At 36.5% G+C, this 144,179-nt stretch overlaps 1 pseudogene; it reads right to left on the bottom strand.

The window, feature by feature from the left end:
- Nucleotides 1-67,084: 67,084 nt before the first annotated feature.
- Nucleotides 67,085-125,095, bottom strand: LOC129892866 (uncharacterized; annotated as a pseudogene).
- Nucleotides 125,096-144,179: the final 19,084 nt, after the last annotated feature.

Raw genomic sequence — 144,179 nt, 5'->3', positions numbered from 1 at the left:
GGTTTGCAGCAGCCTATACTTCTCCCACATTCGTTTGGTTCTTTGGCTACTTGTTTGTGCAGGTACACAGAGATCCAAACAAAGGGAGACAAATGCTAGAGATGCAGGAGCATCACCAGCCTTTACCAACAATCCAACCATGCCAGATTCCATCCTTTATTACCTGCATCAACACCATTACATCCAAGCTACTTGGAACTCCTTGTTTGTTTATTTATTGGTGTGCAGACACATAATACAGCAGCAATGGAACCTTCCAAAATGCAAGGCTCCATCTATTAAACACTCAAGCCAAGGCTACTTCTCCTACAGGTTGCAACATACAACAGCAAAAGCATGGTGCAACAGGTACAACTGCTTCAACAACAATAACAACATGAGGAGCTACAGCCACAGCAATTGGTCCATCCACAACAATCCAGTTCTGTTTGTGGATCTTTGTTTTTGGTCTTGTTGGCTTGGTTTTATGCATTTGCAGGTAGCTGGAGATACACTAAATCAAGCAAGCCTCAATACACAACACCTCCAGCAACATGCAGTATCCAAAAAGCTTGTAGAACTGCAGTATGAATCAGCAGAATTGCACCTCTTAATGTGCATTTCTACTGCAGGATACTACAGCTTAGAAAGGCAACAGGAAGTTGAAGCCTCCTTTAAACCTCCTACAAGATTGCAGCTGGATCTTCAATCCACAATATCTCCAAACATGCTGACTAATACAGCTCTAAAGCGGCTGACTGATACACTTCTTTCCATCTTTCATCCTCCATAGCTGCTATAATCATGATATTGAAGTTGATGCATCTCTCCATTTGGACTTACTTGGTATGACAAGACTAAAAAGGGCAAGATGAATATAACTTTCTCATCCCATGCGAGATAGAAGTTTCATATACTTGTTCTGCTTCAATTTAGCTATGTGATTCATCGCGTAGTTGAATAGGACTAGTATAGGTTACTTTCTTGTTTTTCTCATGGAAGGGGAGAGTCTCCCTCATTTATGCTTACTTAGTCAACTTGTACCGGGAGGAGTCCTCCCATAGGTTTAATGCTTTCTAGTTTTAGTTAGCCTTTTTTGTAACGGGAATGAGTTAGCCGACCTTAGTAGGTTAGCCGACTTATGAACCAACATAGGATCGGAGGTAAGGTTTATGTCCCCCTCCGTGTATTTTTACTTTATTTTATTTATGTTAAGGCTTGGGGGTGGTGCTCAACCCCTGACTGTGCACGAGAGGTGGGAGCCTCGTGTAGGGTCTGTTCCCCCCCCCCCCCAAAAAAAAAACACTTAACAAGCTAAATTTGGTCATAAGATCAACTAAATAACCTTAGAATGGAATTCTTCCATCTCTATAAGTTTCAAAATAGCCAAATTAGGCTAATAACATGATCAACCCGAGTATTGAGGCATTTTTTTTTTTTTACAATGGGAACAGACCCTACACGAGGCTCCCACCTCTCGTGCACAGTCAGGGGTTGAGCATCACCCCCAAGCCTTAACATAAATAAATAAAGTAAAAATACAAGGAGGGGGACATAAACCTTACCTCCGATCCTATGGTGGTTCATAAGTCGGCTAACCTATTAAGGTCGGCTAACTCATCCCCGATACAAAAAGGAGACTAACTATAACTAGAAAGCAGTAAACCTATGAGAGGACTCCTCCCGGTACAAATCGACTAAGAAAGCATAAATGAGGGAGACTCTCCCCTTCCATGAGAAAACAAGAAAGTAACCTACACTAGTCCTATTCAACTATGCTACGTACCATACATAGCTAAATTGAAGAAGAACAAGTATATGAACCTTCTATCTCGCATGGAGTGGGAAAATTCTTTTCATCTTTGCCCTTTTTAGTCTTGTCATACCAAGTAAGTCCCAATGGAAGGTTGCATCCACTTCAGGATTGAGCATATATCAGCTAAGGAGGATAAAGGTAGAGGAAGTATATTGAGTTGTAGCAACCAGCATCCTTGGAGTTGTTGAGGAAGGCCTTGAAAAAGCTTGTTGCCTGCTGCAAATTGAAGATGCAGTAGCTTTGAGTGTGGCTATTGTTATGGAGTAGAACTATTGCTGCCTTGTACCTAGGCCACTGATGCTGTGGTTGTTCAGCCCAGCTAGTAGAGGATCTTCTTTTGTGCCTATATTCACAAATAAACCAACAAGGGGCTCCAAAGATTTTGTCTGAAGTATGGTTGCTCCAAGTATTGAGGCATTGGATTCAAATTTGGGGCCATTTGGTGTTTTAGCCTTTGAAATTTGGCCTAAGGTTGACTTTGTCAACATTCTTTAAAAACACACTCGGATGAATTTTTTTCCAGTATGGTTAGTTCCGAACTATCGAGTTTGGTCTAGAACGACCCTTCGTATGCTTTTTGAGCTTTCTAGTCTAGTTCTGAAACTCTTTTAAACCAGTTGTACCTGGTGCCATCGCTAAAGCATCCCCTTGTCGCTTAGCTACAATTCCTATTTGGATGGGTGACTCATCGCATAAGCGACCTGGGGTTGCTAAAGCGATGCCCGCCTCTTTAAGGTGGTCGCTTAAACAATTTACTTGGTTTCTTTTGCGACCCATGGGGACTTATATCTATCCCGAATTTGAAATTATTTCCCAAACTTCAAACTGTCACAACTCCCTTGTTTTAAGACATATTTGGCTGATTTAAAGGAAATTTTGTGGAGAATTGCTAGGATAAGGTGCTGGAGACTTCAGAAAGTAGTTTAAGACCTTCATTTAGGTAAATTTATGATATAACCTGATGCCCTTTTGTGTTTTTAAGCTTAAATTTAGAATATTTTTGCATGCCTTGATTCTTGTTATTTCAACCCTCGAATTATTTTTCATTTTGGAACACAAGGTTAGGGTGGTAAATGAAACATTTTTACGGAGTCAATTCTGGAATTACTGGAGTGGGTCCACATTCCCATCTTTATCTTCAAAATTGATTTGTCTTCAAATTTAGTAATTTTATGTTAAAATGATTTTTTAACATCGTTTACCTATATTTGATAGTGTGTTAGTGTTCTAAGGACATTAGGAATGGGAAAGCTCCGGTTTTGTGACTTGGTGCATGCTTGATCGCCCTACAAATAGGCTATGATTTCCCTTTCCCTAGATTGAGCTTCACTATGTGATTGTGATTGTCTGTGGAATTGCTAGAAATTAGGGCGGATAGCTATTGAACCATGCTTAGGTTTTTAGAAATCATGCCTTAGGTTTATTTTGGGGAATTTTGAGTTCTTGCGAGCATGTGTTTTAGGTGTGCATTGATCATCCATGCCTTGCGTCCTTGCTTATGACTGTTCTCTATTGATTTTGAGCATGTTGAACTTAGTCTAGGCTTCTACTAGTGTTGTTATAGACTTATGATAATTGGAGTCGCTAGCCTTGGTTTTACTCTAACGATGATTTGGACTGCTTACCTCCTTCTAGACTGGAATTGCAAACTTGTGTTTCGTAGTTTGGCCCTTAGATTAGGAACTGCCCTAGCTTGATGCCCTTCTACCCTCCCTTACACATTTTATTGTTCATTCATGGGTGATTTGAGCTTTGGGCATCATTTGGCAATTTAGAGTCGGGTATAGGTCAAGTTTAGAAGTACTAAATAGGTTATCTAAGAGTTAATGTAGAATCATGATGACTTTAGTATGATAAGATGACATGATATATTTCGGTAGCTGTTATCATCGCAGATTAAGGTCTGGTCATACTGTTGGCTTATCCTTTATAAAGATGACTTATCTGATCATGAACTTTTGCCCTTTTGAGACACATCCACGATTTGAGGTCCACGCGCTGGACTTCTTAGATGGGCTTTCCATATTGACTACTTGGAGATTTCTTTTGATTAACCCCTTTGAGACACATCTGCAGTTTGAGGTCTGGGTGATGGACTTCCTAGCTGGGCTGTTACTATTGGATACAATTGGTTACTTGGAAGTTAAGAGTGGTTTGAGGTTTGGGCTATGATTTTTCATCTCTGGACTCACTGTTTCTCTTTCTTAGTAATTTTAGCAATTCTTTGTACTCGTTGAGCTTATGGGGGTCCACTCACATTTTTTTTAAACATGCGCATGAGTGTACCTTATGGATTATGGGGATCTAGTTAGGTGTAGTTATCTTTACTTACTTACTTTAGTTCCTTACACTCGTTTGAATCTCCTTAGATTCTATCTCTTTCAGTTACTTATCTCAAATCCTATCTTTTCCTTTTCCTTTTACTTTTCAAGATCAGTAGACCTATGATCTCTACTAGGTGCCTGTTGTTTTGGTACTCATACTACACTCTGCATCTATTTTTATTATGCTGGTCTGAGCACTAGTTACTAGTACTAATTCGGGCTAGTTGAAGTCTACACTAGAGACGAGGATGAGCACTTGGCATTTTGGGATCTTCATGTCTCTATCTGTACACATTTGATTATGTTTTGCCTTTTGAGACAACCTTTGTTTCTGTGGTACACTTTTAGGACTTTTATCAGTATTTTGTAGTAGCTATGTATTTTGTGACTTCTATGTTTTGGGAGGGATCTTATATTTTGATGTGTATATTTAATTCCTTGTGCTTCAACTATTCCTGTTGTTTCTGTATTATATTGGTATTTTTTACTTTCTGCCCTTGATCCCATTACTTATCATTCTAGGATACAATTGGGTTACCTACTGGTGGGTTATAGTAGGTGCCATCATGAATTGAGAGGTCTGATCGTGACATGTGTAGCCTTCCAAAAACACCTTGAAACACAGACCAGACAAAACATTGACAAAGGAACCCTTAAAATGGTCGTCATCCATCTATCATAGGGAAACTTCATTTAACTAAGACATTTATAATGTAGAAGACTCGTCTTTATTTTGTACGGTTCAAGGGGCCTATCCTCGGCTAAAGAATAGAAAACAAATTCTGTGGAACCCAACATAAAATTACTAAAATAATCAAAAGAAAATATATTTACAAAAAAGAAGGATACCCCACCCCACACTTAACATTGTTCCTAATGTGATTCAAAACTTAATAGCTAAAATAAAAACAAGGTATGGTGAGGAATTTCCTTGATTAGTCCTCCATGGCGTAGTCAGCTCTGGGTTGTAAGTAATTAGAGGTTAGTCAGCCTCTTCTTATGAATAAGAATCTAGTCCGACCTAGTATACAATTTGTCCTTATTAGTAGAGAGATCATCATGAGTAGGCTCGAATAAGTTAGGGCCCAATCCCAATACTTCCATGGCATGTAATTTAGAGGATATTCCCTTTCAACTTTAGTTTGTTGATGCCTTGTAGACGCTAAGCACCTATTTCTATGGCTTATCATCACCAGGATATACATGCGGGCCATAATAAGATCATCCCTTCGATGGTGTTTTACTATAGTGAGGGTAGGCCCATGGATAGTGTATGGACCCTTACTCTTCGTCACATATACAACCACTATGCAAAGGGGATCCATATAGTCCAACCCTTCTTCAGGCACCCGTGTATTCCAGCACAAAAAGGTAATCAGTCCACTAAATGTATGCCTTCTTCCTCGATGTACTTTTGCTTTACACATGGTAGATTTCAACACAACTCCTACATTGATTTCAATGCCCTTCATAAGAGCATACTCCAAATAGGCAGGATCCCTCATGACAGTAGTGAAATGCATGCTCGGGATCAAATAGTTCATCATAATCTTGAGCCACATACGCACTTCCCTATTCGTGTGGGCATACTAGAAGGTTGGGTGGTAAACTCGGTGCCCATTATGTGCCCACTTAGCCATAGACCGGGTACCATACAGAGTAGGACAAATTTCATGATACGGTGGGCAAATGTTTAATCTATCCAACATAACAGGTGATGATTTAGTAGTCCCCAAAAGCTCGATTAGTGTAAATAGAGTGAGAGGAACATTAACCCATCACATATTCACAAAATTCAAACGTGCGTTAGGTTGCCAATTAGAATTAAACTCCTACACAACATGCAAATTGGACTCCATTGAGTCACTAAAGATAAAATCCATGTGGTGTTCCTGAATAAATCTCATTATTGAGGGAAATCTCTCTAATCACTTGTCATCAATACACACATCAGAGAAGTATTTTGCCTTTATGTGTTTCTTGTACTTATTCTTTCCCACTATGCTGACCGCCCATATGCTATGACAACAAAGACTCGAAACATTTGTCCATCTAGATGCCTCTACTCATGAACATTGGCAGGGGCTAAGACATGTCTCTAGCTTACCCTTAATATGAAATATAACAAAAGTCTTGGAAAACAATAACCAACTCAGTGACTAGTCCCCAATAAATAAGGACTCACCACAAACACTGCCTTATAAGAAAACATAACTAGCCACGTGGATGAATATGATCTTCAACCTCAACCCTTACATTATGAGACAATGTAGTGAAAAAAAGTATGCATTAGTACATTAGAATTTACTAAGTATGAGGGCATGATATACAACGTAAATCATGGGATGCAATGGTCAAGTAAAACACATGATAAGATGAGATAAGTAAAATTATGAGAAAATCATAATGACCAAAGCATTTGAAAAGCATAATTGAGATCATAAAAAGTACATATGAGGTCGTACATATGTGGGATAGGAACTATAACCGATAATAAGACCATGCGAGCTATAACATAGAATCACAATGTTACCCCTACATTTGAGGAAAGGGGAATCTACTTGCCAAGGTAGACTCTACCCCGCTAGGCGGGTTATACATATGCTATATGTGAATCCAATAGCTAGGGCATGAAGGCAACCTATAGTGGCACATAGTTATGCGACAAGAGATTTTATATAAGGACCCCATAGTTCGAGCCCCCAGTTAAAGTCCACATTCGGTGCTAAGTCAAATCCCATGGAATATATACTTAGCATAAAAATAGTAATGAACATATATCATAGTCATGATCATAGGTTTGAAATCATAGAGTATCTCATTTTCATAATATAAGTGAAATGCGGGTATTGTCCTTCCACATTACAAATCATAGATACATAGACATAATTCGTACTTGGAAATTCATGATCATAGCTTATACATGAAATTAGGGTAAGACATGAATGCATGATCAATTGATTTAAAAACCATGAATTTGAATTGAAAACATGCATGATCATATACTTTATATCAGCCTATACATAATTCATAAAGATAATATTATTTGACAGTATAATTGAAAATACCCATAATTTACATTATGAACTCTAGAGATCAATATAGGAGAATTCATGGAAAAACTCTTCAATTCAATGCAATAATCATCAATTTATATTAATATAAACTCAGAATTATAATTTGAATCATAATTCATACAATTGGAAAAGAGATTATAATACCCATAAAATACCATACTTTAATTTGATAGAAAATTTGAGAAATTGATTGAGCTTTATGGATGAAAGAATTCATGAATTGATACCCACATACATCAAGTGAGAAAATGAAATAATTTGGAAGAACTTGAGAGTTTTGCTGGAGATCTTGAGTAAATTTATTTGAAGTCTTTAATGGAGTCCTTGAGAGCCTTTTGTATAGAGAGAAATATTTGAGCAGGGGAATTATAGAAGAATGAATAGCATTAGAGGTTTAGGTTAACTTATAGAACTGAATTAGGTCCTAAAAATATCTAGATTCCTTACCTAACAATTAGGGAAAAGTCTAAAGTGCCCATACATAAAACTGAAGTTGGACAAAAACCAAGGTGTTCCTTGATAGGACAATTTTGAGCGAATTAAATTTTGGCCAGATTTTGACTCGGGGAAAAATTGCACTGAACGGGAGCAAGTACAGGATGTGGAGTTGCCACGCTCTCTCTTTAATGTTTTGTGTAGTTTCTTTGAAAAATCTAATTTTGATATATGGGTCCTAAAAATCCATCGAGATCATTTTCCCGCAGGTTTTGACCTCCTGATCGATATTCTGGAATTGGATTTGCCAAAAAGATTAAGAATAATGCATTACGTGAGCGGCGAGAATTCCCATGAATCACTAATTGTCTTTTGTTGTTAGCCTATCGATAAAGTATTCTTCAGGCACTTGTGAGCATTTTGAGAAATATTACAATATCTCCCCCATGGGAATATTCGTCTTCGAATGGGATTCAACTAATATATGAAGGACATAGAGAAAGGACTAGAAACCCAACATGAACACGAGGACAATTTGAAAAATGCATAGAACATATAAACTTCATACCTAATATAAGACATTGTCTTTGAGAAAAAATCATTTTCATGAATCATGCATGCATATGAATGACATATGGAACTAAATGTAGGAGTTTAATCGATTTGATCATGAACAACTTAGTACCTTTAGGCTTGAGTAGAAGGAAAGAGATATCGATAATGCTTCATCATGTCTGATTCCACTTCCCATGTAGCACTCTCTACTTGTTGATTCCTCCATAACACTTTGACGGACAAAACATCTTTATTTCTTAACCTCTTCACTTGTCGGTCTAGAATCTCTTCAATACTCACATTCTCCATTGACATAATAGAATTTGGATAACTCACAAACATCCTCAACATTGATACATGAAATACCGGATGAACCAAAACCAACTCAAGTGGCAAGTCTAACTCATATGCTACTTTTCCAATGCGCTCCAATAATCTATAGGATCCTATATATCTAGGACTCAACTTCCCTTTCTTACCAAACCACATTACCCATTTCATCGTGAAATCTTCAAATACACCATATCATCCACATCAAATTCAAGCTCTCTCCTCCTAGTTTCCAAATAGAACTTTTGATGACTTTGAGCCATTTTTATTATTTCTCTTGTAAGCCTTGCTTTCTCCATTTCATCAACTTTGATGACTTTGAGCTATTTTAAGGAATGTTAAACCTACAAATAGACAACCTTAAAGTAGTATTTATGAATTCAATCAACAAGAGACCACCCCACACTTATGCAATATCACACTCCGAATAAAATGAGAGGGTACTCAGACTTACCCTATTTGTTATATTTGTCACATTTTTGTTCCCACATCAAGTTTATAATAATTCCCCATTTTCTTATTGACTCTACACAAGAATTCGAGATAATAGCAATTTAGACCATTGAACTACCCATCCAAAATTTGTGTGTTACTCAAGACTTCACGCAACAATCAATTTATTCAGCCCTAGCAATGATTTCACAACTTACTCAAGTTCATGAATCAATTCAAGCAAGTCATCCATTCATGGATACTATACAATAGGTTCAAGAACTTAATTGTCACAACCCAAGCCTAGAAACTAGATAGACACAACTAATGAGAAACCCGGAGGTACCTCACCCAAGTCTTTTAGCATTCATTTAGCCTTTCATAGGTATGGACATTAAATAATAAGTGGAAAAAAGGGATAACAAGACTAAAGGAAAAAACATGGAATAAGAGTCCAAAGTCAAACCTTAACATCATACATTTATGTCCAATAATACCTCAACTACTTTAGACTTGGTGGGGGCTAAGACATGTCCCTAGCTCACCCTCATAATAAATGGAACAAGTACCAAAAAGGAATCCAAAAGTCTTTATATAACATGACCTAGAAAGAAAAGAGATATTCTTCCCAAAACATGGGAACTTACCAAAGTAGTAGCATTCAACGATCATACTAGCCACGAAGAGGTAAATGTGGAGCAATGCCGGTTCCTACATGGTGATATCATGTAGGCAAAGTGTATGTGTTAGTAATTTAAATATACTTAGTATGTAGACATGCATGGACATTTAACAAACGTTAGAGCATTAATGTAGTATGAAATATAGTGCAATAAATGCATAATATCTCATATAAATAACATTTGAAACATTCATTTGTGGGAAGATGACAATAAATGACATTTAAGACCATGAAAGCTATTACATGGAATCCAACATAATCCCCTATGTTGGCACGGGGAGTCTACTTGCCAGGTAGAGCTCCGTCAACTTTACTCATTTCTTTATCTTTAAATTTAAGGGCTTTTGTGGATCCACTAGACTAAGCCTACAAGGGCTCCTATGTTGGCACATATTTAATGAGACAAGGAATTACTACTAGAATTCCCTTACTGAATCCCACCTCAATGCCCCTTTTTGTGCTAAGTCAAATCCCATGGAATAATTCATATAATAAGAATATAGTCATTTACATAACTTTAAATCATCAAAACACCATTCAGTAGAATAGCTCATTAAAACCTTTATTGATTCAAATGTGAGAATTGTCCTTATCACATGGAATCCATTCTTTATTTAAGCAGTCCTTTCATCATCATTCAATCAATATTTCATTTCACAGACTTCTTTTGCTCAACATATTTATTTTCATAAACTTTCATTATGGAATCAAAGATTTCAATACAACTTCATTGTAACATAATGAAACTAGGTGGGTTCTATTCAACCGACATTAAATCAATTAAACCAATGATTGCATACAGGAGAATAACGGAAATACATCAATTAAAGCATCATAAAGCAACCCACCAATACACTTTAACACTCCTTTCATTCCTACATATAAGACCTTTAACAAATCATTAAACTTCATGCAATTTAGAGCCAATATAAGCTATAATAGGTAAATAAACTTCAAATACACAATAGCTTATACATTTGGAATCATAGTATGAAAACCCATAAAATTCATCACTAGAAATTTAGTTTCTAGGTTAAGAAAATACTTGATCTCCATGAGTTAAAGAACCCATGAATGAGATCCGCATACCTTAGTGAAAAAGGCCTTAATGCAACTTTGAGAGTGGAGACTTGAAGAACCTAGAAGATGAAACCCTAGCTTTCCTTGGGAGAACTTTGAGAGGATAGAATCTTGTTTTAGAGTCTAAGTGAGAGAATGAGGGATTGGAATAGTGATAGGGTCCTTAGATAGAGCTAATTTAGTCTCCAAAACGACCATACTTTGGTGTTAAAACACGGGAAAAGACTAAAAATGCCCTTTGAAAAATATGGGCCGAATTGACCATATGAGTCATCCTTACGAGTCGTAGAAAGGTCAATAACTCGTAAGAACGACTCGCCTTACGGTGTCTTGGGAATACCCTAAGGGCTGACCCTTAGCACTTTCTCTAGGACTCGTCTGTAGAAGTTGTAGACACTTCTACAATTCATAGAAGTGACTCATCCTATAGGATCTGAGAATCACTAAGGATTGAGTATCTGAACTTCCTCTACGACTCATTTCTACGAGTCACAGTCTTGACTATGAGTCATAGAATCAAGTCGTCTTGCAGGTTTGAGAAAACTGGCAAGTTCAAGCCTCTGAAGTTTCTTGACGAGTCATTTCTATGACTTTTCTCTATTTCTACGAGTCGTAACATGGAATCGTAGATTCCCTTTCTTAGTCAAATTTACAACCTTCTTAGCAAACCTACAAGCCAATCCTACGACTCATAAGAACTTCTACGAGTCTTACATAAAGTCATGGACCTTGATTTTTAGTCTATTTTTTCAATATTTCCTTCATTTTGACTTTTCAACTTATGGGGTGTTACTATATCTCCCCCTTGGAAACATTCATTCTCAAATGAGATTCAAATAGTGTAAAAAGGCACAGCATGAGTACTAGCAACCCAATATGAATACAATGACACATTGAGATGCATATACATGAGATCTTTAAACATCATAAAAACATGACTTTAAAACTGAACTTCATGAATATGCATGCATATGAAGACATTAGGAAATCTGAAACATAGGAGTCTTAAAAATTTGAGAACGAATCACTTAGTACCTTAGGCTTGAGTAGAGTATAAAAGATGAGGGTATCGCTTCATCATATTCACTTCCGCTTCCCATGTAGCGCTTTAAACTTATTTACTCGTCCAAATGACTTTAACGGATGACTTCTTTGTTCCTCAATATCTTAACTTGGTGATCCAAAATATAAGTAGGGACCTTTTCATAGGTAAAGTTTTATTCAACATTCACTACCTCCATTGGGAAAATGGAACTAGGATCACCCCCACATTTTATCCACATTGACACATGAAACACCGGATGAACCATAGTCATTTCCAAAGGCAACTCCAACACATAAGCAACCTTGCCAAGACGTTTCAAGATTTTATAAGGCCCTACATACCTAGGGCTCAATTTACCTTTCTTACTAAATGGAACTACACCTTTCATGAGCAAAACCTTCAAATATACCCAATCATCCATATTAAACTCAAGATCCTTTCTCCTTGAATCAGAATAGGACCTTTGATGACTTTGAGATGACTTCAAATGACTCTCACCTTCTCCAAAGAATCAAGAAACAAATGGGGACCCAACAAGGTCATCTAACTAACTTCAAACTAACCTACCGAAGATCTACATTGTCTCACATACAAGGCTTTAAATGGTGCCATCTTAATGATTGAGTGGTAGCTATAGTTGTAAGTGAACTCGATGAGCGGTAGATATGTAACATATGCTCTGGCATTTGAATTATCCATTCGGCTTGCCCATCGGTTTGAGGATGATATGCGGTGCTTAGCTTCACCTTGGTACCAAGAACCCTTAGAAAGGATCTCTAAAAGTGAGAAGTGAATTAGGTACCAAAATCTGAAATAATTGACAAGGTTACACCATGCAACCTCACCCACTCCCGAATATAGAACTCAGCATAGTCCTCGGCACTATAAGATGTCTTGACCCGAAGGAAGTGAGCTGACTTTGTCATTCTATTGATAATCACCCAAATTGAATCATTACATTTTTGAGTATGAGAAAAACCCACTACAAAGACCATATTCACATCTTCCCACTTCCAAGTGGGGATTTCAATGTCTTGTGCTAGGCCACCTGGCCTTAACTTGTTGGCAATTCAGACATTCAACCACGAACCTTGGTATATGCTTTTTCATTCCACCACACTAATAAAGCTCTTTTAAGTCTTGATACATATTAGTTGAACCAGGATGAATAGATTATGAAAAATTATAAGACTCTATCAAAATCAAACTCCTTAGATCTCCATATCTAGAACATATAATCGACTATAGTAGTGAAGTATTCTATCTCCCCCTTTAGAAAAGACCTCTACTTTTTTTTCTTTCACCAGCTTTTTTAACTCTACAAAAGTCGGGTCAAGGTATTATTTGACCTAACATCCACCATCAAAGATGATTCAGACCTATTATGAGAAAATGTACCACCATCGTCAGAAACACTCAACTTCACCCCTAATCTAGCCAACTGGTGAACATTCTTTACCAATTCCCTCTTTCCTTCATCAACATTGGCTACCCTCCTCATAGATACTCTACTAAGTCCATAGGCAACCATATTGTCTTTATTTGGATGATAATGCACACTCAGTCATATCCTTGACGAGTTCAAGCCATTTTTTTTGCCTTAGATTGAGGTGTTTTTGGGTAGGGTAGTTACATTCATACACCTTCAATTGCCTAAAAGCATAGGTTATAACCTTTCTATGTTTCATTAAGACACACCACAAACCAATATTTGAAGCATCACAATAAACCACAAACCCTTCGAACTCTTCTAGTAAAATCAAGATAGGAACGGAGGTAAGTCGATCTTTAAAAGTTTGAAAACTCATTTCACACTCATATGTCCATAGGAACTTTGCCTTCTTTTGAGTCAACTTTGTCTTAGGATATGAAATAGTAGAGAACCCTTCAACGAATCTTCTATAGTAATCGGCTAGACCCAAAAAGCTCCTAATGTCCGAAGGAGACAATGGTCTAGGCCAATTCTTGACCGCCTCCATTAACTTAGGGTCAACCTTGATCCCCTCATGGACACTATGTGACAAATTAATGCCACCTCTTTCAACCAAAATTCACACTCACTAAATTTTGCAAAGAATTACCTATCCCTTAAGGTTTGAAGCATAACCCTCAAATGATCTTTATGCTCTTCCTTACCCCGAGAGTAAATCAAGATATCATCAATGAAGACCACCACAAAATAATCAAGGTAGGGTTTGAACACTCTATTCATTAGATATATGAATACCTCTGGGCATTCGTCATTAAAAAATCATTCATAACTACTTTTCTTAAAACATATTCGAAAATCACTAATAAAGCTTTCATTGAAATGACTTAAAAATAATGATCATAACTCGTAAATCATGCCTGAAACTAGCATAAAGCATAGGTCTTTCAAATTCATCTTGAAATCATGCAATATAATGTGAATTATGCATAATTAGGCTAATGGTATTAAAATATATCATAATTAAGAAGACCCAATGCATATCATGAAATTAAGGCATTTCTAAGCAGAAATCATAAGAGATTTTGAGAAGAAATCTTTAGGATTCCATTGATGAAAGACCTCAAGGAAGAATTACCACGTACCTTCACCTTTAGAAGCCCTAAATTGCAGAGAATTGAAGCTTGACCTTGAAGAAACCCCTAGAATTAACTTAAGGAAGAAGGAGACTTGGAGAGCACATTTTTAGAGAGAAGATTTTGATTAGATAATTAGGGTGAGAATAAGAGGGTAAGGAGGGCTTAGGGTAGTTAATAGGTTAGGAAAAACACCAAAATTCCATCCATAATCACTAACGAAAGCATAGGGAATGACCAAAATACCCCAACTTAAAATAGATTCGGGCAGTTGGATAGGCCTCTACCATGACCCATGATTGGCAATATGGGTCATGGTCATGGTCGTGCTGATTTACTTGGTGTTTTGAAACAAAGGTTTTTCAAGGGTCCCACGAGACCCACCATGGTCAGTGAAGATCACCATGGCCTATGGCTGTTGGTGTGGTGAGTAGGCTGCCTAGGGGTATAAAGTGGGTCTCCACCATGGAAGCCACCAAAGCTTGGTGCCCACCACGACACATTATGCCTCTCGTGGTCAACATATATCATCTGCTGAGTTTTATCCTAGAATGATCACGTTTTTTGCATTCCTCGTTCTGTCCCTCTATTCCTTTCTCGGGTTCAAAAGTGAACAAGAAATATATTCTAATGGTAATCAGGCATTAAAATAGTAAAAGCAAGAATTCAAGAATAACTTAAAGTGAAAACCCATCTTCATTCAAATAAATTCATATTAAGCTATCACTCATACCTACAACCCTAAATTTAGAAAATTTAGCTACTCATGCTTTCATGACAATAGTTAGATTACAAAGCATTCAAGAATTCAAAAGATTGAAAGAGTAGAGATGAATCTTAGTGTTCTTGAGAATAGGTTGTTCAAAATGTTCTCCATGAAATTAGAATAAGAATAATCTGACAAATAATAAAACTTGGCTATTTATAGAGCTTGGAAAAAATATGGACAAATTTCACTTCTTCGTGGACCTGTTCCCTCACTTTAGGTTCAAATAAACTTTCTCTTCTCCATGATGTGGTTCCATTGAGCACTTCACTACCTCAATATTTCTTTTGAAGCTACATTTAAGTGCCTAGGTTCACAATGCGGAGATAAGGATTATTCTACTATCTCCTCAATTTTTTCTCCATCCCTAAACCTTAAGCTTTAGTTTTCAGCTCGACTTCCATTTTTGTATCTTTTTAGTTCTTTTTCCATGATTTCCACCCTAAAAACACCTAATCATACTAGTTAGTCAAAAATACAAGAAATTCGAACTAAACTAATATCACCTACATTATATATGTTCTCAATACTAACTAAAAGCTTGGGCTCATTTGGCTATTTGGTGTATAAATACTCCTAAGATCACTCAAAATATCCTCCAGAGTCTGAATCGTACGCTCTGCTTGACCATTTTTCTAAGGATAGAATGTGGTACAAAGATTTTCTTGTTAGCCTAAACCTTTCTGAAACAGCTTCCAAAATTGAGCAGTGAGTTGAGCACCTCTTTATGTGATGATAGACAAAAGAACTCCATGATATCGAATATCTTTCGAATATATATTACGGCATAACCCTCTGTCGAATCTCTAGTCTTAACCGATAAGAAGTTGGCTGATTTAGTTATGTGGTCTTCAATCACCCAAATTAAATCATGATGTCGGTGAGATTATGGTAAGCCTATAATACAGTCCATATTTATCATCTCCCACTTCCACTCTGGAAGTTCTATATTCTGAGCCACACCACAAGAGCTTTGATGTTTAACTTTGACTTGTTGATAATCTGGACACTTAGAAACAAACTCTGTAATATCTCTCTTCATACTATTCCACTAGTAGACTTCTCTTAAGTCATGATAAATCTTTGTATATCTATGATGAATCGAATATCTGGAGGTATGGACCTCTAACATGATTCTATCTCGAAGACTATCAACATTCGGAACATAATCTACTTTGATATCTAAACACACCATCTCCCCCTTCCGCCAAACCCATCACCTTCTGCTTGTGTACATCTTCCTTTAACTGTAGTAGAATAGGGTCTTGTTCTTTCTTTTCCTTCACTTCTAACACTAATGAAGACTCAACCCCATTGTAAACAATGACACTAACCTCATTTGACTCCATAAGACAAACTCCCAAATGCGTAAGTCTATGCACTTCCTTAGCTAATTCATTCCTTTCCTCCTCCACATGAGCAGTACTCCCCATAGATAACTTAGTAAAAGCATCAACAACAACATTAGCTTTACCTGGGTGGTAGAGAATGCTCATGTCATAATCCTTTAGCAACTCAAGCAATCTTCTTTGCCTCAGGTTCAACTCCTTAAGACTAAAAACATACTAAAGACTTTTTTGGGAAGTGAACACATCCACATGCATGTCATAAAGATAATGAAACCAAATTTTCAAAGAAAATACTACTGCAGCCAACACTTGATCACGAGTCAAATAATTCCTCTCATGGATATTTGTCTAGAAGCATAAGCTATTAATTTACCTCTTTGCCGTAATATAAAACCCATTCCAACTCTGAACACATCACAATAGGTAATAGAGTCATCCGTTCCCTAGGGTAGGGACAATACTAGAGCAATAGTCAATCTGGTTTCCCAACTCATTAAATTTTTTCTTACAAGCATTAGACCATTAGAAACTAGTCTTCTTCTAGGTATACTTAGTCAATGGAGATGATATGGATGAGAAAACCTCTAAAAACCTTCTGTAGTAACTAGAAAAACCTAAGAAACTCCTTATGTTGGTTTGGGACATAGGTCCGAGCCAATTCTTTAGTGCCTCAATTTTTTGTGAATTGACTCGGATATCTTCACCAGAAATAATATGGCCTAGAAACGCCACAAATGCAAGCTAAAACTTACACTTAGAAAATTTAGCATATAACTCCCTATACTTGAGAGCTTGGAGAGCAATTCTGAGATGGTTGGCATGCTCCTCTATATTTCTAGAATTGATCAGAATGTCAACAATAAACACAATAACAAATATATATTGATACTAATTGAACACTATATTCATAATATCCATGAATGTTGCAAGAGGATAACCAAACTAAAGGATATAATAAGAAACTCATAATGACCATAACGGGTTCTAAAAGAAGTCTTCGTAATGTCACATTCTTTCACTTTCAACTGATGATAGCCTTATTTAAGGTCTATCTTAGATATATAAGTAGCACCAAAAGTTGGTCGAACAAGTTATCAATTCTGGAAGAGGAAACTTATTATTTATGGTGACCTTGTTCACTTCAAGGTAGTCAATGCATATTCTAAAGGAACTATATTTATTTTGCATGAGTAGGAAAAGATCACCCTAAGGCAATATACTCGCCCTAATAAATCCCTAAATAAGAAGATCTTTTAGCAGCTCTTTTAACTTATATGGATCTATTTTTCATGCTAGAATAGGGATAGAGTGACTATCAGAAAGAACATATATTCCAAATTCTGTCTCTATGTCAGGAGGGACTCCAGCTAAATCACTTTAGGAAACTCGTTTACGACTGAATAGACTGAAGGGGTGGTTTCTCCACACTATCATCTCTAACTTAAATAATGTGGTTGACACACCTCGTAGAAACTAACTTTCTAGTCTCATGATATAAGATCAATCAACCCTTTGTCACTACAGAAATACTCTTCCACTCAATGATTAGCTCTTTTGGAAACTGAAATTTGACAACTCGAGTTCTATAATGGACTAAGGCATAACAAGCATAAAGCCAGTCCATACCTAGAATGACATCAAACTCCACTATATCCAACTCAACTAAGTCGGTTGAGGTGTCTTTATGATAGATGGAAACTATACAATCTCTATAGACTCTTTAGCAAAAATAGACTCACCAATAGTAGTAGAAATATTTAAGGTCTCTAAAAGACATGTGAGACAGATCCCAAACTTCATAGCTATATATAAGGTCGGTCATAAAGGACAAGGTTGCACCCAGATAAAGTAAGGCATAAACATAATAAGAAAGGACTTTAATCATTCCATTAATGACATCTAGAGAGTTCTCCTGATCTTGATGAGAGTTCGTGATTTGTAAGGATGAATCCTCTAAAGTTTTGGGTTCTAAAGATGATGACGGTCTACAAGAGTTTATTTATGACATCCATAACATTATTAAGATCATGGGGGCTAGACTAGTTGAGAGGGCGGAGTTGGCTAAGTACCAATTAAAGGGTGTTGCTCAAATTTGGTTTGATCAATGGAAAAGTGAAAGGCCTAGAGAGGCAAAGCTCGTAACTTGGGATGAGTTCAAGGAGGTGTTTCTTGATTGCTTTTTCCTATTAGAGTTGAGGGAGGACAAAGGGAAAGAGTTTATCATACTTAAGAAATGAGGTATGAGTGTGAGGGAGTATGCCCTCAAGTTTAATCAATTGTCAAAATATGCCCCATTCATGGTTGCTGACTTAAGAGCTCGTACGAGCAATTTCATATCAGGTGTGTTGGACATGATCATGATAAAGTGAAAAATAGATATGTTTATTTGAGATATGGACATATCTAGAGTCATGAACTATGTAGAGCGAGCAAAAAGTGAAAAACTAAAGGTAAAGAGTAGGGAGTCAAAAAGTCCAAGGATCGATGATAGTGAATACTCTCATGATAAGTCCAAAAGTGGTAGAAGACTTCATTTTCACCAAAGATACTCCATCTAAGGATCTTCTAATGCCACTAATCCAAGATTTGATAAGGATAGGGTGCCCAACCCTAAGCCTCATGGAGGTGATCCTATTGGCCAAGTTATTCCCGCATACAAGAAATATGATAGAAACCATAAGGGCGACTGTTTAGCCGGATTGAATATTTGCTACCACTGTGGTAAGCCTAGGCATCATGCTAAGGAATGCAAGGCCAAAGATACTCGTCCTCAAGGCCAAGTTGCTCAACCTAAAGGGGGGGTCAATACAACAATAGGTTTTGTAACCTTCATGGTAGGCAAGAAGTGGAAGAGATTCCTGATGTTGTTGCCGGTATGTAATGGTCTTTCACTATAATGTTTATGCTTTGCTTGATCTGGGTGCAAACTTATCTTTTCTTACCCCTTATGTGGTCATGAGATTTGATGTTAGTCCCGAGACATTGTTAGATCCTTTCTTCATTTATGCTCCTATGGGTGAGTCGGTTGTAGCTAAAAGAGTTTATAGAAGTTATCCAGTTACGGTCTTTCATAAAGATACTTTATATGATTTAGTTGATCTTGAGATGACTGATTTTGATGTTATCCTCGGTATGGATTGGTTATATGCATCGTATGCTTCTATTGATTGTAGAATTCAAGTGGTTAAGTTCCAATTCCCAAATGAGCCAGTCCTACAATGGAAGGGTAATAATTCTGCATTTAAAGTTCAATTCATTTTATGCCTTAAATCTTGGAAAATGATTTCCAAGGGTTGTATATTACATCCTGTAAATGTTATGGATGAGAATTCTGAAGCACCAATCATAGAGTCAGTTCCCATTAAATGAGTTTCCGGATGTGGTTTTCGATGATCTACCCCGGTGTTCCTCCCGAAAGGTAGATTGATTTTGGTATATATGTTCTTTTGTATACTCAACTTCTTTCTATTCCTCATCGGATGGCTCTGGTGGAGTTAAAGAAGTTGAAGAATCAATTGAAAGACTTGTTATACAAGGTTTTCATTAGACCAAGTATATCCCCATGGGGTGCTTCCATATTGTTTGTTAGAAAAAAGGATTACTTATTGTATATGTGGATTGACTACCAGCAATTGAATAAGGTAACCATCAAGAATAAGTATCCAATTATGAGGATAGATGGCTTATTTGATCAATTGCAATGGGCAAGTTACTTTTCTAAAATATATCTTCATTTCGGTTATTACCAATTGAACAAGTTATGGCCATAATGAGTTTTTAGTCATGTCATTTGGTTTGACCAATACTTCCATAGCTTTCATAGATTTGATGAATAGGGCATTCAAATATTATTTGGACATATTTGTAATTGTGTTTATTGATAATATATTAGTTTACTCCTAGAATGAGGAAGAGCATACTAATCACTTGAGGATTGTGTTACAAACTCTAAGGGATAAACAATTATTTGGCAAATTCAATAAATGTGATTATCGGTTAAGAATGGTGGCACATTTAGGTGTCCGCTGAAGGAATTATGGTCGGTCCTAAGAAATTGAGGCAGTGAAGAATTGTCCTAGACCATTATCTCCTTTGGATATCAAGAGTTTTTTGGGCCTCGTTGTATACTATAGGAGGTTTGGGGAAGGGTTTTCATCAATCTCATCACCTTTGACCAAGCTGACTCAAAATAAGGTAAAGTTTCAATGGTCGAAAGCTTGTGAAAAGAGGTTTCAAGAGTTGAAAGATCGCCTCATTACTACTCCTATCTTGAATCTACTTGAGGGTCTGATGGTTTCATGGTATATTGTGACGCTTCAGAGGTTGGTCTTGATTGTATTTTGATGCAACATGGTAAGGAATAGCATATGCTTCTAGGCAACTTAAAGTGAATAAATGAAGTTATCCAATCTATGATGTTGAACTAGCGGCGGTTGTGTTTGCATTAAAGATATGGAGACACTATCTTTATAGTGTCCACGTGGATATGTTCATCGACCATAAGAGTTTACAATACGTGATTAAGCAAAAAGACTTAACCCTTCGACAAAGAAGATGGCTTGAATTATTGAAGGACTATGATATGAGTGTATTGTATAATCCAGTCAAGGTTAATATGGTTGCCGATGCACTAAGTAGATTGTCCATGCATAGTGTTCCATATCCTGAAGAAGGTAAGAAAGAATTAATCAAAGATATTTATAGAGTGGCACATTTAGGTATGTGGTTGGTTGACTACAATGATGGAGGTGTTCTTATGCATAATGGTTCGAAATCATCTCTTGTAGAAAATATTAAGGCTAAATAGGACCATGATCCGGTGCTAGTCTAGTTAAAGAAGTCAGTGGCTGAAAAAGCTATTAAGGCAGTCTCCCAAGAGGGAGATGGTGTACTACGTTACCAAGTTCTGTTATGTGTACCCAATTTTGATGGGTTGAAAGAGTTGATATTGAATAAAGCCCATTGTTCCCAATATTTGATTCATTCGGGTTCCACCAAGATGTATCTTGATTTGAGAGAAGTATATTGGTAGAATGACATAAAAAAGGACATAGTAGAGTTTGTAGCTACGTGTCCAAACAACCAATAAGTGTCCAAACAACCAACAAGTCAAAGTCAAGCATCAAAGACCGAGAGGTCTAGCCCAAGATGTTGAAATTCCTACTTGAAAATGGGAAGATGTGAATATGTATTTTGTAATGGGGTTCACATCGTACTAAGAAGAAACATGATTCTATTTGGGTTTTTATAGATCGGATAACTATATCATCTTATTTTCTACTGGTTAAGAATTCTTAAGGTGCCAAAGATTATGCTAAGTTGTATGTTCGTGAATTGGTAAGACTTTATGGTGTGCCCTTATCCATCATATTAGATCGAGGTACACAATTCACTTCACACTTTTGAAAGCCATTTCAATAGTATCTCGGTACAAAAGTTAAGTTAAGACCACTTTTCATTCTTAAACTGATGATCAAGCTGAAAGAATGATCCAAACTTTAGAAGATATGTTGAGGCATGTGTTATTAATTTTAAAGAGAGTTAGGATGAACATTTTCCATTGATTGAGTTTGCCTATAATAATAGTTATCACTCTAGTATCCAAATAGCTCCTTTCAAAGCATTGTATAAGAGGATATGTAGAAACCTGGTGGGATGGTTTGAAGTAGGAGCGATGGCTTTGATTGGACCAGATTTAGTAATGGATGCTATGGAGAAGGTAAGACGCATAAGGGAGAGGTTGAAAACGACTCAAAGTCATCAAAAGTCCTATTCTATTGTTAGGAAAAGATAGCTTGAATTTGAGGTGGATGATTGAGTCTATTTGAAGGTTTCACCCATGAAGGGTGTAATGCATTTTGGCAAGAAAGAGAAATTGAGTCCTAGATATGTTGGACCTTACAAGATATTAAGACGTGTTGGCAAGGTGGATTATGAGTTAGATTTTCCACTTGAGTTAGCGATGGTTCACCTAAGATTTCATATGTTTTTTAGAAAGTTCATAGGTGATCCAAACTCCACTGTGCCATTGAAAGATGTAACTGTTGTGGAGGATTTTACTTATGAAGAGATTCTGATGGAAATATTAGACCGGTAAGTTAAGAAGTTAAGAACGAAGAAGTTGTCTGTCAAAGTATTATGGAGGAATTGAAAAGTAGAAAGTTCTACTTGGGAAGTGGAGTCAGATATGATGAAATGATAATTGTACCTCTTTTCCTCTAATCAAGCCTAAAATAGTAAGTTGTCCTTATTCAAGTTAACTTAACTTTTACGTATTTAGTTCCTCCTATGTCATTCATATGCAAGGATGTTTATGAAAGAATTGATTTTATGTTAAGTTGAAGTTTTCATGTTCGATGAATTTTAATGTCATCATCTTCATGTTGGGTTCCTAGTTCTCTTTCTATTTCCTTCCTATGAAAAGTTAATCTAATTCGAGGATGAATATTCCTAAGAGGGAGATATTGTAAGGCCCAATGAGTCAAAAAGTTGGAAACAAGGAGAAAATTCTTAAATCTTGAACTAGACCCAAGTTCGCAACCGTCTCTACAAGTTAGAAATTCCCACGACCCATAGATATGAGTTGTAGAGAAAGTTGTGGGGGTTAGTGATGACCAATATTAAAGGGAGGTCGTACACTCATGATTATGGTTCGTTCTTCAATAGATGACTCATAGAAAGCTCTGTAGGATGACTTCAGAATCAAAAGCTCCCCTAAGGCCAAATCTACGGTTTGTCTGGATGGGTCATAGAAGTTGTCATAGGTCATAACAATGACTGGTGACAAAACTTTAGAGACCCTAGAAGTTACAAGTTTTTGGGACCTGCAGGAACGACTTATTTCCAAGTTTACAGATCGTAAACTTGACCCATTCCAAAACTTCAGAGACTCAATTTTCAGACCTTTTCTTAGACATGGAGGATAAGTCGTTTAGGCAACTATTGATCCCTTCGATGATCTGTAGGAGTTGGTTCGTAGGTTTTAAATCCAAAGTTTAATGAAAAACAATTGTGTCTTTTCCAAAGTTCGGTTCAATGAACCTAGACACATATATGGCAAAGATCAAAGTCTATATATATTCAATTCTTCAAATTAGCCTCTTATTCAATTCATTCTCCCAAAATTTGTCTTAGGCAAAGAACAAAGGTCTCTCAAGGTTTTTCTCCAAATTCAACATAGGGTTTCAATATTTCTTCTAGGTTCTTCATCAATTCTTAGTGAGTTCAAGCAAGGTATGTTGACATTGCCAAAAGCTTCAAATGGGTTTGTTGTTTCTTGTGGTGCTTCACGTATGGATTTGGGTTGTGTATTGATGCAACATGTTAAGTTATAGTCTATTCTTCTAGGATACTTAAATTACATGAAAGAAATTATCCAACCCATGATCTTGAACTCACGGCGATTGTGTTTGCTTTGAAAATTTAGCGTCATTATCTTTATAATGTGCATGTTGATGTGTTTACCGACCACAGAATGTTGTAATATGTTTTTAGCTAAAAGAAATTGAACCTTAGGCAAAGTATATGGCTTGAACTCCTAAAGGACTATGACATGAGTGTATTGTATCACCCAGGTAAGGCAAATGTTGTAGCTGATGCTCTTATTCGGTTGTCTATGGATAGTGTTGCACATGTTGAGGATGGTAAGAGGGAGTTGGTTAAAGAGATTTGTAGATTAGAACGTTTAGGTGTGAGTTTGGTTGATTCATATGATAGAGACATTCTTATACATAATGGTTCAGAATTGTCTCTTGCCGAACACGTCGAGACCAAATAAGATAATGATCCAATTTTGCTTGAATTGAAGAAGCTGGTTGCCAAAAAATCCATTGAGGCTTTCTCCATGGGGAGATAGGTCATTAAGTTACCAAGGTCGTTTGTGTGTTCCAAATATTGATGAATTAAAAGAGTTGAAATTGAATGAGGTCTATAGTTCTCGGTATTCAATTCATCCGGGATCCACCAAGATGTATTGTGATTTGAGAGAAGTGTATTGGTGGAATGGTATGAAGAAGGACATAGCAGAGTTCGTGGATATGTGTCCTAATTGTCAATAAGTGAAAGTTTAACATCAAAGGCTTGGAGGTCTAGCTCAAGACATTGAAATACCTATCTGGAAGTGGAAAGATGTGAATATGGACTTTGTTGCGGGTTTGCTTCGTACTAGAAGATGACATAATTCTATTTGGGTTGTTATGGACCGAATGACTAAATTGGTATATTTTCTATAGGTCAACACTTCTTATGGTGCCAAAGACTATGCTAAGTTGTACATTCGTGAACTTGTGAAACTTTATGGTGTTCCTTTGTCGATTATATCGAATAGAGGTACGCAATTAAATTCATATTTTTGAAAGTCATTTTAGAAAGCTCTTGGTACTAGAGTCAAGCAAAGTACCGCTTTCCATGCTCAAACTGATTGACAAGCCGAAATAAGAAATCAAACTTTGAAGGATTTGTTAAGAGCATGTGTTATTGATCTTAAAGGAAGTTGGGATGAGCATTTGCCATTGATTGAGTTTACCTACAATAATAGTTACCACTCTTGCATCCAAATGGCACCTTTTGAAGCCTTGTATGGGAGAAGATGTAGTGTTTGGTGGGGTGATTTGAAGTTGGTGAGATGGCATTGATTGGTCCAGATTTTGTAGTTAATGCAATGGAGAAAGTAAGGCTCATAAGAGAAATATTGAAGACAGCTCAAAGTCGTCAAAAGTCCAATTCGGACACTAGGAGGAGAGAGCTTGAATTTGATGTGGATGATATGGTGTATTTGAAGATTTCACCTATGAAAGTGGTAATCGGTTTGGTAAGAAAGGAAAGTTGAGTGCTAGATATATAGGACCCAATAGAATATTAAAGCGTATTTCCAAAGTGGCATATGAGTTATACTTGCCAGTTGAGTTGGCTTTGGTTCATTTGGTATTTCATGTGCCAATATTGAGGAAGTTTGTGAGTGATCTAAATTCTATTATGCAAATGAAGAATGTGATTATTGAAGAAAATTTAACTTATGAGGGATCCCAATTGAGACTTTTGACCATCAAGTCAAAATATTAAGGAACAAAGAGGTTGCATCCATTAAAGTCTTATGGAGAAATCAAGATGTCGAAAGCACTACATGGGAAGCAGAAATGGACATGAGAAAATGATATCCTCACCTCTTCCCCTCTGATCCATCCTAAGGTACTTAGACATTTATACTAAAATCCTTTGAAAACTCCTATGTTTCGTATAATACCCCCTAAAAATGTTGTATATGATGTTCCAATTCTCTATGAAAATGATTTCGCTTCTGTATTTTAAGCATAACTTTTAATAGGTTGGTCCAAATTGGGTAATTCAAATGTTTGAATAACTCGAACATCATTACCTGCAATTTTTGTGTAGACCATATTTTATTTTTTGGAGGTTAAGTAGGTCAAATAAATTAATTATTGCAAGACATGGTGTTGTGATGAAATGGAGTATTTTGTATAAGAAAAGTCATATCTCACTGTAGGATGCTCCAAATAGATTGATTCTTGAATGAAATGAAAGTATACTTCTAGAGAAACAATTCATATGGAGACACTAAATCCTAATGAGGAAGTTATCATTTTTCCAACACAGCTCCGAAAAAGGATATTCCGTTAAAAGAAGGTTAATCTCACCAAACATAAAAAGATCTAGATCCATTTAATATCACACATAAAATGAATAGTCCTCAATTTGAAATCACCCATTACATCACAATATTCCATTAAATTTTTAGATGTTTCTTTATAATTATTTTAATTATTATTAGGTCCCTACTTCACACCTATAAATACCCACCTTATTTCATCATTTTGTTTATCAAGCTTTCTCAAGAAACTTTTTTCTCTATACACTCCTTTACTCAATCTCAAAATATAGTTTTAGTTCTTAGTAGTGTAGAAATAGTATTCCGGTGATTCATATACTTCGGGTAGTACACAAAATGCTCCAGCGAGGAGAGAATGCTAGGATTCAAGAGTGTTTATTAATTCCTTTGATTCTGAGTAATGTTTCGAATTCCAAGTATGTAAGGCTTCAATGAGAGTACTCCTTCTACTGTCATGCCTAAAGTATTTTGATTATATAATAAATTATGTTTATTTTCTTTTAGTTTTACTCTAAGTTATGTGGTGTTTATCCATGGGTTCTTCCACCCATGTAGTCCAAAAATCTTTCAATTAAATCTCTTGATTTTAAATAAAATTTCTTATGAATGATTCTTATTTCTACTTAATAGCATGAATCGTGGTTAAAATAATGATTATTGGTCTATTTTGATGCAAAATGATTTCATATGTATGAATTGATGGTTTTCAACTATTTTTCTCTATTTAGCTTTTTAAAGGTTCTTGAAATTCATGGTGGCTTGTTTAAAGCATGATTTTTAATTAATGAATTTTAAATTATTTATGCATAATTTCATTTACATACATGTTTGAAAGTTGAAGTGACTTAAACCCACCTAGTCTTCTTATATTTTTAATAAAGTTTGACTTGAAAGCTTTGACTCTAAATAAATATTTATGAAAGAAATGTCTATGATCAAAAGGGAGTTTTATTAAATAAAAGAATGATGAAATGCTATGAATGATGTATTCTTTATGCTATAAGGACAATTCTTGCATATTTAAATTACTAAATCTTTTAATGAGCTATTCCACCGAATATGATGTTTTGAATTCTCAATCTATATGCTATGAATATTTTGAAGTATTAAACTATTCCCTGAGATTGACTTAGCACCGAATGGAGAATTGAAGTGGGATTCGGTAAATGAATCCTAGTAGCAATCCCTTGCCTCATTAACTATATGCCAACATAGGAGCCCTTGTAAGCTTAGGCAAATGGATCCATGAAAGCCCTCAAAGTTAAAGTTAAAGAAATGAATAAAGTTGACAGAGTTCTACCCAGCAAGTAGTCTTCCCGACTAACATAGGGAGATATGCTAGATTCCATGTAATAACTCGCATGGTATTAAATATCGGTTATAGTCATTTTTCCACAAAATGAATGTTTTAAAGGATATTTATATGATTGATTCTGCATGCATTGCATTATGTTTCATATTAAATAAATGTTTTAACATTTCCTCAATGTTCATGCATGCTCACATACTTAGTACATTCAAAGTACTAACGCATACTCTTTTGCCTACATGATATCACCATGTAGGGACCAATACTCTTCCTCATTCTCCTCCATGTAGCTAGTTGAGATTTCGTTTGAAGACTACTTTTAGTGAGTTTCCATGTTCTGGGAACAATACTTGTTTATCTTTCTAGCTTATGATATGTTGAGATTTTTAAACACTTACTATGGCATTTCTTACTATTATGATTGAGGGTGAGCTAGGGACTTATCTTAGCCCGTTAAATCTAAAAGTTAGAGATATTGTTGGACATATGTAAGTTGAAGATTTACTATTATGATTTCTTCTTGTTTATTTATTGTCATTACCTATGAACGGCTAAAAGAATGCTAAGAGGCTTGTTTAAGGTGCTTTTGGGCTCCTTATTCACATCTAGACCCTAGTCCTAGTTCGTGATAAACATGGTATTAGAGTCTGAGGATTTGAATTCTCCTTGGAGTCCAATATACCACATCAAATAGGATATTTTTCATAGTTGTGAAGCACGCCATAACTATGATTAGGAGACTATGGGATTTTTAGGAAAGTTTTCACTTCTTTCAAATTCATGTTGTGCCTTAGAGTGTCCTAATTTTGATTTAACTAACGACCTATTTTATGTTCTCTAGATAATGACTCGTGGAAGAGCATCTCCAAGAGCAAGGGTTAACGAAGAAGACAAAACTCCTCCAGTTCCCAATGCCCCATATCATGAGGAAGGGGTAACCCATCCCGAGTTTCACAATATCATTACGTTATTAACTTAAGTCATAGCCAACCAAGGGCATCAAGGTGTTCCTCCTCCCCAAATGCAAAATCTGGCCTTTAGGATTCGGGATTTCCAAAGGATGAATCCATCTGGGTTTGATGGTTCTAAACTAGATGAGGAGCCTATGGATTTCATTGATGAGGTGTACCAGATTGTGGTTATCAAGGGTGTTCCACTGAATAAGAAGACCGACATAGTGGCCTATCAATTCAAAGTTGTGGCTCGAGTGTGGTCCAAATAATAGGTTGTTAAGAGGGATAAAACAAATGGGGCCAATAGGATGGGAAGAGTTCAAAGATGCCTTCCTAGACTGCTTCTTCCCATTAGAGCTAAGGGAGGCTAAAATCCAAGAGTTCATTAACCTCCATCAAGGGAGTATGAACATGAGGGACTATGCTCTCAAATTCACTAAGTTGCCAAAGTATGCTACCTTCACGGTCTCCGAATCAAGATCTAGGATACGCAAGTTTATTTCCAGTGTCTCAAGCTTGATGTACAAGGAGTGTAAAATGTCCATGTTAGTCAAGGAGATGGACATCTCTCTATTAATGACTTACGCAGAGAAAATTGAAGAAGAAAATCTGAGAGAGAGATCAAGGGGGTTCAAAAAGGCTAGAGTGATTGGTGGAGCGTTTAACCTTCAAAAGGTCTGGTTATGGTAATAATGGCAAAGGGCAAGGTGGGCAACGATTTATGTGACAAGGTTCGACAAATACTCCTTCTCCAAGGTTCAATAAGGACAAATATGTTATACCAATGGTTCTAAGAGAGAATGTTGCTGCTCAAACTTTCCCTACTTGCAAGAAGTGTGAAAAGACTCATAAAGGAGAATGCTTAGCCGACTCCAATGCATGATTTAAGTATGGCAAGATGGGCCACCATGCTAAGAATTGTAGAGATAGTGGTGGTAGGCCTCAAGGACAAATTATTCATGCTCAACAAGACCAAGGAGGTGTCCAATGCACCAACTACTTTTACGCCTTGCATGGAAGACAAGCAGTTGAGGATGCACCCAATGTCATTATCGATATGTTAAAGGTCTTTTCTTTTGATGTGTATGCACTATTAGATCTAGGTGCAAATTTATCATTTATTACTCCATTCCTTGCTAATAGGTTTGATGTGTCACCCGCAATGTTATTAGAACCCTAGTTGGTATCTACCCCCATTGGTGAGTCGGTTATTACTAGAAAGGTCTATAGGGGTTGTCTAGTGTCTATCTTGCATAAAGTTATTCCTAATGATCTCATTGATCTTGACATGTTAGATTTCGATGTCATTCCTGTGATGGATTGGTTACATCCATCTTATGCTTTCATAGACTCATTAAGTCAAGTTCTAACTTCCAAATGAGTCTGTTATTGAATGGGAGGGTCGTGATTCGGTGGTGAAAGGTAAGTTCATTTCTTATCATAAGGCCCGGAAAATAATTTCTAAGGGTTATATTTACCAAATTATGAGGGTTAGGGATGTCGACTCTGAAATTCCTCTTCTTGAGTCAGTTCTCATAGTCAATGAGTTCCCCGATGACCTTTCCGATATCCCTCCCAAAAAGGAAGTTGATTTTGGTATTGATCTCTTCTCTGATACCCAACCTATCTTTATTTCTCCTTATCGGATGGCCTCGACAGAATTGAAAGAGTTGAAGGAAAAATTAAAGGACTTGTTAAAAAAGGGGTTCATAATACCAAGTATTTCACCATAGGGTTCTCCCGTGTTATTTGTGAGAAAGAATGATGGGTCACTTTAAATGTGCATAGACTATCAGCAATTAAATAAGATGACCATTAAGAACAAATACCCACTCCCTAGAATAGATGATTTGCTTGATCAATTGCAAAGGGCAAGTCACTTCTCCAAGATCAACCTTCAGTCCGGTTATCACCAACTATGGGTGAGGGAGTGTGTCATTCCCAAATGGCTTTTCGGATAAGGTATGGTCACTTCGAGTTTATGCTGATGAGTTTTGGGTTGAAAAATGCGCCAGCGGCATTTATGGACTTTATGAATAGGGTGTTCAAACCTTACCTTGATACTTTTTTGGTTGTCTTTATTGATGATATTTTGTTTTACTCTTGGGGTGAGGAAGAACATAAAAATCACTTGAGAGTTGTTCTTCAAACATTGAGGGATAGGCAATTATTTGCAAAATTTCGTAAGTGTGAATTTTTGTTAAAGGAGGTGGGATTTCTTGGTCACATAGTGTCTGGTGATGGGATCAAGGTTGATCCTAAGAAAATGGAGGCATTCAAGAATTTTCTTAGACCGTTGTCTCCTTCAGACCTTAGGAGCTTTTTGGGTCTAGCCGGGTACTATAGAAGGTTCGTCGAAGGGTTTTCTTTCACCTCATCTTCTATGTTGAAATTAACCCAAAAGAAATCCAAATTCATATGGACGGATGAGTGTGAGAACAGTTTCCAGACCTTAAAAGATAGACTTATCTCCGCTCCTATTTTGACTCTACCAGATGAATTAGAAGTGTTTGTAGTTTATTGTGATACTTCAAAGATTGGTTTAGGTTGTGTCTTAATACAAAATAGCATGACCTTGAATTGGCGGTCGTTATTTTTGCTCTAAAGATTTGAAGGCATTACCTATATGGGGTACATGTGGATGTGACCCATGACCTTGAATTGGCGGCCGTTGTTTTTGGTCTAAAGATTTGGAGGCATTACCTCTATGAGGTGCATGTGGATATGTATATCGATCATAAAATTCTTCAATATATGTTCACCCAAAAGGACCTTAATCTAAGGCAAGGGAGGTGGCTAGAACTGCTCAAGGACATGAGTGTGCACTATCATCCGGGTAAAGCCAATGTGGTTGCCGATGCACTTAGTAGAGTGTCTATGGGGAGTGTGGCCTATGTTGAATGAAGGGAAGAGGGACTTAGTGAAATATGTTCACCGATTGGCTAGATTAGGGGTGAAGTTGTGTGGTACTGATGATGGTGGTATAGTTGTTCAAAATAGGTATGAATCCTCTATGGTGGTGGATGTTAAATTAAAGAAAGATCTTGACTAGACGTTTATCGAGTTAAAGAAGTTGGTGAAGGAAAAGAAGATAGAGGTCTTTTCCCAAGGGGGAGATAGGGTGCTATACTACCAAGGTCGCTATGTGTTCCAGATGTTTATGGCCTAAGGAGTTTGATCTTGATGGAGGCTCATAATTCTACATACCCCATTCATCCCGATTCAACTAAAATTTACCGAGACTTAAATGAGTTCTATTTGTGGGTTGGCATGAAGAAAGACATAGGAAGGTTTGTGTCCGAATATCCGAATTGCCAACAAGTTAAGGCTGAACATCAAAGGCCGGGTGGCCTAGCCTAAGATATTGAAATCCTTGCTTGGAAGTGGGAAGATGAGGATATAGATTTTGTAGTGGGTTTGCCTCATACCCGGAAGCGTCATGATTCGATTTGGGTAATTATTGATGGCTTACTTCTCACCGATTAAGACTTCTTATAGTGCCGAAGACTATGCCAAGTTGTATATTCGGCAGTTGGTGAGGTTTCATGGTGTGCCGTTATCCATTATTTCGGATCGTGGTACCTAATTCACTTTTTACTTTTGGAAATCATTTCAAAAGGCCTCGGTACTAACGTAAAATTGAGCACTACATTCCATCCTCAAATGGATGGGCAAGCCAAAAGGACGATTCAAACACTAGAGGATATTTTAAGGGCTTGTGTGTTGAATTTTAAAGGAAATTAGGATAATCATCTACTTCTCATCGAGTTTGCCTATAATAATAGTTACCGCTCAAGTATTGAGATGGTGTTATTTGAGGCTTTGTATGAGAGACGATGTAGATCACCGGTTGGTTGGTTCGAAGTAGGTGAGATGACCTTGTTGGGACCCAATTTGGCACTTGATACTTTAGAGAAGGTGAAGATCATTAGAGAAAGGTTGAAGACGGCTCAAAGTTATCAAAAGTCCTATTCCCACACTAGAACAAGGGATCTAGAGTTTAATGTGGATGATTGGGTGTATCTGAATGTTTCACCCATGAAGGGTGTGGTTCTGTTTGGTAAGAAAGGGAAATTGATCCCTAGGTATGTAGGGCATTATAGAATCGTGAGACGTGTTGGCAAGGTTGCATATGAGTTGGAGATGCCATTGGAAATTGCCACAGTTCATCCGGTGTTCCATGTGTCTATATTGAGAAAATGTGTGGGTGATCCTAGTTCCGTTGTTCCTTTAAGATTAGTGAATGTTGAATAAAAGTTGTCCTATGAATAAGTTCCGGTTGAATTTTAGACTAGCAAGTTAAGATATTGAGGAACAAAGAAGTTGCATCTATTAAAGTTCTTTTGAGGAATCAACAAATCAAAAGTTCTTCATGGGATGCAAAAGTGGATATGATTAAGCGATACCCTCATCTTTTTCCCTCTACCCAAAACTAAGGTATTAAGTTGTCCTTGCTCAATTACTTCAAATCCTTGCATTTCAACTTTTCTTGTCATATGCTTGCAAAATTATGAAATATATTTTGAATGATGTTTTAAATTGCACTATTTTATTAATGATGGGTTTTTAGTTTACTCTCTACTCTACTCAAGATAAGTCTATCCTCATTCGAGGACGAATGTTCCCAAGAGGGAAATAATGTAACACCCCCTAAAAACATTTTAGATAATGTTCTAATTCTCGATGAAAATAATATCGCTTCTGTATTTTGGGAATAACTTTTAAAAAGATGGTCCAAATTAGGTGAATCTAATTTCTAAATAACCCAAACATCATTATCTACAACTTTTGTAAAGACCATATTTTAAGTTTCGGAGGTAAGTAGGTCAAATAAATTAATTGTTGCAAGATATGATGTTGTGATAAAATGGAGTATTTGTAAAAGAAAAATTATATCTCAGTGTAGGTTGCTCAAAATAGGTTGATTCTTGAACTAAATGAAAGTATACTTCTAGAGAAACAATTCATATGAAGACACCAAATCCTAATGAGGAAGTTATCTTTTTTCAAACACAGCTCCAAAAAAGGGTATTCCATTAAAATAAGGTCCATCTCATCAACCATGGAAACTTCAATAATCCTCCATTTGACATCACCCATGACATCAAAATCTTCCAAAATTGCATATAAGTTATACTTTTAACTTGAGTTGGCTTTGGTTCATCCGATATTTCATGTGTCAATATTGAGGAAGTTTGTGAGGGATCCAAATTCTATTGTGCCAATGAAGAATATGAGTATTGAAGAAAATTTGACTTATGAGGAGATCTCGATTAATATTTTGGACCTTCAAGTGAAAATATTAAGGAACAAAGAGGTTGCATCAATTAAAGTCTTAGGGAGAAATCAAGAAGTCGAAAGCACTACATGGAAAGTAGAAGCGGACATAAGGAAACGATATCCTTACCTCTTCCCTTCCGATCCATCCTAAGGTAATTAGATATTTATACTAAAATCTTCTGAAAACTCCTATGTTTCGTATAAAACTCCCTAAAAATATTGTTTATGATGTCCAATTTTTGATGAAAATGATATCACTTCTGTATTTTGGGCATAACTTTTAATAGGTTGGTCAAAATTAGGTGTTTCAAATTTTTGAATAACTCGAACATCATTACCTGCAATTTTTGTGGCCATATTTTATGTTTTGGAGGTTAAGTAGGTCAAATAAATTAATTGATATAATACATGGTGCTGTGACGAAATGGAGTATTTTGTAGAAGAAAAGTCATATCTCACTGTAGGATGCTCCAAATGGGTTGATTTTTGAATGAAATTAAAGTATACTTCTAGAGAAACAATTCATATGAAGACACTAAATCGTAATGAGGAAGTTATCATTTTTCAAACACAGGTCCGGAAAAGGATATTCCGTTAAAAGAAGGTTCATCTTAACAACCATGAAAAAATCTAGATCCATTTAACATTACCCATGACATCAATAGTTCTCCATTTAACATCACCCATTACATCATAATATTCTATTAAATTTTTAGATGTTTCTTTATAATTATTTTAATTATTGTTAGGCCCTTACTTCATACCTATAAATACCCACCTTATTTCATCATTTTATTTATCAAGCTTTTTCAGTCAACTCTTTTCTCTATACACTTCTTTACTCAATCTCAAAATATAGTTTCAATTCTTAGTAGTGTATAAATACTATTTCGGTGATTCATCTACTCTGGGTAGTACACAAAATGCTCCGACGAGGAGAAAATGCTAGGATTCAAGAGTGTTTATTAAGTCTTTCGATTCTGAGTAATGATTCGAATTCCAGGTATGTAAGACTTCAATGAGAGTATTCCTTCCACTGTCATGCCTAAAGTATTTTGATTATATAATAAATTATGTTTATTTTCTTTTAGCTTTACTCTAAGTTATGTTGGTGTTTATCCATGGATTCTTCCACCCATTCAGTCCAAAAATCTTTCAACTAAATCTGTTGATTTCAAATAAGATTTCTTATGAGTGATTCTTATTTCTACTTAATAGCATGAATCATGGTTAAACTAATGATTATTGGTCTATTTTGATGCAAAATGATTTCATATGTATGAATTGATGGTTTTCAACTATTTTTTCCCTATTTAGCTTTTTAAAGGTTCTTGAAATTCATGGTGGCTTGTTTAAAGCATGATTTTTAATTAGTGAATTTTAAATTATTTATGCATAATTTTATTTACATACATGTTTGAAAGTTGAAGTGATTTAAAACCCGTCTAGTTTTATTATATTTTCAATGATATTTGACTTGAAAGTTTTGACTCTAAATAAATATTTATGAAAGCAATGTGTATGATCAAAAGGGAGTCTTATGAAATAAAAGAATGATGAAATGCTATGAGTGATGGATTCTTTATGCTATAAGGATAATTTTTGTATATTTGAGTCACTCAAACTTTTAATGAGCTATTACACCAAATATGATGTTTTGAATTCTCACTCTATATGCTATGAATATTTTGAAGTATTAAACAATTTTATGGGATTGACTTAGCACCAAATAGGGCATTGAGGTGGAATTCGGTAAGGGAATCCTAAAACCAACTCCATGTCTCATTAACTATCCCAACATAGGATCCCTTGTAGGCTTAGGCTAATGATTTAATGAAAGCCCTTAAAGTTAAAGTTAAAAAAATGAATGAAGTTGATGGATTTCTACCCAGCTAACGTAGGGGGATATGTTGGATTCCATGTAATAGCTCGCATTGTCTTAAATATTGGTTATGGTCATTTTCCCACAAAATGAATGTTTTAAAGGATATCTATATGAATGATTATGCATGGATTGCATTATGTTTCATATTACATAAATATTTTAATATTTCCTCAATGTTAATGCATGCTTACATACTTAGTACATTCAAAGTACTAACTAATACTCTTTTGCCTAAATGTTATCACCATGTAGGGACCGATGCTCCATCTTATTCTCCTCCACGTGGCTAGTTGAGATTTCGTTTGAAGACTACTTTTGGTGAGTTCCTATGTTCCGAGAACAATACTCATTTATCTTTCTAGCTTATGATATGTTGAGATCTTTAAATACTTACTATGGTATTTCTTTCTATTATGATTGAGGGTGACATAGGGACTTGTCTTAGCCCCGTGAAATCTAAAAGTTAGAGGTATTGTTGGACATATGTAAAGTAAAGATTTACTATTATGATTTCTGCTTGTTTATTTATTTTCAGTAACTATTAAAGGCTAAAAGAATGCTAAGTGGCCTGTTTCAAGTACTTTTGGGTTCTTTATTCGTTATTTTACGTCTAAGCCCTAGGCTAGGGTCATGACATTTCGACTCCTCCATGTCATGACATATGCATGCATACCATAGAAATGACTATTATTTTTTATGAATAGTTAGAAGTTGCATTGTTGTTGGGTTGCTACAAACTCACTCTATTTTACTAGAGATAGCTCCTATCTCATTCGAGGATGAATATTCCCAAAGAGGAGATATTATAATATCTCGAGTGTGAGAAATATAGAGTATGACATAATAATATGAATAACTAGCCTTGGTGAATCCGTTGGTGGGTTAAGGGAGATTTTCATTAAGGGAAAAGTAGTTTTTTTCCTATTTTTATAGGAAGAATGAATCTAGAGAGTTTTGGGCTAGGTTCCTAATCTATTTAATCCCCACAGATCTTAATTTTTCCTCATTCATTCACTAATCACCCATCCTAAAAATCTTCTCTATACAAAAGGCTCTCTAGACCTCCATTGAAAACCTAGCAAGAATCGTCTTAAATTCTCCATTGATTTTCAAGTTCTTTTTCGAGTTTTCTTTATAATATGTATTCAAGGTATGTGGATTCATCCATGGGTACCTTTCACCCTTGGAGCCCAAAGAATTTGTTAAATCTTCTATGAGTTTCAATTAAAACTTTGTATCTTTTTAATTCCAACTTCAATTGCATGAGCTATGATGTAACTTGTGAATTCAAATCTATTTTGGCATAAATTGATTGGTAATTTCTTGGGTTTGGTAGATTCTTCTTATATATTCAATATATTTTAAATTAGGGCTTAGGATCTCATTAAAGGGATGAAAACTCATGAAAAATAATAAACAATCTGGGAATTTGATGGGAAAATGCTGGGGCAGCACGCCACTATCGCGCCAGGAATGTGTCTGTGTAGTTTACCTCTTGGAACGACATGCCACTATAGCCCCTGCAGAGCGCCCTAGTGGTTTACACCTTCACGTGGCGCGCTACTATAGCGTCATCACCCAGTTTCCTATAAAACGCATTCCCCAAATGCAACATACGTGATAAAATTCTCTTGTTTTATTTTGATGATCCTTACTTCTCATCAACTACTCTTTCAAGTGCAGGAATTACATTTTATTTATGATTTAACCTCTCAACTAATCATGATTTACTCCTCCATTACATGAATTTACTTTCAAGAATGACTATTCAAGTATGTTCCAAATTATGCTTTCTTCATGCAAATTATGAAAAAGGTGACTTAGGGCCCTATGAGGTGACTTAAGGCCTAATGATATGAATTATTTATGCATGATTTGTAATGTGAAAGGAAAATATTCACATTGTACTTACGTTAGGAAATGAGTTGCTCTATGAATTTCAAACCTATGATCATGTCTATGATATGTTAACTATGATTACTTTGCTACATATGTATTCTATGGGATTTGACTTAGCACCGAGTGGACAAGAGGTGGGGGCCTATCAAAATCCTTAGTAGCATCCTCATGTCCCATAAACTACATTCCACCGTAGGTTATCTTATGGCTTAGCTAGTGGATCCACATATAGCATATGCATGACACGCCTAGCGGGGTAGAGTTGACCTTGACAAGTAGATTCCCCTTTTTTTGGTGTAGGGATAACATCGGGATTCTATACTATAGCTCGCATGGTCTTATTGTCAGTTATGGTTCTTATCCCACATATGTATGGTCTCTTATGTATGTCATGATCTAAATTATGCTTTTCCAATGCTGTGGTCATCATGATTTTCTCATGTTTTACTTATCTCATCTTATCATGTACTTTACTTGACCATTGCATCTATTATTTATGTTATATGTCATGCCCTCATACTTAGTACAATACAACGTAATAATTCATATACATTGTATCATAATGTATGGGTTGAGATTGAATATTATATTCATCCATGTAGCTAGTTAAGCTTTTCCCCATCCGGCGAAGTTGTGGTGAGTTCTCATTCATCGGGAACTATTTATCGAGTTGGTTGTCATTTCAAAATACTTTTGTTAAGTTTCATTTTGAGGTTGAGCTAAGGACATGTCTTAGCCGTCGCCTATGTTCATGAGTAGATACATCTAGTTGGACAAAGGTTTCAAGTCTATGTTGTCATGTGACATTCTTTATTTTTTATTCATGGTTTATACTCCCTTATGATGTTTCCTCTTTTACTTTACTTTATATATGCTTATGATATGAACAAAAGGCTTGGTTGGATCTATTTGGGGTTTTGATCACCGTGTTACGGCTAGGCCCTAGTTCGAGTCGTAACACCATGTAGGTTGCATGTAGCTAAATTACTCGCTTTTAGGCTATTGGACTGTTTGTTGTTGCCTAGGGACATTTGTTGTTAGCTACAAAAAATTGACCTTTGCCTACAGTATTATTTACGGCTTACCTAAGGAGTTATTGAGATCAGTGGAAGCCTACGAGTTATTCTGATTGCCTTTGCTATGTGATGCCTAAGGGTTATAGGATGCCTATGGGTCTATTAGAATGTACTTATTCGAGGCTATATGGATGGTGCCGAAGGGGCTATGGAGATATATTGACTGCCTGAGGCTAGGCGCCTACCGATAGGGGTAGGTGGTCGTGTGTACTGTTTGTATTTGTCGAGCTTATTGAGGCTTGGTTAGGTTGTTGTTTGGTTATATTTGGTAAGTGTAGATTTAGGGGCGCGTAAGCGCTCAATTATCTTTGACTCTCTAATTTAGTTACCTTTAATAATGTATAATTCGTGCATAGTTATTGTCTTACCTTACATGCTCGGTACATTATCTTATATTGATGCCCCATTGTTCAGAGGCGCTGCATTCAATCCTGCAAGGCCCGATAGATGAACCGATAGACCTCCTCTGTAGCACAATTGAGTTCCAACACGTTAGCTGACACCTTTCTTTCGGATCTTCCAAAATTCTAATGTTCGTTAGCTTTTTCTATAAATAGTTTTTGGGTAGGCTGAGGCCTTGTCACAGCTAATCTTTACTACTCTTAGAGGCTTGCAGACTTTGGATTATATAGATCTGCATTGTTGGCTGTACTGGCCTCGTTGTTTTAACTTTTTTAGTAATGGCTTGTTGGACTTTTTCAATTATATACACATGTGTTGAGTTTATATGTTTGTAAATACAATGATGGCCTCGATAGCCCACACAGAATTTAGTTTCTATGTTGTTTGAATTGCTGGATTAAGCACTTTTCAAGGTCCACAATTGTGGATCCCAGTCAAATCTTGTGAGTTATTGGGGTTGGGGGGGGGGGGAGGGGGTGTATTGTGTGGCAAACAGAGGTGATTAATTATTTTATCAAGCCTACAATACGAGAAAAGGTGTGAAACGTTATTTTAAAACAAGTAAGCAAAATAGGCTAGTCAATTATTAAAAAAATGCAATATAATTAAATATTTTGTTTAAAAATGAACATCTGAGAATAATTACAGCAAAGATAGACTTAGTTCTAAATTTAATTTATAAGAGTAGATATGCTTAAATTTTAAATAAAGTTATGATAGAATTTTTACTTAAACATATGTTTTTCTCTATAGGAATGATACCACAATATTATTATCCGTGCTCTTCTATCATAGAAATATTTTTTGATTTGAGGTCGATTTTAAATTAATAATAGTTTTTTGTAGAGACAAATGAAAGATTTGAATTTCAAATAATAAGCACATAAACATATTTACATGTAAATACACATAATCCCCTTTTAAAGTCATTGGTGGGTGGTACTTCGTGGGACGCATCACCTCATAATTATTTTTACTTTTCCTCTAACTAATAGGCTAAGAGATAGTATTTTTATATAATTAGAAAATAACCATGTCCAGTTCACATAGTAAAATAATGGAACTGAACAGTGATAAAAAAAATTAGCTTTTAATAATGGCTAACTTGAGTCAAATATTTGAATAAAAATCCATAAAATAGAAGTACGAAAATGAGAAATAAAATTGAAAAAACGAACAAATAGCACATATTTTTCCCGCTCTTTGATTAATAATAACCCCAAATTCTTTAATAAAATAGTGTTCGTACATAATTATTACAAATCAACTAACGAATAGAAGAAATAAAAACGAAATCAAGACAAGTAGACTTGACTAGATGATCCTACAAAACTCCGAAGTCCCAGCCCTCTTCGTTGTTCCCAACCAAACATATAGAGGATTTCTATCTAACACGTATGGTATACGAATGCAATATACACATGTTTTTACCATTCAGAAATATGGAGATAAAAGAATAAACCACCTACATTCTTGTATCCTAAAGGCATGTTATTATGGGATAATCTAGAAACACATCCACATATTTATTCGTAATGATGTTAATAAGAAAAACTTAATGTAGAATAGTCGCACACTAGCACACGGTAGATTCACAGTAAAGCACAAGTAGCCTTCACGTTATTAGAGCATTAATGGGTAAAATAAACAGACTTCTTTGTTTCCTTTAAGTTTTTCAACTATCTTAGCTAATATAAAAAGTTAAAATTACACAGAACTAACATCTAACAAATTTAAATTACGGAGATAGAACACTCACCGATTAAGAAAAAATAAGCCAGAAAATCATTAATATCACAACAATCTGAGCCACAATACATGTCAAGATCATGAGAATCTCAAGAATTTCGCTTAGCACTCATGTCGAGGAGGATATAAAGACAACGTAACCAAGGATGTCTAGGCTTAGCAACCTAAAGAAAATAGTAAGACTGATGCTTTTATCAATATCAAAAGAAAAGAGAATACGCATGAAGATTTTTTTTACTTTAAAAGATGGATTGAAGGCTGCTTATATAGCCAATGAATCCCAACAATTGTAGGAAAGGGAATAATTTTCTCCTCAATCACAGGGAACCAAATATTTTAAGAGTAGACAAATCAATTAACTAACTAAAATCATGATATAACAAAAATAAACAAGTACCAGAGTTATCAATTACCTAAAGAAAGTAGAATACATAAACCATAAAGACTTCCTTTCAATAGACAAAAATGGAACCAATCAATAGCATGAGATCAGAACTAATTTTGACCAAGAAATAATAGACATAAGGCTATCCCAATATCAATATTTTAAATAGAGAAGGAAAACAAATCATTCAGAACTAAAGATAGATCAGTACCAAAATCATATATTGCAAAGAATGAGAATCTCAAGTTATCATAAATAAAGAATAAGGAAATAGTCAAATAGAAATGGAAATAAATCAGACCACAATATGAGCATATTTTAAATAAGGAAACTGAAATTTGTATTTTAGGTGTCCAAATCAGTTAAAATTTAACCATAATTAGACAACTACAAAAGATCAAGCCATAAGAAATGAAGAAAAGCAATCACTTAGAAATATAGTAAAGTTTCAAAGATGTTTCAGTTAATTAACGGGAAAGGATTATCAATTGAACAGAGTGAAAAAAGATATAATTACGATATATGGTTAAAGTTTCAAAGATGTGTCAGTTAGTGTCCTATGATTGCTGGAAGGTATACTGTTCTCTGCTGTGTCCATCAACCACAGAAGGTGGTGACAACTTTTATAGCACAGAAGGTGGTGACAACTTTTATAGCAGGTCCCCATACCGTTTGAGACTCGCCTAGTTCATGGGACTAGGTCCGTCCACCGAATCCCATGGTTTGTTAATACATCAAAACATGAATATAACATTTTCTCCCTTTTTGATGATAACAAACCAAACGGGCATGTGTTCTTCTTTCAATGAACTTTCCCTTATTAATGTGACTAGGTCCCCCATGCATTTCCCTGTCACATAACATTTTCTAACCAGCATGAACATCACTTGGTTTCAAATGAACTTCCCCCTATCAATGTGACCATGTCCAATGAACTTCCCCGTGCAATTTCCAACTTTCTAACTAGCATGAACACATAATTTCTCCATTTTGGCATCATAAAAATAGAGCACAGTAAACCAAGCTAAAGTAATGTAGAATGGAAAGAATTCATGGACACTAGGGCAACACTGAATCATGAATAAAACCGCATAAAGACAAGAGCAAGACAGTAGATACAAAGCAAACATATTCATTGAAAAAAAAAGTAGCATTACAAAAAAGGAGCTAGACAGTAGATACAAAGCAAACACATTCATTGAAAAAAAGAGCATAGCATTACAAAATACACAATTAACTACAAATAAGATTAGCCATGATTTCCATTAGACAAAAAGATAGTTTTACGGAGTTTGAACAATTTTGGAGAAATTAAGTAGGAGGAGTTCTGGGAGACAAGGATTGGATAAGGAGGGTCATTCGGGCATTTTCATCTTCATGAGCTTGAAGAAATTTCTGAGTAAGAGTTTTAACTTCAGCATTCAACCTCTCATTTTGGGCCTTCAAAGAAGCAATCTCGCCAAAACTGGGTCCCTCACTTTGCGCCTGTAGAAACTTACCATTCAACCTTTTAATCTCAACATCCCTACTTGCAAGTGTTACTGCAATCTCCCCAAGCTCATGCTTTAATTTCTTCTGTTGTTCTATAAGATCAAATACTTGGGATTTGACCTTGTTTTCATTTCTTCCCTAACACACTCATATTCAGGAAGAGAGATTTGAGAGAATGGTTGCTTTATCGTCCCCTTTACCCCTTTTCCCAACATTAATTCTAAATTGTTTAAACACAAAGTTCAGCAAATATCCATATCCCAATCCATGCTTTCCATCCTTTACAATCATTGTCTTGAAAATTCGTTCCATCATGATGGCTGGAAGATCGATTGCTTCAAGTTTGCTTAATGCCTCCATGATGAATAGGTTCGCAGATGAGGCGACAACCCTTTTCTCAAACCTCGACAGAATAACTTTATTGACAAACTCAAAGTACAACTGATATTGTCCCTTTAAGAATTCCTAGAGACTCCAGCAAAACTCAAATCAGACAATCTACCACTTAAAGAAAAAAGTGTAGGCGACACCTTTTCAACCAACACAATATGCTCTTTAGGTACTCTCGGGATTTTTCCCAAAATTTTCTCAATCAAGTAAAACATACTGCCACCCACTTTGGTGTTAAGGATACCATCATCAGAAAAGTCAATGTTATAATAAAATTCATGCACCTCAGACTTATGGAGAGTGGGAACATGCCACTCAAAAAGATGTGTCAAACCCTGTACTTCAATGGCATCAATCAAGTTCCTCATGCCCTCTTTTTCCCTCATCTCTGTGTCAAAGTCTCCCACTTAACATTTTTAGGTCTGAAAAACCTGAATTTGTTCTTTTTTACTTAACATCTTCTCAACCTTCCTCTTTTTACTAACCAAACTTGGTCTCTCTCCAGAAACATGTTCTTTGGTAATTTCTTCCTTTTTTCATTTAACATTCTCCTTTTGGTTTTTCTTTCTATATTTGAGCTTTGGGGTAGGTTTCTCTTTCACAGACTTTTGATTCAAGGTTGCATTTCTTCTTTAAGCAGTAGGACCATCGAAATCCATCTCACTTCCCCCTTTTTATTTGGAGATATCAATTAATTTCTCTTTAGGAATGAAATCGTCATCAACCACTACCTTTGTCCTTTGTTTTTTTTCTTGTCTATTTTAGATTTGTTAGTATCCAAGGAATCAGTCAGTAACTTCTTCTATGTTCCTGTAGAAGAGTAATATTTGGTGACCTTGGCAGACTCAGGGACCACTTTCTTTCCCTTTTCATCGACCTTCTTTAAAATATTTTCAGAAGCAACCTTGTCTGCCTTTTTCACTTCATCTTCTTTTCCTTTCTCAGTTTCAACACTTTTTTCTTTACCAACCCACTTAATTCTCTAGTCTAAAGGCTCCTTATCTTCTTTTTCTTCCTTACATTCTGAAGTAGCTTGAGGTAGTTCTGTTCCAAAGGTCTGGTCAAAAATAGGTTTTGATTGTACCACTAGAATCTTTAGTGATTTTTCTTTCTCATCAAAGAAAGGGGGCTTAATATTATCTCCTCTCATCTCAGTTAAACTTTCAACTACCTATTCTTTCCTGCTACCAAAATATTAGACTCAGTGGTGTGCTTCTTCGGCAAATCACCATCAAAGTGTCTCTCCAACATAGTGGATGAGACCGGACCAGGTTGGGAGGAATTATGGTCTACAGATGGCTCTATTTCTAGGGGTTGAAGGATATACTTGGACTTCGAATGAGTAGATGAATATGTCAACAACACTTGGGAATAAGAAACAACAATTGTCAAACAGTAGATTGGGGTTTTTTCTTTTTGAGATAGAGACAGAGGAGTATTCTAAATGCACTTTTGAATAGGATCCTGACCGGGGAAACAACAACCTCAGTGTTTGAGGTTTTCAACTTCGCCGTGATAAGTGAGGAGTGTATAGGTGTGGATGGTGGTGTTTCAATTTTGTGTGAGACAGGAGTGCCAGAATTAGAGTTGGTCACATTTTCAGAGTAGGTTAAAGTATGAGACATGATTTTGTTTGATAAGTAAAGAAGAAGAGAAACAAGGATGAATGGGAGAGATATTAGGTTTTAATTTCAACTAGAAGAGAAAGTCAATGATTTTGGGATGATAGAATTTAAGAGGATTGAACCGAGGTGTCTGGTCCTTAGAAGTAGGTGACATTTGAGTGATTATATAGGATGGGAAACGTTTCCTAAGGGATGAGTGACATATGGAAATCTCAACGACTCTCATTCATATTTTAAAAGAAGTGTTCAGAGGGCTGACCTCTTAGTAGGTCTAGTTATTTTACTTAAAATTGAAATATTTTTTTTGAAATACGGATCAGGTCCTTTGCATATAGCTGAATGTTGTTTGCTTAGATCTTTCTTGCCCTTTTCTTTGCTTTAGCCATCTCACCATGTGTGTATACTTGCAAGGGTATGAGACTAAATTTAAACCAACTAGAAATAACAAAACTTTGGATTCCTGTTCTCTGGATCTAGCCACTAGAAGGTTGAGTGGATCAAGATGTATTTGTCAGCTATGTTTGATCATTCCCAACATCATGCAATATTTCCCAAATTGGTCCTTACTTAAAGCCTTTGTAAATATATCTGCTATTAGATCCTCATTTTTGCAAAATTGCATACAAATGTTGACTTTCTCAACATTATCCCTTAGAAAGTGATGTCTCACATCTATATCTTTGTTCTTTTGTGTTGGACAAGATTATTGGCCATGTTGAGAGAACTTGTATTGTCACAAAGCAATGGGATAGTATCAGTGAACAATCATAAGTCCTCCAATTTCTATTTGATCCATAGTAATTGAGCACAATAAGATGTTGCAGCAACATACTCATCTTCTGCTGTAGATAAGGCAATTGAATTTTGTTTATTGATTCCCAGAAGATCAAAGAAGAACCTAGAAAATGTGCCATTCTAAATGTCATGTTCCTATAAACCAAGTAACCCTAAGATCCTTATTGCACCCTTCAAATGTGACTCTTATAGACATGCTTGAAATCTTGCACACATTTCCACGCTGAACACGATGTCAGGCCTGCTAGCTGTCAAATATAGTACAGACCCATTGATTCATCTGTACATGGTTTAATTCACCACCGTTGGACTAGTTTTATCAGCATCAAGTTTGGAGTTAGTTCCCATTAGGGTACCAGTTGGGTTTGCTTCTGTCATTTGAAACTTCTTTAGAAGAGCCTTAATGTACTTCTCTTGGTAATTGGAGGTATCATGTGATGACTACTTTATTTGCAATCAAGCATTGTCTGGATCATCTTTGAAAATGTTATCAAAACTTCAACAATCTCTTCCTTGGTTCTTATAAACATTTTCCAGGTGTACCTTGAGAAGTCATCGACAATAACAAAACTGTACTTCTTCCTTCCTCATCTTTGAATCTTAATAGGTCCACACAAGTCCATGTGGATAATTTCAAGAGGTCTAGTAGTATTGACCTCCTTCTTTTTCTTAAAATAGATTCTGGTTTGCTTTTCTTTGACACACGCATCGTATACATTATTTTCTGTAAAATTTACCTTTGGAAGCCCACGAACCAGGTCCCTTGTCACAAGTTTTTTTAGCAAAGATGAGATAACATGCCCCAGTGTCTTATGCCACTTCTCTGTACTTTTATCTTGAGCTCTACAAATATTAGATTATCTCTTTAATTAGTGTTCAGATCAGTCGCATACATTTTCTTGCATCGTTTTGCAGTCAAGATCACTTCTTGAGATGACAAATTAGTCATAATGCATTTTTTTTGAAAGAAATCTAACTTCATTTCCTTTATCACAGATTTGATATACACTGAGAAAATTATATTTTAGCTCATATATGTAGTACATATCTTCAAGTGAATGCTCTTGTGATTTTCCAATTCTTCCAATTTCAAAGAATATACCCTTTATTTAATTTTCAAAGGAGACACTTCCACCTTGCATCGCCTTGAGTGAGAGGAAATTTTTGTTCCTTCCCACCATGTACTTTGAGCATATGCTATCCACGAAACAAAACTAACTGCTTCCTTCAGACTTTTTTTGCACAAAGATTACTGACTAGGTTTGGGAACTCATTTAAGCTTGAGCTCCCAAAACGTAAATAGCAGTGTAATCAATGCTTTCATAGTCCATAAAAGCAACGTCTGCTTTCTCATTTTTATGTTAGCACCATGTGCCGTCTTCTGACTTTTTTTTGTTGATAATACCTTGAGAAATTCTTCTCCATTCTTTTCTAGGCATCATAGTCCTTTTTAAGGTGATCATTTCTACCACAATGAATACACAGTAGGTTATCCGACACAGATACATACTTTTTATGAGGATTGAAAGGGGGATCTATCATTCTGCATCCTATGCTCTTTCTACAATTGTGACCTTGATTTGTCAGATTTTTTAAAATTTTAGAAGACGTGGTCCATATGAGAGATTTGCTTAAATCTTTCTTAACACGGACCAGGTCCTTTTCTAATTGAAGGTTTCTCTCTAGTGCTATACCTAATTTTAATGTAGAGTTTTAAAGGATTTCCTCAAGTTCCAGGTCAACTCTATTAGCCTTACCCTTCTACTTGAAATCTATTTCAGCGCTATACTTCAACCTTTCATTCACATCATTATTTTCAGCTTCCAACAAAACAATTTTTTTCTTCTAATTCAAATATTTGAATGACCAAGGCAGTATTTTAATCTTGAAAAATGTCAATGCTATTGTTCATAAAATCTTTTCCAGAGGTTAACTCACATAGTGAGTCAATCAAAACACAAGCTATTTTTTTAAATTTCTTGAGAAAGTAAGCATTCAGATTTTCCTTAAGGTCAAGAAAAGTTACCACTTCATCCACCTTATCACCAGATTTTGCTAAGAAGGTAAACATGGTGTTGAACACTTCATCATCATCATCTTTTATAGCCAACATGAATGCATCATCTGGATGATCAGAATCCGCAGAGTCTCTTGAGGAGTTTCCCCACACAATAAGGGCCTTTGTTACTACATAATTAGCAACAATTCTTCTTCTTGATTTATTAGGTACATGGTCCCTTTGTTTGTCTCCGTGTCCCCAGTCTTGCCAGAATCTCTCTATTCTCCTTTCTGCATGTGACAATCTATGATAAAATATCCTGGCTTTCCACATCTGTTACTCCAGACAGTGCCATTTGTTGTTCTGTTTGTGGTACCTTTCTTCATGAATCTATCATGAGTTCTCATGATTTTGTGAAATCTTTTGGTAAGGTAAGTCATATCATCATCGTCTTCACAGTCCTCACTCTAAGTGGCATTAATATCTAAGGATTTTTCCTTCTTCATATCCTTCTTAGAATAGTCTTGTTGCTTATTTAACTTATGTGTTTGAAGATTTATGATTAGCTCATCCATAATGAGGATTTCCAGGTCATTTTCTTCAGTAATAACATTCACTTTGATTTCCTAGAACTTAGGAAGAATTATGAAAATCATTCTGACTTGCTTGTTGGGATGAATGGGTTCACCTAGACATCAAAGATCCTTGGTGATAGAGGTGAACCTTGTATGCATCTCCTGGATGGTTTACCCTTCCTTCATAATGAAGTTTCCATATTAAGTAGTCAGTATGTCTACCTTAGATTCCTTCACTTGTGTAGTTCCTTTGTGAGTGGTTCTCAAATAGTCCCATATTTCTTGAGCTGACTCACAAGTACAAATCCTATTGTACTCGTTAGGTCCTATCCCACAAACAACCATTTTTTTCTTTGTAATTCTTTTCAATTTTCTTTTTGTTAGCTTTATCATACTCCTTTCGAGTTTTGGGGATCACTCATGTAACTTCTCCTTTTTTAAATTTTCTTATAGGAACATAGGGCCCATCTAGATCAACATCCCAAAGTTCACTGTCCTCAGCCATGAGGAAGTCGTGCATGCGAGCTTTCCACCATCCATAGAATTGACCATTCAATCTAGGTGGCCTAGTAGTAGATTGTTCCTCTTTAAGATTTGGTGGAGCAGCTATCCTTCAACTTACAGAATCTTCTCTCGGTGTTAACCATATAGAGAATAAAAGATATGATGCCAATTGATAGCTTATACGAATCCACCACCGTATCAATGGACTAGGTTCCTTGACAAAAATGTAAGTAATAAAACAAAAAAGTGAGTAAAGATAATGCACACGATTTTACGTGAACAACTCCTTACTTAAGGGAGGAAAAACCACGATCTGTCTTGTAGGGTATAGCAACCAACTTCACTAAAGGCAAAGAGCAAATCTTTGGCTTACAGACGCTTATAACCTAGACATTATACTCTTAAATCCTTCCCCTTGTAATAACTCTATTACAAGACTTGAGCCTAATCAATACCTCTATTTCTCACTATCCCAACTAACTCTAGTTGACATAGACTTTGAACACTCTGATCAAGTTAACTCTAGCCATGACTAGAAAACTAATCAATAACTCTATTGCCCACTGTCCCAACTAACTCTAGTTGAAATAGACTTCAAACACAACCTTGAAAGCTAACTCTAGCTATGAACTTAATGACAAGGAGTGTAATATGAAATGACCAAGATTCTTTTATAGCATAGGAACTGATCTTACAATGTTAGAACATAAAACACAATATTACACCAAAGAAATAAAGAAAAGACATTTCTTGAATGACTCTATCAGGTCCCTTGATACCTTGGTGAAGTTGTTCTTTCTTAAGAGAAAATAATGGTTTTTGTTTGTATATTCTTGGTGTGCCAAACCTAGGTTATTTTGTTTCAAAGAGTGTATTTAATGCATGGACAAAAACAACCTAGTGTCCTCTGTTTGGCTGGAAAGCCTTCTGTCCTCTGTTGTGTCCACCAACCACAGCAGGTGGTGGTAGCAAGAATAAAATCCTAGAGTATTATTTTCAATATATAAAGTTGCTTTAATAAACACAACTTGTGCCACACTGATATATAAAGTTGCTATTAGACAAAGTCATCATATGAGTTCAATTGGCTCATTTGTAGCAAAAAAAAACAAACAAACATAAATTGAGGAATAACATGTTATCCACACAATTTCAAAAGAAATCATTAATTGTGAAAGTATACAATATACACCATATGAACAAAAGATTAGCTTGATAAATTAATCGAACATGCCATGAAATTTAGGGCATGATGATTTAGATGGATTAAGAAGTAATACTTTAATCAAATTTACATCAAAATCACCATCTAATTCGAATGGATTTCAAGTCGCAAAATCATGCGAGATAGGTAGTAGAGTAGTGATGAGCATAAAAAGAAATGTACTAGAGATAGACTGGCGAGAAATCAATCGTAAACACTACAAAACTGAAATCTTTGGCAGAGATAACTATGAACAAACGAGGTGCAACACCCAAAGATAAATATGCCTTTGAGAAAAGTTCTATGAACAGAGTAAAGGTGGAGGGACGGAGGTTCTAGCAAGTGGATGTCATGACTTGGTTCCCAAACATGATGGCACCTACAATAAGCCCCTCAGTAGGCAAGACAAAATCCAACAACAAGCGATATCAAATTAGAAAATAACTACGTGGAGGCAAAATAGAGACATAGAAAAGGCCCATAGCATAGATATGCATATATCAAGACAAAATATACAAACTGGGCCCAAAAGTGACCAAGATAGACGAATATAAATAAGAACTAAACCCGAACCTGATGTCACTAGTACAAGAGCATCTAAGTGCAAAAAAGAGCTATATACAATGGTTCTGTCTAATCAAAATACAAAAATACAGAGATAGTACAAAAGAGAAAAAAAATTAAGTAAAAGGCCAAGAGCTCACCACGATCTAGAAGCGACGACCTCAGGAGATCTAGAAATTGTGAGGTTGCTCGTACTAGGTGCTTCATAACAAAAACATACAAAAGTATAGTATGAGTACCAAAATATGGGGTAAACAGTAGACATCATAGGTTGACCGATCTTAGATAGGAACTATAAATAAAAGAGGTATGATAGTGCTAACACTACAAGTGAACATCTAACAAGAAACATACCAAAGCAACAGTGATAGAGAAAGTACAATAAGGGATAGATACAAATCAACCACACAAAATTATACAATTTGAAATGATGCAATGCATATGTAGACAATGTATATCAAGTAAGAAGTCTTAAAATTATCTCGCCAGCTACCTTGTAGGCTCCTTGAGACATTTTGTAGACCCTCCAGAGCTCATGAAAATATGCATAAAAGTAAAATCTGAAATTCAATATGTGGGCCATCAGAGCCAAGTACATATGCAATATGCATGTAGTGCAACCTGAAACCATCCTTCATGCTCACAGTACCGTAAAATAATCCCTCTCTCAACAACCTATCAAAATCCATGGGTTGAGAAAAAATTTCCTTTCAAGTCCAAAATCTTGTAAAAACTGTGCACTTTCCTTGGGAAAACCATATCTCGGTAGTAAAATTAGTAAGTTTAAAGTAAATATATCTTTTAAATCAAGAATTCCAAGAAAAATATAGAGTTTCTCAGTAAAAAAACCCATATTTCTAAAATAAACCAATAAACGCTCACTCGAAGCCCAAAATCCAAAAGATCCATAGAAAACCAGTTTAGAAACCGAAAAAGTGTATTCTTTCATTCCCAACTCCATTCGTGATCAAATAAAGATGTCATGAGATGAATACATGCCAATCATAAACAACTATATATAGTTCCATAACATCACATAATTATTAGGGTAAACAACCATAGTACAGTCATACTAAGTTGAAATTCCAACCAGTTCAAGTTCATGGCCTCAAGCCTCCAATCACTGTAACAACATGGTAAAATCTAAAAAATAATAGGAAAAAGGCATACAATCATAACAAAATTACCCATGTGTGTAAATCTAAGTTTTACGCCACCTAGAAGCATTCAAAAGTTCCTACATCACAAACCAAGACTAAGGCTAATCCTAATCTAAGGTTGTACTGCTAAAATACTAGACTAATTTCTCGAAAATGATAAATAATACATTTTAGGATCATACAAACCTAAAATCTAATCCTAAAACCTTCTTAACGATTAATGCAACTCAATTTATATAGAATCTAACTAAGCCAAGTCTAAAAGAGAAGACCGTAACCTATATCAAAGTTAAAATTGCGCTCAAACCTGTACTAGGAAACTTTTCCTTTCTGAAGAGCCTCAAAATGCTGCCATGCTGTCAAAAATAGAAACTATGCATCAATATGATACTAACGACACCCATATCGGAGGTAAGGAAATTTATATTGGAAATTGAATAAAAACAAAATAAAAAACTAACTTTGTCATTATGTTCCCCTTGAGGTTAGGATGATATGCCTAGAATGGGTAAAGATGAGAGTCAATTTGGACATCAAATGGTCCAAAAACTAAACTTTAAAGAACTTAGAATTCATGAAATTTGAGATGTAAAATGATAACAAAATGCAAAAATGAAGCTATATTTAGTACTAGAAAGTGAGGGAGAGGAAAATTACTTTAAAATCAACTGATTTGGTTGAGAATTGAGCAAGTTCACCTAGAACCGAACTCTAACAATGAAGGAAATAAGTTTTGTAATTTGGACAAATGGGAAAGAACCCATTTAAAATTATTTGCGATCACCGCACCGGTGGACTGGGGGTTGTCTATGCAATACTGATTACGTGAGGAAAGCTCCATAGGAGTAGAGCCTATCAACGTCACCAGCTTTGCTGGTGCAGGCCTAACTTTGTAGGCACAAGCCCATTTGAGCAGAACAAGGCTTAGCTGGTGTGACCGTTGGTTGAGTCAACCCCCTTTTTGGTATGACTCATCTTCCAAGAAGGGAAGGCGCTGATGGGATGCCTAGCTCCATAGGAGTGGTAACACTAATGATGGTATCACCAACAGAATTGGGATTTGATTCCAAGTCCCAAATAGACCCTCAGGATTCATTTGGTGTCCAATGAACACAAACCAAATATTCTACTCAACCAGAAATAATATTTCACACTCAATGGAATTAATTAATTCACTAACAGAGCTTGTTTTAATAAAATATTGACACAAATTAACTCTTACAGAAAACAACTAAAACAAGCAATTTAAAAAAACTCCTCAAAATCATCTTGATAAGCTTTGGATCCATAACAATGTTTATTCTAGAAAACACTCAATTTTCTAGAGCTAATGACGCTAATGAAAATATCATTCAAGCCCATTTACCAAGAATGTCGACCAGAGTCAAACCTTTTCACATAAAAGCTCCCAAATAGGGAAAATCTCTCTAAAAGCTCTTTCGACTACCTCAAAAACTGTGCCACCAATCCCAGGACATCCAATCAATAGCACAGAAGCTACGGGAAGGGGAAACATAAGAAATACACATAAAAGCAAGAAAATGACTTAGAAGGTCATTATGATATTCACTACTATAAGGACTTTCGTCCTCGAAAGTGAAATAAAGAAAGGAACCTAAAGGCTTGAAAAGGTAAGGATTCCTGGTCGGCTACGGGAAGGGGAAACATAAGAAATACACATAAAAGCAAGCAAATGACTTAGAAGGTCATTATGATATTCACTACTATAAGGACTTTCGTCCTCGAAAGTGAAATAAAGAAAGGAACCTAAAGGCTTGAAAAGGTAAGGATTCCTGGTCGGCATGTCAAGCTCATCCTCCTGAGTAGCTGCCTCGATCGAACGATGCCTCCACTGAACCTTCACCGACAGAATCTCTTCTGACCTCAACTTCCTAACTTGTCTATCTAGAATAGTTATAGGCTCCTCCTCAAAATCTAATGACTCATCAAACTGAACAAAATCCCACTGAAGTAAGGTAAACTTATCTGGAACATACCACCTCAACATGGAGACATGAAAAGCAGGGTAAACACCTAAAAGAGGTGGAGGTAAGGCTAAATCGTAAGTCGTCTCTCCATTATTCCTCATAAATTCAAAAGGCCCAATGAATGCATGTTTAAGCTTGATATTCCTCCCGAATATCATAATGCCTTTCATAGGCAACTCTCGAAGAAACACAAGGTCGCCAACCATGAACTCTAGGGCTCGTACCCTCCAATCATCATTGTTCTTGTTCCTACTCCTGGCAGTAGAGAGTCTCTCTTGGATCATACAAACTCATTCCATAGAATCAAGCAACAAGTTGGTGCCCCAGGTCCTAACACCAAAAGCATCAAACCAGTCCATCAGAGAATGAAATGGTAGTTGTTATTATATCCAAACTCTGTCAAAGCCAAGAACTGGTACCACTAACCTCCGATATCAATGACACAGGCTTGAAGCATGACCTCCAAAACTTGATTAATTATTGTTATTTTTTAGGCTTTAGTTATTAGAGATAATGTTAGCTTATTTTACTCCTTTTCTTTAGATTTTAAAGTTATGAATTCGTGTATATATATGGCTATCACTATTTTAATAAAGAATGCAATTTAACCCAATTATCTGTTCTTTTTCTTTCTTTGTCGATATCTATTTTTTCTCCTATGGGATCCCAATAGCACTATCTATGAGGCTTATAGAATTACAACTCTAGCAGTTCATAGGAATCTTGGGAAATTCCACCTAAATATGAACTTTTGAAAGGTATTCAATACTAGAATAAAAATGTGTGTTCTACACCTATAACTATCCATGAACACAGTTTGACACACATTGACCTAAAATGCATCGAGACAGCAAATAGGTGATTTCCTTGTGAAAGAATTATATTTATATGTAAAGTTTTATTTCTATTATATAATTTTATTAGTGATCTTAGTCTAGATGTAGGCTAGCGTTGACTTAGACTTGTGTTTTGGAGCCAATATGCCTTAGAGAGTCTCCGATGTCGCTACGGATGTTAGCTCCTTATAAACTGATATAACAGACTTAGGTATGATAGTTGAGCCTTATTTAGGCAGTATCTCAGGTCTTGTGACTTAATATCCATAATTCCCTCGATGCTTTGGGCCCGATGATTGTTCTGTTATGAATTTGGGCGTCATTTGACTTATTTGATTTAGATGAGGTTCAAGGTTGGAGTAATTTACTTATGGCACTTTGCAAGGGATTTCTCTTATAGATGCTTGTATCATCACAGATTCAAGGTCTGGTCATTTTCATCCTTATGGTCATAAATTCAAGGTCCGATCATTATCATCCTTATTATCGCAGATTCAAGATTGGTGATGAGTCACTCATTAGACTTAAATTCTTTGATTATTGCCATATTTTAATGCTAATTGAAGGGGTTTTAAGACCTAGTTCTCTTATGTGCAGGCATTCCTTTGAAAAAGCAACTTCAAAGGATTTGGATCTAAAAAATACTGAAGTGCACTGGCGAAGGAATTGTCGACTTACAAAATTTGACCAGCATCTTTCCACCTAAACGTCATCTAGATTCGACCAAACTAATAGGGTGCATGCGCTACAATTGATACAACACAATAGACAATTGGCGGTTCACCACTTCCAGCATAGAAGCTCATGTAGGCAATGAAGGTTGATGTAAGGTAGAAACTGGAACCTCATAATGGTGGATCGGTAGTTCACCGGTCCAATACAAGTATCAATGCAGAAGATGATGGACCAAAAATGCATTTTATGGAAATTGTACTTCTTTTGGAAATTTTCAAGAAAAAAATAGGAATTTGTGAAATTATGTACCATTATTCACATTCTCATAGTTATCTAATTTTTTAATGAAAAGAGTGTAAAGAGAAGTTTCTAGAGTGAGAAATAGAAACTTCATCTTCATACTCAAGAACTCTTATCTTAGTAAGAAAATAAAAACCTTCAATATTGTATACTCCAAAGCTTGGATTCAGATTTTCTTTATTAATTTAGCTTGGAAAGAAGATTTTCTTTATGGAGTCTTTGTTTCTGGTTTTATGAGTAGATAAATCCATAGCTAGGGGTGTATGTGCTTGATGAGGATATGAAACCGTGAATGGGTTTTGATTAATCTTTCCTAAAATTGATTATATGACATGGATCTATTGTTGTCTTGAAGTATTTACTTAATATCAGTGGTTGCAAATATTTATTGAGCTCTCTAACTCATTTTGGTGTGGAAAAGTAAAATAGAGTTAGGTAAGACTCAATAGTAAGGACTTGTTAAAATTACTCTTTGGATTTGAGCTAGGAAAGGGATAATGTGAGTAATTTCTCATTTAATGATTTGTGCTAGGGATATTCCATCTACTCAAGCAATGTTTGGTGTTTTGTTTGAAAGGGTTTTGATGTTGTGAAGAAGCCAAGGTACACATGGTTGATAGTTCAGAGAATATGCTCGATCTTCTACAAATGACCACCTATGTTCTGAAATATGAGAGATAGTTGATATCTCATCAAAATAGAGTCCTTTCCGGTGACTGGTTGAGGATTGTCTTTGATTGATTTTGATATTCAAACTTGTGTGCAATTTGTGTTCCAGTTACTTTTTTTGGTTTGTTTCTTGCCAAAAATAGGGCAAAATGGAGCAAGTGGTTGATGAATAAAGTGTAGGAGATGCGAGCTTTGCAAATGAGATTTCCACGAACAAAGTACCCACAGATATGGATGTAGCTAGAGCAATTTTCTTACCCTCAGAGGTGGGGAATATGGTGTTCCTAATCACCTGTCATATGCTCGATCTTCTATAAATAAAGGACTTATTTGGAGGCCAAGCGACTGAAGATGCGAACAAGCACTTGTAGAATTTCGCATAAGTGTGTCTTTCTTTCAAGATACACAATATTAGACAAGATTCAATTCGGCTACGATTATTCTCATTTTTACTTTCCGATGAAGTCACTACATGGCTTATGGAGGTATCCTAAGGGTCAATTACACTTAGGATGAGTTGAAGAGAGATTTTGTTGAAAGATTTTTCCCACCCTCATGAATGTTGAAATTGAGGGATGAGATCAATAATTTTGATCAAATATTGGGTGAGGTTATACATGGAGTATGGCTAAGGTTAAGAATAAAGTGGCTGAGTGCTTAAATCATGGGTTGTCCGACCAAGTGCTACCATAAGTTTTTTATCTCTCCTTTGATGATGTCAACCATGCGGTAGTAAATAAATTGGTAGGAGGTCCATTTATCATTCTCACTTACCCTCAAGTGTCCTCTTATTTGAATCAAATGGCCATGATTAATATGGCATGACATACCTGAGATAAAGTGAAATCAATTGGTGGATCGACATCTACATCAACAATAACCAATGAAATGCGAAGAAAATAGGAGGGGCGTGATGAATAAATGCAAAAACTGATGACAAATATTGACCTCTTAGAAAATAATATGATGAGGGCCAAAACCAAGAATGTGAATGTTATTGGGGCACACAACTCAACCTTGAATGAGGGAGAAGAAATTTATACAAGTTTTGATGAAGATGTTAGGTACTTGTCAATCAAAGGATCGGATTTGCCCAGGGTACCAAGTGACCAATAAAGGTCCTTGGTATCCTAGGGATGAGAATCAAGCCTATAGAGACCATGAAGGTCTATGTAGAGACCATGATAGATAATGGCGTGAGCAAGACCGAGTTAAAACAGATGATAGGTACAACCATCCAAGTTATAATCCGTACATGCCTCCTAAAAAATCTAATGCTCCCCATAGACAAGCATGTGTGAGTGGCCCAACTGGTTCTGAAATTGAAGATATGCTTAATTGTTCTTAAAAAGGTCGATTCTACAGACAATGGTCAAGGATCTCAAAATTAAAGTATCAAATCCGACTCAAATCTTTATTTCCCACTCCACTTCAATCAAGATTTTAGAAAATCAAAAGAACCATTTGCCGACTCAAATTAATACAAGAGCCAAGGGCACACTTCCAAATGATACTTTCCCAAACCAAAAGAATGACGACAATTGTATGGCAATATTCATAAGGAGTGGTAAGGTGCTTGAGGAATCCAAGGTTATGCAAAAGAATATAGTTGATTATAATGTTGGCGATGGGGTAAAATTAAATACAACCATCCAAGTGAAAAATTAAGAAAACTTGTCCAATGAGGGCAAGTTATGTGTGGATGAAAAATAGAAGGTCACCCTCTCCAATATTGGTGGATGATGAAGGAAAAATAGGAGATAAATTCGTTAAGGGCGAGGTGTAACGCACCAAATTATATAAGCTACTATTTCACATTTCAATGGAAGATTCCTTAAAAACTAGAGAGTGTGTTACTCACAATTAGGAACTTGAAATTTTGGAATATTTAAAATTTACTTATCATAAATTTGCGATTGTAATTTAATGGGGTTGTATTGGGTATTTACCTAAAATACTAACCAAGATCACCTTTAATTTTCTAAAAGGAGATTTTATATATGTATATAATTATAAATTTTGGGCGGCCAATTTATATTTTTAGGCAGCCCTTCTAGAGATTTTAGAGATAAGTATCACTTTAGAAGCCATATCTATTCCACATTTTCCCCAATTTTTGACTCATTAAAGATAAGGAAAACCCTGAATATTCTCAACATCTTAATCACTCACAAAATCTCCAAGGAAGCTTGTCTTTTCAGCTAGATCACAAAGCAACCCTTCCCTTGTGGTAAGTGATCAAATCCATTTTTGGAACTGTGTAACTATTAGTAATTCTGGAATATCTCATTCTGTAGATCTTTATTTTTAGTAGATAAATATGTTTTGGAAAGCTAAAACATGTACCTACATCTCGTATGTTTGTCTTCGATCTTAGATTTGTTGTTATTAAGTTGAAAAAAAGGATGCAACATATGAAAGTTTTGTCCAGCTCTTGATTTAAAAATCCCACATGATTTATTGTTAGTGTTTTGATTATATCAACTTGTTCAAAATGTATTTTTAGGTTATTCTTGTTTGTTTGTAGACTTAAGACATATAGCTAAAACTTTCATGCGAGACATAAAGTTCGATTTTGCCGTTTGTATTTTCAAAATTTAATTATGATATCAGGTACTTGGCTGGCCAGATTTACTATTTTGGTAGCATAATCCTGTTTACACATTCTAGGCCTACTTTTAATGATAAATCTTATTATATGTTAATATTATGGAGATGTTAGAAATTAAAGAGGGTATTTAATGGTATTTTCAAGGTTGTTTATATCATGTACCAGTTGAAGAACTTGAGACATTGGTTGGTTTATGGTTTCAACTCTTGAAGTCGTGTGGACTGTTTGTATACTAAAATGCTGAGGTTTGTGTATAAGCTTGTAGTTGTACCATTGTTACCTGCTAGTATATTTGAAAGACTATCTTGGTGTGTTGGTTATTTCTTGTTGCTTTTTATTGTTGTGTTGGTATCTTGGAGACTTGAAAGACACTTGTTTAACTCGCCCACTTGTACGGATTGCTCGATCACTTGAAATTCTTGTGGACTTTGTCATTCTTGTGCCTATGACTTTGTCACCATGGGCATGCCTCTTGATTCGGACCCTTTTCCATCTTGATACTAGATTTTTGGTTCTTAAGTATGGAAGTTTTCCATTTTAAGTACAAACTAGAAAGCCACTTTTAATATGGTTCTTTGTTCTCTTGATTATTGGATCTTTACCCTTCTTGATACAGGGCTCCGGTCCTTTTTAATAGTTGATCATGTTTGGTATGACAGAATGACGTACATATTTGATGAACCTTGTTATTTAATATCTTGTAAATGTGGTTTTATGTATTCTTGACACTTAAACTGTTAAATATTAAACTTGATACTCGTGATATATTTGCTGGCTTCATTTATTTATTATGTATACATTTGTGCTTCTCATGACCTGAGAAAAGAAATTGGAGAATCTAAAGTTTTCAAACTTGTAGTTTTATAGCACTAAGCTTTATGCTTAGCGATAGTTATTTCTATTGTAGGAAATATTTGAGGAGATGCTTGAAGTTGGCCATTGGAGATAAAGTTTTTTCAAGCTTTAAGGAAGATCACATTTGTATATAGAAATCTATATTTTGTAGTAGTTTTGGGAAATGTATATGATCCATGGGGTGCTTCTGTATATGTATTTATGTATTTATTTTTGAGAATTGATCCATTCATGATACCATGTGTTGGAACTTAAAGTGGGTTGCTTATTTTGTCATTTTAGGGAGTGTAAATCCAAGTTTTGTTATGCACTAAATTTATCGTTGGAGTTGGAATATTTGTATGAAATATGAATTAGTTAACTTTGGTACCTATGAGTTGGTAATCATTTATCACTTGAATATAGTGATATTGAATGATATATGGGTGTCTCGTTAGGTATTTTCTTAAATTATTTTGAAAAGTCGCCTCGTCCTAAATTGAAACTTTTATTTGGTTAAATTGTGATCAAAGAAATTTTAAATAGAAAAATCTTACACCTTTAACTATTTTGAATGTCCCAAATTTTACTACTAGATTATATAAATATGTCTTACGTTAAGCTCTTTAAATTTCACAAGTATTATGCACGATCTCTTTTTAAATTGTAGCATCCTTCAAAGAAGGTCGCTACAAGTGTTGATATCAAACCCTAGGTTTATTGTTCTAAAATTTTTGTTGTGGTTTGCTTGCATACTTGCCTCATTTTTAAAGGTTTGGGCTATATTATTTTCTCACTATATGGTAAATAGTATATTTAATTAATGTAGGTTGCATATGCATCATGTCCATCCCTAATGTAATGTGATCTTACCATTTAAAGGAATTAAGTTATGGACTCTTCTTTTAATAGACCTACGGAAGCTGCTTTTGAAGTTACATGTGATTTTTATTCCCAACCTCATGCACTAGAAGGGGTTGGCGAATATTTCTCGAATTAATATGTTCCCCGTACTAGTGGTTCTAAAGTGGGAAACCAACAAGGAGTAAGAGATGGTGCACATCCTCACATGAGCCGTAGTACTCAAGTTATGAATCCTCCTTTCCAACAGATAGCTGAATTCTTCCACCACATGGCTGAAACGATGCATGATCCCAATGGGATAAACTTTGAAAAGATGAGAAAAATGAGTGGAGTTGAGTTTAAAGGCACTGCTGATCCTACTAATGCTGAACAATGGCTTGAGCGCGTCGAGAGGGTGTTTGAGAAGTTGGAGTGTTCAGATGTTACCAAATTTAAGTTACCCTCTCACTATTACTGAAGGATGTTTATGATTGGTGAGTAAGTGTGCCAAATACAAAAGAAAAACCTCCAATTCTTACTTGGGATGATTTTGTTAAAGTATTTCGTATGAAGTATATCCCGCCTGCTTATTGTGATGCTAATAAATAGGAGTTTTTGAATCTAAGACAATGAGGCATATCTATCGCTGAGTATCAACAAAAGTTTTTTAGACTTTCTCGTTATGCTGGAGGTATTATTAATGAGGAAAAGGATAAGTGGAGGAGGTTTGAAGATGGCCTGAATGATTCGTCTTTTGTTACTCCTTATGTGGCCAAAACATTTGATGTTAGCCCTAAAATATTGTTAGAGTATTTTTCTGTTTATACTCCAGTAACTTAGTCGATTGTGGCTAAAATAGTCTATAAAAGTTGTTCGGTTTTGGTTTTCCATAAAGTTACTGTAAGTGATCTAGATGAGCTTGAGATGACCGATTTTGATGTTATTCTTGGTATGGATTGGCTATATGCATGCTATGCTTCTATTGATTATGGGACCCGAGTGGTTAAGTTTCCATTTCAAAATAAGCCTTTCCTAGAATAGAAGGGTAGTAATTTCGTGTTTAATGGTCAATTTATTTTGTGCCTTAAAACCCAAAAAGTAATTTCCAAAGGTAGTATCTACCATCTTATAAGGGTTAGGGATGCAAATTTTGAAGCCCCCATTCTAGAGTCGGTCCTTATTGTTAATGAGTTTTTGGATGTGTTTCCCAATGATCTATCTAGTGTTCCTCCCAAAAGGAAAATTGATTTATCCATAGACGTTCTTTTCGGTACTCAACCTATTTCTATTTCTCCTTACTGAATGACTCCCATTTGTTTTAGAAAGAAAGATGGTTCGCTACATATGTGTATTGACTAACGGCAATTGAAAAAAGTAAACATGAATAAGTATCCAATTCCTATGATAGATGACTTGTTCAACCAATTGCAAGAGGTAAGTTACTTCTCTAAGATTGATCTTTGTTCCGGTTATTACCAACTAAGGGTGAAGGAGTGTGATATTCCCAAGATGGAATTTCAAACAATGTATGACCATTATGAGTTCTAAGTTATGTCATTTGGATTGACCAATGCCCCCACGGTATTCATAGACTTGATGAATAGGGTGTTCAAACAATATTGGACATGTTCGTAATTATGATTATTGATGACATTTTGATTTACTCTTGGAATAAGGAGGAACATGCTAATCACTTGAGTATTGTATTGAAAACTCTATGGGACGAGCAATTATTTTCCAAATTAAATAAATGTAATTTTTTACTAAGGGAGGTTGCTTTTCTTGGTCACATTGTGTCCAACAAAGGGATTATGGTTGATCTTTAAAAATCTAAGGCGGTTAAGAATTGACCCAGACCGTTGTCCCTTTTGGATATTAGAAGTTTCTTTGGTGTAGCTGGATATTAAGAAGGCTTGTGGAAGGGTTTTCCTCGATTTCATCACCTTTGAATAAGTTGACTCAAAAGAAAGTGAAGTTCCAATGGTCACAAGCTTGTGAGGAGTTTCTAAAAGTGGAAAGATCGTCTTACTACCGCTTCTATATTGACCTTACCAGAAGGGTCCAATGGATTTGTTGTGTATTATGATGCCTCAAGGGTAGGACTTGGTTGTGTGTTGATGCAATATAGTAAGGCAATAGCCTAAGCTTCTAGGAAACTTAAGTTGCATGAAAGAAATTATCCGACTCATGATTTTGAACAAGTGGTGGTTTTGTTTGCTTTGATGATTTGGAAAAACTATTTTTATGGTGTCCATGTGGATGTGTTTACCAACCATAATATTTTACAATATGTGTTTAAGCAAAAGTACTTTAACCTTCGGCAAATAAGATGTCTTGAATTGGTGAAGGACTATGGTATGAGTGTGTTGTATTATTTGAGTAAAGCCAATGGGATTGCCTATGCACTAAGTAGATTGTCCATGAATTATGTTGCCCAAGTTGAGGAAGGCAAGAAAACATTGGTTAAGGATGTTCATCGATTGGCACATTTAGGTGTGCATTTGGTTGATTCTAATGATGGAGATTTCCTTATGCATAATGGCTCACAATCATCTCTTGTAGTAGATGTTGAAGACAAACTAAAGCATGATCGAGTTTTGGTTGAATTGAAGAAGTCGGTTGCTGAAAAATCCATTGAGTCTTTCTCCCAAGGGGGAGATGGGGTGCTTTTTCACCATGGTCCTTTATTTGTGCCTAATGTTGATGGTTTAAGAGAGTTGATTTTCAATGAGGCCCATAGTACTCGGTATTCGATCCATCTTAGATCCACTAAGATGTATTGTGATTTAAGGAAAGTGTATTGGTAGAATAGCTTGAAGAAGGATATAGCGTAGTCCATGGATAAGGGTTCAAATTGTCAACACGTTAAAGTTGAGCATACATATAAGACCCTAGAATTTTAAAAGTTAGGAATGAAGGATGAATTTCTCAAAATGTTTATTGGATTCAAGATACTACAATTCGTACAAGTTCCTACGACTCATAGAGACGAACCATAGAGGGAGTTATTGAACTTGTTCAAGAACAATCTTTTAAGATCTCCTAAGACTCAATAGGACCAGTCATCATCTATTTGACAAGTTGTAACAACGACTCATACAAAACTTAAGAGACTCTAAAACTTGCAAATTTCCAAACCTGCAAGACGAATCCCTATGATGACTTATAATCGTAATGATGAGTCATAATCACGACTCATAGATGCAACTTATGAAACTCACAAATTCCAGGAAAATCACGACCTGCACGATGACTCAAGTCTATGAGTCAAAGACTTGAGGACTAGTCGTAGAAGTTGGCTCGAAAGTTCAAAGTTTGGTTTTAATGAAAGGTGTCTGTGTCTTTTTCCAAGTTCTCCTCAACTAACCTAGACACTTTTAAGGCCAACTTCAAAGTCTATAATACCCAATTCTTCAAATTCCCCTCCTATTTAATTCATTGTTCGAAATTTCCCTAAGGTAAGACTATAAATTTTCTTTTAACAATCTCCTACAAATTCAAGCTAGGATTTCAAGTTCATCAAGGTTCCTCATCAATTATAAGTCGGTTTTACCAAAGTATGTGGAAATTGATCTATGGGTTCCTTTCACTAATGGAGCCCCAAGGTTTTTCTCAAATATCTTATGAAATTTTATTATATTTAAGCTTTAATTATTATGAATTGTGTTGGGCTATTTTGATTACATTTTTATTTGTTATCAATTATCATTATACTATTATTTTACATTAATAACATGATTTCAAGTTGAATTACGAATGCCCATGCATGAACCTATTTTCAATGATGATATACATGAAGTATGATTATGAAGTTTAATAATTTTGAAATATTCTCATGGTTTTCAATCAAATTGACTATGTATTAAAGTTTTACCCTAATTTCAAGTATGAATTATGATTATGGATTTCAATTATAGTCAAATTATGAATTTCATGCAGGTTATGGAAAAAATGACTTAGGGTCGTATGTTGGTGACGAGGGAACCTAATGATATAAATTATGCAAGTATGATATTGTGATATTGAAAGGCTTACAGTCACATTGCAAGTATGTTATGAAAATGAGCTTCTCTATGAATGTTAAACGTATGTATAAGTTTCATGACGTGTGATAAGTATGATCATTATGTGTGTATTCCATGGGATTTGACTTAGAACCGAATGATGACTTGAGGTGGGGGGATCAACCTACGGGGTCCTTATATAAAGTCTGTTGTCTCATAATTATGTGTCACCATAGGATTGTCTTTTTGTCCTAGCTAGTGGATCCACATAAACCGTATGTACATGACCCGCTTAGCGGTTTAGAGTATACCTTGGCAAGTAGATTTTTCCTTTCTTCCGTTGTATGGGGAGACATAAAGATTCAATGTTATAGATCGCATGGTCTTATTTTTGGCTATAGTTATATCCCACATATGTATACTCTTTTTATGTCCATTTATAATTTCAACTATGTCTCTTAAATGTTTTGATCATTATAATTTTCTCATGACTTTACTTATCCTTTCTATCATGTACATTTTTTGATCATTACATCCTATGATTTATATTGCATGTTATGCCTTCACACTTAGTACATTCAAACGTACTAACGCATATTGTTTACTACATGGTCTCATAATGTAGGGGTTGATAATCACACCCTTACCATACATGGCTAGTAGAGTTTCCATCTGGCTAAGTGTTTGTGAGTCCTCATCTATCGAGGACTAGTTATAAGTTGTTGCCTTTTTCCAAAGACTTTGCTAAATTCATATTGAAGGTGAGCTCGGGACATGTCTTAGCCCCCGCCTATCATAAAGTAGTAAAGGCATTGTTGGACCAATGTTCTAGAGTCTATATAGTCAAGCTACATTCTTCTTTTATGAATCATGATTTAGACTCTTTCTATGTTATTTCCGCATTTAATTTACCTTATGTATGCTTAATAATATTTGAAGAGTCTTGGTTGGATCCTTTCGAGATTTTGATTGCTATGTTACGACTAGGACCTAGCTTGGGTCATAACAAACTTAGTATCAAAACACAAGGTTTAGGAGTGTTCTACGTAGTCTAACATGCCGCGTCAAGTAGATTCCTATTCATGTATGTGAGGCGCACCACATTTATGAATAGGAGGCTATAAGGCATTGTAGGAAACTCTCACTTCTTTCATGATTTATGTTGTGCAATAGAGTTTACTCTAAAAATTCCTTTCCATAATGATTGTTCTTTGTGATTTTCAGAAAATGCCTCCAAGAAGAGCACCTATGCAAAGAGGTGTAAATGCTAATGAGGACCAAGCTCCTCTAGTCCCTCAAGGCAACAGTCCCCTACCCAACAAATTAACTAATGTGGAGTTCCTAGAACGCCGTTACCATGCTAGCCCAAGTAGTGGCAAACTAAGGGTTTGCGACTCCTCCTAATGTTCCTACTTCGGCCTCTAGAGTGACGAACTTTACAAGAATGAACCCTCATGAGTTCCATGGTTCAAAAGTTGATGAGGACCCTCAATAATTTATTGATGAGGTTTACTAGATAGTGAGTATCATAGGAGTGACTTCGGAAGACAAAGCGGAGTTTCTGGTTTACCTACTCAGGAGTTTGGGCCATGTTTTGGTATATACAGTGCAAGTTAGAAAGAGTTGATGGAGGACTTATTGATTGGGAAGCCTTCAAACCTGCTTTCCTTGATCCTTTTTTCCTTCGTATGCTAAGGGAAGCTAAGGTGTTGGACTTCATCAATCTTTGACAAGGAAACATGGGGATGAGGGCCTATGTACTCAATTTCAAAGCTATCCAAGTATGCTCCTTCATTGGTTGCCAATCTAAATTTCAAAAGGAGTCAATTCATATCGGGGGTGTATGACTTGGTTGCAAAGGAATTCCATATTTCCATGCTTGTTAAAAAAATGGACATATCTCGGCTCATGACTTTTACCGAACAAATTGAGGGAGAGAAATTCAAAGAGATGAGAATGAGGAATTCTAAGAGGGCCCGTTATGAAGGTGGGTTGTCAAATTCTAGGACCGGTGGTGGTAGTAGTGGTCTTTCTCAATAAGGCCAAAGTTTGTGGAAGAAATTTGATAATGATAGGGTGACATACCCTATGGTCCAAGGAGGAGGTGTGAATGCTAGTAGCCCTTCATATCCAAGTGTCTAAAGTGTGGAAATAATCATGGAGGTAAATGCTTGATGCGAAAGTGTGCTTGTTATGGATGGGGAAAGATAAGCCAGAAGCAATCCAAGTGCCTTCATATTGCCAACCAAGGTAGAGAAGGTCATTCTCAAGGAGGAAAAGTGCAACAAGGTACCCAAGATGAACCTAAGGGTAGCCAACGCAATAATCGATTCTATGTTATTCATGCTAGACAAGATGTTCAGGAGTCTCCCAATGAGGTTACGGTTATGTTAAGGGTATTTTTTTTAAAACTGACCTAACCCAATGATCTCACCCCTCATGGAGATCAAGGGTTGAGCCGAACATCCCCAAGCCTTAACATAATATAAACAACAAAAGTACAAGAAAGGGGCATATACCTTACCTCCAATCCTATTGTGGTTCATTATTCAACTAACATACTATGGTTAGTTGATTTATCCCCAATACTATAAAAATATAAGCCTAGTAACTATGCACCTAAAAGAGAGGACTTCTCTTGATACAAGTGAATAAGAAAATGTAAGAAGGGGAATTTCTCCCCATACAAGAGTGATATAAGAAAAGACCTATACTAGTCTTATTCAAGTAAGTTATACTTAAATTTGAAGAGGAAAAAGTGTATAAAATGAATTGAGAGTGATCTTCTAGCCTCCATGCTTGGAGGTTATGATCCTCTTCATCCTTGTCCTTTTGAAATTGTCATACCAAGTTTGTCCAAAGTGAAATAGTCTGTACTCTCTGTTGGTAATTGTTGGAGGTATGCTAAGATCAAAAGGAAGGCCTTTTCATCTATGTGAATAGATATAAGGGGTTCCAATGGATGTGATCTACTCTATTGCAAGTTGGTGCAAGTTGTTGATAATGTATTTGCATGTTCCTATGAATACAAGTTTGCATTGGACTCCAAGAGTAGCTCAGCTACTGCAGCTTTATAGGCTGTTGCAGGTTTTTGGGTGATCTTGTTCTTAGGTGCTGCAGCTCTATAGTGTACCTGCACAAAGTAGAAAATAGAATGCAATGGCCTCTAGGTAGCTAAGCAAATAAGTGAGAGTACTCCTCTCGATAAAAAGTGACTAAGGAAACATAAACAATGGAGACTCTCCCCTTACATAACTAAGAAAAGAAATGAACCTACCTAGTCCCATTTAAGTAGGCTATTAATATTAACAAAAGCCATAGCCCAATTGGAAAGGAACAGATCTACAAAAATAGATAATTAGACTCCATGATCAGTGAGTGTATGAAAAAGAAATGGTGGTCTTCTTAGCTTCCTGTGTAGCATAGCAGTAACCAAAATTCAACTTGTCATAGAGGTAGTTTAATCCTCTTAAGCTTCCTTCTTTTGAATCCTACCATCTTCAGCTTGTCTAGCTTGACATATCCTCTAGTTGCATAAGAAAGTTGTTGGTAAGTGTAGAAGTGATGAGTATTAGCAATTTCATGGCTATATTTGGATAGTGTTTCTGCTGGAAAATTGGCTTCCCTGTATACATGGTTATATTGGAATTGATCCAGCAATGTAACGAGCTCTTGGAGTTGTGTAGTGTAGTTGATGATGCTCCATAGTGGGCTATAATTGTGTCTCACCCATCCAACCAATAATTCTGAATCAGTCGCTAAGATTACCCTGCTGGTTATTGGATCCCATTCCTAGAGGAGTAGAAAAAGCATATATCATCTTACCTGTGTCATCTCTTAATATCCCAGCTTCTCCTATCTTAGTAGGATTGTTTATGGCACTTCCATTAGTATTGAGTTTAACAAAAGTTGGAGGGGGTTTGTTCCATTTGACCTTAATCCCACTCATAACATATGTGCTATTCTCCACCATGTCAACAAATTCTCTCCATTTGCTTGGCACCTTGATATGAGGAAATGCAGTAATGGCTAGAATATATGAGTCTTTGAAAATAGAAAATATAACTCTAGATGAACTAGACTTTTTGCATCCATACTTGCAAGCACATCTATTTTTCCAAAAGTTCCAACACATAAAGACAAGGGTATCTTGCATCATTAGCTTATGAATATCATTGTTAGTTTGGATTAACCACCACCTCATAAGTAAATTCTTTAGAGGAGTGATGCAGTGTTGAAGGACCCAACACCCTGAAAAATGTTTCCAGATATGTTGTGCAAAATGGCCAGCTACAAATATGTGGTCAATATAATCCAAACTAGCCTTGTGACAACAAGAACAAGCTGCAGGTTCATATCCAAAAGAGACAATCTTGTCATTGGTTGGCAATTTGAATCTTAAGGCTCTCCATAGTAAAAAGGAGACTTTAAAAGGGATGTAATTATGCCAAATGTTACTAGCAGTCATAGTTATGGCTTTTTTCTTCCTGACCAACTTCCAAGCTGAGGTACAAGTGAAGTTTCCATGAGAGTTAGGGGTCCAAAAGTCTTGATCCTTCTTATTTGGTTGGAAGTTGAAACTCGTATTAAGAATTCTGCCTACAAGGTGTTAAGGAGCATGTTGTCTGACCTTTTCCTTATTCAATACCCCATTGTTCAGGTATTTAGATACAATATTTTTGTTCAGTCTTGGAAGGTACTCATTGTGATGAGCTAACGGTCCATCACCTAGCCAATTATCCTACCAGAAGCTATAGTCATCAGAATTGATAGACTATGTAATATGGGGTTCAATGCTGGCTTTGTGAATCATCATATATTTCCACTTTAAAGATTGTCCAGTGTGCCATTTCTTTATAACAAGGTGGGTTCTTTGACAATATTTTGCTTTAAGGAAGTCTCCCCATAGAGTCCTTTTAGACCTGAATGTCCACCATTGCTTGTACTGTAGTGATAAGAAAACATCCTCCATGTTTTTTAGCCCAATTCCACCCTCTTCATAAGGAAAGGTAAGTGTATCCCATGAGGCCCAGCGGTATTTTCTTTTGGTATTGTCTCACCCCTAGAAAAATTTAGAAATGAGGCTCTTAATCTGCTTCATAGTAGTGGTGGTAGGGGTGATGGCTGACCATAAATGAAAAGGAAGTGATTGCAATACAGATTTAATCAAAGTGACCCTTCCTCCAAAACACAACATTTTTTGTTTTCCAACCCTTGATCATGTTTAACACTTTAGACACCATGCTAGTAAAATAAATGATTCTTCGACCTCTTATATAGAGAGGACATCCTAGATATGTGATAGGACCATTAGTGCATCTGAATCCAATGATACTGCTAACTCTATCAACAGTTTTATTGGCAGTGTTAACAAGGATCAATAATTGACTCTTTTCCTTGTTTATAAGCTACCTAGAAATGTGCTCATAAACCTGCAGAGTCTTGAGAATGAGCTTTCAAGAATACTTACAAGTGCAGGTGAAGATAATGATATCATCTGCAAAGCTTAGATGATTATTCTGAGGACCATTTCTCTCCATCTGAAAACCTGTGTATAAATAGTATTGATAAAGGCTATTCAACATCTTGGAAAAGACTTCCGCCCCATAATGAATAGAGTTGGAGACAGGGGGTCCCCTTGTTTGAGACCTCTTATTAAGTGGAAGAATCCATGTCTTATTCCATTGAGTATGATAGAATATGAATTATTGGATATTATTCTCCATACCATATCAATAAATATTTCTCCAAAATGCATCCTTCTCAAAACTAAACAAATAAAGGACCAAGATACCCTGTCATATGCCTTGGCCATATTAAGTTTAATTACTACATTATCTCTAATCTTAGGCTTCTTGATGCTGTGAATGATCTCTTGAGCCAACATTATGTTTTCAGAGATACTTCTTCCTTTGACTAATCCAGACTGATTTTCCCATATGAGGTAAAGAAAAATGGGAGCAAGTCTGAGACATAAGGAGATGACTTTGTTGGTAAAGTTACTAAGGGATATGGGTCTGGTCTTTAACTTTGATGTTTATGCATTGGTTTATCCGGGTGACAACTTGACTTTTGTTACCCCTTACCTTGCTATGAGAGTGGATATGTTCCCCGAAGTATTGTTAGAATCATTTCCGGTTTATACTCTCATTGGTGATTCAGTGTTAGCCAATAGAGTTTATAGAAGTTGTCCCGTTTCGATCTTGCATAAAGTTATCCCTTGTGATCTTTCTGACATAACCAGTTTTGACATTATTTTTTGTATGGATTGGTTCCATGCCTGTTATGTATCCATTGATTGTAGGACCCGTAGGGTCAAGTTTTAATTTCCTAATGAGCCTATTCTTGAATGGAAGGGTAATAATTGGGTGTTTAAGGATCAATTCATCTCAAGTCTTAAGGACCAAAAAATTATTTCCAAATGGGGAATTAATCATATTGTGCAAGTTAGGTATGTTGATTCCAAAACTCCTACTCTGGAGTCGGTCCCTATAGTTAATAAATTTGCTGATGTGTTTCCTGATGACTTGCTCTGTGTTCCTCCCAAAAGAGAAATTGACTTTGGTATAGATCTCCTTTTCGATACTTAACGTATTTTCATTCTATCATACCATATGGTTTTGGTGAAACTTAAGGAGTTGAAAGACCAATTGAAGAATTTGTTGGATAACATTTTTATAAGGCCAACTATATCACCATGGGGTGCGCCCATGTTGTTTCTTAGGAAGAAAGATGGGTCGCTCCTAATGTGTATATATTAGAGGCAATTGAATAAGGCCACCATAAAGAACAAGTATCCAATTTTGAGGATAGATAATTTGTTTGACCAATTACAAGGGGCAAGTTACTTTTCAATGATTGATCTCCATTTCAGATATCATCAACTAAGGATAAGGGAGTGTGATATTCCTAAAATGACATTTTGGACAAGGTATGGTTATTTTGAATTTGTAGTCTTGTCGTTTCTGCTGACTTATTCTCCCTCAATTTTCATGGATTTGATAAATCATATTTTCAAGACATACTTGGACATGTTTGTAGTGGTGTTTATTGATGACATCTTGATTTACTCTCAAAATGAGGAGGATCATATGGGTCACTTGAGAATTGTGTTGCAAATGTTAAGAGACAAGCAACAATTTCCAAGTTTAGTAAGTACGAATTTGGCTAAGGGAGGTTGCATTTCTTTTCCATGTGGTGTCTGGTGATGGGATTAAGGTTGATCTAAAGAAATCGGAGGCAGTAAATAATTGGCCTAGACCATTGTCTCCTTTAGATATTAGAAGCTTTTTTGGATTTGGCCAAATACTATTAGAAGGTTTGTTGAAGGGTTCTCCTCGATTGCTTCACCTTTGACTAAGTTTACCCAACATAAAGTGAAATTTAAATAGTCAGATGAATGTGAGAAGATTTTTCAAATAATGAAGGATCGTCTTACGTCAGCTCCTATTTTGGCATTGCCCGAAGTATCAGATGGTTGTAGTTTATGTGGTTTCTCATTTTTTAGTTTGGGTTGTGTTTTTATTCAACATGGTAAGGTTATAGCCTATGCCTCTAGGTAACTAAAAGTACATGAAAGGAACTATCCAACCCATGATCTTGAACTTGCGGCGGTTGTATTTGCTTTGAAAATTTGTAGTCATTATCTTTATGGGGAACATGTTGATGTTTTCACCGACAACTAAAGATTATAATATATGTTTAGCCAAAGGGAATTGAATCTTAGGAAAAGAAGGTGGCTTGAACTCCTAAAGAACTATGATATGAGTGTGTTGTACAATCCGGGTAGGGCAAATGTCTATCCAATGCTCTTAGTTGGTTTTCCATGGATGGTGGTGTACATGTTGAGGAAGGTAAGAAGGAGTTGGTAAAGGATGTCCATATATTGGAATGTTTAGTTTTCATGTTTGTTTGATTCCAATAATGCGGGTGTTCTTGTACATAATGGCTCAAAATTATCTCTTGTGGTTGATATTAAGGCGAAAAAAGATCATGATCCGGTTATGATTGAATTAAAGAAGTCGGTTCCTTAAAAATCCATTGAAGCTTTCTCCCATGGAGGATATTGGGTTCTACATTATCAAGTTCATTTGTGTGTGCGTAATGTGGATGGACTAAGGGAATTGATATTGAAGAGGCTGATAGTTCTCGGTATTCAATTCATCTGGGATCCACCAGGATGTATTGTGATTTGAGGAAAGTGTATTGGTGGAATGGTATGAAGAAGGACATAGCTGAGTTTGTAGTTAATTTTCCTAATTGTCAACATGTGAATGTTTAGCATAACAAATCGGGAGTTTTAGCTCAAGACATTAAAATTCCTACTTGAAAGTGGGAAGATGTGAACATGGACTTTATAATGGGATTTCCTCATACTAAGAAACAACATGATTCTGTTTTGGGTTATTGTGGACTGAATATTTAAGTCGACATATTTTCTACCGATTAAGACTTCTTATGGTGCCAAAGACTATGCTAAGTTGCATATTTAGGAATTGGAAAAGCTTCATGGTATCCCCTTGTCGAAAATATCGAATTAAAGTACTCAATTCACTTTACATTTTTGGAAGTTGTTTAAAAGTTGTTGGTACAAAAGTTAAGTTAAGTACCTCATTTTATCCTCAAGTCGATGGACAAGCCAAAAGAATGAATCAAACTTTGGAGGATATGTTGAGGGCATGCGTGATTGATTTTAAAGGAAGGTAGGATGAGTATTTGCCATTGATTGAGTTTGCCAAAAACAAAATTATCACTCTAGCATCCAAATGTCTCCCTTTGAAGTATTGTATAGGAGAAAATATAGGTCGCTAGTGGGATGGTTTGAAGTAGGTGAGATGACCTTGATTGGTCAATATTTGGTAGTGGGTTCTATGGAGAAGGTGAGACTCATAAGGGAGAGGTTGAGGACGGATCAAAGTCGTCAAAGTCCTACTCGGATATTAGAAGAAGAGAACTTGAATTTGATGTGAATGATTGAGTGTATTTGAAGGGCTCACCTATGAATAGTGTAATGTGTTTTGGTAAGAAAGGGAAATTGAGTCCTACATATGCAAGAACTTATAGGATATTGAAGTGTGTTGGCAAAGTGGCATATGATTTAGATTTTCCATTAGAGTTGGCTATGGTTCATCCAGTATTTCATGTGTCTATGTTGAGAAAATTTGTGGGTGACCAAAATTTTATTGTGTCATTTGAAAGTAGTAATGTTGAAGATATTTTGACTTGTGAGGAGGTTACAGTGGAAATCTTAGACCGTCAAGTGAAGAGGTTAAGGAATAAAGATGTTGTGTCCGTCAAGGTGTGTTGAACAAATCAACAAGTGGAGAGTACTATGTGGAAAGCGGAAGCAAACATGATAAAGTGTTATCCATATCTCTTTCCTTCCATTTAAGCCTAAGGTACTAATTTTTTCATGATCGAATCAATTAAACTCTTATGATTTAGTTTTGAATGTCTTTCATATGCATGCTTGATCATGAAGTCTATTTTAAAAGCATGATTTAAGTTAAGTAAAAAAATTTCATAGTTTATGCTTTTTTTATGTCTTATTATATTCATGTTGGATTGCTAGTACTCGTTCCATGTCCTTTCCATGTTAAGTTAATCTAATTCGAGGACAAATGTTCCCTATGGGAGATATTGTAAGAGCTCAGAAGTGGGAAAGTTGGAACCAAGGAGGAATTTCTTAAAATAATGAAAGGATTCAAGACTACGACTTACTCTACTATTTGTAGAGGTTCCTATGACTCGTAGAGATGAGTCATAGAGGGAGTCCTTGAATTTGTTTTGGACCAATCTCTGAAGAAGCTCCTATGACTCAGCAAGATGAGTCATCGTCCAGTTGATGAGTTGTAACAATAACTCATAGAAAAACTTTAGACACCCCCAACTTGCAGGTTTCCTGACCTATAGGACGAGTCAAGATGATGAATCATAACCATAATGATGAGTCATAATCACTACTTGTAAATGCAAGTTCTGAAACTCCCAAATCCCAAAAAATTCAAGACCAGCATGATGACTCAAGTCTAGAAGTTGGCTTGTAGGTTCAAAGTTCGATTTTAATGAAGGGTATTCAAGCCTTTTCCCAGTTCGGTTTAATGACCCTAGACCTTTTATGGACAATTTCAAAGTGTTTAAGTACCCAATTCTTCAAATTCGCCTCCTATTCAATTCATTCTTCAAAATTTCCTTAAGGCAAGACTCTAAATTCTCTCTCAAGCTTCTCCTATAAATTCAAACTAGGGTATCAAGTTCATCAAGGTTCCTCTTCAATTCTAAGTAAATTTTACCAAGATATGTGGGAATTGATCCATTTGTTCCTTTCACTTATGGAGTCCCAAGGTTTTCCTTAAAAATCTTATGAAATTTTATTATCTTTAAATTCTAATGTTTATCAATTGTATTGGGCTATTTCTATTATATTTTTTTATTTGTTATCAATGATCATTATAAGTATAATTGTGCATTAATAGCATGATTTCATGTTGAATTATGAATGCCCATGCATGAAGCTATTTTCATGATGATATACATGAAATATGATTATGAGGTTTAATGATTTCAAGTATTCTCATGGTTTCTAATCAAATTAACTATGTATTCAAGTGTTACCCTAATTTTAAGTATGAATTATGATTATGAATTTCAATTATAATCAAATTATGAATTTCATGCATGTTATGGAAAACGTGACTTAGGGTCGTATGTTGGTGACGAGGGAACCTAATGATATAAATTATTTAAGTATGATATTGTGATGTTGAAAGGCTTATAGTCACATTGCAAGTATGTTATGAAGATGAGCTTCTCTATGAATGTTAAACCTATATTGAAGTTTCACGATATATAATAAGTATGATCACTATGTGTGTATTCTGTGGAATTTGACTTAGCATAGAATGATGACTTGAGGTAGGGGATTGACCTACGTAGTTTTTATATAAAGTCTCTTGTCTAATAATTATGTGCCATCATAAGATTACCTTTTTAGCCTAGCTAGTGGATCCACATATAGCGTATGTACATGACCTGCCTAGCGGGGCAGAGTCTACCTCTGCAAGTAGATTTCCCTTTTTTCTGTTGTATAGGGAGACTTTGGGATTTCATGTTATAGCTTGTATGGTCTTATTGTTAGTTATGGTTTTATCCTACGTATATATACTCTGTTTATGTACATTTATTTCGTATTGAGAGTGAGATAGAGACATGTCTTTTCCCTCCTGCCTGTCTTAAAGTACTAAAGGCATCGTTGGACCAATGCTATTGAGTATATGTAGTCAGGTTACATTCTTGTTTTCTGATTTATGATTTAGACTCTTTCTATGTTATTTCAGCATTTACTTTATCTTACGTATGCTTAATTATATGTCTAGAGGTTTGTTTGGAGCCCTTCGGGGTTTCGATCATTGTGTTATGATTAGGCCCTAGGTCAGGTCATGATAATAAAAATCAGGGAGGTTTAGCCCAAGACATAGAGATACCTACTTAGAAACGGGAAGATGTGATTATGGATTTTATAACTGGTTTGCCTCATACTAAGAAACAATATAATTCCATTTGGGTTATGATTGATCGAATGAATTAGTTGGTCCATTTTCTACTGATTAAAACTTCTTATGGTACTGAAGATTATGCTAAATTATATGTTCGTGATTTGGTAAAACTTCATGGTGATCCCTTGGCTATTATATCAGATCAAGGTACCCAATTCACCTTTTAATTCACTTCTCTTATTTGGAAGTCATTTAAAAGGGATCTTGGTACAAAGGTTAAGCCAAGTACTGCTTTCCATTCTCAAATCGATGGTCAAGCCGAAAGAAAGATTTAAACTTTAGAGGATATGTTAATGGCATTTTTGATGGATTTTAAAGAAGGTTGAGATGAGCATTTGCTATCAATTGAGTTTGCCTACAACAATAGTTAACATTTTAGCATCCAAATGGCTCCTTTTGAAGCATTGTATAGGAGAAGATGTAGGTCCCTTGTGGGAGGGTTTGAAGTAGGTGAGATGACCTTGATTGGTCTAAATTTGGTGATAGATGCCATAGAAAAGGTGAGACTCATAAGGGGGAGATTGAAGAAGTCTCAAAGTCGTCAAAAGTCCTATTTGAATGTTAGGAATAGTGAGCTTGAATTTGAGGTGGAATATTAGATCTATTTGAAGGTTTCACCCATGAAGGGTGTAATGATTTCTAGTAGGAAAGGAAAATTGAGTCTTACATATGTTGGACCTTATAAGATATTGAGGCGTATTGGCAAGGTGGCTTATGAGTTAGATTTTCCAGTTGAGTTGTCTATGGTTCACCCGATGTTTCATGTATCTATGTTGCGATAATTTGTGGGTGATCCGAATTCCATTGTACAAATGGAAGATATGAGCATTGAAGAGAATTTAACTTATTAGGAGGTTCTGGCAGAAATCTTAGACTAGCAAGTGAAGAAGCTAAGAAACAAAAAGATTGTATCTGTCAAAGTATTATGGAGAAATCAACTAGTAGAGAGTGCTACTTTGGAAGAGGAGGCAGATATGATGAAATGATGCCTGTATTTCTTTCCGTCTAATCAAGCCTAAGGTAATAAGTTGTTCTTATTCAAGTCGATTACACTCCTACTTATTCTGTCCCTCCTCTATCATTCATATGCATGCATGTTCATGAAAGGTTTTTTTAAATCATAAATTATGTTACATTTTAAAATATCATGTTCTATGCATGTTAAAGTGTCATTGTATGCATGTTGGGTTGCTAGTCCTCTTTCTGTGCCTTTTGTTTGCTAGTAGAATCTCATTCAAGGATGAATGTATCCAAGGGGGAGATATTTTAAGAGCCCAGAAGTCGGAAAATCAAAACTAAGGTGAAATTCTCAAAAATATTGACTGACATCAAGACTACGAGTCACCCTATGATTCATAAAGGTTCCTATGACTCAATGAGATGAGTCATACAGGGAGACCTTGGGCTGGTACATGACAAAAAGACAGGAGAAGTCCTACGACTCAAAGAATGAGTCTTAGTCCTACCAACGAGTTATAAGAACAACTTGTAACAAAACTTCAGAGTTCCTCATATTTGTGGGTTTTCAAGACCTGCAGGACAATGGGTATACAACCCGCAAAGACTTTGACTAGTCATAATCAGGACTCATAAGAAAAAGTTTAAAGAACCTGAAATCAGGGTTCCCTTAGGACCTGCAGGATGACTCATGATGACGAGTCATAGGACTCATTATGAGCTGTAGAATGCAACTAGTAGGTCCAAAATCCGAGTTTAATAAAGGGCGATATTTTATTTTCCCAAAGTTTAATTCAATGTATCTAGACACTATTATGGCCAATTCAAGCCTATAACTACCCAACCCTTCATAATTCCCTCTATTCTAAATCCTTCTTCAAAATTTCCCTAAGGCAACAATAACCAAATCCTCTCAAGGTTCTTCTAATATTTCAAGCTACGGTTTCAAGTTCATCAAGGTTTCTCTTCAATTTTAAGTTGATTTCATCAAAGTATATGGGGATTGATCCATGTAGTCCCAAAGTTTCCTCAAAGTTTTCTAAAAAATTTCAATTGTCTGTTAACCCTTGTTGTGATGAATTGCATTGGGCTGATTCAATTTTATTTTTCGTGTTTATCAATGATCATTATAAGCATTTTTCTATATGAGTTGCATCATTTCAAGTGGAATTATAAATTTACATGCATAAATATACTTTCAATTATGATTATGAAATTCATTAGTGATTTACATTAGTTTTGATTATGAGGTCAATAATTTTCAAACAAAAGCTTATACGAATGAAGTTGATATTTATGATTGAATGATGAAAGTTATGATGATGATCAAATATTATCCATGAAAGTTATCATGGTGTGATAAGGAAAATTCTCACACAATCATGTTTAAAGATGGTGATAAGGATAATTCTCCCAAAGTTATGGATTTTTATGAATCACTAAAGTTAATGAGCTACTCTTATGATTATTTCTATGATGAAGTTAATGATTATTTCTATGTTTCAATGAATTTTGCTGGGATATTGACTAAGAACCGAGAGGACTTAAAAGTGGGGTTTGATATGGCAACGTAGTTATTTACCCAAGGGGAATCCTAGTAGAAATCCAAAGTCCCAAACTATTATTCCCCCGTAGGATTCCTTTATGGCTTAGCTAGTTGATTAACATATAGCTCACCAAGTTACATTTGTTCTCATGGAGTCTACCTTGGCAAGTAGCCTCTCTCTTCTCGATGTGAGGGTTACATCAGATTCCATATTATAGTTCGAATGTCTTAAGATATCGGTTAAAGGTTTTATCCTACACAAGTTATATACAAAGATATGAGATTTACTATGATGTTTATGATGCACTGATCATAAGTTTTCGTACATTTTTAAGTGTTTTTAAGAATTATTCTTGTTCATTATGTTGGTCATGCATCCTATGTCATATTGCTCACATTCCTTTACTTGTTCATTCATACCTCACCTACTTAGTAACTACTATGTACTAACCCATATTTTTCTTACATTGTCTCATAATGTAGGGATGGAGGATATTGACACTCCTCATATTCGTGGCTATAGTTGGTTTTGTTTTCAAGATTGGTGAGTCCTCATTCATCGACGACATGAATTTTCTTTCATGTTGTTACCTTGACTTTCTCTTATGATTTGGGTGAGATGGGAGCTTTTCCTAATCCCCCATCAAGTATAGACTTAGAGGCATGTTTAGAAGTTAAATTTGATGTAGTCATTTTTGGACATTTGGATGTAGTTTACTCCTATTTGATTTCTTGTTGATTTTTTTATTTCGCTTATCTTATCATGTTTCTTTACCATTTGTATGCAATGTATGCTATGATGGCTTGGTTAGGATCCTTCAAGTTCTCAATCGACGTGTCACATGTAGGCCCTAGGCTTTGGTTGTGACAGCTACTTTGCCAAAGTTGACTCTATGATGGTATTTTCTTAAACTTTGTTCTATATGTGTGTCCACTAGCTATGCCATATTTGAACTTTAAACCTATGCGAGATACATAGTTAAGGCTAAAGGTTGCTAGTATGTTTCCCTTGGTAGCTACAAAGGCTATCAGACCGACCCCGGCTTAAAGTCTTCTCGGTACTTAGTCATTATCCCAACAGAACTTCATGAAAACATAGTCATTAACATTATTAGGAAAGACAATAAAAGATATCAATCCTCATCATAAGAAATTTATAGAATAGCTCACTAATATGATGATTCATAAGAATCCATAGTTTGGTGAGAACTACCTTATCACTTCTTTAACATGATTTTGTGAGAAATACCTAATCATACCATAACTTCTATCTTAAAACATCATTGAAATATCATTAATAGAATTTCATGAATCATTCATAAGCATTCATTAAAATTTCATTGAAATCACATGAAGTTCATGATCATAATTCATTGGAAATATATTTTACACTAGCATATAGCATGGATCTTTGAAATTTATCTTGAAATTGTGAAATATATTTTGAATTATGCATATTTAGACTAATCACAATGAAATATAGCATAATTAAGAAGACCCAATGCAAAGACATGAAATTAGAGTTTTTACAAGTAGAATTCATAAGAGAATTTTAGAGAAAACTTTGGACCCCATGGGTGAAAGGGCCCATAGATGAAATACCATATACCATTGATATAGTAAGCCCTAATTTTTACCTTCATTAAAGACTGGACTTGAATGCCCCTTCGAATTGCATGTGGAAGAAGAAGACTTTTGAGAGAACACTTAAGAGAGAGGGTTTTGTGTTTTGAGTATTTGGGTGAAAATAATTGGGTTAGGAGGGATTAGGGTAGTTCTTAGGATAGAATAACACCTAAAACCATCCACATTTATTAATGAAAACATAGGAAAAGAAAAAATCACTGCTAACTTAAACTAAGTCAGTACTGGGATGAAAGACCCAAAACAGCCTGTGAAGCCCGCACGCCCATGGTGGTGGTCATGGTAAGGGACTTTAACTTAGGTTTGGGGAGTTGACTTCCAGAGAGGCCACCATGGCTCATGGTTTCTACCACGGGTTGTGGTCCCTCATGTTCTACTAAACCTAACTAAAGTCTGAGCATATGGGTTAACAAATATAATAACAGCTCATGGTTCGCACCATGGGGCATGGAGCCACTCGTGGTCCCTCAACCAAAATTTCCATTTCAATAGTGCACCTTTACGGTTGCTCACCATGGCTCGTGAAGTGCATCACAGTCTTTAGAGGACCATCTAGTGCCAATAGCTGAGATTTTTTGAAAAACTTCCTTTAAACTCCATTTTCCACCTTTGGAACTTCCAGGTTCTTATATAGGACAAGGTTTAAGGTGTCCTAAAGAGTATAAGATGTTGTATCAAGTATAATCTTGTTCATCAGTATAAAGCGTGCCACATCCATAATGAGAAGCAATGAGATATTTTAGGAAATTCCACTTCTTTTATGATCTTATCATGCAATAGAGCTGAACTCTTAAGACTTTTCCCAGTAATTCTTTATCTTTGCGATTTTAGAACAATATCTCCAAAAAGAATCCCTGTATAAAGGAATATTGAGGGGGAGCAACTAGCTCCAAATGAACCTTTGGATGAGAAAGTTTTATAAGTGGAGTTCTGAGCTTCTTTCCAAGTACTTGCTCAAGCAGTGGTGGATCAAACCAATTGAGAAGTGGTTGCTCAAGTTAACCAAAATGTGGGTATAGTGACAAAAAGGATTCATAATTTCATGAGGATTAGTCATTTGTAGTTTCAGTTGTAAAGTTGATGAAGATCCACATGAATTAGTTGAGCGCCTTTACAAAAGTGTTGACATTATAGGGGTAAGGCTGAGGATATGGTAGAGTTGGCTACTTATCAATTAAAAGGATTTGCTAGAATTTGGTTTGATCAATGGAAAGTTGAGCATGGTAGAGAGGCGGATCCTATTGCTTGGGATGAGTTCAAAGTAGTGTCTCATGATCGGTACTTCCCTCTTGAGATAAGGAAGGCTAATATCCATGAGTTTATCAAATTGATACAAGGGAATATGGGTGTGAGGGAGTATTCCCTCAAGTTCACATATTGTAAAAGTATGCCCCATTTATGGTATGTGACCTAGGAGCACGTATGATCAAGTTTTTGTTGGGTGTTTCAGACATGGTGTCCAAAGAGTGCAAAACCACCTAGTTAATTAGGGTTATGGATATCTCAAGCTCATGACTCATGCCGAAAAAATTGAGGATGAAAAGCTTAGGGTGAAGGTAAGGGAGTCCTAGAGGGAAAGGATCGAGGGTGGTAACTTTTCACAGTAGATCCTTTTTTAGTCTATACTCTTGTTGGTGATTCAACTATGGCTAAAAGAGTTTACATAAATTTTCCAATTTTACTTTTTCATAAAACCACCTCACAGTTGATCTTGTAGAGCTTATGACTGAGTTTGATATTATTGTTGGTATGGATTGGCTTCATGTATGTTATGCTTTTATATGTTGTAGAACCTGTATGGTCAAGTTTTACTTTCCTAATGAGCCCATCCTAGATTGGAAAGATAGTAAAATTATGTTTAAGGGTCAATTTATCTCATTACTTAAAGCTCAAAAAATAATCTCCAAAGGTTGCACATACCATGTTGTATAGGTTAGGTATAAAATTTCCGAAGCTCCTACTCTTGAGTCAGATTTGGTTGATAATGCATTTTTGAAAGTATTTTGTCGATGATCTCCCAAGTATCCCTCCAGTGAGGGAGATAGACTACGGTATTAATTTTCTCCCCGATATCTAATCTATTTATATTCCTCTTTACTAAATGGCCTTGATAGAACTAAAAAAGTTAAATGATCAATTCAAAGATTTGTTAGATCAGAATTTTATTAGATCAAGTATCTCTCCATGCATTGCTCTTATACTCTTCGATAGAAAGAATGATGGTTCTCTTCAATTGTTTATCTATTATCAACAATTGAAATAAGGTCACTATTAAGAATTAGTATCCCATTCAATGGATGGATGACTTGTTCGATCAACTTCATGGAGAAAGTTACTTCTAAAAGATTGATCTTTAATTGGGTTATCATCAACTTCGAGAAAGGAATGTTACATTACAAAGACAACTATTAGAACTCGGTATGGTTACTTTGAATTCTCTATTATGTCTTTTGGAATTATGATTGCCTCATGCAGCTATTATGATTTTCATGAACGTAGTTTCTAAGAAATATTTGGATATGTTCTTTATTGTGCTCATTGATGATATTTTTGTTTATTCTCTAAGTCAAGAGGAGCACACGGATCATTTCAGGACTGTGTTGCAAGTTCTCAAGGATTGTCAATTTTTTGCCAAGTTTAGAAAGTGTGACTTTTGGTTGAGGTCGATTACTTTCCTTAGATATATTTTGTCCAATGAAGTTATTATTGTTGATCCTAAGAAAACTGAAGCGGTTAAAAATTAGTCTAGACCATTGTCTCTTTCATATATTTAAAGAATCTTGGGATTAGCTGGTTATTATAGATTGTTTGTGGAAGGATTCTCTTCCATTGCATCTTTCCTGACTACTTTGACTCAAAAGAAGGTAGAATTTTAATGGTCCGAGGCATGTGAGAAAAATTTTCCAAGAGTTGAAAGATAGAATTACTTTTCCTCTAGTTTTGACTTTACTAGAAGTATCTAATGGTTTTGTTGTTTATTGTGATGCTTCAATACTTGGTCTTGGTCGTCTTTTTATGCAAAATAGTAAGGTGATAGCCTGTGCTTCTAGGCAACTTAAGGTGCATGAAAAGATCTATCCGACTTATAACTTGCAGTTAGTGGCGGTTGTGTTTGCCTTGATGATTTGGAGACTCTATCTTTATGACGTCCATGTGGATGTGTTCACCAATAATAAGAGTTTGTAATATGTGTTCAACCAAAAGCATTTGAATCTACAACAACGGAGATGACTTTAGTTATTGAAGGATTATGACGTGACTATTTTGTACCATCGAGGTAAAGCGAAGGTGGTTGCCGATTCTCTTAGTATATTGTCCATGAATAGTATTTCCCATGTTGAGAATTAAAAGAAAATGTTATTTCATGATGTTCATATATTAACTCATTTGGGTGTTTATTTGGTTGATTTGAAGAATGGTGGTGAGTTGTGCAAAATGGTTCCAAATCATTTCTCATGGTGGATGTTAAGAAAAAGCAAGATAGTGATCCTACTTTGTTAGAGTTGAAGAAATCAGTGACCTAAAATGCCATTGAGGGTTTATCCCAAGGGGTAGATATTGTTCTTAGATATCAAGACCATTTTTGTGTTCCTAATGTTGATGAAGTGAGGGAAATGATATTGTTCGATACTCATAGTTTACTGTATTCTATTCATCTAGGTACTATAAAGATGTATAGAGATTTGAGGGAACTGTATTGGTTGAATGGAATAAAAATGGTTATTGCGGAGTTTGTGGCTATATGACTTAATTGTCAACAAGTGAAGGTTAAGCATAAAATATTGGGAAGTTTAGCTCAAGATATTGAAATTTCTACTTGGAAATGAGAAGAGTTGAATATGGACTTCATAATGGGTTTGACTCATACTCATAGGCAATATGATTAGATTTGGGTTGTTGTTGGCCGAATGACTAATTCAACTCATTATCTTCTCCATAAGACTTCCTATTTGTTCATGGACTATGATACACTTTATATTTGGGAGTTGATTAAGGTTCATGGTATTCTATTATACATTATTTCGGACCTAGACACTCAATTTACATCTCAATTTTGGATATCTTTCCAAAAGCGTGTTGGTACTCAAGTTAAGTTTAGTACGACTTTTCACCCGTAAAGCGATGGGCAAGCCGAGCATACTATTCAAACATTGTAATACATATTAGGAGCTTGTGTTATTAACTTCAAGGGTAATTGGGATGAGCACTTGCTTTTTCATATAATAATAAATACCATTCTAGTATTCAAATGGATCCGTTTGAAGCTCTTTGTGGTATGAGGTGTAGGTCCCCTATTGGTTCGTTTGAGGTGGGTAAAGTTTCTTTTATAGGTTTTGAGTTGGGCATGAGGATATGGGCAAAGTTAGACTTATTAGATAAATATTGAGGACTGCTCAAAGTAGACAAAACTCCAATTTGGATGTAAGGAGAAAAGATCTTCAATTTGAGTTTAATGGTTGGGTTTACTTGAAAATTTCACCCATGAAGGGTGGGATATACTTTGGCAGGAAATAGAAACTTAGTGCCCAGTATTTAGGCTTATACCAAATCTTGAGAAGGTTTAGTAAGGTCGCCTATGAGGTTTAGCTTGTGGAGCTTCATAAATTTGGACATGTATCTTCAACGCCTTCGTTATATAGTGATCATGTAAGGACATATTGAAGTTAGGGACTATTTTAACAAACACAGTTCTGGCATTGAGGGTTATTTCAGACGTACCTAAGATCGCATGTGTTACACCCCGCACTCTTGAGCTCGGAACATCTTCTTAAGTTCCTTAGACACTATCATGTGAGCCGGATAAGCTACGACACTATCAAACAACTCTAAGGAAAGAAGATTGTGATACCTCGCGAGAAGGGAGGTTGGAGATAGAGTCATAAGAATCCGAAAAGAGTTGGAGGCTAAGAAATGAGTCGTAGGACTCGATTTACCTACGTAAGACACTAAGTTAAGAGTCTTATACACTTAAGTTGCTTAAGGATATACCAAGCTTACGTAGTTCGGATTACATGAGCTCTTAAAGTAAGACGAGATTACGAACCCGCGAGGAAGGGAAAAAGACGACGCGTGGCAGCCAATGGAGGAGCGACACGTGGCAGTACCTCAAGCAAGCAGGTGATTCACCTACTTAGGGTCAAGTAGGTGATGCAGCTGCTTGGGGAGGTGGACCCCGCTGCCACGTGGCAGCCCCTAATTGGAAGCATGACACGGTGGCCAATCATGGCTTGACACGTGTCATCCTTAGGGGATGACATGTGTCACCCCTTGGGACCACCCATATAAATGATATATATCTCAAACTTCAGCTTGTTCACCAACATTTCCAGCAGCAACGTGAACAAACAAAACCCTAAAGCTAAGGAGAGAAAATTGCGACGGCTTGGGAGAAAAATAAGGTAAGTCCCGATTTCGTTCCGTAAATTAATTATATAGAGTATACCACGATGATATGGAAGTATTAGTAGTATAAAATTAGAGTTTGGTGCAGCAAAAAAACGGACAGCAAGCTGCCACAACGATTCAGCACGTAAAAAATATTCCGAGGCGCGATTTCGGCAAGTTTTAGTCAATTTCGGGAAAGGTAAGTGCTTCCCCTCTAATTTTAAGTTTATGATGCTATATTAGGGTGTATTACACACCTTAGGGTCTGCTGGAAGTTGGGTAAAAGGTTTGAAAAGTTCAGCGTTCGGAATAAACGAATTTGGAATCGCTATAGTTAAGTTGTTGTCGAAATAAGGTGTTGTACGCATAGGGGCTGCTGCTGGTTGTGTTGTGGCGTGTTGCAGGGTCTAAAAGTTATCTAAATTATGTGTGGGAGCTGCTGGTTTCAGCCACATGACCCTCCGCTTTGCAATTAAAGAATTCGCGAAAGAAAGATTAAAAACTCTAGTTTTGGTATCTTAGTTTCGAGTGAATTGTTGGGGTTTATATTGTGTAATTTTGGTCGTAATATGTATATGTATGGGCTGCTGGTTGAATTTTTGGTTGGCCGAAGGTGCTAATTACATGGTTGGGAATTCGGATAGGGCAAATTATAGGGGAGGTGCTGCCCGATTTTCGTTAACATCCTAACTAGTTAAGGAACTAGTCAAGAAGGCGAGCGAAGGGATGAATGTTATGAATACTCGTGGGTAGTCTAAGTTGCTGAAAAGTCCAAGGTTGTTAATACTTACATTACTTCCATGTTAAATAGGTTTCGAGGACAACGATGTGGACGTGATTAAGAGAAGTCCATACAAGGTATGTGAAGCTTTCCTTTGGCGTGTTTTTGGAATAGATATGTAGAACTATTCTTATTTTCTTTTGGCATGTCTTAGATATAAGTTATGAATGATATGTATAAGATATTTGGGATTCAATCCATTCGTAAAGCCCTGAGTATGAGTCGAGACTCTTGTTTACTTTTTGGTATTAGAACTTCTGCAATAGCTGAGTCATTACCTTTTTGTCTTCCATGTGATGAAAACTAGTACATGTAAAGCCTATTTCTTCTTTCCTTTGGAATGGCTTAACTTTAAGTGAAATGGTATATGATATAGGTTTAGAGGTAATTGTAACTCGTGACTTGTAGTCACTCCTGAACATTAAGAGTCTGAAAGTAGTCAAACTACTATTCTCGAGCCTGCTATATAATGAATAGTAAGTAGAGGTACTAACTCCTCTTTTTAGAGGCTCTGAAATGATAAATGCCGTTGATTGCATGAGTTGAGTCTTTGACTAGATAACTGCATTTCTGATTGCATAGACTATATTTCTGATTGCATAAACTGTGTGGCATTATTCTGATGCATGTTTGTGATCCCTGAAGCCCCAACTGATATAAGCCCTAATGACATCTAAAGGGATACCTCGGATAATTACTTCCCCAGTCTTCAGGTGACGGCTCACTTGACTGTTTCATCGAGTCTTAGATAATGACTTAGTGGCATATGGTTTCTCACTACTCTAATCGTGTATGCTGTAACCCATCCTTCCTCGAGTCCCACGATGGGCCGGGATATGTTATCGTGCACAGTGTTACTGCTTCTTTCACCGCGTCCCGGGCCGGATGTGTATAGTTCCACACACGAGGAGACGATGCCGTATGTGAGGTGTGATATATGTTATATGTTATGACGATACAATTATTCACCGAGTCCCGGGCCGGCAGTAATATGATAGTATATGTGGTGAACTAAGGAAGGAACACCGAGTCCCTCCTTAGAGGGCCGGGTACATATGTATATTATGATGGTACGCTATAGACGTACACCACTCCATTCACCGAGTCCCTCACTAAAGGGCCGGATACTTTATGTAGGCATGCATATGAGATTAAAGCAATACATTGTGACCCTAAGCCCCGCAGTGAACCGGGTGTAATACGATGATATACATGATAAGATGATACCGTATACGATGGTATGATACTGTATACGATGATATGATGAAATGAAATGCATTATGATATGATGATATGTGATTATGAAGAAGTGATTATAACACCGAGTTCACTAGAGGGCCGGGCACAGCATATGATGATGTGTATGATTTACGTGTCCTAAGGTGCAGGTACAGTAATTCATTTAGTTATTATACTTGTCCCCTGCATCCCTATTTCAGTTATGATCTCAGTTACGATGTGTTATGCTTTACATACTCAGTACATATATCGTACTGACCCCCCTTTTCTCGGGGGGCTGCATTTCATGCCCACAGGTACAGATATTTATTCTGGAGATCCATCAGCATAGGAGTTCCTCTCAGCTGTGTCGGAAGTGCTTCACTGTTCTGGAGCCTAAATTTTGATGCTGGTCACTTAATGTATATATTTGTACATTCAGGGGTACAGGGGGGGTCTTGTCCCGCCATATGTTGTTGTTACTATTTTTAGAGGTCTGTAGACATATGTATATGTGGGTTGTTTGTGAATTAGTTTCGATGTTGCCTATTCGATATGTTGTGAATGTTTTTGTTATAGCAGCCTTGTCGGCTCGCGTGCCCTTTCATGATATGATACAAATGAAAGAGGCTACATGTACATGATAATGTTTTAAACTATTGGGGTTTTTGTATATAGTATCACATCACACACGGTTCAACTTAATTGTAGTTGATAAATACGTATGAAAGGGTCCAGGTCAGACCCCAGTTGCGGCCTACGGGGTTGGGTCATGACAAAAGTGGTATCAGAGCAGTTCGTCCTTGGAGTGTCTACAGACCGTGTCTAGTAGAGTCTTGTTTATCGGTGTGTTGTGCACCACATCTATAGACAGGAGGCTACAGGATTTTTAGGATGTTACTTTCTTTCATATCTAAGATCGTGCGATAGAGCCGAGATATAGAAAATGAAAGTCCTCATACTAACCTGTGATTTTAGCTAGAAGACAACGCCGATAGAAGAAAGTAACTGATAATATTGGATGTTACGAAGCACGCAGGTAAGCAAAGGCACGAAAGCCCTATGTCAGGTAAGGTATTGAAATGCGATTGACAGATACAATTGAAAAGTGACAGGAAAGGTAAACAGGAAAGTATAACAGGTGCAGCTCGAGTGGACATAACAGGTAAGTTCATTTCCATACTGTTAATTATGGGAGCCCTGTGTGGCTGTGATCTGAAATGATATGAATATATATGTATGCCCTGTGTGGCTGCGCTATAATACGATAGGAATATATATGATGTTGGCCCTGTGAGGCATTGTTGGCATTTTCTGCGTGTAGGTGTTGAGATAGTAAGAAATACAGAGGAAACTCTGCCCAAATTTTCCTAGAAATAAGAGGAGAATGAGATACAGGGCTATAGTATGTCTTGAAATGTTGTCCTCGCAACAATGATGAGATTTGACTAAACAAGTATGGCTTACCTCGAGAAATAAGTTAATTGCTGGGTTAAAGGGCAATAGAAACTAGGAGGTCGATACTGGAATAGTAGAACGAGGTTAGAAATGACCTATAAGCCAAAGAAGATGACTTAGAGAGGACTGATAGATCGGGATAAAACGATATAGTAAGGCATCGTCTGAAGTGATACATAGGGATAAACTATGACAAGTGATAGTTGAAGGAAGTAACAGTATGGTTAAGACAAGAGTAAGACAAGAGTACAAAGGGAAAAGAATTGTGACGGATATGAAGTGTTAATAAGATAGCTTGTGAGACATTAAGGACAAGACTAGCTCAGAAGGGTAAGTAACCCATAGTAAGAATCGTGAAGAAAGTCAAGCGGTATTATACTATGGGTCTGAATGCGAACAAGGTACCAGGTGAACATAACAAAAACCATTATTAGAATAAGCAAAACTTAGTAAGAAATTAACTAGAAGGTATGATGTGGTCCATGTAAATGGAATGTAAAGATAGGTGTGGAACGGAAAAGCAAGCTATGGAATAAATAAGGAAGATTTATCAAGTTCCATAAGGAAAGTTTCGAATAAAGGTTATATGATGACGAAAAGGATGGCTAGTGCAAGGAAATAAAGGGTAATATGGAATTCCTTACGCCCAACCAAAAATGGAAATGAGTTGAAGGAATAATACAGAAGTTCTAATAGAGGCACTCAAGATAGATGCGATTAATTAAGTATAAGTATCGAACAAAAAGAGAAATAGACAGTTATGAACTGGAGGTATAGTACGATGAAAAAGTATTAAGACAAGGCCACTACTACCACGAAGTTGATATGGTTTTAAGCAGGATTAGAAATGAGCCTTAGGCACACGACAAAGGTGCAAGCTCAGGAGGCGTAAAGAAGTATGGTGTACACGTGACTCCACTCTAATGATTAGTGGTATCCACTGGAATAAAGTTAGTATAATGACGAAGCTCGAAACATGAGTCATTAAAGTATAAGTACACTCGAGTGGGGAATGTGCACCAATTATGAGCCCTCCCTAATTACTGATTGGGATGAATGGAATATGGCTTTGAATGTACTGCTACATTACGGATATTACTCAAATATCAATTGTTAGATGAGATTTTATACGATACATTGCGAATACTAAAGCACCCTACGGGTATGCTAGGATTTCCTAGAAAGGCAACCTAACGTGGGGATGATTTAGCAGAAGATGTAGATATGGTACAGCACGTTAAATATGATGGAGTGGAATCATTCGCATATGAATGGATGAAAATAAACAGAGGATGACATGGGTACACCCTTAAAGGGGGGAAGTGGATAGGAGAAGTACAAGCGTAAGAGAAAATCAACTGATGCTATCGTATCTAAGTGGAAACGCTTAAACTTCAAACGAGACCCCATAAGGGATGGACGTGATCATACTCACACTGATGCACCAGATTCCGTCAAAACTCCGAAGTTAAGCGTGCTCGAATGAGAGTAGCACTGGGATGGGTGACCCCCTGGGAAGTGAGAAAGAGAACAAAATAAGTATGACAAAAAGAGATTATAAAAGCGGGTTAGTACAACGACACATATAGAACAAAGTAAGCCAAGAGCAGAAAAGATTATGACTGAAATACAATGCACCTCGTGAAAATGGCACAAGAATAGTTGTGCAACCTATGAATATTGGCATACTAAGAGCGAGGTCAAATGATTACTCGATAAAAGAAAGTTAGTAATAACAATGTGATTGCCATATTTAGAATCTATTCAGGAAAAGTGTAAGATGGTTCGAGGCAGAACTATTCAGATATAATCGGTATTAAGGACAAGAGCCATAGTGGAGCCTTGACCTCGACGAAAGGAGGTAAGCCACTAGTATAGCAATGCTAATGAATTTTCTCTACTGCTCTATGTCCGTACACACGTTTATGTAAGGATTACAATATGATGTATGGTAAGAAAACTGGAGAAAAGATCTGAGTAAAAGAGAAAGATAGCATACCTAAGGTATTACAAGTTAGATTAAGAGGAGTTGTACAATAGCTTAAGTTAAAAGAAGCATCAGCAGTCTGATAGCCTATCTCAGGGAATGGAAACCCCGACTAAGAGGTGGAAAGCAGTTAATATGTATTATAGTACGAGCTGACCTCGCATTCTAAGGAAACTGGGAGTTCATACGGGCTATGGTAGATGTGCTGACAGAATCAACCTGTTCCCCTCTAGTTAGAAAGGCATATTCAGCTGAGAGTTCTGCGAAATGACATAGTAGGGAAATAATAAGATTTTACGGAGTCCCCACATCTATTATCTCAGATAGAAAAGTTCAATTTACAGCTAACTGTTGGAAATCATTTCGAAAGGGATTGAGGAACCCAGATGAATCTTCGTATGACATTTTGCCCTTCGATTAAGGGACTGGCCCAGATGTGATCCACTAAATTATTGATAAAGTAAAGCTTATCTCGGGATAAGATATCGATTAGCAGCCTAAAGTCGACAAGAAGGGGATACATTGATCCTTCGCAGGGCATTTTTAGAATAGATAAAGCTGCCTATGAGTGGGACCTACCGTCCGATTTGAAACAATACATTCAGTTTTCACAGATCAATGCTCCGCAAGAATAGGAACGACGCACCCAGAATATTTCTCGTGCAGGAGGTCCATGTAACAGGGAGTTATCCTACAAGGGGCAATCTATCTCCATCCGGGATCAGCAGATTAAACGGGTTGCGAACTAAGGACATAGCTTCCGTCAAGGTACTGTGGCGGAATAAGAATCGTGAAGACATAAACTGGGAGGTTGAAAAGGATATGAAACACAAGTGTCCGTACCTATTCCCGATGTCTACGGATATCCCTAGTCTTGGAACTCGTATATTAATTACTTGGATGAAAATGTATGTCATTCCAGTAGAAAGGCATCTCCCTATGATCCGTATAAAGTCTTAAGGAAAGTTTTATTCAACATTCGGGGACGAATGTTCTAAAGGGGGGAAGGATGTTACACCCCGCACTCTTAAGCTCGGAACGTCTTCTTAAGTTCCTTAGACACTATCATGTGAGCCGGATAAGCTACGACACTATCAAACAACTCTAAGGAAAGAAGATTGTGATACCTCGCGAGAAGGGAGGTTGGAGATAGAGTCATAAGAATCCGAAAAGAGTTGAAGGCTAAGAAATGAGTCGTAGGACTCGATTTACCTACGTAAGACACTAATTTAAGAGTCTTATACACTTAAGTTGCTTAAGGATATACCAAGTTTACGTAGTTCGGATTACATGAGCTCTTAAAGTAAGACGAGATTACGAACCCGCGAGGAAGGGAAAAAGACGACGCGTGGCAGCCAATGGAGGAGCGACACGTGGCAGTAACTCAAGCAAGCAGGTGATTCACCTACTTAGGGTCAAGTAGGTGATGCAGCTGCTTGGGGAGGTGGACCCCGCTGCCACGTGGCAGCCCCTAATTGGAAGCATGACACGGTGGCCAATCATGGCTTGACACATGTCATCCTTAGGGGATGACATGTGTCACCCCTTGGGACCACCCATATAAATGATATATATCTCAAACTTCAGCTTGTTCACCAACATTTCCAGCAGCAACGTGAACAAACAAAACCCTAAAGCTAAGGAGAGAAAATTGCGACGGCTTGGGAGAAAAATAAGGTAAGTCCCGATTTCGTTCCGTAAATTAATTATATAGAGTATACCACGATGATATGGAAGTATTAGTAGTATAAAATTAGAGTTTGGTGCAGCAAAAAAATGGACAGCAAGCTGCCACAACGATTCAGCACGTAAAAAATATTCCGAGGCGCGATTTCGGCAAGTTTTAGTCAATTTCGGGAAAGGTAAGTGCTTCCCCTCTAATTTTAAGTTTATGATGTTAGATTAGGGTGTATTACACACCTTAGGGTCTGCTGGAAGTTGGGGAAAAGGTTTGAAAAGTTCAGCGTTCGGAATAAACGAATTTGGAATCGCTATAGTTAAGTTGTTGTCGAAATAAGGTGTTGTACGCATAGGGGCTGCTGCTGGTTGTGTTGTGGCGTGTTGCAGGGTCTAAAAGTTATCTAAATTATGTGTGGGAGCTTCTGGTTTCAGCCACATGACCCTCCGCTTTGCAATTAAAGAATTCGCGAAAGAAAGATTAAAAACTCTAGTTTTGGTATCTTAGTTTCGAGTGAATTGTTGGGGTTTATATTGTGTAATTTTGGTCGTAATATGTATATGTATGGGCTGCTGGTTGAATTGTTGGTTGGCCGAAGGTGCTAAGTACATGGTTGGGAATTCGGATAGGGCAAATTATAGGGGAGGTGCTGCCCGATTTTCGTTAACATACTAACTAGTTAAGGAACTAGTCAAGAAGGCGAGCGAAGGGATGAATGTTATGAATACTCGTGGGTAGTCTAAGTTGCTGAAAAGTCCAAGGTTGTTAATACTTACATTACTTCCATGTTAAATAGGTTTCGAGGACAACGATGTGGACGTGATTAAGAGAAGTCCATACAAGGTATGTGAAGCTTTCCTTTGGCGTGTTTTTGGAATAGATATGTAGAACTATTCTTATTTTCTTTTGGCATGTCTTAGATATAAGTTATGAATGATATGTATACGATATTTGGGATTCAATCCATTCGTAAAGCCCTGAGTATGAGTCGAGACTCTTGTTTACTTCTTGGTATTAGAACTTCTGCAATAGCTGAGTCATTGCCTTTTTGTCTTCCATGTGATGAAAACTAGTACATGTAAAGACTATTTCTTCTTTCCTTTGGAATGTCTTAACTTTAAGTGAAATGGTATATGATATAGGTTTAGAGGTAATTCCATTTATGAGCTCTGATTGTAACTCATGACTTGTAGTCACTCCTGAACATTAAGAGTCTGAAAGTAGTCAAACTACTATTCTCGAGCCTGCTATATAATGAATAGTAAGTAGAGGTACTAACTCCTCTTTTTAGAGGCTCTGAAATGATAAATGTCGTTGATTGCATGAGTTGAGTTTTTGACTAGATAACTGCGTTTCTGATTGCATAGACTATATTTCTGATTGCATAAACTGTGTGGCATTATTCTGATGCATGTTTGTGATCCCTGAAGCCCCAAATGATATAAGCCCTAATGACATCTAAAGGGATACCTCGGATAATTACTTCCCCAGTCTTCAGGTGACGGTTCACTTGACTGTTTCATCGAATCTTAGATAATGACTTAGTGGCATATGGTTTCTCACTACTCTAATCGTGCATGCTGTAACCCATCCTTCCTCGAGTCCCACGATGGGCCGGGATATGTTATTGTGCACAGTTTTACTGCTTCTTTCACCGCGTCTCGGGCTGGATGTGTATAGTTCCACGCACGAGGAGACGATGCCGTACGTGAGGTGTGATATATGTTATATGTTATGACGATACGATTATTCACCGAGTCCCGGGCCGGCAGTAATATGATAGTATATGTGGTGTAATAAGGAAGGAACACCGAGTCCCTTCTTAGAGGGCCGGGTACATATGTATATTATGATGGTACGCTATACACGTACACCACTCCATTCACCGAGTCCCTCACTAAAGGGCCGGATACTTTATGTAGGCATGCATATGAGATTAAAGCAATACATTGTGACCCTGAGCCCCGCAGTGAACCGGGTGTAATACGATGATATACATGATAAGATGATACCGTATACGATGGTATGATACCGTATACGATGATATGATGAAATGAAATGCATTATGATATGATGATATGTGATTATGAAGAAGTGATTATAACACCGAGTTAACTAGAGGGCCGGGCACAGCATATGATGATGTGTATGATTTACGTGTCCTAAGGTGCAGGTACAGTAATTCATTTAGTTATTATACTTGTCCCCTGCATCCCTATTTCAGTTATGATCTCAGTTACGATATGTTATGTTTTACATACTCAGTACATATATCGTACTGACCCCCTTTTCTCGGGGGGCTGCGTTTCATGCCCGCAGGTACATATGTTTATTCTGGAGATCGATCAGCATAGGAGTTCCTCTCAGCTGTGTCGGAAGTGCTTCACTGTTCTGGAGCCTAAATTTTAATGCTGGTCACTTAATGTATATATTTGTACATTCAGGGGTACGGCGGGGGTCTTGTCCCGCCATATGTTGTTGTTACTATTCTTAGAGGTCTGTAGACATATGTATATGTGGGTTGTTTGTGAGTTAGTTTCGATGTTGCCTATTCGATATGTTGTGAATGTTTTTGTTATAGCAGCCTTGTCGGCTCGCGTGCCCTTTCATGATATGATACAAATGAAAGAGGCTACATGTACATGAAAATGTTTTAAACTATTGGGGTTTTTGTATATAGTATCACATCACACACGGTTCAACTTAAGTGTAGTTGATAAATAGGTATGAGAGGGTCCAGGTCGGACCCCAGTTGCGGCCTACGGGGTTGGGTCATGACAGCATGTTGGTACTTTTTATATCTGGTATCTAGAAGGGAAGAATTACCTCAACGAGATGGCTTTTTCTTCCATGATATGTCAATGTAACTCTAACAACACCAATATAGATATGGGTGAAATCTAAGCTTTTCTACTGGCGTGGAAACTCGTCTGGCATATGTAGGGTGATGAATTGTTCCTCCTGATTTGCAAGAATAAGGTGATGGTCTAGTTATGATGTAGCAACATATTCATTAAATCATTTTGGCTTCTGTTGGACCAAGGAGCAGTTTTTCAACCATGGATTATAAGACCCTTTGACAAAGGCCGAATATGGGTTTAATAGTGACATATATGTGGACGATATTTTATTTTCTAGGGGTAACACATCTACTTCATAAAGGTAGACATATTTACTTGATAATGTTTTACTCAGAGTAGGAGGCATGTTTACTTTTGTTGAACATTTACATGGACTAGACACAAACGGAAAAGACACAGATTTTCAGGAATTTGAAGGAGAAGGGAAAGACTCTGACAGGGCATATTTTTGTTATTTTTGGACAATATAGACTAAGACATATTTTACTCTAATAACTAAGAAAAGACACAACAAAAAAGATTTATTTGTTCTAAGTTCTAAGAAAAGAGACTACAACTATATATGAAAGACTATGTACAAAGTTACAACTAAACACTCAAAATACAAGACTTACTATAAAAGTTGGCGGTAAAAACATGAGAAAAAGACCTTACACCAAACCTTATTCCTCCTTCTAGAGAGGACGGTCTGGCTCTGATATCAAATAGGTAGGAAGTTAGTATGGATGTAGGAAGACAACAGGATTTCTCTAATATGGGAATCCTAGTCCTTATTCCATGTGTCCTTGTTGAAGAAATGTGTTGGTGATCCTAGCTCAATTATGCCTTTAGATAGTGTGGGTGTGACAGAGAGTTTATCTTATGAGGAAGTTTTAGTTGAGATTCTAGACAAGAAAGTTTGAAAGTTGAGAAATAATGAAGTTGCATGAGTTAAAGTATTTTGGAGAAACCACGAGGTTGAAGTCACTACATGGGAAGCCGAAACCAATATGATGTCATAATATCCTCATTTTTTCCATCTATTCTTAGTTGAAGTATTATGTTCCATCATGGTCATTCTTTTGAAGTCATGTGTCTAACTAATTCCAATTCTTTCATATACATGCATTTTATGAAGTTGATTTTAAGATAGGATATTTGTTAAAGGTAAAATTCTCATAATTTATGTATTTTAAATGTGTTATTGCATTCATCTTGGGCTACTATGTTTTTTTTCCTACTCTTTTTATGCTAGTTGAGTCCCATTATAGTATAAATATTCCCATGGGGGAGATATTATGTAAGACCCCAGAAGTTAGAAAGTCCTATAATGAGGAAAAAAGGACGAAATACCAGGGAAATATAGAAAATTGGCACCAGGTGATGACCACAGAAGGCCATCATAGGTTGTGGTCTGCACCACACCCATGGTGAGCCACCGTGGTAGTGGTTCTAAAACCCAACCCTACAAGAAAGGGACCACGATGAGGGACCATGGACAGTGGTGAGCATCACAAACGTATTGCCTTCCGTGGTGACCCCTCCCTTCAGTCCCTCAAGAAATCCAAGGGAAGAACCACGAGTGACCACCACGGGCCATAAGCTTGTCACGGACCGTGATCTATTCCATGATTAACCCTTCTGCTGGCCCTCTTTGAGCACTTGCACCATGACTACGGTTCACAAATTATGATGCCCTCAATGGACCATGAAGGTCTTCATGGAGGAAGTACTAAGACTTTCCCTACAAACCCTAATATTTCTTCTCTAAGTCATTTACCATGGGACACTACCACAGATCGTGATAGGTCCTCCATAAAGCCCAATCCGGCCAATTTTAAGAGGTCTATTTTTGTTTTTTTTGTGTGTTTTAAAATAAAAGTTAGGTCATTTTGAGTACTGAATTCACCCTATTTAAATGATACTAAGCCCTCCCAAATTCCTTATTCTCACTCAAAGCTCTATGAATCAAAACCCTAATCTCCAGAGCTCCTCTCAAGTTCTTCCCCTTCACCAAGAAAATCTAGGGTTTCCTTACAACTTCAAGTCTCCACTTTCAAAGGTTGCCATAGGGATTTATTTTACCAAGGTTGTGGGTCTCATTCATGGGTTCTTCCACCCATGGAGCCCAAGTATTTCTAAACCTAGAAACTCAAATTTAAAGTGTGGATTTTATGGGTTTCCATATTATGATTTCTAATATATAAATTCTTGAATATTTGAAGTTTAATTATCTATATTAACCTATATTAACTCTTAATTCAGGGAATGGTTGATGTATCAAAGGTCCTCTATGAAAGCATGAAAAGATTTAAAAGTATATTAGTGGGTTGCTTTAAATATAATTTAATGAATGCATTCCACTACTCTCATGCATGCTAGTATTGATAATGAATTGAAAGTTGAATTGAATAGAACCTATGCACCTAGTTTCACTATGTTTCAATGATGTTTGAATTGATTGCTTGACTCCAAAATGAATGTTTATGAAAGAAAATATGTATGATCAAAAGAATATGAAATGAAACAATGGTGAAATGATTATGAAATGATGTATTCCACTTGTGAAAGGGTAATTCTCACTTATGTGAATCAAAGAAGAGTTTTAATGAGCTATTCCTCCTAATTATTCTTTCATAATTTAAAGTTATGTAAATGACTATGTCCTTATGTTATATTAAACTATTCTGTGGGATTTACTAAGCACCGAATGGGGCATTGAGGTGGGATTCGATAAGGGAATCTTAGTAGCAACCCCTTGCCTCATTAACTATGCTCTAACATAGGAGCCCTTGTAGTCTTAGGCTAGTCGATCCATAAATAGCCCTCAATTTGAAAGAAATGAATGAAGGTAATAAAGTTCTACCTGAAAAGTAAGCTCCTCGTGACAATGTAGGGGTTATGTTGGATTCTGTATAATATCGCACATAGTCTTAAATGTCGGTTATGGTAATCTTCCAACAAACAAATGTTTCAAATGCTCATTACTTGATTATTGATGCATTCACTTACCTATGTACTTTATTTATAAATGTCTTAATGCTTTTCACTATAATGCATTTCTCACATACTCAGTACATTCAAAGTACTAACGTATTCTCGATTTCCTATATTATATCACTATGTAGGGACCGATATTTCTCTACACTCATCTGCACATGGCTACTTTGATTCATTGAAGGCTACTATTGGTGGTGAGTTCCTATCATTTGGGAATAATATCCCAACTTTTTCTATCTTATGATATGTATAGATTTTGGTTACCTTTTTGGTACTTTTGACACTTATTTTGAGGGTGATGTAGGACATGTCTTAGCTCCGGCCAAGTCTATTAGTAGAGGTATGTTTGGATGTAAATGTATAATGATCTATGATTGTGGTTGTCTCTTATTCTATAATGTTCTACCTTAGTCACTTTCCCTTTTATTCCACTTGTATTGAATGTCATGAGCTATGAAAAGCTTAATAAATTCTAAGAGGCTTGGGTGAGGTACCTCCGGATGTCTCACTAATCATGTCTCATCTAGGACCTAGGGTTGGGGCATGACAAACTTGGTATTAGAGCTCAAGGTTCTGAATGACCCTCGGAGTCCAACATACCACGTCAAATAGGGTCTTGTTCATGGTTGTGAAGCACACCACAACTATGAATAGGAGACTTTGATTTTTAGAAAAGCTTTTACTTCTTTTAAAATTCTTGTCATGACCTAAAGTGTCCTAATACTTCCTTTAACTAATGAATCATTTTATGTCTTCTAAATTATGCCTCCAAGAAGGGTAGCTCCACCTAGATCGAGGGATAAAGATGAGGACTAAGCTCCTCATGTTCCCAAAGCTCTACATCATGAGGAAGGAGTGACGAATGCATAATTTCGGAACATCATCATATTTTGGCTCAAGTCGTAGCCAACCAAGATAACCAAGACATTGTTCCTCCTCCTCCTCCTCAAGTGCCTTCTCCGAATTCTAGGATTTGGCACTTCAAGAGGATGAATCCACCCGATTTTAATGGTTCTAAGGTAGATGAGGAACCTATGAAGTTCATTGAAGAGGTTTACCAAATTATGGCTATCATAGGAGTGCCTCTGAATGATAAGGATGAACTAGTAGACTATGAACTAAAAGGCATGCCAAGGGTTTGGTTTGAACAATAAGTTGTTGAGAGGGATGAAGATATAGGATCCATAGAATGGGAAGGGTTCAAGGGTGCCTTCCTAGACATCTTCTTTCCTTTTGAGCAAAGAGAGGTAAATATCCAAGAGTTCATTAACCTTAGTCATGAGAGCATGAGTGTGAGAAAGTATTACCTCAAATTCACTAACTTTTGTAAGTATGCTTCTTTCATGGTCTCCAACCCAAGGGCAAGCATGAGCAAGTTTATTTCCTGCATTTCTAGTTTGGTATTCAAGGAATGCAAGATGGATATATTAGTTAAGGAGATAGACATCTCCCAAGTCATGACATATGTAGAACAAATCGAGAAAGAAAGTTAAGGGAGAGGTCAATAGGGTTCAAGAAGGGTAGAATTGATGGTGGAGGGTTCAATCTTCAAAGGTTCAGTAATAGTGGTAGTGGAAAGGGCCATGGCGGTCAATGATTTATGGGGTAAGGTTCCACTAATACTCATTCTCCAAGGTTCAACAAAGATAAGGGTGATAATCCAAATGTTCCAAGGGAGAATGTTGGTGCTCAATCTTTCCCCACTTGCATGAAGTGTGGAAGGACTCACACAGAGAAATGCTTAGCCAGCTCTAATGCATGCTTCAACTATGGTAAACCGGGTCGTCAAGCTAGGGATTCTAGAGGTGGTGGTGGTAGACGTAACGCCAAATTTCTCATGGAAAACAAGCTCAACGGAGTGGCCAATGAACCAACCGCATATATGCCTTACATGGGAGAAAAAAGGTTGATTAATCACCCAATGTTGTTATCGGTATGTTAAAGGTCTTTACTTTTAATGTGTATGCATTATTAGATATGGGTACCAATTTATCATTTGTCACCCATTCCTTGATAATAGGTTTGATGTGTATCGTAAATATTGTTAGAACCCTATTTGGTGTCTACCCCCATTGTGAGTCAGTTGTGGATAGAAAGGTCTATAAGGGTTGTCCCATATCTATCTTGCATAAATTTATTTCTTGTGATCTCATTGAACTTGACATGGTAATTTTGACGTTATACTTGGGATGGATTGGTTGTATTCATATTATTCTTCGATAGATTATAGAACTCATAGAGTGAAGTTTAAATTCCCAAATAAGTCTATTCTTGAATTGAAGGATCATGATCTGGTTGGGAAGGGAAGGTTCATTTCTTGTCTTAAGGCCCAAAAGTTGATTACTATGGGTTGCATCTACTACATTATGAGGGTTAGGAATTTCAACTCCAAAATTCCTCCTCTAGAGTTAGTTCCAGTGGTTAATAAGTTTCCCGATGTTTTTCCCAATGACATCTCCGTTATCCCTCCCAAAGGAAATTTGATTTTGGTATCGATCTTCTCTCTGATACCCAACCTATCTCTATTATTTGTTAATAAATGGCCCTGGTAGAATTGAAGGAGTTAAAGGAACAATTAAAGGACTTATTAGAAAAAGGGTTCACAAGGCCAAACATTTCACCATGGGGTATCCCCGTGTTGTTTGTAAGGAAGAAGGATGGGTCGCTTTAGATATGCATAGATTACCATCAATTGAAAAAGGTGACCATTAAGAACAAGCACCCAATCCCTAGGATAGATAATTTGTTTGATCAATTTCAAGGTGTAACTTATTTCTCCTAGATAAATCTTTGGTTCGGCTATCATCAACTAAGGGTGAGGGAGTGTGACATTCCCAAGATGGCATTTCGAACAAGATATATTAACTTTGAGTTTGTCTTAATTTCATTTGGGTTAACGAATGTGCCGGCGGTATTTATAGATTTAATGAATAGGGTTTTCAAACCCTACCTTGATACTTTTGTGGTGGTCTTCATCGATAAATCTTGATTTACTCTTGGGGTGAGGAATAACATAAGGATAACTTGATCAAACCTCGAGAGATGAACAATTATTTCCCAAATTTAGCAAATTTGAATTTTGTTAAAAGAGGTGGCATTTCTTCATCACATAATATCCAGTGTTGGGATCAAGGATGATCCTAAGAAAATGGAGGTGGTGAGGAATTAACCTACACCTTTGTCTCCTTCAGACATTAGGAGCTTTTTGGATCTAGTCGGAGATTATAGAAGGTTCGTTAAAAGGTTCTCTTCCATCTCATCTCTTATGATGAAATTGACTCAAAAGAAGGCAAAGTTTCTATAGATGAATGAGTGCGAGAGAAGTTTTCAAACTTTAAAGATCAACTTACCCCGCTCCTATCTTGACTTTAACATAAGGATTAGAAGTGTTTGTTGTTTATTATAAAGCTTCAAAGATTGTTTTAGGTTGTGTCTTGATGCAAAACGACAAGGTTATAGCTTATGCTTCAAAGCAATTGAAGAAGTACGAACATAACTACCCTACCCATGATCTTGAGTTAGCGACCGTTGTATTTGCTCGAAAGATTTGGCTGCATTACCTCAATGGGGTATATATGGATGTGTTTACCAAACACAAAAGTCTCCAATATGTGTTCACTCAAAAGAACCTCAATCTAAGGCAAAAGAGGTAGCTTGAACTCCTCAAGGATGACATGATTGTGCATTACCATTTGGGTAAGGCCAATATTGTTGCCGATACGCTTATTAGAGTATCTACAGAGATTGTGGCTCATGTGGATGAAGGAAAAAGGGAATTGGTGAAGGATGTTCACCGGTTGGCTAGATTAGGGATGAAGTTTAGCCATTCCGATGATGGTGGTATGGCTTTTCATAATGGGTCTGAATCATCTTTGATAGTGGATATTAAGTCAAAATAAAAACTTAACTCGATATTAGTAGTGTTAAACAAGACGGTGAGAGAAAATAAATTTAAGGTCTTCTCACAAGAGGGAGATAGCGTACTACACTACCAAGGTCGGTTATATGTTCCGGATGTCGATGACCTAAGGGGTTTGATCTTAAAGGAGGATCATAATTCTTCATACTCTATTAATCCCAGTTTGACAAAAATGTACCCTGACTTAAAGTAACTCTATTGGTGGGCTACCATGAAAAATGATATTGCAAGGTTCATGGCCAAATGGCCAAATTGCCTACAAATTAGGGCCGAACATCAAGGGCCGAGTGTCGTAGCACAAGATATGGAAATCCCCACTTGGAAGTAGGAAGATGTGACCATAGATTTTGTAGTGGGTTTTTCTCTTACTGGGGAGCATCATGACGCAATTTGGGTGATTGTTGATAGATTGACAAAGTCGGCTCACTTTCTACCGGTCAAGACTTCTTATAGTGCCAAGGATTGTGCTAGGTTGTATATTTTGAAATGGATAAGGTTGCATGGTGTGCCTTTGTAAATTATCTTTGATCATGGTTCCCAATTTACTTCTCACTTTTGGATATCATTTCAAAGGGGTCTTGGTACCAAAGTGAAGCTAAGTACCGCACTCCATCCTCAAATAGATAGGCAAGCTGAAAAGACGATTCAAACACTAGAGGATATATGTCTTGGAGTTAAAAGTGAGTTGGGATGACCATCTACCATTTGAGGTTTCGTATGGGAGACGATATAGGTTTCTAGTTGGTTGGTTTGAAGTGGATGAGATAACCTTATTGGGTCCCAATTTGGTGCTTAATGCTTTGGAGAAGGTCAGAGTCATTAAAGAAAGGTTAAAGACGACTCAAAGTTGCCAAAAGTCCTATTCCGATACAAGAAGAAGGGATCTTGAATTTAATGTGGATGATTGGGCATAATTGAAGGTTTCACCCATGAAGGGTACAGTTCAGTTTGGTAAGAAAGGGAAATTGAGCCCTATGTATGTAGGGCTCTATAAAATCTTAAGACGTTTTGTCAAGGTTGCTTATGAGTTGGAGTTGCCATTGGAAATGGCCATGGTTTATTCGGTGTTCCATATGTCTATTCTAAGAAAATATGTGGGTGATCCGAGTTCTATTTGGCCATTCGAGGTAGTGAATGTTGAATAAAACTTGACCTATGAAGAGGTCCCGGTTGAAATTTTTACCGGCAAGTTAAGAGATTGAGGAACAAGAAAGTTTCTTTAGTCAAAGTCCTTTGGAAGAATCAACAAGTTAGAAGAGCTACTTGTGAGACGGAAGCGGATATGACGAAAAGATACCCTTGTCTTTTTCATTGTACTCAATCCTAAGGTACTAAGTTATTCATGAATTGTTCAAGACTCCAACATTTCAAATTCTCCTAAGTTTTCATATGCATGCATGATCATAAAGTTGAATTTTTATGTTATGTTTAAATATCTCATGTTTTTTGCATTTCAAGTGTCATCGTATTCATGTTGGGATGCTAGTCCTCATGCCATATCCTTTTATATGATAATGTTTCTCATTCAAGGATGTATGTTCCCAAAGGGGTAGATATTGTAAGACCCCTAAAGTTGGAAAGCCCTAAAACGAGGAACAAAGGATGAAATACTAAAGAAATGCAGAAAAATGGCACTAGGTGATGACCATGGAAGGCCATCATAGACCATGATCCACACCAGACCTCGTAGTGAGACACATTGGTGGCGGTTCAGAAACCCAACCCTTTAGGGAAGGGACCACGATGAGTGACCATAGACCATGGTGAGCAACAACTGTGGTGTGTTCCATGGTGGTCCCATCTGTAGGTCCTCCTGCAGGTCCTGCACCACGACCACGGCCTTCACAGACTGTGAAGGTCTCCATGGAAGAAGTACTGAGACTTTCCCTACAAACCCCAAAACTTCTTTTCTAACTCATTTTCCATGGGACACCACCATGGGCCGTGGTGATGATCATGGACCGTGATGGGTCCTTCGTGAAGCCCAGTCATGCCAATTTTAAGAGGAGTATTTTGGTCTTTTCCTGTATTTTAACAACAAAGTGAGGTTATTTTTAAGGACTGAATTCACCCTATCTAAATGATCCTAAGCCCTCTTAAATTCATTATTCTCACTCAAAGTTCTAAGAGTCAAAACCCTAACCTCTCATGTTCGTCTCAAGGTCCTCCCCTTCACCAAACAAAGCTAGGGTTTCCTTAAAACTTCAAGTGTCCACATTCAAAGCTTGCATTAGGGGTTTATTTCCCGAAGGTATGTGGGTCTCATTCATGGGTTCTTCCACCCATGGAACCCAAGTATTTTGTATACCTAACAACTTAAATTCCAAGTGTGAATTTTATTTGTTTTCATATTATGATTTCAAATGTATAGATTCTTGAATATTTAAAGTTTAATTATCTATCTTAACCTATATTGACTATTAATTCATGGAATGGTTGATGTATCAAAGGAACTCTATGAAAGCATAAAAAGGATTTTAAAGTGTATTGGTGAGTTATTTTAGAGATGCTTTAATTAATGCATTCCATTACTCTCACGCATTCTAGTATTAATGATAATGATTTGAAAGTTGAATTGTATAGAACCCACCTAGTTTCACTATGTTTTAATGAAGTTTGAATGAAAGCTTGACTCCAAAATGAATATTTATGATAGCAAATATCTATGATTAAAAGGAGTCTTATGAAATGAAAGAATGATGAATTGATTATGTAATGATGTATTCCACTTGTGAAAGGGCAATTCTCACTTGTGTGAATCAAAGAAGAATTTTAATGAGCTATTCCTCCTAATGATACTTTGATGATTTAAAGCTATGTAAATGGCTATGTTCTTTTATTATATTGAACTATTCCGTGGGATTGACTTAGCACAGAATGGGTCATTTAGGTGGGATTCAATAAGGGAACCCTACTAGAAACCCCTTGTCTCATTAACTATGCGCCAACATAGGAGCCCTAGTAGGCTTAGGCTAGTGGATCCACAAATATTCCTAAATGTTAAAGAAATGAATGTAGTTAATGGAGTTCTACTGGGTAAGTAAGCTCCCCATGCCAACGAAGGGGTTATGTTGGATCCATGTAATACCTCGCATGGTCCTAAATGTCGGTTATGGTCATCTTCACAAACGAATATTTCAAATTCTCATTACTTGATTATTTATACATTCACTCTTTTATGTACTTTAATTATAAATATCTTAATGTTTTTCATTATAATGCATTGCTCACATACTTAGTACATTGAAAGTACTAAAGCATACTCTATTGCCTACATAATATCACCGTGTAGGGACCAACGTTGCTCTATACTCACATCTATGTGACTAGTTGGATTCGTTGAAGGCTACTATAATTTGTGAATTCCCATGTTTTGGAAAGAATATCCGCACCTTTTCTATCTTATGATATGTATAGACTTTTGGTTACCTTTTTGGAACTTTCGACACCTATTTTGAAGGTGACCTAGGGACATGTATTAGCCCCTGCCAACTCTATTAATAGAGGTATGTTTGGACGTAAATGTATAATGATATAAGATTGTTGTTGGCTCCTATTTTGTAATGTTCTCCCTTCATCCCTTTCCCTTTTATTCCACTTGTATTAAATGTCATCACCTATGAAAAGCTTAAGAAATGCTAAGAGGCTTGGGTGAGGTACCTTTAGATATCTCATTCGTCGTGTAGCGTCTAGTCCTTAGTCATGGGGCGTGACATATTGTAAGGCCCCGAATGTTGAAAAGTCAATTTTTTAAGTTAAAAAGGAAAACTATGGACAATTTGAGTCTAGTGCTAGCCAAATAGCCTTGGTCAAACGCCAAGTAAGGCTGGTGACTCACTAAGGGGCTTAGAAGCTTGCCTAAGTGGTTGAGAATATAAGTAAATTTTCAGTAAAGTTAGGAGAGCAAGGAGGTAAATCAGAGACTCATCGATGTGACTAGATGAGCAGGATATCCTCGCTAGAAGATTAAGAGAAAGTATTCTCAGAAGGTAAGGGAAGTTTAATATGTCAGAGGGGTCTTGGTGACTAGCCGAGATAGAAAGGAGAGCAATTTATTCCCATATAATAATTCAAGAAAATTAGTAGGGTAAAAGAAAGACTGGGTGAGGGGATAGCAAGTCCAGCGACTCGCCAATCCATTTGGCGAGTGTAATCGAGCTGGCCAAGATTCTCTACAGTTTTTTACTCAGAACTCAAGCAAGGTTGGTGAGGAGTGGAGAAAAGTAGGTGACATGCGGATACATTCAGCGAGCATGAAAAATCCCTCCTAACTATTCTCCTTCAGTATTTACTAAGGTTAATCTGTCCTTTCTTACCCAATTAATCCCAAAGCTATGTCATTTTAAGCGTAGTTCCTAAGACTATAATTACCCAAACCCTTCAAGGTTCCCCCATTCAATCCCTAATCACTAGTCACAATATTTCTCTCTCTTAATCACTCTCCCAAAGGATACATCTTCAAGATAAGTTAGGGTTCAAGGAATTTTAAGTTAAATTCTCCATATTTACTCATTTAAGGCTTAATTGATCAAGGTATGTGGGAATTTATCTATGGATCCTTCCATCCATGGAGTTCCAAGATTTTCTCTAAATTCTTCTTTACGTTTTCTACCTTTAAGCCCTAATTCTTGTGAAATTACATTAGGTCAATTCAATTATAGTTTATATCATTATTACTATTTTAATTGTGCATGCACTGAATTAAGTTGCATGATTTCAAGTTGACTGACAGAAGGACCTATGAGCTGTAGGAAAACCTTTGTGGGAAGCCTAGGCTTTTGGAAAAAGTTTCTGAAGATTGGTTGAATGTGCGTTGGTATAAACCGTAGGAGTATAAACAATCTGTTTACATGGCTCGTATGATTGGTTATGAAATTTAGAAATTTGGATAAGTGTTAGGGTACTGGAAGAAATGCTCATACAAACCTTAGAAGGACCTACGATTTGCATGTATGGGTAATAGGAAAGATCTTGAGTTGGGCAAAGAGATAAGTCTTGAACTTTTCCTACGAACCAATAGTACAGTTGGTAGATAATCCTACTATCCGTAGGGATGACTTGTTTCTGCAGAATAAGAGAATCAGAGAGTTGTGATTTTGGGAGTATGCAAGACGATTGGATCTTGTGACCCGTATGGTTTTCGACAACCCATAAACCCTAGTTGTAAGGTCTACTTCGAAGGACCTGAATTTGAGGTTTGATTCTATGAGTCCAAAGGATGACCCATGGAATGTTTGATGATCCATAGGAAGGGGCTCGTAGGCCACTCTGACCAGATTTAATGAACTGTACTTTGGGTATTTCCCAATTATGCACACCTAAACTACATCATTTTTTACTACTTTTGACATCTTATAACCACATTAACCCTTCAAACTTTCCCCATTCCCTGTAATGCTCCTACTATTCTATAAGACAACTAAGGACTTCTCTCCCAAGGGATTTCTTCTTCTCCAAGCTAGAGTTCTAAGATTCAAGTTTCTTTCTCAAGATTTCAAGCTTTGTTTTCATCAAGGTATGTGAGAATTTATCCATGGATCCATTTCATCCATGGAGTCCCAAATAATTTCTCAAATGTCCTTATTATGGAACTCTTATAACCCTAGTTTCAATGAATTTGCATTGGGTCAATTCAATCATGATTTATTTCAATGATTTACTATGCGTGATTCAAGTTTCATTGCATGTTTTTAATCGATTTTACATGGACCCATGCATGATTCTATTTTCAAGTTATGAATTATGAAAATTATGGTTAGGAATTTGATGAAGGACTATATATGATTTATAAAAGTGATGAATTATGTTTCCAAGTATGTTCTCAAGAAAGTATGAATGAAATGAGAAAGGTTTTCTCACAATATGAAAGAAATCATGATTTAGATGCTTAGAAAGGTAAGTGCCTTTATTAAGAATGTAATTTCCTTTCTTGATGTTATTAATGATGATGATTTAATCTATTACATTTGTATTTTGGCTAAGCGCTGAGAGAAATTTATGATGGAGACTTGGTAAGGGAGTCCTTAGTAGCAACCCCTAGTTCCAAACTATGTACCCCGTAAGTCACCTTAATTGGCCTACTAGTGGATCCACATAAACCTCATAATGTTACTCATAGATTCTACCTTGGCAAGTAGCCTCTCTCTTTTTGGTGTAATTATAGCTCACATGGTCTTAAGTATCGATTAAAGGTTATATCACTCAAATGAACTATATTTTCTTATGAGCCCTTATAATATTTCAGATGATGCATTAACCATAAGCTATGTCTTATGATTTTTACTTCATGCTTCTATACAATTTTCTTTCTTGCATCATGTGATTTAAGCACCTCATGTTATAATATTTACCCTTTTCATATTTCTCAAATAGATAGTACATTCCATGTACTAACGCATACTTTTACCTACATTATCTCATAATGTAGGGTCGGCGATCATTCTTCTTATCCCACTCATGGCTAGTTTGGACATCTTCTCAAAGTTACCTATCTTGGTGAGTCATCATGATCTAATTGAGAACTCGTCATGTCATTTCTTTACTTCAAACTTATGTTACTTTCTTATTTTGTGGTGAGATAGGGTTTCTCCTATGCCCTTTCTAGACTAGTAGATGCATGTTAGATTGTTATGATGATGAAGTTCTGTAAGAGCTCGGAAGTGTGGAAGGTCCTACACCAAGGAGCAGAGGAGGAAATCTCAGGAAGTTGCAGAAACCGGCACCAAGAGTTGACCATAGAAGCCATCACGGGCTATGGTAAGAACCACGGACTGTGGTGAGCAACCTTGGTAGGGTCAGACTTGCAGGGATAGAACCACGATGGAGGACCATGGACCGTAGTGAGAACCATAAACTGTGAAGCTCTCCGTGGTGACCCCTTCCCAAGGCCCTCATGAAACATTCCAATTCAAGGGCCACGGACGACCAACACGGATTGTGGATCCCTCCATGCACTGTGGTGTATTTTTTGGTGGTCACACTACAGTTCTCCTGTAGAACCTGCATTACATCCACGTTCCATGGACCGTGATGCCCTTCATGGACCGTGAAACATACCCATGGAGAAACCTCAGGTACCTACACTGCAAACTACCAAAAATATTTTCCTATGTTAATTATCACGGTCCCTCAACATGGGCCTTGGTAGGCACCACAGACCATGAAGGGTCCCCGTAAAGCCAGTTCCAATCAGATTTTAAAAGGGACATTTTAGTCTTTTCTGTATTTTAAATCAAACTGGAGTCATTTTGAGGGATGAATTCATCCATCTAAAGACCTTAAACCCTTCTAAACCCTCATTTCTCACCCTTAGACTTAAGATTCACAAATTGTATCCTCTCAAGTTCTCCCAAGAGTTTCGAGCTAAGTTAGGGTTTCGTCTCAAGGCATCTTCAAGTCTCCATTCCTTCTAAAGATTTCATTAGGTATTTTGTTTCCCCAAGCTATGTGGGTTTAATACATGGGGTCTTCCACCCATGGAGCTCAAATATTTTATCAACTTAGTATTTCAAATTTTAAAATGATGAAATCTTATAGTCTTTTACTTTATGATTCCAAATGCACAGATTTTCGTACATTGGAAGGTTATTTACCTATATTGATATATATTGACTCTCAATTTCATGAAATGGATATTTTATCATGGTTCCTTTATGAAGGTTGTAAAGTAGCTGTAAAGTGTAAATGGTGGGTTGCTTGAAGGATTTTTAATTAATGCATTTCCATCACTCTCTTGCATGCTTGCATTATTTTAAAATATATTGAAAGTTGAATGAAATGAACACACCTAGTTTCTTTATGTTGAAATGTACTTAAATTGAAAGCTTTGACTCCAAATGAAAGTTTATAAAAGAAAATATTATTTTTAAAGGGAGTCTTATGAAATGAATGAATGATGATGAAAGGGGGGCTTCTTAGCCAAAGAAAGAATTTAATCTGAAAGGAAAATTCTCAAATATTTGAATAAAATGAAATTTTTTAATGAGCTATTCCACCGAATGATGATTTGATGTTAAAGTTATACAAATACTTATGTAATTATTATATTCAAATGTTATTCTGAGGGATTGACCTAGCACCGAATAACATATAAATGGGGAATCACCTAAGGGATCCTTAAATAAAGTCTCATATTTCTTTAACTATGCACCAATATAGGAGCCCTTGTAGTCTAATTAGGCTAGTGGATCAACAATTAGCCCTTAAATATAAAGTTAACTAAACTATTAAAGTTGATGGAGTTCTACCCGGCAAGTAGTCTCCTTGTACCAACGTAGGGGTTTATGTTGGATTCTATTTAATATCTCGCATGGTCTTAAATGTCAGTTACGGTCATCTTTCCACAAAATAAATCTTTCAAATGCCATTTATATGATTGATTACTCATGCATTACATTGTGTTCCATATTACTTAAATGTTCTCATACTTCTTAATGTTCATGCACGCTACCTTAGGCTTGAGTGGAAAGAAAGAGATATGAATAACTTACCATTTTAGTTGGCTATGATTCATCATGTGTTTCATGTATCGGTGTTGAGAAAGTTTGTGGGTGATCCAAACTCTATTATACCATTGGAGAATGTGAATGTTGAAGAGAACTTGACTTATGAGGAGGTTCCGATGGAAATTTTAGACTGGCAAGTCAAGAGGTTAAGAATTAAAGAAGTTGCGTCCGTCAAGGTGTTCTAGAGAAATCAACAAGTAGAGAATGCTACATGGGAAGCAGAAGCAGACATGATGAAGGCCACCTTTCCAATACACTGGTGGAAGTGTAAAAATGTCATAGAAGTTTTTAACGTTCGAAGCAAGCTAAATTGGAGTCGCTATAGTTAAATTGTAGTCAAAGCAAGGTGTTGTGCTTGTGGTGTGTTGCCTCAGGTATGTGGTGGTGTGTTTCAGGGCCTAAAAGTATTCTAAAAGAGATGTGGGGGCTGCTGGTTGCAGCCACACGACCCCTTATTTCGTATAATTAAAGGTTTTACAAGATAGAGACTAAATACCCTATTTTGGTATCATAGTTTTAAGCGAGTGGTTTGGAGTTTGTGTTGTGTTATGTAATGTTGAAGTGGTTTACTTGTATATATGCTGCTGATTGTTGTAGTTGGCTGGCTGCTAAGGTTTGGAGGTTAAAGCAGAAATTTGGATAGAGCAAGTTATAGGGAAGATGCTGCCCGATTTCTGCTAACTTCAGAACTAGTAATAAACTAGTCTAAGGAAATGGATAAGGGATGGGTTCCTATGGATAATTGGTGGTAAAATTACAAGGACATAGCAGAGTTTGTAGCTACATGTCGAAATTGCCAATAAGTTAAAGTTGAGCATCAAAGACCAGAAGGTCTAACTAAGTTGTTCATGTTCAAACCATTTAAACTCCTACATTTCAGTTACATATGTCATTCACATGCATGCATGTGAATGAAGTTGATTTTTAAAGTCAGGTTTTATGTTAAGTTTGAAAATCTCATGTTTTATATATTTTCCTGTGTCATTATGAATCATATTAGGTTGCTAGTCCTCTTTCCATATCCTTTCTATGCAAGTTGAATCTCATTCGACGTTGAATTTTCCCAAGGGAGAGATATTGTAAGACCTTGAAAGTCTGAAAGTTGGAACCAAAGAGAATTTCAGGAAAATTCTGATAGTCCCCAAGTCAATGAGTTAGTCTACGACTCGTAGGTACTTTTAAGAGTCATAGAGATAAGTCGTGGAAGTGAGATCAGGGATGGAAATTTTGCTAGGGAAGGATGAAGGTTGACGATTCACTTGATGAATCGTAGGATCCATGATGACTCATAGAAACAAGTCCTTGTTGCAGTGTTTGATCCCGTCAAGAATACAAGTCTCAATACTTTCAAGATGACTCGACAGGATGATTCATAGAGAGAAAGAAGACTCGTTAAGATGAGTTGTAGTGAAACTTCAGAGACTCAATTTTGAGGGATTTTCTCAAAACCTAGAGGGCGAGTTTTTCCTACGACTCATCAACATATCAATAATTCATAGAGAATTCCTTCGTAAATTCTTCTGACCAAGATTAGAGGGATAGTTTAGTCATTTCCCTATATTTTATTAATGTATGTGAATATTTTTAGGACTATATTTATCATGTTAACTATCCTAAATACTCCTCAACCCTTTTCATTCCCGAATTAACTCCCAAACAACTTTAAGACTTCTCTCTCAAGGTTCCTTAAAGAGATCATCTTCTTTATCAAGGTTTTTGGTTAGGGTTTCTTCAAGAACTAGTTTTCTTCTCTCAATTTTGAGGTTAATTCACAAAGGTATGTGGGGATTGATCCATGAGTTCCTTTCACCCATGGAGTCACAAGGTTCTTCTCAATTTATTGTTATGATTTTCACTTCAAAAGCCCTAATTTTAATAATTATGCATTGGGTTCTTTTATTCATGATATATTTCATGATTATTGATCAAATTATGCATTCAATTGATATTATTTTCGTGAATTGAGCATGGGTTGATATAATATATATGATCATACATGATTTCAATCAAATTTCATGGTTTCCAAATAATATTGTTTATGTATTCAAGTATAATCTATGATTATGAATTTCAATTATGATCAAGATATGAATTTCATGTCAAGTTATGGTAATAGGGGACTTAGGATCCTTAATTGGTGACGTAGGAACCTAATGACATGTGTTATGCAAATATGATATTGCGATGTTGAAAGGGTTTTACTCACATTGCAAGTATGATATGATAATGAGCTATTCTATGAATTTATGGAACTTATGAACAAATTTATGATTATATGTTAAGTATGATTACTATGTTATGTATTTCGTGGGATTTGACTTAGCACCGAATGATGAATTGAGGTGGAGGATCGACCTATGGGTTCCTTATATAAATTCTCTTATCTTATAACTACGTGCTGTAGGATTTGCCTTTTTTCCTAGCTAGTGGATCCACATATAGCGTATGTATATGACCCACCTAGCGGGGTAGAGTCTAGCTTCGCAATTAGATTCCCATTTCTTCTGATGTATAGGGAAATATTGGGATTTCATGTTATAGCTCACATGGTCTTAATGTTGGTAATGGTCCTATCCCACATAGTTACACTTTTCTTATATACCCTTCTATGATCTCAACTACATCTTTTAATATTTTGATCATTATGGTTTTCTTATGACTTTACTTATCCTCTTTTATCATAAACGTCATTCTATCATTGTATCATATGATTTATATCACACGACATGCCCACATACTTAGTCCATCCAAATGTACTAAAACATATTTGTTGCCTACATTATCTCATGTTGTAGGGGTCGAGGATCTCATTCCTTCCACACGTGGCTAGTTGATTTCCTTCAAGTCGGAGTTTTGGTGTGTCTTCCTCTATTGAGGGAGAGTTACGAGTTGATCCTTTCTAGAGAGTTTTATTCATATTAAGTTTGAGCTAGGGACATATCTTAGCCCCCATCATTCTTGATTAATAGAGATATTTATTGGACACACGAATGTAGAGTCTATGTTTTCATACTCCTATACTTTTATGATTCATGTTTTGAGACTCTTTCTTATGTCATTTCCGTTTTACTTTACCTTATTCATGTTGGAGATATGTCAAGATACTTGGTTGGTGTCCTTTAGGATTTCAATCGCTATGTCGGGCTAGGCCATAGTCTGGGTCACGACATGGCTACTCTTCGCGATCGCGGACCCCCATGAACATGTTCGTAAAGGTTCAGTTTTGTTGACCTTCGCGATCACGGAGGGACTATCGCATTCACAATGAAGAGGACCAGTGACTTTCGCATTCACAGAGCTTTTTCCACATTCACAATAAGTCTACTTTCTGGGCCATCCCAATCGCAGGCTTAGTGAGTTGCGATCATGATGGGATAAAAATCCCTGAAACCAATAACCTCCCAAAAGGTCATGAATAGGCCATTTTTCACCATTTTCGAATTTTTGGAGCTTGGGTGGGAGATTTTCATAGAAATTTTCGAGGCAAATCTATTGGGTAAGTGATTTTAACCCCTAATCTTCGCAACCCAATATTTAATTATGATTTTTAGCTTTACTCTATGCTCCTCCCCAGCAAGTAAAAATTGAAAAAGGATGTTTCCTTTCCTTACATTGGTGGTTTATTATTGGTGAAATGGGTCTTTTTCAAGAACTATGAAATTTTAGTTTAAGGATGATTATGATCTGATTTGAGCTCCAATTTCAAAACGGTTTTAACTATTGATTTTCTAATACTATGAGGAACATTTCCATTCAAAACTTTTCAAGATTTAGACCCTGTTTCTGAAATTGGATTTTTTGAGTCGTTTTGGCCCTTTTCCTAAATTTTGTGTTTTTGGTGGCGTTGGACAAGTTTTTTTATTGTGAATCATTACTTGACAAATTGTGGTTCTTTGGAGTATATTTAGAAGGGGAAGGCTCATGTGTTTGATTGATCATGATTTTGGCTAAGGAAAGTGAAGTTTTAAAACTATGTGACTCTTGTAGAATCTCGAATTTACTTTCTTGTATATGTTGAGGAGTAATAGAGATGAGGTCACAGGTTGAATTATTTTGTGAACTAATAGTAATATATCGACAGGGTTAATAAAAAGATTTTATGTGCTAATGTTGTGAATCAAACTGTGGCATGTCGTTATCTTGTTATCTATGTGTATTTGCTAGAATACTTTGATAGCCTCATAGTGATTGTGGATTGTTTAAACTAGTCATTTTCCTCATTACATATGTGAGCATGCTGATTGCATTTTGTCCTAGAACACTGTGATGATATTGACATGATGTGAGGCCGATGTCATTTTCGATGGGAGATTGTAATATCGAGGTCATTTCCGGTGGGAGATTGTGATGCGGATGTCATTTCTAGTAGAAGCATGATGCCGAGGTCTTTGCTGGTGGTTGCACACCTACATGATCATTGAGTGTGCATATACATTCATGTATATATTGTGTGGTGTACTTGATACTTGTACTTGACTTGTGATTATTTGTTATTTATGACTTGTGACATTGAGTTGCGATTGTGGACACTATTTGAACTATTTAGTATGAGCTGTTAGGTTAAGCCGGTCTTCCGTGCAGCTTGTTGGTATGGAGATTTGGTTGGGTTGGAAAAAAGGTCATGTATTTTATTCATGTATTCTATTAGATTTATTGAGTTTTATTAGTTGGCTTGTTAGGTACCGTATTGTTTGTACTCACCCCTTGCTTCTACACTTGTGTAGGTTTTGAACCCTGAAATTGAGTATTCACTTTTCTGATCATCTGGGCTTCCAAGAGATTGAGAGAGGTAGCTAATGACATCCAACGGACTCTTTTATTCCTGTATTTTATGCTTTATTCTACTTGAGAGTCAAGGACATATTTGAGACTTGTATTTTCAATCCAATTCTCTTTAGTGGCTCGTACTTGTGACAAACAGTCTTTGGGAGTTATTTACATTTGAAAGACTTTCCCTTATGGTTTATTTATGTACCTATTTAAACTGTTCCCGCTTTATTTTTTCGTAAATTATGGATTTAGGATGACTTGTCTAGTGGAAAGGGACGGATGCCATCACACCTAAATTCGGGTTGTGACAAAGGAAGACCAGGGTCTATAATTCGTAGAATGGTCTAGACCCATAGAAGGGACTCTTAGACCCACCCAATTGTTCCAGTAGTTCTCCTAACTATACTAACTATTTTACTAGCAGGGTCTACGCCCATAGAATTTGTCTATAGACCCAACATCAAAGAAACAACCCTCAGTACTTTCCCTATGACTTAGCAGGATGATCTGTAGTTAAGACTATGACTTGAAGAAAGGGTTCGTAGGCCCAAACTTCAGAAAATCAAGATTTAGCCCAAGTAATCAAGATTTAGCCTAACTTTTGACAATCAGTCTTCTATGGTCCATAAAAGTTCTACTGTTCGCAAATCGAAATTCTATTTTAATGAAGGTTTGTTTGGTCTTTTTCCACCCTCTTCAAACCAAAAATTTAAATTTTTGGACCAAATCAAGTCCTTTAACAGTATCCTACAAGTTTTTTCTCATATAATTCCTTTCAAGACTTAGAACAAGGTTCCAAAAGGAGAAAAGGTAGGGTCTCAAGCGTATTCATAGAGTTCATCAATTTTTATCAAGAACATTGTTCTTCCAAGTATACAAGGATAATCATAGCACTAGACTGAGTTCATCCTTGCGTCCTACATCTCCATTCAGTCAGTATGAGTTCAAGCTTTAGCTAAATCCTATTGTATGAAGTTTTCAAATGAGTAACGATTCCTTTCATTGGGTTCTATATATATTTATTTAAGATTGTGATTATTTCCATAATTCAAATTCTTGAATTTACTAGTCATTCTTACATTTCCATGAACCCTAGTTGAGTATTTACACTTAATACTATGCATTATTTTTTTGATTTTAAGAATGATGTATTTGCATGTCTTGATCGAGAAAAGAATTTTGAGTATATTATATTACTTGAGTTATAGAACTTTACATTACTGATTTTATGCATGATTTTTCCAAGTATAAAAGAGTTAGAGTATTAAGCATAAATGATATTTTTGATAAAGAGTTTGAGGGGACACGAGTAGTCTTAAATGCATATTGATTTTAAAAAAGAAATCATAAAGAGTTGAGAAGAGTTTGAGCATATCAAAGTAAAGTCCAATGAGACTAAATGACATATGTTTTTGAGTGTTTTCACTCACCTGAGTATATGAGAATTATTGCATGATTTTTGGGAGTAGTATTGAGAAATGATTTAGGTAAGAGTTTAGATCACTCAAACCCCGTAGGATAGGTATTAGGATCATGTCGTTGGTTCGAGTGACTTCTCACTTTAGTCCCTGATACAGACTTTTATATGAATCCATGAGTTAAATTGTGTCCTTTATCCTGGCAAGGTAATGGACAACTCTTGAAACATAAGCAGTACATTGTGTCATCACGAGGCTCATAGTTATGATTGTCAACTAGAGAAACTCTCCAAGAAGAGAAAATATTATATTATTTTGAGTTGCAAATATCATTAGACTTTATTGTAAAGCTTTGAGGTTTTTCATTACACTTGCATGCTTTACTTTCTGTCAGTTATTTTCAGCATTCTTTTCAATTTAGTATTCAGTGAGTATGTTTCCCTTTAGCTATTTTGCATACCGTAGATTCCATGTAATGATGCTTTTCAACGCTACATCTTTTTGTGATGCATATACATGTGTTAGAGATCCTCAACAGGTGCATCATTGAAGATCAAATACCTCCAGCTTTTGGTGAGACCTCCCTGATTTTGGAGGAACTCCTTCTTATTCAGTTATTCATTAGTAGTAGCTATTTTAAGGTAGCTGTGGGCCTGTCCCGGTTATTATCTACAGTATTTAGACGCTTCATATATAGAGTAGAGAGTCAGTCTAGTATTTTATTATTTATGTCTTAAACATTAATTTTATCATATTTAGAGACTTATTTTCATATGTATATGAGTTTACTTTTGATGTACTTTAAATGTCCACCCCTTTTAGATATTTTTTTATTGAGTTGAGTTTTTCGCAGACTAGTAACCAAGAAAAGGATTTGCTTGAGACCAACAATGATTTTTGAGTACTAGCTACGCTAGTGTGTAGACTCGAAGCGTGACAATATCCACTGAGGATTTCACTTAACTTGCTCTCTATGGTCCGTGGCTGGAGGAAATTGAAGCATGTTCCCTTAATTGAGTTAGTTTCGCCGCTAGGATGAGTTTATCATGATTAATAGGTGTAATATAAGACCTGAAAATCTGAATAGTGTGTGACAAAATATCACCACTTGTGTGTCCAGCAAGATTCCAGTAAGTATGAGATGCTAAATTCATTGGTGTGGCTTTGCTATCATTATTAAAGGCAATTTGTTTGTCTCAATGAAAATTTATGTTACCTTGATCGCGAGGCCACTTGGAAATTATTGTTCACCATCAAAACTATTGTAGGTAAGAGTTAGTATAGAATTCTCTGCTACCCCCATGGAGTGTGTTTCCATGATCTCATTAGCTAGTTATTTATATTCCACACCATTCAACTCAAATTTTTCAACTAATCCGATTAGAAACTCTTCCAGCTAGGCCATCAAAATATGTTGTGTCATTCTTGTAGTCATCGATGGAGTCATAGCCAAGAACAACATCATTCAATTTCCCATTTTAATCAGGAAGTATAACAAAAGGAACTGTTGCACCATAATTTGTGATCTATATAGAAAAATCACCCTTCTTCAACTCCTACACTTTAATTTCTTCAGTTTCTCAACATAAATTTTTCAAAGAAAAAGAGTGACAAAAGCAAACAAAAAGTAGAAAAAGAGGATTCAGCCATTATTGGGAGGGGATATTCATATTAGGGAAGTCCAGTAGCAGATAGAATCAATACTTTTATTTTTCTATAAGAGACTCTTTTAAGACAAATCAAAAAAAAAAAGTAAGACACATAAACTGGAATGAATGATGTACCATTCAAACAAGGAATAGATAGAAAAGTTCAATTTTCTTAAAAGTTCGATCTACTTTAAAATCTTTGTTTTTTTATCATTTATATTTTTGTTTACTCCTATTCTATTCTAGATTTCACACTTACTAGGAAGAAGGTGTCATGTATTTCTCTACCTATCTAGTAAAAATTAATACTCCCATACCTTAGCTCTTAAGCTTGCTTTAACTAATATCATTTATATATGTAGGATCATATCTTAAAAGAGGAAAAAGTGGGTTGAAAGGAATTATGAGAATTTATACAGGTCCATGTGGCATGAGATGAGGGACAAGTGTAAGACCCCCTAAGATGAAAAGTCGAACAAAAGGAAAATTTCAAAAGAATTGGACTAACCGAAGCCTACAAGTTATTCTATGACTCATTTAGGTTATTACGAATCGTTAACTCAACTTGTGGAGGTAAAGTAAAAGGAAGGAAATTTACTAAGGAAAGATCATGGTTGATGACTCACTTGGCGATTCGTAGGAACAAAGACAATTTGTAAGAATGAGTCATGGTGAAACTTCAGGGACCTTCAAACTTGCAGGTTTCTCAGACCTACAAGACGAGTGGTTTTGATGACTCGTAAGGAAGATTACGAGTCATAGTTTAGAGACTTGTTTTTTAGGTATTCTCAGTGGCCTGCAGGATGAGTCACTTTGATGACTCAACACTGCTTCTACGACTCATAGGAGTCAATTTGTAAGGTCAAAAATCCATATTTAATAAGGGGTAATTTCATCTTTTCCCAAGTTTGGTTCAATGAACCCAAACACTTTTATGGCCAAGTTAAAAGTCTATATACACTTAATTCTTCAAATTCCCCTACATTTAGTTCAGTCTTCAAATTTCTCCTAAGGCAAGAACTCAAATTCACTCAAGGTTCTTCTACAAGTTTCAAGCTACGGTTTCAATTCCACTAAGGGTCTTCATTAATTTTGGGCAGAATTCACCAATGTATGTAGGGATTGATCCATGAGCCCTTTTCATCCTTGGAGTCCCAAGGTTTTCATTCAAAATCTCATGAATTTCAATAGAGTTTATAACCCTAATTACATGAATTGCATTGGGTTGCTTCAATTATGTTTTTAGTCCTTATAAATGATCGTTATAAGTATGTTTCTCATGAATTATATGATTTCAAGTTGAATTATGATTTTCATGCATGAAGCCATTTTTAATTATGATATTATGAGGTGTGAAGATATAATTTTAAGTATTCTCATGGTTTTCATCCAAATTAATTATGTATATGAGTTTTACTTAGAATTCAAGTATGTATTATGATCAAGGATCTCAATTATGTTCAAGTTATGATATTCATTCAAGTTATGATAAAGAGTGACTTGAGATCGTTGAAGGTGACTTAAGACTTTAATAACGGAGTGACTTAAGATCCTAGAAGGTGACTCAAGACTCTATTGTAAAAGGTGACTCAAGATCCTTTATGGGTGACTTGAGATCCTTAATGAGCTATTCCTATGACCATATTATGAAGTATGATTATGAGAAGCTATGACTCATGCAAGTATGACTATGTACTATAATCATGAAATATGATATGTATTCCGTGGGTTGATATACTTAGCACTGCGTGGACTTTGAGGTGGGGGCTCAATCTAATCTCTAGTAGAAACATCTAGTTCTTAAACTATACTACCACCGTAGGTTGCCTTCGTGGCCTAGCTAGTGGATCCATATATAGCTTGATAATAAAAATGATTGAACGGAGCCTACCTTGGCAAGTAGCCTCACCCCTTCTCGATGTGGGTATCATCGGATTCTATGTCATAGCTCACATGGTCTTAATGTCGGTTATGGTTATCTCCCACACATGTATATGATTCTTATGTTCTCTTACTATTTTAACTATGTCCCTTAAATTCTTTGATCATTACGATTCTCTCATGACTCCATTTACCCTTTTATCATATATGTTATTTGATCATTGTATTCCTATGATTTACATTGCATGTCATGCCCACATACTTAGTACATTCAAACATACTAACGCATATTATTGTCTACATTATTTCATAATATAGGGGTCGAGGATCATATTCTCACGTGGCTAGTGAGCTTCTATTTCGGCAAACTTTTGGTGAGTCCTCATCTATCAAGGACTAGATATGAGTTGGTTACTTCTTTCAAAGAATTTTTGTTATGTTTAATTTGAGGGTGAGCTAGGGACATGTCTTAGCCCCCTCCCATTTTTCATTAGTAGAGGCATTTGTTGGACAAAATATGTAGAGTTTATGTAGTCAGATTATATTCTCTTTATGTTCATGTTAGACTCTTTCTTATGCTATGTTCTTCTTTACTTTACCTTATATATGCTTAGGACATATCAAGAGGTTTGGTTGGAGCCCCTTCATGGTTTCGATCACCGTGTTATGACTAGGATCTAGGTCGGGTCATGACAACAGGTTGGGGAGAAATTTCAATAAGGTTCTAGAAACACAATCGTAGAATTGGCAAATGGTTGTTCAACAGTTTGAGAGAATCAAGAAATTGTTATGCTTACTGGAATACTTCAGTACTCCATTTGCGGTGTGGTAGTTCTTTAAAATGTATGATTGAAAGTGTTAGAAACATAATTTAAACAAGCAAAACTATGATTAGGATAAATGGAATTTTTTCATCATTTATTATTGTCTTTGTTAATGTTGTAATACCTTTGGTGCTAAATTATTTGTGTGAAAATATATTGAGCTATTTACTTTTGTTCTTAAAGAGGGATACATCTAGTACTTATCTACTATCAATATTTCCAGCTTCTGGCAGGTGACATAGGTGTTGCATTTTATTTGTTGGCTTTTAGGAAAATTCATTATTGCATAAAAATGCATATTTATACTTGGTTGTCGTGTTTGAGATCTCTTATTATCCATGATTATATTCATTAATTTCTTAATCATATTATTTTGTTTTCATTTTTTAGATTGTTGTTATTATTAAAGTTACTATTACTCCATAGAGTTGTCTTGGAGGTGTGTTACTTTGTGAAGGCAAAGCCTATTAGTACACTAGCAGATGATGTGGTAGTCAACAACTTGAGGACAATAGAAGATTAGAAAGAATGCATATCTTATTGCAAGATAAAGAATGAATTTTCATCTGCAGAATTATGAGTAGTTATAAGAAGATCTCCTTAGTGAATGAATTGAGCAAAATATTGACTAGTGAGTTTAGTAGCTTAAAATACTTCATATAATTCATAAAGATGTTGGGTCTTAGTCTTGAACTAAAATAGGGAGTCTTACTTCAACAAATGTTTGGTAGGAACATGTGTATTGCTCATCCAAGATGACCTTCATATAATGTATGATTTGTTGTTGCAATGCATTTTTTAGGTACTAAACCTGTAATATTATATTATTATTGAATTATTTTTTTGGGTTAAACTACCATCAGGTAGTGTTAGTTATATTCCAACAAAAAGTTACAAAGGGGGGCTAGGCCTGAACACAGAATACAACACGTAATTGTGAATCCACACAAGTCAATGAGCAAAAAAATAGGATTTGGTTTAGAAGATTATCCTATTGTAACTAGACTTATGATCGATCATATCTTTAACTAACAAAAAAATTGCCTTGCCATATCAAATTCCGAGACTAGGAAGTTGGTGTTTATCCATTTGCTAAGCACCTTTGGCATCATTGGGTAATGTTTGATAGGAGGCAAAATGAATCTCAATGTCTTGGCTTGAAGAAAATTTAGCCAATCTATCGACCACTTGATTAGCCTCCCCGTAGCAGTGCTTGATAGTAACATTCATAGAGCTCATATTATCTAAAATATTCTCCAGTTTTCTCTTCAAAGCGAGGTTGTTGGTAGTCTTACTATGAAGCATGTTCGCAAGAATTTGGGAGTCAAGTTCCAGGTCAATCTCTTTGAGGCCAAGTGTTTTACACGATTCCACTTCTTAACTAGCGACTATTATTTTAGCCATATTATTGTTGTTACACTTGATTGTGACTGCAAATGCTTGTATAATTTTGCCATCCTCATTTCTAATGATGCATTCAATTCCTGCTTTTCCAGATTTATGAAGATAGCTACCATCCGTGTTCAGCTTCATTCTATTAGGCCAATGCTTCTCCTAGAGTACTTTTTTTCCAAGTGAATGTGGGTCTCAACTTTTCTATCATCTAATAGATGTTACACAATGGTACTTCAATATTGATTCTATGCATCAACTTCCTCATAGAATTCCTCGTTGTTCTTTCCACTTTGTATTTGATCCTAACAAGCTTGAATTGTCTCTGCCTCTATATTTTCATGCACAATGTCTCTTTCATATTTCCCATATAATTACAATCGGTGTAATTTGCAATAGAATCTTATGAATTTTGTTATTGTCTTTGGTGTTCCACCAGATTTACATTAGTATGTTGACTATTTCAGGAATGATTATAACCCCAAGAGAGTTTGCAAAATAATGTCAAATAATTTGTACCGCTTCACCCTCCATAAAAATATGTTGTAGCTTCTTATATAAAGGGTAAGTGGAACATTACAAGTGCGAGTTAAGTTAATGACAATATTCTTAGCAATTAGGAGTTTACCTAGTAGCAGCCTCCAAGATATAAATGAAATCTTGAAAGTGAGAGAAGTATGTCATACCTTGCTAGTATCAACAGTTCTGGGATTAGTGTACCTGATGGATTCCAAGAAGTCTTGTTTGAAGAATGTCCATCTTCACTTAAACTCCAAATTGCATAGTCTTTCTTGTTCCTGTCACCAATAAGTACATTAAGGATCTGTTGTATAACACTAGGAGTTACAGTATCGTTTAGGTTATTGATATTCCAATCACCATTTAATATATAAGAGTTGACATTATCCTTAGAGTATAAATGTCTTCCCTAACTAATTTTGGTTATAGCACCCTTTCCAGTCCAGTTATCCCACCAAAGGTTACAATTAACACCTTGAATGCAGTAGATGATGTTGGTTCCACAATTTTTTGATCTTCATCATTTGTCTCCAGTTGTTGGATATCGTAGTTGAAATTCCTCTAGCAATGGCATGGACACTACTTCGATATTTGGAATTGAGAAAACTTTCCGAAAGAGAGGGGATAGTTATGTACCTCCACTATCTTTTAATAGCAAAGGTAATGCTAATTTCTTCCATACTTCTATTCCCTATTCCTCCTTCATTTTGAGGAAACATCTTCTTCGTCCAAGAACAGCAATGGTGTTTGGCTGTATCCCTAGAGGTTCCCCAAAAGAAATTTGATAAGTGTTTCTCAATTAAATTCAGAGTTCCTTTAAGAGGGCTCATAGAAGACAAAGTATAAATGGGGAGGGATTGTAAAATATGTTTAATAAGGATAAGGCTACTCTCCAAAGAAAGCATGTTGCCTTGTCAATCCTTGAGTTTGTTTACTACCTTATCAACCATCCCATCAAACATAAGTATCACATTCTCACCAATGTAAATAAGACATCCCAAATAATTAAAAGAAAAAGATGTATCCATGAATAAAGTGGCTTTTCTCAATCTGTTAATTCTACTAGGAGAAATCTTAGGATCAGTGACAAAGAAGCTTTTAGCATAGTTAACGATTTGGCCGGAAGCATTTTCATAGTCTCTAATGCATCTCATAACAAGTGTAATAGACTTATTATTACCAACAGTGAAAATCATATTGTTGTAAAGGTAGGAAAGATGAGTAACAATGACACTATTCTTGTTCATAAAAAAGGATTGAAATCAAGATTGTAGGTCAAATTATTAAACATTCTAGATAGTACTTCAGTATCTAATATAAACAAGGAAGGTGATAAAGGATCACCTTGTTTAAAACCTTGAGAAGATATATGTAATGAACGTTTAGTCATTTTCATCCTTCACCAATCTTTTCAGTGTTTACAGCTTCCCTGTAATGACCCCAAGCCATTTATAACTTGGTGCCAGTGACAGTTCGGTTGCCTGGATATTAATTTGGGTTTTATGCATGTTTCCCTATTTTGGAGCTTTTAGAGTTTAAATGGTTGACTTCGGTCAAAACTCCAGAAAAATAACCTCATAATAGAATTCTAACGGTTCCACTAGCTCCATAATGGACAAATTAGGCTAGTAGCATAGTCGATATGAGTATCGAGGCAATCGGTGCGAGTTTGAGGACATTTGGTGCTCTAATCTTTGAAATTTGGCCTAAGGTTAACTTTGGTCAACATTTTTGGGAAACATGTTCAGATTAAAATTTCATCAGCGTGGTTAGCTCTAGAATGTCAAGTTTGGTCTAGAACAACCTTTCGTTCGTGTCCCGAGGCTTCCATTTTCATTCTGAGCACTTTTGTGGATTTTAGTTTAATTTAGTGCTTGGGTGTGAGACCCACCTTCTATCGAAATGACCTCAGATGAAAATTTTATTTGTGCTATTGAGTCTAAAACTTCAAATTTAGTATAGTAGCATAGTCTATTTGCACGCACGGGATTCCGAACGAATCTCAGACTCCCCATCATAGTATTTTCCAACTCTAAGTTCAAATGGTGCAACCCTTCCTGGTGCACCTCTAATTATGTCTTCACGTTTGCGTACCTGGTCCCCATGTTCACGGAGAAGAAATAACTTTCCCTCCGTGTTCGCAGACCTAGTCCCCGTATTTATGGAGATTTGTTGGCTGGTCTTCTAATTAAGACCAGCAGCCCTTTTCAGACCGACCCCCATTCCCTTTTTTGCGATTTTGGGAGCTATAGAGCTCCAAATAGAGTGATTCCAAGTGCTAAGTGTTTGTATTGATCATGGCTAATTTTTGGTGTGTTCAGGGGAGCGTGCAAGGAGATGTTTTGAGGTAAATTCTGCTCTAAAGGGGCTGCCCTAGCTTAGATTTAAGCTTTAATGGTGATTCTAAATGTTGGGCTGATTTAGGTCATTTTCAGCATTGGTTTGTTCCCCATTTTGGGGTGCAAGCTCAATAATGTGCGTAGAATATTTTCATAGAGTCATTTTTGGAATTTCCATTGCGTGTCCGACAATTCTAATTTGACCTAATTTTGGGTCCATCTTATAAAAAATATGATTTTAGTGTCAAAACGTTCGTATTGACGAGGTGAACAATATTTTAATAGCATAGAGACATTTGGAATTATTTTTGGAGAAAAAAACTACCGAAAAGTAGACCTGGAGCGCGCGTGTTCGGCTCTGAGGTAGGATATGGTGTCCTTTCTCTTGATTCAGCTTCGTAAGGTGTTTTTTGGTATAAATAGCTTGTAGTTTGGATTGTATATAATGGGTTAGGTTCAATTCCCAGTTTCTTGTTTCTTTGTCCCGGTGTGATCCTTAGGCTAGGTTGTTTTAGGGGAGTTCTAGTCTAGTGGTTAAGACTATTTATTATGACTTAGATTGCCCATGATTATCCTATTTTAGGTGGCTTGTTCGATGCTTATGGTGGTTGGTGGATTTGCACCTTTGGATTAATTTTTTGATGAAACTTGGTTGATGTAGCTGTTTTGGCCAAAAATTATGAGAGTTAGTGTCCTTCACTATTGTAGCACTTATCTTGAAGCCTTAGTATAGTGATTTCCACCCGGTTTGGCTTGTGAGCTATTATTGTATTCCATTTCTGGATTTAGAACTAGAATTCCCTATGCTTTCTTTTTTCCGTTTGGTGTGGCAAGATGTGGTTGAAATCTTGAGGTTGTATTCGCAGTGCGATCTAGAGGTATTGATTGGCTAGGTGAGCACCTATTTCCTCATTTCCGTCTCCTTATTACCCAGTTAGGTTCCCTTTTGGGCCTTGTCATTGATTTAGAGGAGTAGAGTTGAGCTTCAGGCCTTGATTGGAGGTCAGTAGCATTTTTTACCCCAGTTTTCATGATCTAGAGGATAAAGTGCTTGTCGCGCATTACTATATGTGATTGTGCGTATTTTTTGGGTACTGGTGAGGGCATGCATTGCATTGGATCATTGTTTACTCACGGATGTAGTCGACCCCGGTGCATGCATTGTATCTTGGCATTGATTTGAGAAAGATGAGTTCTAACCCAAATTATTTTATACTAATTTTCAAATGGGGGTCGTACTACCTTATTTACTACTATTTTTAGTAGACTAGAGGCATCGAGGATGCGCTTCTTTTATTATATTGATTCGAGGGATCGAGGATGCGCTCATTATATGATACTAGCCTGGTCATAGAGATTTTCGACCCTTTTATACAAATTTAACTTTTTATCTCCAATCACTGTGATGGAGCGGACTTTGATAATCAGATATACACATCGATATCTATATTGACATAAAACCTAGATCGAGACCAGGCAGGTATAAAGGGACATTATCGACCCCCCTATGATGATCCTAGAGAGGCGCATGGGTCCTACTTTCTAGCCAGGACTGGAAGTAAGTGTATAAATCTTGGTATAAGGCAATTGGCACTAATGGTACTACTGGTTTTATTGCATCACTCTCATTCATATATGCATTGCATATCACCAGCATAGTTATTTATACCTATCAGTAATATGGGATATCGTGTTGGTTTACCTATTTGTGAGTGAACTTCGTGGGCACACAGGGGCTCGGAGGGTATTTTCTTACTATTTGCGAACTTTTGGCTATATAAAGGGTGGTCTCTTGTTTGATAGTAGTTACTGCCCTTGTTCTTATTTATCTAACTTTTTATGCAGGGATTTAGTTGATATGGTCCTATGGGCCTTTATGTGATATATGTGTTTACTTCGATTAGTAGGTTGTCACTTACTGGTTCCCCCTTTTGTAATGTGTAACATCCCTTAGAATTTAAAAATAAATAAATAAATATATATATATATATATATATATATATATACACCTTAAGAATGTCTTGGAAATAGGCCGCTCATGTATCGTATTATTCTTAATTTTTTTGGAAAATTCGAGTTCGAAATATTGATCAAAGGGTCAAAACCTGCGGGAAATTGGTCTCGGTGGATTTTTAGGAGCCGTATAACGGAAGAAAGATTTTCGAAGAAACCACAAAATAGTGTGGTCCGTGACAGGACCGCGTCGCGGACCTGGAAAGCCGCACAAGATAGAGTAGTCTGCGATAGGACCACGTCGCAAACCTAGGGACAGTCTTTTGGCCGAGTAGACCACGGCAGGTCCGCGTCATGGGCCTGGGAAGGTTTCCTGGCCAAAATTAAGTTTTTTTAAGGGCGTTTTAGACTTTTTCCAAATTATTAGTTAATGAACCTAGACGTTTTTAGGACTCAACTCTATAAATCTACCTAAACCTCTAATTTAATTCATTCTTCTACAATTCATCAATCAAATATTTCTATCTCTACAAAAAGGATCTCAGGGGTTTCCATTGAAGACTTCAAGCAAATTCACTCAATTTCTCAATCAAAACTCTCAAGTTCTTCTCAATTAATTTTTGTTCTCACTCAAGATATGTTCATGGATCCTTTCTTCCATGAAGCCCAATCAATTTCTCAAGTTTTTTATCAAATTAAAGTATGATATTTTATGAGTTTTGTGATCTCTACTCCAATTGCATGAATGTTGATTTAAAGTATGATCATTAGTCTATTTTGATATAAATTGATGGCTATTGAATTAAATTGAAGAGTTTTTTCATGAATTCTCCTATTTTGATTTCTAGGGTTCATGATGTAAAATATGAGTATTTTCAATTATACCTCCAAATAATATTATCTATATGAATTATGTATGGGCTGATATAAATTTTATGATTGTGCATATTTTCAAGTAAATTTCATGATTTTCAAGCCAATTGAACATGCATTATAGTCATGCCCTAATTTTAAGTTCAAGCTATGGTCATGAATTTTCAAAGTATGAATTATGACTATGTGTTCCCATGGTGATCATGAATTCTAAGTATGTTTCAAGGTATGAATTTCATGCAAGTTATGAAGTAAGGTGACTTAGGATCCTATGTGGTGACCTAAGGCCTATTGATATGAATTATGCAAAAATGATTGTAATGATGAAAGGACAATTCTCACACTAAAAGTATGTTATAAAAATGAGCTACTCTATGACTATGAACATGACTATGATATATGATATTATGATCTTATGTTATGTATGTATTCTGTGGGATTTGACTTAGCACCGAGTGGACTTGAGGTGGGGGCCCTACCAAAAGCCTTAGTAGCAGCCTCATATCCCATAAACTACATGCCACCGTAGGTTGCCTTGATGGCCTAGCTAGTGGATCCACAAATAGAACATGTTCATGATTAGGAGTCTACCTTAGAAAAGTAGCCTCCTCCTTCTTGACGTGGGTATCATTGGATTCTATGTTATAGCTCGCATGGTCTTATTGTCGGTTATGGTTTCTATCCCATATATGTATGATTTCTTAAGTACGTTATGACTTGAACTTATGTTTTAAATGCTTTGGTCAATATGATTTTCTCATGACTTTATGTATTCCATCTTATCATGTAATTTACTTGACCCTTGCATTTCCATGATTTACTTTGCATGTCATGACCTCATACTTAGTATATTCCAAAATACTAATGCATACTTTTTGCCTACATTATCTCATAATGTAGGGGTTGAGGTTGAAGATCCTTATCATTCACATAACTAGTAGGCATCCTCTAATCGAAGGCATTGTGGTGAGTCCTCATTGAACGGGGACTAGTTTCAAGTTACTTACTACTTTTTTTTCAAAAGACTTTTTCTTATATTATATATTGAGGGTGAGCTAGGGACATATCTTAGCCCCCTCCCATACTCATGTTTAGAGGCATCTAGTTGGACATATGTTTGAGTCTATGTTGTCATAAAATATTTTCAGATTTCTATTCATGGTTTAGACTCTCTTATGATGTTTCTGCTTTTATATTTACCTTATGTATGCTTATGCTATGTACAAGAGGCTTGGTTGGATCCTTTCGGGGTTTCAATTATCATGTTACGACTAGGCCCTAGGTCGGGTCATGACATAATATGTCTTTGTATTTAGGTCTTGGGCTGGCGCCAGCAGGTACATCCTTGATTTCCTTGGTTGTTTCTTATCTCTCTCTTTCTTATATCTACTGTATTCTTGTTAGTTACTTGTGATATATATTTCTTGCTTACATGCTCTTTATACTTGCTTTATCTTCTGAGCTTAGTTATACGATGCCTACTGAGTTCCACTTCATTGTACTCATACTACACTTTTATTCCCTGCATACCATAGTACGGGTTTTCACTACTGATTTGGATATAGTGCAGAGCAGCTCTTAGATTTTGGAGACTTGGGTGAGTTCTTGGCATTCAGAGTTGCCTATCTCCTTTTATTTTGGGACTTGGACTAGTCTTTATTTGTATTTGGAGACAGTCTGTATTTCTATTACTATTAGGGTATCTATACAAACCTTGGACTTTTTTATTTAGTTTAGTAGCTCGACTACTAACTTATACCAGGTCTTGGGGGTTATCTTGTAGTATTTTTCTTATTCATTATTTCTTATTATTATTATCATTATTATTCTCTTTTTTTTCTTTCGCTTGTGATGGTCTGTTACCTATAGTTCCAGACTATGGGGTTAGGATTACCTACTGGTGGGTTGATAGTAGGTGTCATCATGACTTGAGACATTAGGTCGTGACAGTGTGGTATCAGAGCTTAGGTTCACTAGTATCATCGATATAAGAGCAAGTGCCTAGTAGAGTCCTGCGAATTAGTGCGGAGACGTTTGTATCCTATCTTCGGGAGGCTATAGGATGTTATAGGGAAACTCCATTCTTGATTCCTTATTGGGTGAAATTTCATTGATGAACCTCTAAATACTTTCTTGGAATTCATTCCTTCTTAGATGGATAGTACGAACTTTCAAACAGGCGTGATCTATTGGTCCTCCGCAAGGTTCTTCACCAGTTTTGGAGTTATGATTGAGTTTCTTGAGTAGGCCGAACAGACTCCCCCTTTGTTTCCTACCAAGCGAGAGTTGATTCAGGTGTTTATTGATGGATTGAGCTTGCCTCTCCATTTATCATCACAACACGTGATAGCAGTAGGGCCTACTTTTCCCCAAGTGGTCAAATATGTGAGGTCTTTGGAGCATGTATGTATGGAGACTTACAAAGGTGGAGGTAGGAGATCCCGCCATCAGCATAGCAGAGGTAGCATATCACCCCAAGGTAGACAACATCCTAATGAGGGTCGACCTCACACTAGACCTATCAGAACCATGGTGGGAGCACCTCAGGTTTCAGATGGTCTTGTGATAGATTATGGTACCTAGGGTGGACAGAGTTCACAGTAGACTTATCAGGGTTTCTATCTGGCATCAAGTTTTGGGGCTTATACTAATTTAGCTGGTACATCTCAATGAGCTGCATTTGGTGGGAATTAGGATATGTGCGGTGATTTTGGGCATCCGGCTAGGGAGTTTCCTACAGTCACATATCGCAGGCAACATGCTCGGCAGGATCGGATTCATTGGGCTCAGGGACAGTCAGTTAGAGGTGGTGCCCTGAGTGTTGCAGTTAGTGGTACATGTATTTAGTTCGGGGCCAGTCGCATTCCATCCAATGCTTTTGCAGGTCAGACCGAGGACTAGACTCCACGTATCAATCAAATTTGTATATATTTTATTTATAGGACCTTTCTTGCTTGTAGGTCTTGGGTGTTGGGGTCTTCGTACCCACCGGTGATTACATGGATTGTTAGATTCATCTTGTGATTCTGGTAATTATTTTACTTAGACTTGTGTGAGCATGCTTACTTAGCCTGATTACTTGCCTATTATTTTCTATGATAGTTTTATTTGAAACTATGTGTATGTGTTTATCCTCCCTAGGTTATTTCTTTTAGTAGTCAATTATTTTGGTTTTACGGTGACGTGGAAGTAGTGGTAGAGTTATACCTTGTGGATGTTGGGCTTAGTTGATTAATCAGATGAATTTTTGTTTAGCCCTCCTTGAGTTTTCTTGGGTTGATCCTTTTCCCTTCCTAGTTTACACCCTTCTTAGCGTGCTTAGTTGGTGTGAGGTTGTTGCCAAGAGAAGGGTGTGTCAGTAGTTGTGGCCCTTGTGTTTTATTTTAGATAGCATTCGTGATTCTTCCTTTGTTAGATTCATTTTCTTAGTTCCTAAGGTGGCGAAGTTAAGGTTTTTCCTTCGAATTGGTTGGGTTGGGTATTTATGGTAAGTTCAATGGTGAAGTTATCGGTTCAGGTGGTTGTGTTATGTGGTGTCAGATGGCTATGTTTAAGTTGGGAAGGCTAGAAATAGAATTATCTTTGTTTATTATAAGTATGGCGATGTTTTAGCTTGAAGCATCATGTAAAAGCGGTTCTATCAGATTCATGGAAATGATGGTCTTCTTATGCTTGTGATCGACAAACAATTAGTGAGAAGGGATAATTATGGAGCGAAAGCGTTCATACTAATGAGTCGTGGTTTATCAGAATTTCCTAAATGTCCCTTTGTGACTTATAGACTTTTAGGTGGTTAGTCAATACGTCTCAGAAATTTTAGTCACAAGCTTGTTTTACCTTATAATCAGGACTCCCTTCAGTTTTGGTAATTTTTTACTGTGCCTTGGTACTACCAGTAAGCTACAGTGGGTCTCTCAATGGTTTAAAAAGTCAGATTATTGAATTGGGTCTTTTGTTATGGTGTGCTTTGACTAATTCGGATCTTTGCTTCCATGGGAGAATGGAATTTCTCAAATGACCCTTCTTCATGATGGAGTCAAAGTAATTTGTGTAATCATCTCTTAGTTTCTTTTTCAGAGTGTGAGTTCTTGCGTGTGTCAATGTGGTTATCTGGAAGCATTATTGTGGCATACCTTTCCCTGGTTCAGTTTCATTTGGGTCATTTTAATGGGTTGATATTGTCACGACCCAACCCTGTGGGCTGCGCCTGGGGTCCGACCTGGACCCCCTTATACGTATATATTACCAAAACAAAAAGTGCAAATATAAGCAAACTATCCAGAATACCAAAATGTTTTTTTCATAACCACGGATAACGTATGCAGAGAAACATATGCCATATCCGGCCCCATTATGGGACTCGGTGAACAAATCGTGGTCGCCGCTCCATCACTGGCGCCACAGCACATCATAACTCTAGAATAGGAAATATCTCCGTAACAAATCATATCATATTAGATGGTCATATCAGATCATATCATATCATGTGTGTACATGGCACATCATAACTCCATAATTCCCATGTACAGGTTATACCTGCCCCCTCACGTTGGGGCACGGCGAACAAAGCAGAAAAGTATGCACGATAACAAAACCTGGCCCGGGCTAGGTGAAAGAAGCATTGAGTCATCCACGAGTGGAGTAGTGAGAAACCAAATGCAATTTAAATCATATTTGAGACTCGATGGAATAATCAAAATAAGCTATCATTCAAAATCCAGACAAGGATCATATCAAGTACCTTTTGAAAGTTACTATGGGTTATATCAAAATAGAACTTTTGGGAATTATATAAACATATCAAGGCATAAAAAAATATCTTTTGGAAGTTGAGAAGTTGGTCATTCTAGCGGCTTTACGAACAGGAACTTCTTTAAAATCATATGAAAGTTATATACTTGTTTCTTAAAATCCATGCTGAAAAGGAATATTAGCTTTATATACTTATGTCAAAGAAATGCTAAAAGAAAGTATAAGCCTTACATACGTATGCCAAACATGCCAAAAGAAAGAAACGTTAACTTTACATACTTATACCAAAACATGCCAAAAGAAGGAATAACTTTACATACTTAGACCAAAACATGCCAAAAGAAGGAATAGCTTTACATACCTGTTACGGGTTACTTTTTATCCCGTTCGTCTCGTCGTCCTTTAAACCTAAGTAACATAAAAGCAATATGAGTATCAATCCTTCTTAACTTTCCAGCATCTTAGGTTACACCTTAGTATTAATGGAGTATATTTCCTTAGTCGTTTCCTCGACTAGTTCTGTTATTCGCTAAGGCGTCGACGAAAATTGGACAGCACCTCCCCTATAATGTACCCTATCTGAATTTCCAATTAGGTCCCTAAGACCTACAGACAACCAACAACAACAACCTGCAGCAATTCATACCAACAATATACAACATAAACTCCAAACGACTTATTCAAAAATACGGTATCACAATAGGGCGTCTAGCCTTTATTTCGTAAAACCTTTAATCGTGCGGAGAGGAGGGTCGTGTGGCTGAAACCAGAAGCTCCCCCACCTTATTTAGAACATATTTATACCCTGAAACACGCACCACACAACCATCAGCAACCTCCACATACATAACGCCTCATTTCGATTACAATTCCACTATGACAACTTCAATTTTACATTGTCTTCAACGTCAAACATTTCTATCGTGTTTTTACATTTCCAGCAACTTAAACGACATATAATACCCTTATTAAAACACCATAAACTCCAAATTGAAAGGAAAAACCTTACCTTACCCGAAATTGGCCAAAACTCGCCAAAGTTGTCAAAACGTGAATTCTGCACAGCTTACTGTCTCGTATTGTCTCTTAGTTTCAAAGGGGTAATTGACGGAAACGGGATTTGTGGCCTCAAGGAAAGTTGTAGACATATGTCTCAAGGTCGCATACCATTTTGAATCATCCCTACAGAAATTTTGTACAAAGAGATATGCCTAAAATACCAACAGCAGTCTGTGTAGGATTTCCAAAACGAAATCTGGACAGCAGCTCCCCCAAGCTTCACCACCATTTTTGGAGTAGATAAAAGCAAAACGGGGTTGTAGCGTCTACATGAAAGTTGTATCCCTATGAAATAGCTTTCCAAAACATCTTTAATCACTTGAAACGGAGCTATACATAAGGAGTTATACTAATATTACTAACAGAAGTACCTCTTCTTTTGGACCAACCCGTAGCTCCTCCTCTTTGTTCTCTCAAGTTTTCTCTCAACTCTCTCTTATTTTTTTCTAAGTGTAAAAGGATAATAAGATGACTTAGTCATCAAAAGTAACATATATATCCTTATTAGAAGTGACACGTGTCATCCCCTAAGGGTGATATGTGTCAAACTCTCATTAGGCCACTTCATCCATGCAACCTATCCATGGTTGCCACGTGGCAGGTGGGGTCCACCCCAGGGTGTGTCACCTGCTGCCACGTGTCACTTTCATATGCTTCCATGTGTACCTATCACGTGCTGCCATGTGTCAAGTAGATGAGTCACCTACTTGCTTCAAGTAGGTGCGTCGTTTCCTTATTTCCCTTCCATGGGTTCGTAATCTCGTCGCACTTCAAGAGCTTATGTATTCCTTGCTACTTAGTCTCAAAACTTACTCGAGTAGCTTAAGTACGTAGGACCTCCAAGTTGGTATCTTACGCGAGTTAATCGAGTCCTACGACTCATTTCTCGGCCTCCAACTCCTTTCGAATTCTTATAACCCTATTTCCAATCTTCCTTATTATGAAGCATTTCATTCTCCTTTCCTTGGAGTTATTTGATAGCATTATCAACTATCCGACTCACATAACGACTTTTAAGAAACTTAAGAGCCTTCCCAGAAACTTAAGAAGCTTAAGAAGCCTTCTAAGGTTCCAAAGTACGGGATGTAACAGATATATTTACTCGCTACTTGCCGGCTTAGCCTTTTTTGGAGTTTGAGTGGTTAGCTCAAAATTGCAGTAGCGGATCGACTTGTGGTATTTATTGTGATGGTTCAATTCCATTGGGTCACTTTTGGCAGGTTTAATATGCTAATAAATTACTTATTGGGTCGGTTTTTCCCCTGGATTGGTGGGTTACTAAGGTTTGCACTTGGGAGGGGTACATGGACTCATGGCATCAATTCCCATTTCTTTTAAGTTAGATTCACATATTGGTTAAGTTTTCTAGGAATTTCATTGGCAGTAGAGTGACACTAGAGTTGGTCTCAATGCGATAATTCTACCTGTGGATTTGGTTGTCCCTTGGAGTAGCCTTTTCAATTTTGAAAGATAAATTTCAGACTAAAGTTATGGATTATGGGAATCATTGGGTTAGAACTTTGTGCTTGTGCCCGTGGTTATTTGGGAAATTTTAGATTGTGATGGGAGAAGCTACTGTACTTTAGGTTGGGTAGGATGCCCATGATGACTAAAGAGTCTTGAGTTTGGAGTATAAAGTAAGAAGTTCAACTTGAGAGTTATTTAACATCATCTCTTGTCTGTTGGTTGCCTAATTCTAAAGAATTTATTTTGTTTTGGTTTATCTCAGGTTAGTCTGTTGCGTTTAGTTGAGTATGTTCATGTTGGGTGGAAGTCAGTATCAAAAGAGAAGAATTAGAAGTTGGGTTGAGTTATGAAGAAGAAGAGTGAATTTGGGAGTTTTCTCTTAGCTTTCTACTCTTTCCCGGAAGTCGATGACTATTCATAGCTATTACCTTGACACCAAAGAAGAGTTCGACCCAATGCTTTATTTCTGTCCTAGTTGATCCTGATTCGACATTAGAAGTATATATCGGGAACCTTCTTTCCAAACTCGCTCGACACACAAAGAGTTCCGGGTTGGCGTTGCCCGGCCCATAAAGGTGCCTGTAGGTCCGACAGAGCTTGCGGGCCTAGCTTTCTAATCTATTTGTGCCCTTGGTTCTCTTGTATCCTTTGACTTTCAAGGACCAAATTCTTTTTAGTAGTAGATTTTGTAATGACACTCCAGTTTGTTTTCGTTCTTCACTAATCTTTTCAATTTTTAGAGCTTTCTTGTAGTGACCCCAAGCCATTTATGACGTGCTGGCACTGACAGTTCTATTGCCTGGTCGTTCATTTGGGATTTATGCTCGTTTCCCTATTTTGGAGCTCTAGGAGTTTAAATAGTTGACTACGGTCAAAATCCCAGGAAAATTACCTCTGAATGGAATTCTGACTGTTACATCAACTCCAGAATGGCCAAATTAGGCTAATAGAATGGTCTATATGAGTATCGAGGCAATCGGTGCAAGTTTGTGGCCATTTTGTGCTTTAGTCTTTGAAATTGGGCCTAAGGTTGACTTTGGTCAACAATTTTGGAAAATGCACTCGGATTGAAATTTCGTAAGCCCAGTTAGCTTCAAAATGTCAAGTTTTATCTAAAACGACCATTAGTTCATGTCCCTAGGCCTTTGGTCTCATTCCGAGCCCTTTTATGAATTTTCGTTTAATTTTGTGCTTGGGTGTGGGACCCACATTTTATCAAAATTACCTCGGATGGAAATTTTAACTGTGTCATTGAGTCCAAAACATTGAATTTATTGGGGTAGCATAGTCCATTTGCGCGTTGGGATTCTGAACGAATCTCGGGGACCCCGTCGGAGTATTTTCCAACCCCAAGTTCAGCCCTTAATGGTGCACCTCTGATTTAGTCTGTGCATTCATAGAGAAGAAATTAATTTCCCTCCGCATTCGTGGACCTGGTCCCCACGTTTGCGGAGGTTAGGGAGTTTTCCCTCCACGTTCACAGACCTGGTCCCCACGTTCGCAAAGAAGAGGGAGCCTCCCATTCGCGTTCGCGGACCTTGTCCCCGCGTTTGTGGAGGTCTGTTGGCTGGTCTTTTAATTAATACCAGCATCCCTTTTCAGCTCGACCTCATTCCCTTTTTTGCAATTTTGGGATCTATAGAGCTCCAAAGTGAGCGATTCTAAGTGCTACATGTTTGTATTGATCATGGCTACTTGTTGGTGTGTTTAGGGGAGCATGCAAGGCGAAGTTTTTAGGTACATTCTGCCCCAAAGGGGCTTCCCTAGATTAGTTTTAAGCTTTAATGGTGATTCTAAATGTTGGGCTGATTTAGGTCATTCTGAGCATTGGTTTGTGCCCCATTTTGGGGTGCAAGCTCAATAATGTGTTTGGAACATTTTTGTGGAGTCATTTTTGGGATTCCCATTATGGGTTCCACAATCTCATTTTGACCCAATTTTGGGTCTGCCTCAGAAAAATATGATGTAGTGTCAAAACATTTGTATTGATGAGGTGATCAACATTTTGATAGCGTGGAGGCATTTGGAGTCACTTTTGGAGCGAAAAGCTATTGGGAAGTGGACTTGGAGCACGTGTTCGTCTTTGAGGTAGGCTACTACCTCATTTCTCTTGACTAAGCTTCATAATGTGTTGTTTAGTATAAATAGCTTATATTTTGGATTGTATGAGATGGGTTAGGCTCAATTCCCAGCTTCTTGTTTCTTTGTCCCGGTGTGATCCTTAGACTAGGTTGTTTTATGATACTTTTAGTCTAGTGGTTAAGACTATTGATTATGCCTTAGATTGCCCGTGATTGTCCTATATTATGTAGATTGTTCAATGTTTATGGTGGTTGGCGGATTTTCACCTTAGGATTTATTTTTGGATGAAACTTGGTTGATGTAGCCGTTGTTGGCCAGAAATTATACGACTTAGTGTCCTTCACTATTGTAGCACCTATCTTGAAGCCTTGGTGTTGTGATTTCCACCCAGTTCGGCTTGTGAACTATTGTTGGATTCCATTTTTGGATTTAGATCTAGAATCCCCTATGCTTTCTTTTTGCCATTTGGTGGGGCTAAATGTGGTTAAAATATCAAAATTGTATTTCCAGTGGGATTTGGAGGTATTAATTGGCTAGCTGAGCACCTGTGTCCTCATTTCCTCCTCCATGTTGCCCAGTTAAGGTTGAATTCCCTTTTGGTCCTTATAATTAAGTTAAAGGAGTATAGTTGAGCTTTAGGCCTCGATTGGAGGTCGGTTGCATTTGTTAGCCCACTTTTCATGCTCTAAAGGGTAAGGTCCTTGTGGCGTCACTATTGCATGTGATTGTGCGTGTTGTTTGGATGTTGGTGATGGCATGCATTGCATTGGATCATTGTTTTCTCATAGATATAGTCGACCCCGGTGCATGGAACACATTGATTTGAGAAAGCTAGGTTGCAACCCAAACTATTTTATACTAATTTTCGAATGTGGGTCGTACTACCTTATTTACTACTATTTTCAGTAGACTAGAGGCATAGAGGATTTTGCTTATTTTATTATATTAATTCGAGGCATCAAGGATGCACTCATTTTATTATACTAGCCTGGTCGTAGAGATTTTTGACCCTTTTATACAGATTTGACTATTTATCTTCGGTCACCGCGATGGAGCGGACATTGATGATCGGATATACACATTGATACCTATATTGACATAAGACCTAGATCGGGAACAAGCAAGTATATAGGGGCTTTGTCAAGCCCCCCATGGAGATCCCAAAGAGGCGCATGGGTACTACTTCTTGGCCGGTACTGGAAGTAGGTGTATATATCTTGGTATAAGGCACTTGACATTGATGGTACTACTGGTTTTATTGCATGATTCTCATTCATGTATGCATTGCCTATAACTAGCATAGTTGTTTGTACCTGTCGGTAGTATGGGATGCCGTGCTGGTTTATCTATAAGTGAGTGAACTTCCAGCACACACAGGGGCTCGGAAGGTATTGTCTTACTATTTACAAACTTGTAGTGGTATAAAGGGTGGTGTCTTGTTTGAAGGTAGTTACTGCCCTTGTTCTTATTTATCTAACTTTTTGTGCAGGGATTTAGTTGATACGGTTCTATAGGCCTTTATGTGATATCTGTGGTTACTTCGATTAGTAGGTTGTCACTTAGTGGTTCCCCTTTTCGTAATTTGTCATCGTATTTAGGTATTGGGTTGGCACCACCAGGTACTTCCTTAGTTTCCTTGGTTGTTTCCTATCTCTCTCTTTCTTATATCTGATGCTTCTTATTGCAGGCTTCCATATTATTCTTGTTAGTTACTTGTGATATATATTCCTTGCTTACATGTTCTTTATACTTCCTTTATCTTCTGAGCTCAGTCGGTCGATGCCTACTGAGTGCCATTTTTTGGTACTCATACTACACTTCTACACCCTGCAGATCATAGAACGGTTTTTTCTCTACTGATTTGGATATCGTGCGGAGCAACTCTTGGATTTTGGAGACTTGGGTGAGCTTTTGGCGTTCAGAGTTGCCTATCTTCTTCTATTTTAGGACTTGGACTAGTCTTTATTTGTATTTGGAGATAGTCTGTATTGCTATTACTATTATGGTATATGTATAAAACTTGTACTCCGTTATTTAGTTTAGTAGCTCGACTACTGATTAATACCAGGTCTTAGAGGTTATCTTGTTGTATTTATCTTATTCATCGTTTCGTATTATTTTTATTATTATCATTATTATCCGGTTCTTTTCTTCCGCTTGTGATGATATGTTGCCTATGATTCCAAACTGTGGGATTAGGCTTACCTACTGGTGGGTTGATAGTAAGTGCCATCATGAATTGAGAAATAGGGTCATGACAATGTAAAAATTAGACATGCCTTGAGCCATTAATTACAATAGAATACCAAACATCATTGATCAGTCGCATTATCCAATCTACCCATGTAGTAGTAAAATCAAATTTAAGCAAAATAGCATGAAGGAAATACCAAGACATCCTATCATAAGCATTGGTCATATCTAGCTTTATAATCATATTACCAACTTTGTGGTACTTAGTAATATCCTGAGCAATTTCTTTTGCTTATAAAACATTTTCAGTAATGAGTCTACCTTTAATGAAGCTACTTTGAGTATCAAAAATAAGTGAATCTATAAGAGGATTCAGTATAGTAGCCATTATTTTGGAAATGATTTTATTAGAGAAGTTAGTAAGACTAGTTGGTCTCATGTCCGAGAAGGTACATGGAGATTCAGTTTTGGGGATCAAAATGAGACATGTATAAGAGAAAATTTTAGTGAGGTTACCTTCTTTGAAGAAAAATTGCACAAAATTAATGATGTCTTCTTTGATGGTGCTCCAACAACTTTGATAAAACTTATAATTGAATCCATTTGGTCCGGCAGAGCTCTAAGGTGACATGTCAAACACTGCATTTCTGATCTCATCTTCCTCTGGTAACTTAATAAGCCTCTCATTGTCATCATCTGCAATGCACGAATTGATCTAGTCCCTAGTGTTGCCATAAGAATTTGGATTGTGCAGGTTGAACGACTTCTTAAAATGCCTTAGTGCCACTTTAGCAATCTTGTCATTATTGTGTACCCATTTACCCCTACTGTTTTGGATTTTATGGATTTGTAGTCTCCTCCATCTGCTCTTAAGTATAGCATGAAAGTATTTAGTACTATTGTCTCCCTCTTCGAACCATTTGATTTGGGCCTTTTGCTTGTACATAGTATCTTGGATAGTCAACCATCTAGTGTATTCACTGTGAGTTTTGTTGAGTTCTTCCCCGCCGTATCAGTGTTATATATTAGATCAATATCTTCCAGCATTTGGACTTTTGCTTCCCATTCTATAGCCTGATCATGAATGTCCCCTAGTGTACTTCTGGACCATTGTCTCCATTTCCTTCCCAGTCTCTTTAGCTTAGTTTGTAAGATCCACATAGGGTGTCCATCAATGTTATCATTCCAACTTTGTTGTACAACCTCAAGAAATTCAGGTTGGTCCACCCAAAGACTAAGAAATCTGAAATAACTGAAGTAATCATGTTGGTCATTGTAGCATTTCATAAACAAAGGTATGTGATCTGAAACAGTTCTAGAAAGATGTTTGATATTGCTATTCTGAAATAGTTGGTTCCAGTCAGCATTAATAAAGACTTTGTCCAATCTTTTCCGTATTCGTTTACTTGATTTTCTGTTGTTGCACCAAGTATACTTTGAGCCATAGAACCTCTGGTCAACCATTCCACAGTTATTCAAGCAACTAATGAAATGTAAGCTTTTGTAGGCTCTGTGAGGTAGACCCCCAGCTTCTCCTCTGAATCCATTACGATATTGAAGTCATCTCCAATGCACAATGGCCTTTCATAGAGAGATTGAGAGTTTCCAAGTTCCTCCATAATTCATTCCTCTCGGTAGTGGTGCATTTAGCATATGTTGCAGTGACAGGAAAGTCTTCAGCGTTGTTGTATTTGAATCTCATAGTGAATTGTTGTTCTTCGTTGCTAATGATATCAACTTGATCCATATAGGACCAAAATAACTGTATCTTTTTATTGTTATTAGATAGGCAGTTTTGAAACCCCAAAAATCTCATGTATCCATCAATTTTTGGTTTATTCACCAATGGTTCCATAATGGCAACAAAAACAGTCTTGTTTAAGTTTACCAAATACATTAGCCTGTGAATAGCTTTTTTGGATCTAATTCCTCTAATATTTCAGAAAATTGAGCTTATCAATGGATATTAGAGGAGGTAGAGATTTTTGAATTAATTCCCTTAGAGGAATGAATTATCGTATCACTTTGTTTCTTATCTTGTTTTGTTTGTATGCTTCTACCTCGTTTAATAGTAGTAGAACTCCTTTTGTGCTGAGATTGAGAAGCCTATTCTTCTCTATTAAGTTGTGACTTGTTGAGTTCCATGTTGTTGAAACTTTGTCAAGAAATGTCATCATCATATGGTAGTTCATTTTCTTCACCTGGATTCTTGTTTTTGACAATTTTAACTACTTTCGTATACTGTTCTTCATCAATTTCCTGTGCAGAAATTGATTGATCAGTATAGTTAATCTCCTTTGTTTGTTTTTCTTATTTTCATTTTGCACAGTGGCTTCATATTCAATACAAGCAGGAGTAGTGTTCTCTCTTTTTTCTGCCATTTTTTCCTCTGCTTGCTTGTACCTCTTATAGGTGATGGACCATTATTGTCCAAAATTTCATTTGGATGATTTTTAGCATAATCATCATCATCATCCTTTACCTCATTTTTCCTGGTGGTTTCAATGTTCTTGCAATTGTGATAGCCACTCTCTTCATATGATTGAGCAGCTTGTTCTTCATCATGTATCTCGACTTCTCCATTAAGTTCAATGACTAATTGGATCCACTCGTGATTTTTTTTTTATCTCAATTGGTAAGTTTTCTGAAATGTCATGGTCAGTCAAATTATCTTCGTCCTCAGTAACATATTTTTCTAGATCCTCGTTATAGTTGTTTGGTTGTTGTTGCTCATTGTATCTTGAATTGTGCTCGCTTGTGTTATCTTTGTCATTGTTTACTCTGATCAATATTTTTAGACCTTAAGTTAATCTTCTGGGTGTGTTCTGATTCTAACTTTTGGTTTATACTTTCCTCCTCTTCTGGTGAGGCTATCTCAATGGTCTTTTATCGTTTTCTTTCTTTTGATTGTTTTCATTGGCAAGTTAGACTTGAACATAACTTTATTCTTTTTCTTGGGCATTTTCTTTTTCTTGTGTCTCTTCTTCTTGTTGTTAATTCTTGACTCCACAATAAGTTTATCATCATCTTGTTAGCAATGCTTTCCTTAGTGGCTGAATTCCTTTGTTCTGCTTCATCCCTAGTCTCTGCCTTATTGTATTCACTAACATCTTCTTTAATTTGTTCTTGTGTTTCCTTAGCAACTTCATCTTTTTGTGCACTGATTTTTTCTCTCTCTTCTTCCTTCTTTTCAACATTCCTACATTGGATAATACTATGCACAAGCAATTTGCAATGTCTACAAAACTTGGGTACATTTTCATATTCAAGCTTCTGATTGTATCCCTTCAGTGGGCTATTTTCATCCTCTGAACCAATCCAAACAACATTGATCTTAGGTTTAGTTAAATCAACCTCTATTCTAACTTTAGCCATGCTAGGACAAGTTCTATTGTCTGAGGCGAAATCCATGAATAACGGAATACCCACTGGAGAAACAATTTTCTTAACATAGTTCCATGAGTGACAATGGAATGGCAGCCTTGGTAACAAAACCCAAATAGGAACAATGGATGAGTCTTCCTCAGGTTTGAAATCCGCAGTCCCTTTCTCCTAGCCACATGACTTGACCATCAATTTTGATAGATCGTCTAAACCATACACTTTTGAAATCATCCTCATTTGTGAAATCTAAAAACAAAGTTCTGAAGTCGAAAATACAAGTTTTAGCTATACTTTTTTGAGAGATTTTCTCCATAAATTTGGAGTGAATTTTTTCTATTTGGGGTCTTGATCTAAGAAATTTACTGACGATTGTTATCTTGCATTCATCTTCCATGACCCCATAATAGTCACTGGATTTGAAGATGATAGCCAGTATTCCATTGTTGGTTGAGTATCAAGCTCTAACTTGCGATTCACCATGTAAATTAGTACTAGGGTTCTGGTTCTTAGGAGCCTGTATTGCACCTTTGTAGTTCAAATTCTGAGAAAATTCTGCCTCCCCTCCCAAAATTCTTGTTGTAGCAGCAGTTGGATCCATGAGATGTGTCAGTGATTTCTCCATAGTAGTCCTCATGGACAGGTGCGTGAGCACCACTTGCTCGAGCAAGGCAGAAAATGAGTCGTTATTTGTGTTGTTAGAAAGTGTACGAAGAGAAATTTGTTGGATCAAGGACAACTGAAATGAATTTTTTTTATAGTGCTTATAAAACTGCAATTACGACATATGACATATGAAAGATATAAATTGTGTTACAGATTCTACTTTGTTACCCCAATATGAACACTTGAAATTAAATCTTAATTTTATTTTCTCTCTTCTTCACAGATATAAATGGTGATAATTGAATCAGTACTAATTGAAAGCAAAGGGTCATCACATTATTGGTACTTTGGAAGAAATCTCTTATCTGTCTTAGTTTAGGAGTAATATTTAATATATTTCAGTTAAATTTTATTATTATTGGACATATTTTATTTCTATTTAAGGAACTTGTAATGAGATATTACCGTTGTATGATTTTAGTTT

This window comes from Solanum dulcamara, chromosome 6, assembly GCF_947179165.1.
Source record: "Solanum dulcamara chromosome 6, daSolDulc1.2, whole genome shotgun sequence".
In the NCBI taxonomy this organism is placed as follows: Eukaryota; Viridiplantae; Streptophyta; class Magnoliopsida; order Solanales; family Solanaceae; genus Solanum; species Solanum dulcamara.
Note: the sequence above shows the minus strand (reverse complement) of the source record. Positions and strands in the feature narration are given on the sequence as shown.